This window comes from Chiroxiphia lanceolata, chromosome Z (assembly GCF_009829145.1).
Source record: "Chiroxiphia lanceolata isolate bChiLan1 chromosome Z, bChiLan1.pri, whole genome shotgun sequence".
Classification (NCBI taxonomy): domain Eukaryota; kingdom Metazoa; phylum Chordata; class Aves; order Passeriformes; family Pipridae; genus Chiroxiphia; species Chiroxiphia lanceolata.
The window spans coordinates 67,147,733-67,271,232 of record NC_045671.1 but is presented as its reverse complement, the minus strand read 5'-3'; the positions used below and the strand labels follow the sequence as shown (position 1 = coordinate 67,271,232).

Here is a 123,500-nt window from a genome sequence, read left to right as displayed (position 1 = left end):
GGGCAACCACGTACTGGGGCACATGACACCACATCACTCTGACTGATGTGAGCTGAGCGCTGAGGAAGATGAGATTCTGCTATGGACAACTCCCAGGTTCAAGGCAGACAACTCCCAGTGAAGCCCTAGTGATGCTCAGGGGTTCCTGCTTTCATAGGCAGGAGAGATTCTCTACCATGTGGTGCTCTCAGTCCCAGGCAGGATCTAGGCTGCATATCCAGCACGGAGATGCTCAGATCAAGTAAGACTGATATCATGTGGTTTGACTGGAAGAAGACAGCTAGGAAGATGCAGCAGGTTTTAATGTAAGCACGTAGTCTGGATATGCAGCTGGGAGACGGCTTGCCCCTTAGGGCTAGTAAATGCAGAATTTTCATTTGGCACTGTTATCTATCTTATCTATGCATTTCACTTGTACTGACTTAATTCTGTTTTTTTGTTTTTCTCTTATTGCCATTGCGCTTCAGCCGCAGATTCTTTCTGTGGCATGTTCTGTTTGCTATAGACAACCCTGTAAATAGCAGTAAGGCAAAGACTTACTGTCTGTATTTTGTCTGTATTATCATTTCCCACCGACCTCTGTTTATGGCAACATTCTGATTTCACTTTCTATTTTTCTGCTTTGCTCGTCCACCAGGTTACTGATGAACTGCTGCATCAACAGCGCTGTCCTAGGACAGCCCAGCAAAGGTAGCACTGAAATCCACCTTCATTCTATGGGAACCGAGATTTTCTGAAAATAGGTGTTCTCTGTACCCTCTGCCCTTTCTTTATCCGTGTTATTATCCTGTTTATCAGTTCTTTGTAATACTTGCTCAACACTGCCAATTGCAGAATGGGCACTTCTTGTCTGAGTAACAGATAGTTGTCATTCAGGAGCCAAAGTACAGCAGTTGGAGTTCCTACTCAAAAGGCACATTATACATCTCCCCAGAAAATTTCCAGGGAAATGAAAACTGCCCCACTAAGCTGTGGTAGACAATACCTGCAGAGCAGATTTTTGGAAAAAGAGTCCAGAAATATTAGCAGGTATGTAGGCACCATCTACCAACCATCTGAGATGTAAGTACTATGAAATAATGGTGGCCACAGCTGATATACATACTTAGGCTGGCCCTGCCTTACTTGCATGCAAACACAAACCACTACATCTCAATCTGCCATAATTTAAATGCCCTGACAGTGAAATAATGCCATTCACTTGGCAACTCACATGGAAACTGCCCTTTCAAATGAAATATCCTCCTACACACCACTTTCCTTTTCCCAGAGTCTGGCTTTCAGGCTTTCATATAAAATATTGTTACCTACAGGGCAAAAGGGATGCCAAGCAAAACACTCTCCCTGTTTGAGCACTGTGCCTTACACAGTCCATGTGCTGTCAATTTGCAGTCCATATTTCCCACAGTGACACTGTCCCTCTGCACAGCCCCATCTAAGGAGAAAAGCACTCCCAGTCTTCTTCACCTAATAGCAATGCCAGTAGTATCTCTGAGGTGAAAGGATATTACCTGATGTTATGGCTGTACCACAGAGCTTCAGCAGGACCACAAAAGATTCAATGCTTTCTGCACCGTTAACAGCATCCATGATAGCATCTAAGAAACAGCTTAGAGATGGCATCTCAGCAGGTTTCCCCGAGCAGTACCATTGTGGCAGCAAGGCTGAGCTGTCCACACAGCTCACAAGGAGCACTGTCACACTGGCAGCAGTGTTGTCCTTGGCTGTGTCTGTTCTGCGCTGTCATTGCCACAACTGTCAGGAAATTGGCTCGGCTTGGCAATAACCCATGATCCCTCCCACTCCTGAGGGGGAAACACACCGTGTTGGGAGGTGGGGGAGGACAAAAGGGAGGAGGAGGAATGGGAGTATGTAGAACTTGCATAGCGGTTGAAGGTTTTATGTTATAAAACTGCAGCTCTGAGACACAGCCAGATGCACAGGGTGGTGGAGGGAATGCTCTCTCCATCTCCCCAGAAAGCATCAGTTGTTGAATTACTGCCATCTGCAGTTCCTAGGGAAGCTAGAAGCCTTCTGCTGCTTGATGTATTTTGCCTTACCCAGTGGGCAGAACTCAGCAGAGGCTTGCTGTGTCTGTATACAGTCTTCTCAGCTATCTTTTGTCTCATTTCTTCCTCCAAGTCCTAAAACAAGATAAAAATGAAAGTGTATCTTTCCATTTCCACTTGCCTACAGAGCAATCTACTGAATCGTTCACGAACTGAGGACAGAAATTCCAGCAACGAAGCTGTCCTGTATCAACAACAAACTCAGCTGTGTTTCTAGAGCTCAGGGATGCTGAGATTCCCCTTGGCATCAGATCCTGCAAAATCCACCATAAGCAAAATTATGGGCTCCCATTGGAGAGATCAACTGCGAAGTACCCACTCCTAAGACAATCCCTGGAAAGGCCAGCAGCCCAGGAGTGCTTGGTACAAATGGATGTTCCTAAGAACAGTCTCCTTAATCAGCATAAGCAAATCTTGTCTGTGCTCCAAATTTTTGATACCCTGAGAAAGATTTACCAAAGCAGATCATTGGTTCTTTCTCTTAATGGATTAGGACAGGCTACACCTTTCACTTCAGATAGGGAGTTCTGTCCAAACAGCACTTCTACCTGCTACCTTAGGGTCAGTTTAAGAGCTAACCTTTCCACAAGGCCTTTGGTTAACCTGAAGGCTTCTGCTTCTGGCTCTTGCCCCTGTCCCCTGCCCCGGGGTAAACTGAAGTCACACAACACTTCTCTATTTGTTTTGCTCTTCTATTAGTAAATTGATGAAACTTGACTTCTTGAGGACATCACACAAAAATGAGGGCTTGCAGAATTGGATGACCTACAAATACATTACTGGAACAACTATTTGTGTTGTGTTCTCTGTGACTTCCTCAGCATGTGACATTGATATTAGTCAGTAAATGTCAAACCCTACAGAAGTTGTATGATTTCCTGTCCTTTCATGTACAGTTAATGATAGTCCACTGTGGAAGCACACTCTTGCTGAATGTGACACCCCATTAATAACAGACAGACAGTATGGTGATAGAATTAATTTTAGTATGTGAGTGAGCCATCATCCAAGACCAAAAATGACATCTTTATTTTCTGATGCTGTATCATTTGTAATACTCAACTGCATTTACTCCTTTTGTTGCCAACTGATCATCATCCATGTTGAATTCTTAAAAATGAAGCGCAATCACCTCTTTTCCTCCTCTGCAACCTCCTTTCCCTGCTGTGTTTCCTTAAATCTGGCAATGCTACCTCAAGCTGCAACAGAATAGAGAGTAAGACAATGAGAAGTTCGTAGTAAATATTTTTTTTAATTTGGCCTTGCTCTTCAGAAGGAAAGTAACATAGCAAAATGTTATAAGGCCAGGCAAAACACAATCATACAGGTCCAAAGTGCTCCTGGCTCTCAATGCTGGACTCGATTTAGAAAGGAAGCATATGTTGCAATGGAGTAGTGATAACCCTCTGTACACAGAAGGGATATGGTCTGTGATTAACAGCAGCTCAGTAAAATGCAGAGCAAGACCAAGTTGTAAGAGAACCAATACATCAGATATTGCAAAAGCGGGTGTTCTAACAGCACCTCTTTCAATTAGCATAATTATTTTATTAGTTTTTATAGAAATACTTTCTAATTACTATGCAAAACTGTCACAGCTAACTGATAAGGGTCCTTTTTTTTAAGATGGTAGACCATATAAATATTATACTCTATGTCTTTTATTTCATTACTAGTCTGTTGCACACGTAAAAAAGATTTCCATTCCTTGTTTTGAGTACAGTTCCTTCTTGTTTCACTTGTTGAGCTCACCAGTTTATCACGTAAGAAAGATTTCCATTCCTTGTTTTGAGTACAGTTCCTTCTTGTTTCACTTGTTGAGCTCACCGGTTTATCTTCAGTTACTAAGACTTTTGATGGCCCAGGTTCCTAGTACTCAAATAAGCTCTGAACTGCTTCTTAAATTCTCTCCCTGTATTCCTTCTATAACTGCCTCTCAAAAGAAATCAAACATCCTTCAAACCCTAGCAAACATGGTTTGGTCAACGTGATTCTCCTGGATACACAAATCAATGGGGAGAAATAGTGAGCTAGAAGGAGCTTCATGGAGTATCTCCCAGAATATTTGCCATGGAACACTGTGTTGCTTGGGCATCTCCACAGCAGTTAACTTAGACTCTTCTAGGGGGTGACAAGATGGTGCTTTACCTATCACAAATGTCCAATTCAAAATGAAAATCTGCTAAATTTTGTTTTAGGTACTAGGAGCCTGGTGGTACATGAGTTCTTTCAGAACAGGAAACTGCACTGTGAGACACAGTAGGGTACAAGTGGCACAGTGCAATCCACTGCAAAAGCCAGCACATAAGACTGTGTTAGGCAGAATATATATTTTAGAACTGATGACTCCCATTTTATTTGCACGTTTGAAAAAGCACTGAGTTTTATGGACGCAGTAATTCAAAGAATCATAGAATATGCTGAGTTGGAAGGGGCCCATCAGGATCACCAAGTTCAACTCCCAGTCCAGCACAGGACCATCCTCAAGAGTCAAACCATATGCCTGAGAGCATTGTCCAAACGCTTCTTGAACTGAGACAGGCTTGGTGCCGTAACCACTTCGCTGGGGAGCCTCTACCAGTGCCCAACCATCCTCTTGGTGAAAAAACTTTTCCTGATACCCAGCCTAAGCCTCCTCTGACTCAGTTTCATGCAGTTTCACCAAGTCCTGACACTGGTCACCACAGAGATCAGTGCTTGCCCCTCCTTTTCCCCTCACAAGGAAGTTGTAACTGCAATGAGCTCTCCCCCTCAGTCTCCTCCAGCTGAACAGACCAAGTTCCCTCAGCCCCTCCTTACACGGCTTCAAATCAAGGCCCTTCACCATCTTCACTGCCCTCTTTTGGACACTCTCTAACACCTTCATATCTTTCTTACATTGTGGTGCCCAAACTGCACACGATATTAAAGGTGAGGCCACCCCAGTGCAGAGCAGAGCAGGACAATCCCCTCCCTCCCCCAGCTGGCGATTCTTTGCCTGATGCCCCAAGGACAGGGTTGGCCCTCCTGGTTGCCAGGGCACTGCTGACTCAGATTCAACTTGCTGTCCACTGGGACCTCCAGGTCCCTTTCCTGGCACTACTTCCCAGCATCTTATGCCCCAGTCTGTACAAACATCCGGCATTGCCCCATCCCAAGTGCAGGATCCAGCACTTCCCCTCATTGAACTTCATATGGTTGGTGATTACCCAGACCTTCAATCTGTTGAGGTCTCTCTGCAGGGCCTTTCTGCCCTCAAGGGACTCAACAGCTCTTCCCAATTTAGTGTTATAAGCAAACTTAGTATCTCTTCCTGCCTCAAAGTCATTTGTGAAGATGTTGAAGAGCACAGCGCCAAAGATGAAGCCCTGTGGGACCCCACCAGTGACAGGTCACCAGTCTGATGTCACCCCATTCACTGTTACCCTCTGTGCTCAACCCGTGAGCCAATTGCTCACCCAGCACATGATGTGTTTATCCAGCTGTGGGCTGGACAGTTTGTCTAGAAGGACACTGTGAGAGACAGTATTGAAGGTTTTACTGAAATCCAAAAAGATTACAATAACTGGCTTCCCTTGATCAGCTAGGGGGGTTACTTTGTCATAAAAGGAAATCAATGTGGATAAGCAGGAATTTCCTCTCATGAAGCTGTGCTGGCTGTGACCAATGACTGTGCTGTCTTTCAGGAGTTTTCCAACACCCTCCACAATAATCTTCTCCATAACTTTACCATGCACTGAATTGAGACTGACAGGTCTGTGGTTTCCAGAGTCCTCCTTCTTGAAAATCGGGACAACATTTGCCAGCTTCCAGTCAGCTGGGACCTCTCTGGATTCCCAAGACTGCTCAAAAATCATCAAGAGAGGTTTTGCAATGACATCAGCCAGCTCTTTGAGGATTCTGGGATGAACCCCATAGGAACCCAGATGGAGCAGCAGATAACACCCTTAGAAAGCTGACCTTTTAGGCAAGGCTATGAGTCCTATGAATTCTCACTTTTAAAAATATGACACAGGATTCCATACCAGCTCCTTATGCTCTCTCCAATTAAAAAAAAAAATGTTGCTAAATGTTCCTACAGTCAGGGTTGGCAAAGCTTTCCCCTACAACCCAAGTGGCTGCTGCCAGTATCTCAAGTTGTGTGATTGTGCACAGAAATATGCACGGTAACAGAAGACAATACACCTCTAAGAGAAAGAACAGGACAAAATTGTGTAAGTGTACATCATACATTTATTACTGAACAACTCTCTCAACTCCAAAATTGGGCACAGGGATTAAAAATAAAAATTCATTGCACTACCTAGTAAAGCATTACTAGTAACTCTCATAAAAAATGTACAAATTTTGTTAAAAATTTATCAAGCCTTCAAATGATTTGGTTACAGATATTTATAATACATTTAAAACTACATGTTAAATGATACAATAGCATATGATTTAAAGAAAAACACTTAACAAAATATGATTCCAACAAAACCCATAAGCTTTCATAATAATTAGCAAATCTGAAACACAAGTAACAAAATGAGGTAACAATGTACCAAAGGAAAAAACCACAGCTTTTACAAAGGCCCAAAGATAACTCAGTCAAAAATGTTTTCTACAATTAAAACAGTTGGTAAATCTCATCCCAAGTATTATGCAATATATTAAGGACTGTGAACTCACATTCAAGAGCCTGTACAAAATGACATACAACACATGGCCTTACTTCTTTTTGTTAAGAAAGCCACAAAATGAGACACTGGAATTATCTGTAGGCCTTGATATCCGCTAAAATGTCAAATTAAATTGACAGTTTATGCAAAAAAACACAGCAGTGCCAATATGATAAAGCAAACATATTAGAGGTTGGGTTGTATTTTTTTGTTTGTTTTTTTTTTTTTGGAGAAGAAAGAGTCAGTGGATAGCAGAAAGGCAATGAACACAAAAAAGTGTTGCTGAATTCAGGTGCTGTCAGGCACCATGGCAGGCTGTGCATAACATATGGCAGTTCACAGCTGAACATGAATCCCCTCCCTTGACAGCCACCACAGCGAGGATGTGGTTGTGGCTTGTCTGAGCTGATTCAGAACGTAAGCATGTGTGCTGTTTGTACACTAACCACGGGAAGCAAGTCCACATTCATCTCCAAGAGTCCTATGCAAACCAAAGAACCATTCCAGAAGAGATGAGCCATAACAGTGCAACAATTAATTTCAGCATTTTACCAACTTAGTCCCTCCATCTCCTAGATCTCCCACCGCCTCACAGAATTTTAGTGTGCGGGGGAAAGGGACATTTCTTCGGTTCCAGAAAGAGAACTACTTCCCCTTGGCTTCAGAAGAATGTGTCTTGTTTACTTGAATCAAGTTTAGAAAAAGTACCCTCTTTCCATGCTTCGAACTGAATATTAAGCACAGTAGTGTTAGTCATGTTTTAATCTGTACACACAGAATTTTTTCTTCTGCAGTTATATAAAAGAGCCTAAGTTTTGTAAGACATGCGTGGCATATGCTTTCTAAACAACATGATTTTATTTGTTAAAAAAATAAACTTCATTACATGTAATTCTGCTAGGTGCTATTGTGAAAAGCCTATTCTTTAACTCCACAGAAGAGAGGAGAAATTCTATTATTTTGAAGTTGATGTAACAGCATTTTTATTTATTTAGTGTTCCTAAGTATGGATAGGTATAGAAAGCTTGACTGTTTTTGAGAACTACCTGCAAAACTAAACAGAGGGAAAAGCATCTGAAATAGGGCAAAATTGTGCTTTTATTTAGCTGCACCACCAAGAGCTGTGACTGGTCTGCAGAATCTTCAAAGAGGAAAACCAGCATGGAGAACATCTAACACTGTTAGAAATTATAACTGATACTAAAGCATAGCAGCATACAAAAGCATAAGACATGATAAAGAATAACTTAAAGCTGAGATTGGCAGCAAGTTATAGCAATACTGGTAATTGTGCCACTTGTGCTGCTGCAACCAAAGTAATGACATTGAACTCACAAAAAGAATTTAATTGCAAAAAGTGCATCCTTTTAATAACTGTGGTGTATGCAGGCCTAAATATTTTGCTAAAGCGTATCAGAGATGTTAACAGTGTGAACATTACAGAGAAAGCTAATTTTTTTTCAACAGCCCAAGTAAAATATTATTCCGAGCACTTGAACAGAGATTATCCCCTTCTATTTCACAGCACTGTTCTGGAAGGTGTTCCATTTTTTCCTATAGCAGAGTGCTCTGGAAACTTGATTGCAAAAATGGAGGGAATTCCTTCTTCCATTTACACTCGCCATTAAATAAGGAAGGGCAAGAAGCAGCATCAGGGCAACTGAATTCTGCAGTTAATGACCAAAACCTACCTTCTATTTTGATACAATGAAAAAAATATAAAATTTTACTTCTCTGAGAAAATGCTAAAAATTGTATTTTATTCATGAAGTTGCAGGAATAAAATTGTAACCTTTTACAAGTTATTTTAAGTTACATACAAACTCCCTTGTAGGTGACAAAGAATGTATGTATATAAGCTAAAAGTTGATAACCTTAGCAAGTACAATGGCCAAAAGTTAAGAGCTGTTCCACAAGAGCCTCAGTGTCCTTTCTGCTTCCTTTCATGGAAGAAACACATAACTGGCAAACCCAGCCAGAAAAATTTAAAGGGAAAACAGAAGAACATTGATATTCATATTAGCAATTGAAAATGTTAATATTGCTAAATGTGATATTGCAACTCTACATTGATAAAATAACTTGTAAATCAGCCATTTAAAAATCCAAACTTTGTAACATATGATAAAAACCCCAAGGTTACTCATGTATGAACAATCAATGCATTCTTTAGTGGTACACACTTAAAGCCTCCAATGAAGGGGAAGCATAACAGTTGTTTGAATAGTAGGTAGAAAGGTCTTTACACCTCTAAGTACATTGGGGAGGAAATATTAAATGTCTGTAATTGCTGCACCCATCGCATTCAGTGTGCAACTGCAAACACAAGGAAAGGAACCAGTGTACAGTACTAGTACTGTTTAAATAACACACAAGATTATACATTGCAGCATAATTATTACTACACACATACGTTCTCAGCACATGCTGGTATATAGGTTCTCAAACACACAGGCACACTCAGTCACAGGCACACTTCACACATCCTCTCACAGGCAAACACACACTCACACCATTCATTCCCACTCACAGTATCTGAAGGCTCTATATAAGGTAGATTGCTATATTGTTTGGAGCTACCACTTTTTTTTTTTCTCCTTTTTCTTTCCTATAAAAGCACATGCTAAAAGATCACATCCACAGTAATCTCGCAGCAATACTCGGAATGATCACACAGAACCCAGGGAATGTTAGTGCACACACAAAATTAAGCTAAAAAAAAAAAAAAAAAATCTTTGGAGTTCCAATCACACTGTTAGTATAACAATCCCGTAACTGTGAAGACTAGTTATAAGCTTTATAATTGATTAAGTCACACAGTGCAAAGTAAGGTCCATTGACCCTTTTGTGTAAAGGGTAGGCTGGAAGCCACATGGGTAAGTTCAATAGAGAGTTCATATATACATGTGACCAGAAACACCCAAACCAGATTTGTGCTCCTAGGTTGGTCATTCTGAATCACGATGCACTTCCGAAGCATCAGCTCTACAAATTGGGCAGGTACGATTCGCCTGTAAAACCAGAAAAACAGGAGGGGTTACTGACAAAGACATTGCTGAAGTAACGAGACATTCACATCTGTGACTGGTGAAGAGCAGTTCAAGAGTACCCTAAACAAGAGAAGACAAAGTGTGCTTATGCCTTTTTTTAGTTTGTTTTGTTATGTTAAGAGTGGTGTGGTGAGTCGGTGGATTTCCTTCACAAGAAAAAAATAAATTGTGACTTTTATCTTTAAAGATCGAGCAAAACAACAAACGGGCTCTGTCTAAGTGACAGGTGGTTTTAATAATGCAGACTCACAGCTATGGTACATTGCCATCAGATGGATGCAGCTAAGAAGCAGTACTGTGTGCTGCAGCAAAACCCAGTGAAACAAGATGAGCCACCTTGGGCTGCAAATAAACGTCTTGTGGGAGGGTGTCATGTTGTCACAAGCTCTACTGATCAGGAATGACATCAAGCTTTGTTTATTCAGTTACTGTCACAGAAAAACATCATATAGATTTGGTCAAAGCTGAAAGCAAACCAGGGAAAAAGGTAAGGGGTTTTGGAAAAAGGGAAGGGGAATTAAGAAAAGGAAGTTAAACAAAGAGAAGATGACCCGACTAAACAGATATTCAAGTAACGCACCAGCAGGTCTAGATTTGGCTCTTCAGTAAAGCACACACTGAAAACATGTCCTGTGACTCATTTACTTTTATAGCATCCTTAGAAAATAAGATAGATGAGAAGTAACATGCCTTAAGCTACTGGGAAAGTATTTCTGCCTTCTCATTCCCCTTTTCAAATAATGGCTAATTTCATTTTAACCAATGATGAGAAAAAGCCCTGAACAAACACACAACACCTATGATTAAACATTTCCTTTGCAAAGGGCAGAGTGGGGCCCTTCCCTGCCCCAGATACTATATTTCACAGTTACGAAAACTGCAGGACCAACCACTGTCAATTCCAAGTCTTTCTAAGGAAACCAAAATTTTCAATGAAAATACAAGTGATGAGCATCAAAAAATGCGGCTCTACAGGCCAGAATTTAGAACTCATTGTCACAAATCTCAAACCCAAACAATAACTAAATCCAGTGAAAGTAACAAGTTATTACTGAAAAACATTATTTAGTAATGCAAGTTAAAATGAGGGTATATTTTTCTGTCAATTACTACTGTTATCACTGGTTTTGTAAAGCATGGATTGGAGAAACAAAAATTTATTTCTCTCTAACTAGTAGTTTTGAAATATACTTGAGGACAATGTCATTATGTGGTCACTTCATTGTATGTGCATGATTCTAGATACAACCTGGCTAGTACAATTTTTAAAATAAAAAGGCATGTCCTTCAAAATTCAATGGATTAATGAATCAAGAGCTATTCACTTAGGTCAACAATGAGGTAGGAACCATCCGTACCACGGAACAGCAATCAGTGGGAGCAATTTCCTGATAGGAATTGCAGAAATAAACTTACTGTGCCAGGATAAAATGAATACTCATGAACACCACACCACTACTTCTCTAGCAACTTTTCAAGATCCTACACAAACATCTGTTTTAAATTTAGTTGCATTTTTGTGCCTTTCAATAAATGAATTCCCCCTTCCCGGCATTTAATATGACTCTATGGTGTCAAAAGAGGAGTAAGGTAATACTGACCTTTTAACTTGCCACTCTTTCAGGCAGATTTATTTTTTGTACTGTAATGAGAGACTGCTGCACAACAAACTGATCTACTTATTTTTTTTTTTATTTTATAGAAATTTATAGTTAAAGTGAACTGCATTTAAAATAGTAAAACTATAGGGCTACTGAAATACTCTAAAAATCACTGCACTACTTTGGTGTTAGTCCAACAGAAAGAAGCCAAAGTATAGTTACAGTTCATCTTTTCTCATATATAATACAGCATTTCCTACCAGACCATTAAATAAAAAGGCAAGTAGTTATTTTAAGCTGGTTCTAAACCCTCTAGGTGAAAACAGGTCACAGTGTCAAGTTTTCCTTTGGGATGATGACTGTTACTTCATAGAAGAACAGATTTCCCATGTATTCATATCTGACTAAAGGATCTAGGATAATAAATAAACAAATACTGTGAAATATGAGAATTGACAATACTATGAAAAGCTAAAGAATAACTTTCCTCTTGTTTCCTCCATTGTATTAGATCTTCTCTCATAAGTCTTTAAACCTGCTTGACCAGGGAACTATTAATTAAAGTGGGCAGCCTAACAGACTGTTATAGGACATTTTCTCTCACTTGCTCATGTTACCTAAAAAAGTAGTACTGTATATAGCATTATAATAGCAGCTAGGCAGATCAGATATTTCATGCATACAAGCCACAAAACTTTTTTAGATACCCCTCTATCACCACCAACAGGCAGCAGAATCAGAATTTTTTTTTAAATAATCAGACTGGATCACTAACCTTTTATTTAAATATTTCACTAAGATGACACATGATGAAACTTAAAAAAGAATCAACTTGACTCCATAGTTCTAGAAATATTCCTAAATAGCAAATACTTTCTTCAAAGAGACAAGATCAAATCAGTAAAACATAGTGACAAACTGGTAACTTTCTTTTTTTATCTTGTTGAAAAATGTTACAAGTACTGAAAGCTATGATTTCTACTTTTCCTTGCAAAGTTTATCAACATGATGTTGGCTGGATGACATGAATTAAGTGAATCTGGACATAATTATACATTCAACACATTAAAAAAGTTATCAAATTCATAAAGGAATGGAAAGAAACAAAACTAAAGCTCAAAATATCTTTCAGTTATCCTAACTTCCAGATGTTGGCTGCTTAACTGTAAACAAGGTTAGACAGACGCTGTAACTAAAATAGACTGGTGTTACAGGTAATTTGTTACAGCTTGCAGAGTAAAATAATCTTATATATACCATCTTTGTACTGCTGTAACTGAACCCAAATAGTGTAAAAGTACTGCCTTAGCAACCCTACTTTGTGATGGTTTAACCTTGTCTTGCTTATTGTGCACTCAGGTCTGGAACACATGATGTCAATGCAAGCAGTTTCAGCAGGTTTAACTGCAGCCCTTTAGGGTTTGATTGTATACCTTACACCCCATTCTAAAGACAACCTTTAGAAAATACCATGTGATGATCTGTTAGAAAATGCAGTTTCTATAACAGGACAGGAACATCAGCAAAGGTATTTCACCACTACTATAGTACATCTATGATTATGAAAACAGACTAAACTAAATCCACTTTTTTCACTGTACAGTTCCAAATTCTATTCCCAGTTCATTACCACTTGAAAGGACTAACTCTAACTTTAAAAGTACCACACGGAGTCTCAAAAAAGCATAACTCAACACACTTGTCTGATTCCTGAGTCCAGTGTCAGGTACAAAAAGAGCACTAAGAACAAGACAAGCATTCATGATACTTCCCTGACATGTTCCTCTAACTTCCAGAAATCTGCATATCAGGGATTCTATGAATCAGAGGTATGTTTTCTTGCATTAATAGCCTGGAAAGAGCTGGTTTTAAAAAAGTTTAGATAATCAACTTAACCTGTATAGACCTATAGTGTCCACTACCTCAAAGGCTGTGTCAAATGATCTTAGGTTTTTTTTCATAAAATGGAGTCAATGCTATACCTGGATACTTAATGTCCACATCACAAGATGAGTAGGGGGACACTGAAGAACACTACTTATATATATATATATATATATATATATATATATGATCTACTCTTAATTTGTAGTTAGTGAATAAAACAGCATACATCTAGCATAGATATATTGATAATATGTGGAGTGGGGGTGTGTGCATGGCTTTTTAACCTGACAGTAGAACAACCAGATGTTTAGATTCCTCTCGCTGATTCTCGAGCATGTATGTGGATTCAGATACTGGAGGACACCTGTTCTAATGAAAGTTATGACCACTGCTGTAGAAATACTTACTGACCCTAGATTTAGACCTAGCCTACCAAGGGTAGCTCAAGGGCAATTTCATATCCTACTTTTTAAAGCCTTTCTCATTATTCTTGGTGCCTTGTTAGCCAAAAGAATGCTGTCAATATTAACTTGATTTTTTCCTTCTCTGAATATTTTAGTGTATGCCTAAGATATGTATTTTCTCAGTTTTATGATGTCATAAAGGCATTTAATTTCTTCTTCCAAAACAACTGACATCATCTATAATTCCCTAGAGACCATATCAACATAGGATCATTGCAGTTTCCAATGTTCTATGCAACAAACTACACACAGGTCAAAGCTGAATAGAATAAAATACTGAAAAAAGCTGAGGCAAGATGGGAATCAATTCCTCGTTGACAGTAGATCTGGCTAAATGCAGCCTTAGAAATGTCTATCATCATCTACTTAATTGTATTTCTTGTTCTTCACATCTTCTGCATTGCTGCTATTTAATCTGTGCTCTACCTGGGCTGTCCCGATTCTAGAGCCTTTCTTTTTGCTCAAATTCTCTTGGATGGGTATGTAATATTGTAAAACTATAATTTCTATTTGCACATATTAAATAGCAAAATGTGGAAGGAAAGGTATTGGTACTCATTCTTGCTAGGCAAGCTATGTAAAACAGTTAAAGCCACCATCATCATGAAACTCTACATCACACTTTCTGTATTATTTACGTTTTTTCCAAGTCTTCTTTAATATCACATATTACTCAAATTCACAGTCGTTGTTCTAAACGAATGGAAAACACAGTAAGATCTGTCAATGAAAATCCTTCTCTTCGAATTCATTTTCCCTTGTGCCAAAGATTATACAGAAGCAACCTTCAACCACTTCTAAAAAAATACCCTATTTAGGCAGTGCTTCCACTCTACTGGCATTTCTAGCCTACGTATCGGAAACATAAAACAAGATGAAATGTAAGTGGAACAGCAAAATACCTCCACTCTCTCCCCCAAAACTAACTAATGAATTTCATATAAGATAGGATTATTTTTTCTTACCTTCAGCCATTTATCAACACACTTGGCATGGAACTCATGGTTACAGGGTAAGACTCTAAGTAGCTGCCTTGACTCAAAATCACACATGCACACCACACATCTGAAAAAGACAACAAAGTTCAAGTGTACCTGCTGTGTAAGAACAACAAACACATAATTCCACGCAAAACCTTACAGGTATGACTGTGACACGGTAGCTATTTTACTTCTTCAGTAGCTACAGTGATCTGTATCCAACAATGTAAACTGAGAACTGACTCTGTGGGGTTTTGTGGGTGGGGTTTCTTTTTTGTTACTGTGCTTTCAAATCACAAAGCAAGTGCTCCAGCTCACGGAAGTTCACAGATGCAACCAATACAACAGAACAGATGTTTTACCAAAATCTAAAATAGCAGAAATAATAATCTGCAAAGATCTCTCCCTACTGATGCTTTTAAGTCACACCAAAGGTCACTGAAACTGACAGATCAGAGAAAAACCCTTATGCTGAATTCGAATATTAGATAGTATTTGGTACTAAGTCACTTAAACTACCTTCATATTGATACTGCCCTTTCCACCTGATTGTGCAGATCCTACAAACCCAGTAAGTTAAGGGGTTTTAAAAATAAGAAGATGCACTTCTAAACCACTGACCAAGCTCTACCAAGAGAACTTCAAACTTCCAACACTTGAAGCTATTTTAACACAAGCTAAAGTCCAAGTTGACAATGTCACTTTAATGTTTAGTTGCTGAACCTAGAACACTTCACTTCCATTTAATTTTTTTAAATGCTGAGGAACTAAATGAAACATAGCTAAATTATGCAAGACTAGATAAGAAGTTTTAAAGCAAGAATAAACAGTATTGGAAAGCACACCAAGAAAAAAAGAAAATTTAAAAAGTTTACTGACGTGACTGCTGTTAAAGCCTTTCTGACCTAGTTGAGGCTGCAAGTTAAAGAAATAAAAATCAAGCCACCTAAATTATGGACCTTTGAAAGAGACCAATATACTTACAGTGTCTGCTCTGATTGGTGATTGTTTGGATTGAATCTGTAGGATGGAAGCTGTTCAATGTCTGCTTTTGTCAATCCCCGTGGTTTGGCTTCTCCCAGACGTTCTGCCAAATTCAGCAGTGCCTGCAAAACATGGAAACTGGACATTTAAAAATTCACTGGCTCTGGTTTCACTAGATTTGGGGCTACCATCACACCTCACTACCCCAGCTGGTAGCACAAAACACCCTTCTATCAAGAAATGTTTAGAACCTTAGTTTTCTGATACAATACAAGCTCCATGGAAAGTCTTTCAAAACTTAACCATTTTTGTAATTATGTAAGATATTATCTTTGGGATTTCAGAACATCCAGAACCCAACTTCCAATTAGTCCTATGGCTGCATGCACCGCTCAGTAAATAATTTGCTTCTGAGGGATCCCCTCGCCCTGCTATGAAATAAACAGTGCTGGTAACCAGAAAGAAATTGTCAACTAATTTCCTCCCTAAGAATATGTGAGTCTCGTCTTGTGAGAGAAATCAACAATTTAATGGGACACAAGTTTCTGATTTCCACTCCATGTCTTGGGCTAGCTGAATTAAAATATGGAGATTTTATCCTCAACCTGGACAAAAAATATATACCACCAAACTTTAAGTGCTTTTTTTTCTGCTAAATTTTTAATTTTCTATAAACCAAGCATTGCAAGTAAAATCCTCTCATGCACATAACTGGCAGTCTGTCATATATGTAACTCACACTCCTTCACAAGGGACCTAGGCAAAACATCACAATAAATGTGACAGAAAACCAAAGCACAGAAAAGTTAAAAGATCCTGTGAAAGCTGCAAATGGTACTGATTACAGAGAGTTCTTTTACTGTTGAACCTAGGGCTCAAATTCTCCAAAGACGTTGCTTCTTCCGAACCACCACAGAAGTTATTACACAAGTGCTCATTGTTAAAATAAAAATGTCCAACTATACGAGATCTTAAAGGGAACACAGGCAGAGAGATGCAAAAGTCAGGGTTGGGTTGATGGCTGACTGAAGAGGAATCAAATGGAATCAATCAGCAAAGACATAACAGTTGGAACTGCCCCATAATTATCTAGGATATTTAAGAGGGTTCTACATCTCTAGATGTGAATTACCACACCCCCGAGGGCCAAGAAGAACAGGGAGTAAGGCAGTTTTATAAACATTACACTTAGATTAATCAATCCTGTGACATTAAAACTATTCTGAAAGTTACACTATTCTGAAAGTTACACACACAAACCCAGTGACTTATCCCGTTCTTTTGAAAGTGCTTCACTTCTGTTAGGTATTTAAAATCAATTAAAATTTGAAAGGAGAAGAGTAGCATGTAAAGCATAAAAGCTGAACAATTTAATGATTACTAGCCTGGAAAGGTGGATTTTGGGAAACCATAATAGACAAGAAAGAAAGCTAAGCACTTCTAATATCCAGTATTACAAAAAAATCTGAAAGTATGGTTTTTGATTCCATCTTCACAGTCATTATATTTATTTGAAAGGCAAAACCAGGCTTAAAAGCAAAAGATAATAAAATTTTATCTATTGCTTGAGCTAATATCTTTAAAAGCAATTGTAGTTCACACACCAACCTCATAGTTTTCTACCTCTCCATCTTCCACATCCAACTCAAAGCTGAAAGCTGGTCCAACTGCAGGTGGCACTGGGAGCATTGATCTACCACGAGAGCAAACAAGGATAAGGTTCAGCATCTTGCTGAAGGAAAGCACAGAAATATCTGGCAGAGGTAAAGCTACCTTATTGATGTCTCTTAAATCAACATGTTACCAAAACTGGTAAAAATGTTATGTTTGAAGTCAAGAGCAGACATTTGAAGTGAAAGAGTCACAGGAAAAAGCTAATTCTGCCACTTTTTGCTACTGGGAGTGTTGACTTTTCAGTTGCATGCATGTCTCACTCGGTACTTTCAACCAAGCTCAGCTTTATTACAAAAATTAATCTCTTAATTATCACAGACTATGGAGAGTTAAAACTAAAAAGAAATTGACATTCTTGTTTTAAATACATTTTATTTCTTTAAGTGGATAAGATACCATCAAAGAAAAAGAACCCTAAGTTCACTTAGCTCTCCAATACAAAAGTCTTGCAACTTTTGTAAGCCTAAAACACATAATGAAGATAGACAGGATCTGCTACTGGACCAACTTCCATACTGAAGTCAAGCACAAATTCACTTTCTCACATACTGTGATGTTGGTTAAAGCAGAATCCCTTCAGATAGGTATGAGATGTTTTTCTAGTTGTATATTAAATAAGTGTTTTTACCCCCCAAGATATACTATGGGTCAAAACTTAATGCATACACAGAAATCAAAAATTCAAAGCACTAAAATATACTAAAATCCCACTGAAGTCATCAGGAATTCCTGTGCCACATCGTGTCTTCTACAGTCAGGCAAGAAGCTATGACATTACCCTCAGCCTGGAAGATGCGAAGTTGAACAACTCTGCTGAAACAGATTTCTGGTGCCATTTTCATGCCACATCTGACATTGTGCACGGAGAAACTATAGATCTGATGTCAATATTTGATTATTTCCTTGACAATGTCAACTTTGCCACCGGAAACTTAATCTTCATTTTCCAAACATTTCGTACTTACTTCCAAAACGGAACATAGAAGACTAATAAATTTCATGTCACAGACCCAAACTGTCTCACAGAAAGTCTGCCATAACACACTACAGCTAATTTCTGAACGTTAACTGTCCCACATCTTTTACAAAACAGCTAAAGAGGCAGAACAGAAATTTAACAGCTGTAACAGAGCAGCAGTTCAGCCAATAAAGGCTGAACACGTCAGAGAAAGCTCTCACTCTTCTGTTTCATAATTAAGAATCAAACCAAATTAATTTATTCTCTAAGTGAAGACTCCTATGACTTGATCCTACAGTGTAACCATGTCTCTGTAAGAGCATCACATATCCAAGATTTAAAATTTGGTCAAGATTTTAGGAAGAATTCAGAAACAGAGGCTGTCGTGCCTCAAAACACCTGAAAAACTACACTGGACAAAAATTGTTTGCTTATATTTTTCCTTGCTCAAGGGTGTATGCTATTCAAAACAGGCTGAAAAATTTACACAGAAATGGAAGTTTTCCTCTGAGACAGGTGTACTGTGCCTGGTCTCTGGCAGAGAGACCAACCATAGAAAGTGCCCAGATGCCTGTTGAAAGTCACATGACTTAATAGCCTATATGGAAGCAAATGTACACTTACAGCACATAAGGTAATAGGCTGGGATGGTAAGGGTGTGGTGGAATTGGCTGCTGTGATCGGTATCTGCTGCGCCCTGTGAGTCTTCGAGGCATAAAAGGTGGGTAAGGCTGCAAGAAAGAAGAAAATAAGCTTCAACTGGAACTTGTGGAACTGGAACTTGTGTCCAGTTCTGGGCTCCCCACCACAAGACAGACACAGACATACTGGAGAGAGTCCAACAAAGGGTCACTAGGAGGGGACTGAAGCATCTCACGCGTGAGAAAAGGCTGAGAGAGCTGGGATTGTTCAGCCTGAAGAAGACAAAGCTCAGGGGGATCTTATCAAAGTATACAAATACCTGAAGGGAGGGTGCAAAGAAGACGGAGCCAGGCTCTTTTCAGTGGTGCCCAGTGGCAGGACCAGAGACACTGGGCACAGACTGAAACACAGGAGGCTCCGTCTGAACATCAGGAAACACTTCTTTATCAGGAGGGTGACTGGGAACTGGCACGGGTTGCCCAGGGAGGTGGTGGAGTCCCCTTTCTTGGAGATACTCAAAAGCAGGCTGGACATAGTCCTGAGCAGTCAGCTCAATCCTGCTTGAGTAGGGGGGTTGGACCAGATGACCTCCCTTCCAACCTCATCCAGTATGTGAGCCTGTGATTCAACATTTTCTTTTCTTAAAATCTCCTCTCTCAGCACTGAAATTCACTTTTAATAAAGTATTATTTAAAAAATCCAGTCTCTGCTCAAATCCAAAAGAACCTCAGCCTCAATTTGAAATTATTCCTATGTATAATGTACAATCATACCATTCCATGTGAAAAAGTGGTAATATACAACAGAAATCCTTGCACGTTCTGGTGTTTTTAGTCTATATGCAGATAGTTTGGGAAACAGGACATGAAGTGCTGACTCTTTTGTAAATATAAAAGCCCAGGTGCTATTATGCAGGCCTGTGCAAAAACGGTTGAGTAAAGAAGCCCTTAGAAAAGTCTTCAAATAGCGAATTTTAATTGTTGGGGTTTTTTTTAGAAAGCCCATCTTTTAAGTAGTAGTATATATTTACATTTACATTACAGTGTTGCAGCCTTTTAAGTGTACATGGAAAGTTTAATCAGTACAATTTCTGCAGCTGGACCACATCTGAAGAGACCTTCAAAGCCTAAAGCTTCAATGGTTTCTTTCCATGGATAAATCAGGGCTTTTTTTGTCATCCTGGTGTTTTTAAAATTTTTTAGTATTTTCTACAGCTGAAGTTCATGTACTCCTATTGAATTCACATTTCAAGGCCTTGAAACTTTTTTTTTTTTTGAAACAAAGAACACTCAAAGTCTTTAGTAAGATGTTTTTCTTCTTCCTTGCTTGAAATCTGAAAGCACAAAAGGCCACCACTACCAATGACTAACTTAAAATCCTCTTATTTTACAATGGAAACTTTTTTAATAGGTAGCCATGGTCAAACATAAAATTAACATACGAATACAAACACAATGCAAAAGAGCCAAGGTATTTTTGCTTGGAAGTTTCAAACTAGACATATCCAACATGAGTTTTTCTGCTTTGTCAACTCTGCAATCCAAAAATGTAATTAGAAACTGTCTTGTTCACTGAATGAAAGAGAATCAGAAATGCAGCCATACCATTATAATGTTAATATAAATAAAGCTTTATAAAGATTTAGGATTGCTGTATAAAAGACCACATGATTACTTGTAATATATATTTATTCTACTCCTCAGTACTGAAGCATCAGAGAGGAGAAATGCTACAATCTGCAAAAAAATTTTACGTTCCTTATCTCCTTTAACAACTGAACTTGGAAATCAAGAAAGCCTCACTCCAACCAAAATGTTTGTGATTAGACTAATTCATCCAACAAGAATACTGAATAAAATACAAGCAGTTAAGAGAAGCTTTTAAGTGTCTTCGTCTCCAGAGAAACTCATGGTGACTGAAAACTTAACTGAAAATCTGTACACCTTCAGATTAATTAAAAAACTGAAGAGTTTTTTAAATGCTGGAAACTTATTTGAACCTTTATAAAGATCACAGCAAGCATTTGACTATATTCTGTGATCAAGGAGACTAAGACAAGCTATCTGTATATTCTGCAGTTGCAGGGCCTGAAATCTCATTCTCATTTAAATTTTAAATAACCATAAACCTCTAAGCCTCTAAAACCTCTGTCAACTTGATGCACAAGTCAAACACTAAAAAATTTCAGCACCTTTACCTGACTTCTACTTATTTCTTTGAGCATCACACAGGCAGGAAAGGTTTTTACTTTTAAAAAAAGCAACCCACACAAACAACAACCCCACCCATTTCAAGACTAATGTAATTGCAGGCTGAAGTACAACAAAAAGATCCTGGAGGTAGCACCACAGGAAACACCACAGAAGCACACAATTCAACAAAAATTCAACACGGACTTTATCCTGCATCAGGTTTAATAGTTTTTTGTGCTGCTGCAGATGAACTGCCTGTAGGTGCCCAGGAAGCTGGCTCAAAGCAAGCTTTGTGACATAGCTACCTTTAAAACATAGCGTGGTCTAAATTATGGAAGCTCTCTGTACAACTGCTTGCAGAGAAGAACTGTTTTTAAAGCATTCTAGCCTTCCTGATTTGTGGAAACTCAACATATGACTTATGATGAAGAATCAGCCGAAGGTCACAACAGCTTTTATAAACTGTACTAATCAGTTTCTGCTGTAGAAGTCCTGGACTGTGTGACAACATGGAATGTTTTCTAAGTAAATGCTGCTACACTCTGCAGATGATGTTATCGAAAATAATTTGCTGGTGGTTGTCAAATTACCCTTAACTTGATAAACACAAACTTAAGAAAATACCACAGTATGCAGCTACACCAGTAATGGAACACGTCCGCATAAAGTGCCACTTTTCAACAAAACGTACTACAGAATAAAGATCCAGAACGTTAATGCAGTATGAATGAGAATGTAGCATAGAAAAGAATACTTACTACACCAAATGACACCTCCTGGTGTAATGGATCGTGCGTTAAGAATTGAAGAGGAGCTGAGGGAGGCAACGTTGGTGGATGGGCTGAGGGAGGGTATGTAAAACCTCCTACAGGAAGGTGTTCTCCAAGCAATTCTACGTCATTTTCTATTCTCTGAAGTGGCTAAAAAGAAACCAGAGATAGCCTTTGTTGCAATAACAGAGATGTAATTTTTCCCCAATAAAGAACTGCAGTCCAGCTATGTATATTCTGTGCTGCTGTGATCAGTTTTTTAATAACCCTGTGAACAATTCCTAGGTCATTAACACTACCCAAAAAGCAATGACAACACTACACATTTGATATAAATTCACCTTTTCCAGCTAGCCATGCTTATAGACCAGGTATTTATGCGATCTAGCAAATACAGGAGTGGCTGTAATTTCCTGTGTCTTGCATTTTTCAGGACAAATATTTGCTCTCCCTCTTGCCAGGCTGCTCTCACTGTACAACTATGCAAGAGAAAAAAATAAACAACCATAGACGAGAACTGAAATTGTGCCAGAAAAACTTAAAAGTGGAAACATGGCGGCTCCAGTTGATTAAACAGCTAATGATATCCAGTAAGATTAAACAGCTAATGATATCCAGTAACCAAGCAGATGCTTTCCTAGGGGGGGATCATGCAAGCAATCTTACCAAGACAAGCAGTCCAGAGGCTTCAGAAGCATGAGATTCCAGATTGTAACTAGTCAAGTCTAGTACATCAGTCAGGTTCAAAAGCACCCAAGAAACAACCAGGAACCATCAGTTTCATAAATACACCTCTCTGAATGACACTGAGATCTACCATTTCAAGAAATTCAGCTAAGAAAGCCACCTTGTGGAGCCAAAGGAATATTCTGTTTTCCTGTTATGCAGAGCAAACTTTAAACACAAGGTATTCTTAAACCACTGCGATGCAAGCTTTTTTCACCAGAGCTGAAAGTTAACAGGTAAGCTTACTCAATAACTTAAGTAAGCAACTCAAGCTAAAACCCAAGTCCATACATTTTCTAAAGGTCTTACAAAGATAGCTACCACTGGAAACCACTTTGTTACGATGATGGTAGCTCTTCTCCCACCATTGTAACAAAGTGATTACAACCCTGTCCACACCTGAGACACTGTATGAAGAAGTCTCAGCATTGTTTGTAACATTGAAACTATTTCCTATTTCTGCATTTCTGAAATATCTGCACCTTCTAGTCAGAGGGGCAAACAAAGGGACACAGGACTCAGGTAACCCACACAGTAAGAGTCATAGGCCAGAAAGGTAATCCTAATTTCCCCCTAAATCCAAAACAGGATTACATTTCCCCATGTTTGCATAGTCTCTATCACTAAGCCACATCTGCTTAAGCAGATGGCATCAGTAACTTTTTTAAGTGTGAAAAAAATGTTCTAGGAAAAGCATCAGTAATTTAAAAAATTGAACAAGAAGTAATACAAAAGAAGCATGCAATGAAAGTAACATTCTGTGCTTTCTCCTTTCTCTGCTAAGCTCTTCTCTGAGACATGTACTGTGCTACACAACCTCCACTGGATTCTATTCTGCTTCCTGGGAAAGAAAGACCAGACGGTGAAGCAAACACCCATCTTTCTGACAGAAGTAAAAGCCTATGGAGAAACAGCACAGGCAACGATGAAATCCGAAGTGCAACACTGAACTTCAAAAGTACTTTTTCATCTTTATACCAAGCAGTTACAGGCTTAAAACAAAATCCTTCTGTTCCTCAGTCAGGTATCAAAACCAGTACTATGCACCCCATCAGTTCTACAGAGAGTGGGGCAAGAGGCATTACTTACCGACCGTGACTGCTGCGCTTGGAAAGGAACGAATTGTCCTGGAGGAGGCAAGTGAGGAGGGTGGTGTGTAGATATATGAGGAGGATGCAAAAGGAATGGGTCACTAGAAATGAGGGGTGGAAATGCTGCATACGGTACAGGTAGGTGCTGGACTGAGCACGCCTGAAGCATCTGAAATAAAGTGAAAACAATACATTTTTGTCTCTAGCACAAACATTCCCTACACAACATTCTACATTCTATGTATTTATTATGGAAAGATACCACTAAACAGTTCTTTTACCTCCTTGGAAAAGTCTTCAAAATACACATAAATAATAACTCATTCAAATACACAAGGAACAGTGACTAGTACAGAACAGGCTCTAGAAGCACCATAGTTGACATCTGCTAGGTGCTCATAAGGTCACTGGGAGTTAGGATTTTCAATACTCCAGGATTAGACAGCCTCCTAAGTGACGAGCAGATACATTTATCCTAGTTCATTTTATTTTTGCCACATATTACCATCAAAACAACACACCAGAGCAATGGCATTGCAACCACTTTTAAGCTCTAGATGCAGCAGAGGGACTCTCAGCTGCCAGACTGTGCCTAAAAACCTCTGTTGCCTCATATATTACGAATAATTCTTAAGGTCTGCTCAGTTCTGCACTTCAAGGTGAGTCCTAGTGTGTAAAGGCAGCTCCCTCAGTGACAACTACTGTGCAAAAGAGCCCTTTTTCTCTCCTCCTTTAAATTCCTGACAAAAAGGAATTGTCAAAATTGACAAAAAGGAATTTGTGCCCAAAAGCAGCTTTGGGCACAAAAGTTTGAACACTACAGTGGTGAAGGCACTGAAGGGCAAGAGGACTGTACTTCGTGAAAGTGTTCAGTTTTACTTCCACCTTCAGATATGAAGAAGCAAGAAACCTGCGTTCTCTTTTTTTCTCGCTTTTGATCTATCATCAGAATGTCAGGCATTTCTGTTACATTTCTGGCAATTAAAAGAGCAATTAATGAAGATATTTGTTATCAAATCTTACAAAGAAAGTTGATCCAGTTCTGATCTCTCGATTTTTTTTCTTATTAGTCATGTCACATAGCATATATTGTGCCAATTGACTATAAGGGCATAAAATGGTAAAAGGAACTACCTTAAAATCTGATTACAGTAGTGGAGGTGGAACTATCACCTCAATTTACTGTGATCATGACCAAACATAAATCTACACATATACTGAAACAGTAGCAGATTAATTTGATCTGACTACTATTTTTCTTTAAGTGCTGACTACTCTTTACCTTCAGTCATTACCTCATTTTTCTAAAATAGGAATACCACAGACAAGTGTTTCCATTGTTACAATAAATTTTTACTGTATTTTACTAAATTAAAAACTGTCTTCTGAAATAGCTGGAGATAAATTTGCATGTAGAACATCACAGACTGTTGTTTAAAACAGGAGGTTCTTTGGGAAACATCAGAATAGGTTTAATCCCAAAATTCTGTATGGTAAAGATTAACATAACTCCTATATATGTTTGGAATGATCTATGCTATGTCCATGTCACTTTTTAAAGTTAGAGCAAATGAGGCCATACTAACTCTGAAGTAGGAAGAAATAAAAATTACCTGTTTATTCATTAAGGCTTTTGAAAAACTTCTGCTGTTTGAACATATCATAGAAAGGCCTGAGTCGGACAGGACCTTAAAGCTCATCTCATTCCAACTTCCCTGCCATAAGCAGGACAATTTTTACTAGACCAAGTTGCTCAGAGCCCTGTCCAACCTGGACTTGAACATTTCCAGGGATGAGACAACTGTAACTTCTCTGGGCAAGCTGTGCCAGCGCCTCACCACCCTCACAGTTCAGAATTTCTTCCTAATATCTCATCTAAAGCTACTCTCTTTCAGTTTGAAGCCATTCCTCCTGCTTCTCCTGTCAGTACATGCACTTCTACAGTCTCTCTCTCTCCACCTTTCTTGTAGGCTTCCTTGTAGGTGCCCTGGAACTAGGGCACCTCAAAGCCTTCTCTTTTCCAGGTTGAACAATCCCAATCCTCTCAGCATTTCCTCACAGGAGAGGTGCTCCAGCCCTTGTGATCAACTTAGTGGCCCTTTTCTGGACACACTCCAACAGGTCCATGTCCTTCCTGTGCTGAGGACCCCAGAGCTGGATGCAGTGTTCTAGGTGGGGTCTCACCAGAGTAGAGGGACAGAATCCCCTCCCTTTCCCTGCTGGCCATGCAGCTTTGGATGCAGCCCAGGACACAATTGGCTTTCTGGGCTGCAAGTGCCCATTGCTGGGTCATGTCCAGCCTCTCACCCACCAGCACCCCCAGTCCTTCTTGGTAGGGCTGCTCTCGATCTGTTCATCCCCAGCCCTGTGCTGACACTGGGGGTTGTCTAAAGTGCAGCACCCCGAACCTGGTCTTGTTAAGCCACACGGGATTTCCATGGGCTCACTTCTCGAGCTTGTCCAGGTCCTTCGGGATGCCATCCTGTCCCTTTGAAGAACTTCTAAAATTGATAAAGGTATTTACTAACTGAATTTTTTTTATTTTATAGCTACATATGCAGTGTGAGAGACAAATATTGTGAAAATAGCGAAAGGAAGTTCACAGATGAAGCTGGTGAGCAAGCTCACATTCGGCAGGGCACGAGCTACCTTTCAGATGTAGAGTTATAGGCTGGAGAAACTGGCTGACAGGAACTATGTGAAGTGCAAAGTCAAATGGGAAATCTGGCACTGGGAAAGAATAACTCCATGGAGCAGGAACTCTTTGAGACTAACTGACTGCAGTCAGATTTGCAGAAAAAAAAGTGGGGTTCTGGTGGTCACGTCAATTAGACAATACCCACAATGTTCTCCTGCATTGTGGAGGCCTATGGTATGCTGGGCTGCATTGGTAAGAATGCAACTAGCGAAAGGAGTGAAGTGATTCTGCTCCTCCATTCAGAACTTGAGACACTAATCTCAAGTCCTGTGTCCAGTTTTGGGTGCCTCAGTTACAAAAATAACAATGACAACACGATGACCAGGAGCTTGGAGCACACTGCATAAATGAAAAAGTGGTAGAACTGGACTTGTTCTGCTTTAAAAAAGCAAAAACTAAGCAAAACCCTTAATACTCTGCAACTGCTTCATAAGAGTGGACAGAAAGTACCTGAGTTCTCCTCAAGGCACAAAAGGAAAGGACAAGGATCAATGGGACCAAGATGCAACAAAGAAAATTCAGAAAGAAAATTCAATCAGATATACAGAAGAAATTTTTCACCACGAAGACAGTCAAAGACTGGAGTGGAAGCTTAGAGGGGTTATGAAATCTCCATACTTGGAAAGAAATACTGCTTTTAGCAGGTGACCACCAGATGACCTCCACAGACCCTCCTAACTTAAACTATTCCTTAGTTTTGTGACCTAAGAGAAGAAAGCATAAAGTCTGCCTGCTGATGCTACAGAAACTCAATTTTTTTATAGTCACTTGTACTGGATCCATTCTCTCAACACACTTGACTAACTGTTGTACATTCAGTCCAAACAAATGCCACCTGGACATGATAAATGCACTCTTCAATAAGCAGCTAAAAGAAACAGGTGGTCACATCAAGGGTTTTGTTTCAGTGCCACATAGGCTCGTTCATGTCCTCAGGTCACAGAATGCACAACAGGAGAAGCTAAATTACACACTGCTGACAAATGCATAGCTGGCAGAGACCAACATTATAACAACATTATAAACATTCACTGGACACTCTATATAGTATTTATGTATGATATTGCAGATTTATACCAGAAAAAATGAGGGGAAACAGGTTCTGGTGCCTGTTAACATTTAATGGTGAAATTTCCATCAGAATGCTATGACCTGGAAAGTGGTAACTCTGAGCTGACACATAAAAGTTTGTGAGAAAACAGTTCAAATTCTTTCAAATTCAAAGTTGGTAAATTGGCCAGTCAAGGTACTTAATTTTACTCCCAGCAAGGCATAGGTAGACATCCTTACTGATGAGTATTTTTATTACTATAATGAGAGTATTTTCAGACAAAAGAGCCCTTTTCAACTTGTAGTGATCTTTCAGGATTTTACTACTTCTCAGAAGAAAACTAACCTTGGAATATCAGACCTTTTTGCATATAACCATTCCTGAAGAAGGTCTCCACTGAGTAAGATTTTTTCCTAGGTGACCTGCCAGACTAAAGCCTTAGAAGCCTTCTTCTTACTACAGGAAAGTAGGTTGAATAGCTGCTGATGTAAGTCAGTTCATAAACCAGCTTTAGGTTTGAATTTAAACCCATCAGGACTCTACCACTATAAATAGTCATACTCTATACAGATAGTAGGTAACTACCATATGCTTATCAGGTCTAAAGCCCACACTACTATCCCACTTCAATTTAACACAGGAAAAACAAACAAAAAAAAAGGCTATTTCCAACAGAATTAAAGCCACACAGACACTAAAGCTCCAAGGTGCCATTTCTACGACAGATTGAAGCTGGTGTAGTTACAGATACCCACTTACTGGGGGAGGCACACTGCAAACTGGAAGGTGCTGGCCACTGAAAACCACTGAGCACCCTGGGACCTGCTGAGCGCTGCAGGCTGGAATGTGCTGGCCTGTGCAAAGTGGTATCCCATGTGGAGCCACAGTTGTCACTGTGTATGAAACAGGAACTGTGCCCTGATGGATCTGCAGCAAAAGGGGAAAAAAAAAAAAAAAAGAATTTAATAACTTACTACAAAGTCTCAACAGTGTTGTACAGCACAGGGAGTAAGATAACAAGCTTTTACAAATGTATGTGAAAAATAATATATTCACAATGAAAGTGTAAAAGGAGGCACACGGTTGTAATTTCTGTTCATTAAAATATTTTTATCAATGGAATGTTATTTACTGATCACAAGTTTCTGGGCAAAACTAAGAGGAATCTCTCAGCTTAAAATGTTAAAACTTCAAAGGCACCTTAGTCACTCAGAAGTACCTCAGACTATTAGGTGTCTCTGTTCTCCCCCAGGTTAATTGTTATGAAATAAGGCAGTAACTCCCACATAAAAGCTAATCTACAAGTAGCTCAAGAATTTTCTCATTTCTGAAGGGAGTGATTCAATGTTAACTCAGAGACTTGTGTTAAAAAAACAATTTTGCAGATTTTCTTTCTTTTAAAGAGACCAATTTCTTGATTCACTCTCAGGCCAATATTTAAGCTAAACTCCCAAGCTAAGTGTAACAGAACAGCTAACTGGACAGCTGAAAAGGAAAAGTTGACATGACTATAAGGCAGCAGACCCTAACTATCCAAATTTATATTAGGAAACAGACCCATGTAACCCAGTTTTCTAGCTAGTCACATGCCCTAAAATTTAATCATCAAACTAAGATCCAAAGGTATTCTGCACCTGCAAGCCATGTGGGTTGTTTTCTGTGTTGGGTTTGCTTGGTTTTTTTTCTTGTTCTATTTTGTTGTTGGTTTTGTGGTTTTTTTTTAAACTAAACAAGAAATCTCTCATGGTCTAATAACATTGAAAAGGCTTAAGCCTTAGGAAGCACAGATTAACCGAAATTATTTCAAAGCTCTCTCTTCCTTCATGATCTGCTAAAAGGAAACCTACTGGTTTAAACAAGAACAGCTCATTAGGAAGGTGAGAATGAGTAAAGAGAGCTAAACTATTAAACTGGTAGTGTACAGTCAGGCACACAGACCAAATCAGAACACAGATCACTGAACTGAGCTTAAAATCTCAACCTGTATATCACTTATGACAGAAACCAGTCTCAGGAGAGACACTGACTTTTACCCAGTTCTGCCCCTGCTACAAAAGTTGGGCATACAGTGCAATGCTGGGTGTGATCATCAAATGTTTATTGGTCACAAAAATAATACTAAAAAATGATGTCTCAATTATGTTCCTCAAGCAGAAAGTATCACTGAATCTTTGAGATGCTGCAGAAGTAGAATTGCTCAGAATGTAAGTTTGTTAGGTGGTTAGACTGGCACTGGCTTCCATCCTTGCACTTGGTCCCAAAAGCAAATACTTTGCTGCTGAGAACCTGCACACATAATATGACACACCAGTGGTATGCGCTGCACTGAAAGCAAAGCAGTTCTTAAGCAGGGATGTGACAGCTGCCATTCCACGCACATGCAGTTTGAGAAGTGGACATCCAGATAACCAGGCCTATTTCTCACTTCACGACTATGTAGTAACTAATTTACTTGTGCTGCAGCCTGTTAATTTAACAAAAGACAAAAGTTACCTCAACAGAATCACAGAATCATTTAGGCCAGAAAAGACCCTTAAGATCAAGTCCAACTGTTAACCCAGCACTGCCAAGTCCATCCCTAAATCATCTTCCTAAGTGCCACATCTATGTGTCTTTTAAATACCTCTAGGCATGGTTACTGCACCACTTCCCTAGGCAGTGTGTTCCAATGCTTGACAACCCCTTTCAGTGAAGAAATTTCTCCTAATATCCAACCTAAACCACCCCAGTGCAACCTGCTGCAATTTCACCTGGTCCTGTCACTTGCTGCTTGGGAGATCAACCCCCACCTAGCTACAACCTCCTTTCAGGTAGTTTTAGAGATTGGTAAGGTCCTCCCAGGGCCTCATTTTCTCCAGGCTAACCACCCCCAGCTCCCTCAGCTGCTCCTCATATAGCCTGTGCTCCAGACCCTTCACCAGCTCTGTTGCTCTTCTTTGGACATGCTCCATTATCTCATGTCCTTCTTGTAGAGAGGGGCCCAAAACCACTTTTACAGGTCCTCAGTTACAGGATTCTATACAAACTGCTGTCGCAGAGAGGAATTACTTACTTCCTGGACCAATCACATATATAATTTTTTCATGAAATTTAAGGAGGAGTTGATTAGGTTTGGATGACTAATTCAGTTACACAACAATACTATCGTGAGTTCCGCTGTTACGCAGGCAACCAATTGCAGGCATTGCAAATTCTACTTCTAAATGACGTATTTTAACTGTTTAATGACTCCTATGCTAAGGCAAGGTATTTGATGTGAAATGGAATACATTATTAATAAGTATCGTATCACATCTTTATCACAACAAATTAACTACAAAAGCAAAACAAAACTGCATTTCAAAGGTTTGAGACAAAGACCTACAGAAATAGGCCAATAAACACACTGACAAATTGTTAAATATCAATCTTTACTGAATGTGTTAACCTCCTTTCTGTTTGTTTTCCACTGCCTACTGCAATGCTTCATACACAAAAGAAAAAAACACTCCGTAAGAAGGCAAATAGAATTTAGTGCTCTGTGACTTTCATCGGCAACTAATTTGGGGAGGTGAGGGATCTTGAAGATTTTGGGGAAAAAAACCCACAAAAGCAAACCCCACATCTCCAACAGCCTTCTGTTAGTACTCTAAAAATTTTACCTGATCATGAATGTCAACCATCACTGCATTCTGCTGTGGTGGGTGAGCAGCTGGGTGCAACATACGAGGAGATACATTCGGTGGGCGAAAGGCTCGGGGCTCTTCTATTGCTTGCTGCTGTCCATAGGAGAGATGGTGATAGTTTTCATCCTGGCTAACAGAATTATGTCTAGACAAACGATCTCTCCTTGTTCTCTGACGTCGAACAGGAGGACTGGAAATGCATTAAAAAAATTAGAGATTATACAAATGACACAAATCCTTCTCTGTAACTAAAACCACAAGACAAGAAAATATCAAGAAATTATTTACGATGGAAAATTTTACTAGAACAGGTTTATTAGATTGGAATAAAATTTCTTACTGACAGAACTGCTACAAGCCTTACAGATGACACTTTTTTCAGTAAGCAAATGTTTAATAGAGCATAGGTTAATGCTGTTAAGGAAACCAAGAGAAGAAATCTTAAGTAAATATTAACTTGTTAAAAAGATGACACCTGGATTGCCATAAAAGTGCTCAAAAGTCAAGACTGCAATCTTCACGAGATTTTCTTGCATTTATTCTACCTAGGTAAAAATCTTTCATTAAATGATCACGGATTTCCCCAGGGTCTTTGTTTCAACCATGCCACAGAACGGTTGCTCACTTAGCGACGGTAGACAAACAATAGACTTCTCTCTGGAAACGAACTAATTTTTCAGCTCTCACATGTTTACAACATAACTGAGTGCCTTCTAGAATTCTCTCAAAAAGATCCCAGGAAATTGCAATTGCGGTATTCTTTCTTTTTCAGAGTGGAGAATTTGTGTAGATTGATTTAGACCAGAGCATCCACTTCTTTTGAGCAACTGATCTAGAGGTAGGATTTGATTACGTATTCTTATATAATTGCATGTATATTCTGAGCAGAGCTGCTACTACCTTGAGCAGAGACTTCTGTAAATCAGAGACCAGTGGCTCAGGTTCAGTACTCAGAAAATGATGCACACACAAGTCATAAACTCACTATTAGAAGTTCTGAGTGAGCCTCTTCTCGTTTGTTTGGAAGGGGAAAGAACTGAAAGCACAAAATGATCTTGCAGTACTTTCAGTATATGCCTTCCAACCTCCACAACATGTAAGTTAGAGGTCCCAGAAGCAACAGCAAATTAAAGCCACATGGGGTGAAATGGTTTCCCATCTAGGAAACAGGCTGAAGGAACCACACTGCAGAGAAGAGACAAAAAGGATCTGTAACCATTAGAACATGTCCTCTCTAAGAGTACATGGAAGAGAACTTTTGCCACTACCAAATAAAAATCAAATAAACCTGCAATTTGTTGGGAAATCCCAGACACTTCTCAGGTTCAGTCCAACTTCTGTGCTGTGTAAAACAGACGTACTCGGGGAAGGGGGAGCACACTACCAGCTATCCAGATGCTACTGGGAGTATATAATAAAATGTCTCAAGCCACTATTTTTCTGCCCTAGTTCACAGGGATTTTATGCCATTATAACTTATCTTAGAACTGAAACAAATGGTAATTCATGACAGGTCAGACAGAAGGCATAACACCAGACTGTAACACAGCATTCTTAAAGTAAAGAAAAACCAAAACAGATCAAAAATGCATCGCCTTCGTTGTTACAAGCTACCATGCCACAACATACAAGTTGTGTTTTCTTCTAAGCACTGAGTACCTAAACTTACAGTCTTAGTAATGCATGTCTTAATTCCAGCTTCTTTCCTCGAAGATTTTGCTGCACTCTCCATCGCTTCATTACTAATATGACACAACTGCTACATTCTCATTAGACAAAACCGTCATATATAATTTCTAACCACAGAACTATTAATGCAAAAGACATTCTACCGTTTGGAGTACCAAGGTTGGTTTAAATTTGCTATTTCCTGCTATGAAACAGAAATGCTCTGAATATTTTAACACAAAAATGGCCGTGCAAGGATTTTTCTTTGGAAAAGCTGCAGGAACAGAGGAAAGTTACAAGGGGCAGCTCCAGCGCTTCAGAAATTCTCTAACTGCCACCAGTGCTTAAACAAGGTGGCTTCTCAGACAAGGCAGATTCTCATAAAACTAGTCATACCTCTGTCTTTGTTAAAAGGGTTGGCTTTACTTTTCTATGAACCCAGAATTATGAGAAAGTACAGCCAACAAAAGCTGGCAAAACTTCTGGAATGTCTTTTTAAACCAATGAAGTGTCATTCCCTGATAAAAACCAAAACTGGATTTTTTCCTATGCAGACTTATAAAGAAACTATACTTTCATTCAGCAAAATTCAGAGCACCTTGATACATAGCTTTATTCGCTTCCTGAATGAATGGAAATTACTTCAGAAGAGTTGTCAAGACATAGGTCTAAACTATCATGAAACATCACGAACGAACCTGTGTTTAGTGTCTTTAAAAAACAGCCACAAAAAAATCTTCTCTTTCTACGTGCACAGTATAAACATGGTAAATGCCAGGTTAAAACAAAGAGACAGGATGGAATTGGTGAAAAAAAATCGCAGGACTTCCTACCCTTAGGTAAGAACAGCCATCAAAAGGTATCCATAACTGCAGAGTTAGTGTGTGCAGATCTTAGTATTTCTAACAAGGGTGATTTCTTTGCAGTAACACATTCTTGAATCCCGTTAGTTCAGAATTACATTCAAGACAAGGAGGAAAGGAAGCACAGATGAAAGGTAAGGCACAGCAATGGTACAAACCCCTCCATTTCACAATGACTGATAAAGGTAAATTGGCCTTCCCTGTTTCATATAGGCATGCATCACGCTTTTACATTCACAGTTTATCTGTACTATATATAAGTAACTGGACAAACATAATCTTCCTGCAAATTCACACCAGAAGGCTATCTTTCTAAATGCAGTATTTATTTGCTTATGATGAATTGGAATAAAAAACCACAACAAATTAGGGCACTGCTGTGCTAGGCACAGTACAAAACCACTGATACCAAGAGGTAAGGTCTAAATAAGCCAGGAAATGCAAAAAAAAAAAAATCCACGTAATAAAAGAACCCAACAGAGACTGTCCTGACCAATAGGAGTGAACTGGTAGGACAAAAGAGCTAATGCTGATGCTGCTGGGTCAGAGTGATGTCCACACTACATACACTGGAGAGGTTTTGCCTGCACTTGTCCCAGCCTGCTTCCTTGAGCTGAATAACCATTTGGAACTGGAGTGCACCTTTCATCTTATCTTAATCTGAAAACCTCATTAACTCTGAGACTACTCTGCCATGGGAAGAGAAAACAAAGCAGGGAGAACAGGAAAGTGGCTTCAAAAGCACATGCATAACCTCACCTAAAGCATTAGTAACAGATGCACTCACAATAATCTTAACGAATAAAGCTTTTGATCCATGAGAGTGGTTATTAGTTCTGATATGACTCCAGAGCACTCTAAGATTGAAAAAGACTCCTGGCAAACAAGCAACACGTATGTGTTGTTCTCCCTAATCATCCTGTTCTAGGAGAGGAAATTGGATGCAATGCTATTCTGGAACTCCCTTAGAGCTAGCTCAAATGCAACAGTGCACCGCAGCTAGAAAATGCAAGTGCAGGGAAACAAAGCACTGACACATTCAAGTGTCTCTGATTAGAGTAAAGCTTGTGTTATCACCCAAGAGCAGGCGAGCTGGCACTACAAAGAATCATGCTTTGGTGTCCACGATGCTGCAGCCAACCTAATTGCTCTTGTCAGACTGAAGGTGGCTTTCCAATGAGGTGTCTTCCTGTTTGCAGAATGCCTTACTTGCAAAAGCCACAGGTAACACCTGACTGCATCGGAATGTCAGACACTTGTCCCTTGCACATCTATCTCTTACGCATCCCATTCTTCTTCATCCCACAGTACATCCAAACTGTCTAGATTCAGCTATCTAGCATTTAGCTTGTTAAGCACTCTGCTTAACTCTGCAGGAGAGCTCTGTCCAGGCAAAGAAATCTGTGTAGACTGCCTGGACACCAAACAAAAATGGCCAAATGCAGCATATTCCAGGCATCTCAGTTCAAACTATTACGAGGTACAGATTATGCTGTGGACCAAATGCCCCTGCAGAGCATCCCTCTACCAAACTGTATAAAAAGGTCTAATCTTCTGTCTTGACAACAATCCTTCAAGTTCACAATTCAACCTCTTTCTTAAAAGTCTGACAAGCTGCATTGGGAGCTGAATATTTTACATGCCACTGACTGAAAGCTTTCAAATTCACGGACTTGAAGCCAAGATACAAAACTCGCACGCTTTAAAATTTCTTGCCTAAAAACTACTCTTGGCTGATCATTGTTGCCAAATTTGATTTGTGGCATCTGAAGAAAACTAGCTAAATATATCTTAAGCCTAATATTTTATATTAATGAGAAAGCACAGCCATTTTTTTAAAGTACAGACCAAGCCACAATATTTCTTAGAAGCAGAGACAGTGTGTTTTAACTTGCATACAGTAACTCAGTATTTTTGACACAGAACGTGAGGCAATGAAAGCTTCTGTTTTGGATAATTTGTTTAACTAGCATAGCAAAAAAGTCTGTGGTTTTATGGTTTCCTAGACTACCATCCCTCCAGGCATCAGTTCAACCTGGTCATCCCAGTCTCTCTCTTCCATGTCCACTGGAACTTCTTCCAAAACCTCTGCTTCAAGAAGTTAATGGGCCACAAGCTAAAACCAACATGAAAATCTAACTCCTATTACCCGTGAATCAGCCACCTCAGCAAACATTTGACACTGTGCTAACATCCCCATCTCCCCAGCTAGTAACTCTCATCTTTATTTAGATTGTTTTTAAGTATGAAAATAATTGTGACTGCAATGAAAACTACGGTACTACATCAGTAACTCTTAATACCATTAAAAGTACCCCAATGAGAAAGATCTCTCCTTGTATTTTTCCAGGTGCTTTTTGCCTCAGTGCAGAGTGACAGAGAATCAGACTCATAATTAAATATATTTTGAGCACTCCTTTCCTTGAGCTGACTATTCACATGCATTATGAGACGATGCACAAACGTGAATTACTTCCAACAACTTTTCAGTCACGACTTTAATACAGTCAGCTTATAGGAAACATTAACACGTTTACCATGTGTAATCTAGCCAGTGCTGACCAAAACACACCTCCCTTGAGCTAAAATTAGGAAGAATAAGAACTTGTTTCCCAAGCTACACAGCTTGCTTACCTCCTCCTGTTTCGTGCAGGTGTGTTGCATCGTTCCCCTGAGAAGTGGTGTTGGTTGGGTCGGGCCAAAGGAGGCTGCCTATTTGATGTCATCTCCCATGGTCGCATTGGTGGTGATGGGGCTGGTGATGCTGCTGTATAGTCAAAGACTGAATGGGAAAGGCGTTGTCGCTTGGGACTAGGACTGTCTTCGCTCTACGCCAGTGCAAAGAAAACCAAAACAAAACAAAAAACAAAACCCACCTCCAGATGAGTGAATTACAATCCATACTTCAGTATTGCTTTGCAGCTAGCATTAGGAGTGACTTATTTCAGACTGCACTAAAACACCAGGAAATTGAGAACCTGCAACTAGTTGCCTACTTATTATCTTTATAAACAGAGATTTTTGATGGCTCCCTACCCCCTGGAAGAATTAGTACTAAATTACACTTTAGCAGCATTAAAATATAAAAATTCTAACATCCATGCAAACCCAAAAATACAACAGAAAAGGGAGTAACATGAAGAAAGTAAGGAACAACCTATTTCAGATTCCTCTGTCCCTAGCACTTATAGGCTACAGAAGCATGAAAAGATGTACAAGCACAGACTTCACAACAATGGAATCTGTACTAGTCAGTAAGTAGATACCACACAGAGCTTGCACTCTGCACTGCATCCCCTCCCTATCAGGTCTGCACTTACACAGCTAATCAGACACCTGCTCTGTGCTGCAGGCTATTTTGATTCTGCTAGCTCAACACAGAGATGCTTCATGCTTCTAGTTACTCACATAATAATGTTCATTTATACATATAACCTGAAAAAAATGAATCATCAATCTCTGTTTAAGTCTGTGTACTTCGCTAAAATTCCACAGGGACTACACAGTGTTCAACATTTTCAGTCCTAGTGATATGAAGGTCCTTCACCTCCAGATGATGTTCTCCCAATTAGTTATGAACACAACTACCTCTCCTCTTCTCTGTGTGTCCATGCTACTGAACCATTTAATAGAGCTGTCATACTTCTCAGAAATTTCCACCAATGCCTACGATGCCAGTAGCAAACTATTCTGTCAAAATTGTAACACATCATGCTGCTAACAAGCATGACAATTGAAAACAGAGAAAAATACATGTCATACTTCAGAGCTCATCAACTGAGCACACAAAAACTAAAACCACATAAACTACCACACTGGAATCACCATTTAGTCCAAACATCACATGGACTTCTCTGACAGAACTCCTGGTGCAGACTGTACTGTTTTGCTGCTCTCCAGCTTGTCCACTCACCCCACCACTTCCATTTCAGCCCACCGCAGCACTTTTTCAATTAAAATTGCATGTAATTGCAGATAGCTGGAGCAGAGAAAACAACTTGTCTGCAATGGCTCTGTGGCCCTCCCACAGTCTCGTAATCCACAGGTTGCTAGAGGTCTTATTTCAGAATTAGTTATAGACTGGACTATGGACATCTTCTGGCTCTTAGCTTCACAGGGACCTGCCACTTTCTGAACACTATTAAGTTGCTTCTTGGTAGGTTTCCATTGACATATAGTTTTACTCCACTGTTCTTTCTGAGAGCACACAGTCTTTAACAACCAAAAGTTTTGTCCAGGTGTTTAAGAGAAAAAAAAGGTATTTTTTCTCTCTTTTGACTTGCGGCCATTCTTACAAAATTTTAGAGTTTTTCAGGTTCTTGCTTTCACATACCCTAACACAAACTGCAGTTTTCCCCTACTCTACCTTATCTAAAGCCATCGGCTTCCTCGGGCAGCCAGCCTGATGATGCGTGCATCCATCTGTTGCTCAATCTCTTCTGAACTCTTTAACCAACGGCAATTTTTCAGAGAAAAATAGGTCAAAAGACAGGTTTGCAGCTGAAGGTTCATGAAAGTAGATGCCCAGGTAAATGTTGACTCTTCCAGAAGGCTGTTCGCCCTCAGAAGCTCAACACCAAAAAACTGGAAGAGATATTCCGTAAGTGCCTTGACAGCAAAGCTTCTGTGACAATACTTGCTTTGTTAGATTTCAGAGAACACTGTCAAAGGACAAATCTTAAAGGAACTATGCTACAAGAGTCAGAGATGGACGACCTGTGGCCCAATTTTTTACACCATGATGACTAAGCCTATTCAAAGAGAAACACAGGCTAGTAAATTATGTACGCTGGGACTTTGAGAGTGCAAAAGAAGATGTCAAACGGAGGAAAGAAAAAACTGGATTTAGTGAAGCTGGCAGAAAACAGAACCCTAAAATAATAAAATAACCACTGCTGTCCTGATACATCCTGTACATGCCTTTGGCTGGGAATCTCTCACTGCTAATGCCCTAACTTAAATCTGGCACCTTTCCAGATCATTAACGTCTATATACCCTGCGCTGTAGAAAGCAGTATGGAAAAACAGTTCTTTAATTATTATTTTTCTTTTGTTCGTGAAGTGCACCAGTTCAAAGACAGTGGAGATGCAAACCACTAAGCAGTTAGCCTTCATCATCACTCTAAATTACTTAACACAGGTATTTCAAACTCCATAAGTGTTAATTGCCCTCTGCAGTAAGCAACAGTACTTTTAGCCAAAAGTGTTTCTCATTAGAACGAAAATAAAGCTAAAATCATTCTTGGAACTACATGTACAGAGAGATTTAAAATGTAATTGTGGGTTTATTTCTGTACTTTAAAAGAAGTAACTAAAGCTAAACCCAACTTCTTTACAAACTTTCATAAAAAATTCCCAACACAAACTCAATGAAGACAGGGCATTTTGTCTTAGTTTTTATTAAGAAACCAATTCCCATCTGATGATTGTAGAAGGATAATACTAGTACGCAGGAAAGTACAAAGAGTTAATGACAAATACGTATCCTGTATAATTTAATATTTGTTTTCATGCCATTTTTAACAAGCTTGTGGAATAACTAGATATTGACAGTATGTTTTTTCAGTCTACACTATCACTGGATATAAAGTTCAGTAGTTTATTTGTGGAACATGATACTTTCAGCAATGACAGTAGCTCTCCAAATCCCCAAATCACTCTAGTTGTAATATTCAAAATATTCCCTGGGACTACTGCTACTTTTTACAGCCATTATGCTATGTATTTTTCTCATGTCCAAAAGGCTACGAGAACAGAGTGGCTGAGAGCTATCAAGAACATTGTATCTACCTCTCAACTAACAAGCTAGAAGCACTACTTTCTTTAAATATACATTCAGCAAAAAGAGCATGATGAAGAGGAACACAGATCACTTCATATTTAAAAGAAACAAGATCAGGACAAAGTCATCAGATCATTACCAGTAAAACTGTTTGTTATACTTCTTATCTGTTTCTTGCAGAGATTTTTTGTATGTTTTATCTAAATGCTGTTCCACTTCATTTGGGAAAAAATAGATATTTTCACCAAGACAACATCCTTTGAGATGTTTCTTTTTATTGTCCTTTGCTTTTCCAGTCAAATTATAAATACTGCACCCACACACACGTTATCAACCATCACAGAAGGGAATTATTATCAAAGCAATTGCTGCTGATATATGAAAATCACTTTCCTCTCCAACTCCCTTCATATTCTCACTTAACAGTCCTGGGAAGCACAAGAAACTACTCCATATCCTCCATTTCAAATTCAGGGAATAAACTACATCTATGCAGTAGCCCCCAAAAGACCAGTACTTTAAAAGTAAACTAATACTTCAGGAGTATTTTCAAGCATAGCCTTTTCCCACAGAGGGCTTTACACAGGGACAGTATGACAGGTATACCCCCTAAATGACCCTGCCAGGCTGACCAGAAGTCTGCACCTACATGCTTCCCCTTCATGACTGCATTCTGAAAAAGAAATTATTTTTCCCATGATACAAACTGTTAAACTTCAACATTTATAAGCATTTTCAAATTTAACAGTAGGCATCTAATGGGCTAGTAAACTGAATATTTTGCATGGTAGGATATATACTACAACAACTGTGATTTGATTTACATTCCAACATTTCTATTACTCTGATCATATCTACAGTAACAGTAAATTCCTGGGCTGAACAGACAGTTATGTCGAAATGTAGCAGCTTATTCATAGGCCAGGACTAACCTAATTTTAAGTATATTTTATGGCTTAGGTCTAGTAGCTCTGAAAGAGCTGTGCCCCACAACCCTAGAACCAAGACAAGGGAAGTCACCTATGTGACTGGAATGAGTCATTGTGGCCCAGAGTGTCTTGTAAGCATTACTGTCTTCTTCCATCTCTCCTCCAGAAACCAGCAGAGGTAGAAGTTTAACTTAGGTGTGGCATTACAAGGTAGAGTTGCCAAGCTCACACCACTCCTGCAGCAGCTGGCACTATAGATACAAAGTCTGTAGGAAACCAACAAAATAATTCAGATAGCTACAGCCCCTCCAGCTCCTGACACCAAGAGCAGTGGTCACCTACACTGTGGGGACCAGAAACCTGGTGGTGGCTACACCTCCAGTGAGGCTCCAGTTGCTAGCCTAGTTTCTACTCAAGCTGGTCTCACTTAGCCCTCCAGCACTCACACACATGGGATAGAGAGTGATAGTACACAGAGAGGTAGTTTAGAAAAGATCTAATAAAATAGGAGAGACTGCTGTGATCAGGTGCAGAGCTCAGCTAGACAAGTGCAAAGACCAGGCACGTCATCTCCTTGGCTGGCACAGTCCCACTGACCTGCTCCAACATCCCAGACCCTCAGCTTCGTGTGACTGACCAGGTTTTTGTTTCTTGTCTTTGTCTCCATTAAGTTTGTTCAGTAGGTCTGTGTCTCTCTACGTTTTATTTATGGCTTCCCCCTTTCCTTTAGAACGCCATTTGACAAGTCTTCGATCAAATCATCTCACTGAAATAAACATTCCCACACTCCACATACCCTCTCTTCAAGCAGTGTCTGCTCAGGTTTGGTCCTTTTATCTGCCTTCCTTACTTTTTTGTTCAACAGATTTGTGCCTCAGAATGTTCCTATTTATTCCTCCTTTTCTTATTACACTCTTATGACACTGAAAAGTTCCTTGACCAGACACTATTACACAAGCTGATGCTTTCTCCTTCCACTCACCTTTACAGAAATCACACAACTCTTCCACTAAGAATACACAGAAAAATTGTACAGACAGTGTTAGATACTACAAACCAGGAAGAGTGAGATGAAGACTACCTCTAAACAGTAAAAACTACGGACAATATGGAAAAAACCAAGAGGCCCTCACCCCTTGCCCTAAACAAGAATATTTAACAAAAATAGTGTTAGGGAATGAGAAGAATCTGTTGTGGTAAACCAGCAGTTTGAAGTCCCAAGCACACTTCATCTCACTGTCACGATAACCCAGGATGGTTCACCCCCCCCCCATCTGCACATACTTTTACACACGTGATGGAGGCCAGCTGTGGATCTGGGAACTTGGACAGCAGCACCTGCACTACGTCAGTCAGCTCCACAGTGAGCAAAACAGGACACTGCATATACATCATATGTGAACCAGCACAAGTTCTATCATCCACTCCTGCTGTGCTTTCCCCTGAGCTTCACTCCCCACCAGCTCCTCATCTGATCAGCACTGGTATCCCAGGGCTTGCACTGTGGTGACATTCAGCTTTCATGAAAGACAAAGCTGTCACTTGCTCGCTGTCCTGCCTCATCCCTGAGGGATCTGCTCCTACATTCTGTATAACACTGGGGAGAAAGAGAAACAGGATGAAAAAAGTGGGATCATATTAACTTGTAAGCTGACAGATGAAAAGCTCTTGGGGTACATAAAGCTTGACATTTCCTTTAAATATGCTCTTAAAATTCTAGCTTTAAATAAATCTAGACAGCAGCTACTAAAATGAAACAACTATGTGCAACAAATTAAAAATCCTGTGCCACAAATGGCAAAAAAGTAACAGATTTTATGAAAAAATGGACCACTTCCAACCTAATTGCTGTGCTTTTTCCAAGACAATATAAACAAAGATTATCCAGTTGGACTGAGGGCTGCATGACAAAGGACTTGTCTATGTATAAAGATTTGCCAGCAGAACCATACTGCAATGACACACATCTTTTACCGGCAGAAGTTCTTTAGAGGAACTTTATCTGACAAAATGAACATCAGAAATAAGAATCTTTCTCAAGTATAACTGGATTTGCCCAAAGAATTTTGCTGGCTTATTAGCCCTGGCTAACATAGTGATATTTTTTATCCCGCTAACTGTGTGGCTGTCCAACTCGAGCATAAAACACTGCTTGTTCAAATTCTGAAATGCTAAGCAGGATTCAGAACCTTTGCTCCAACTCACCACCATTCACATCATTGTTATATCTGTTCTCATGAGTAAGAGAACATCTGGAACAGACACAATGACTCCCCTGGAAAGAGCTGCAAAAGACTATGGTTTTTGACAACAAGTACAATCTTGGTACAACGAAGTGGCAAAGTGGAGATAAATGGGTACATGATAGGAAAATAAAAATTCTAATATTGATGTCTACACCTTGCATCCTCAGGCACTAAATAAAAATCCTAGAAGGTAAACATCTAAGACAACTGCTTTAAACAATGCTTCATTTTTTTTTAAAGTACCGTTCCAATTTTACCGATAAACATCACTAACATTAATATTCGGAGCCACTTTTTTCTAGACAAGCTTTAATTTCAGAGTTGTGACCAAGACGCAGTTTGGAAACATGGCTGGTTGGGTGCATATCAGACAACTTCCAGATGAGGGAACACTAAGGGAAATCTGAATTCGGTCTAATAAAAAATTAGCAAAGAAATAGAGACATTCCCAAATCTGCAAACGGTCTCAAACAAAGCAGGTGACCAAAAACAAGGCTAAAATGAGCCAATTCTTGCAAAACTCCTAAGAGATAGCACCTGGAGTACTGTGTACTGCTCTGGGCTCTCCAGCACAGGAGAAACATGGACATACCGTAAAGAATCCAATATAGGGTCACAAAGATGATTAAGCACCTACAGCATCTCTCATGTGAAGAAAGGCTGAGACAGTGTGGGACTGTTCAGCCTGGAAAAGAGAAGGCTCAGGGGTATCTCATCAGTGAGACACAGAAGGTTCCATTTGAACATGAGTAACAACACTTTACTCTGAAGGGTGACTGAACACTGGCACAAGTTTCACAGAAAGGCTGTGGAGTCTCCTTTAATGGATGTCTGAAAAGCCACAGTGCTGGGCACTTGGCTCTAACTAGCCCTCTTTCAGCAGGGGGGTTGGACCAGGTGACCTCCAGAAGTCCCTTGCAACTTCAGCCACTCTGTGATCCTGCAACTGACTTTCATTCAATCCTAAACACCAGGTGTTCTGAAGCGTTTTCCTGTGAAAAAAGCAAAGTGCAACTCAAACAGTACTTTGGGGTAGGGTTTCAAGATGTACCCTTGAGTCACAAAGTACTTCTGTGAGTATCTACCATTTCCCACTGAACACCTGACACATCTGAGCATTCAAAACGGAATATCATTTCCCTCTGCACTACAGAGCCTTTTTCTATTTTTTTTTCATGTCGTAAGAAGAAAACCAGTAACTCCACCTTAAAATGGAAACCAACACACAGTAACAAGGTTGCTAGTACAAAATTTACTGTAGCAGCTTTCTATGTATCAGGTTTCTTAGTAATTTATGTGAATTAAAGAGCCCTTCTGATAGCGCAACAGCACTACTTTCCACGGTACTTAGTAAAAAGAACACAATTTGTAAAATAAGAGCAACACTATGAAAACATGCCCCCGCCTCGATAGGTACTGGGGTCAGAATGCTTGCTTTGTTTGTTCTGTCTGTCTGGTTTTGGTAACCTTTGTCGACCTCACTGAGGCTTTTGATACTGTGAGCAGAAGAGGTCTGTGGCAGATTTTGGAATGTTTAGGTTGTCCCCCCAAGTTCCTTAAAATGATCATCTCACTCCATGAGGATCAGCACGGCCAAGTCAGATATGGCAACGCACTTTCTGAGCCCTTTTTAATTAAGAATGGTGTGGAACAAGGCTGCGTTCTCGCTCCTACCCTATTCACCGTCTTCTTCAGCGTGATGCTCCAAAGGGCCACAGCAGACCTCGATGATCAGGATGGTATCTACATTTGATATTGTACTGATGGAAGCCTGTTCAACCTAAGGTGACTGAAGGCCCACACCAAGACCTTAAACCATCTTGTCCGGGAGCTGCTCTATGCTGATGACGCCGCCCTTGTTGCCCACACAGAAGCAGCTCTGCAGCGTTTAACATCCTGCTTTGCAGATGCTGCTGAGCTCTTTGGGCTGGAAGTCAGCTTAAAGAAGACAGAGTCCTCCATCAACCTGCACCTCAGGAAGTCCCCCATCATCCCCACATCACCACTGGCCAATCAGAGCTCAAATCAGTCCAGCAGTTTAATTACCTAGGCAGTCTCATCTCCTCAGATGGTAAGATCGACGGAGAGATAGACAACGGGTTAGCTAAGGCATACAGTGCTTTTGGAAAACTCCACAAAAGAGTATGGCATAATAAACACTTGAAGAAAAGCACCAAGATCAGTGTTTACAAAGCCATAGTGTTGTCTACTCTCCTATATGGTTCTGAATCATGGGTCATCTACCGCCACCACCTGCATCTCCTAGAACGCTTCCATCAGCGCTGTCTCTGTACAATCCTAAAGATCCACTGGTCAGATTATGTGACCAATACATCTGTTCTAGAACAAGCAGCAGTCACAAGTGTAGAGGCCATGTTGCTGAGATCACATCTGCGTTGGGCAGGGCACGTCTCAAGGATGAAGGACCAACCACCCCCTCCCTAAGATCTTGCTCTATGGTGAACTTGCCACTGGCTGCCGCAAGAGAGGAGCCCCGAAGAAAAGATACAAGGACTCTCTGAAACAACATCTCAGCCTTGGCCATATTGATCACCAGAACTGGTCTAATCTGGCCTCCAATCGGGAGGCCTGGAGACACAACATCTATAATGCACCTGTCTCCTTCGAGAACACACGCAGGATCACTCTCGAGGAGAAAAGACAGTGCAGAAAGAACCGTGTCTTGCAGATTACACCACCTAAGGAGTCTTTCTGCTGTGCCTTTTGCAATCGGATATGTCTGTCACGTATTGGCCTCATAAGCCACCAGCGTGCCTGTAACAAAAGTGGAGAGTGCCTTCCCAAATCTTCGTTCGCGAAGCCCAGTCATGATGAAAACATGGTAAAAAGAAGATGCAAGTTCATTTCTCTTTTTTAATCTTTCAAAGCTATGTCAGTATATATCAATTAGGCTGCTACTGTATCTAACTGTACCAAGAACACTCATCATTAATCTTTCTGAGCCATCTGGAATTCACTCACAGTTAACAGGATTAATTCATTATTTACTGAGAGTGGACACAAAGGCTAATTTACTCTTCATCCACCAGAACTGACAATAAGTCCTCCGTGTGAGGCATTTCTGCAACGATCTGCATTATGCAATAGCAAATTGCACATAGACAGCAGAAAACAGATTCCAACAAATATCTTCATTTTACTTATGATCAAAACACATTGTTAAATTTGTTGCTTATTCTACACCAGACTGACATTTATTTCCAGTGTTTTTTCTGTATCAGTTCCTTCTCTGAAACGCATTTCCCATTTAACTGGATGTTTAGGATATACAAAAGATATTAAGAGACAGCTAAGTCTAAACTGCTTAAGTTTCACACCGTAAGTATTTGAAACAGTCCTAAGACTTTGATTATTAGATGTCAATTTCTCACCCCAAAACTGGAATGTTACTTGGCTGCACGTAAATTAAAATGCACAGGAACTTTAGAAAAATGTAAAATTATTACCATTGTATGTAGCACTGCAGCACTCCATAGCAAGAAGAAAACAAGGAAAACTTATTTAGTAAGACCACACTATTCTTATTTTCAAGCTATACTGCTCATACAAAAAGGACAGTGCAAACCATGCATCATAGCTGAAGCACTTCCTTTTCTAATACTGAAGTAGGTTTAAGAACCAAGGAAGCTCACAGCCATCTCCAAATTCATCAAATTGATTTTTTTTTTAGTATTTGCTATTGCTTGCAATACTTGCTGCATGCAAACAAGAATCCTTTGAAATATGAGAAGATATTACAACCATTTCTTGGCAAAATGAATCAAAGCAATTTAAATGCTGTTAGACTCACAAGGACGTTATCAAGTATTTATTTTTGTATCACATCATGGTGTTTTTTCTGAATGGGGATCTTTAATTCTCAATCCAAAACACCAGCCAAACTTCAATAAGAGAAAAAACCTCAGCTATACCTCCCTCTCTATTAAAAAAGTTGTTGTAAAAATACTAATTTCACTTTAATTTATGGTCTCAACTTTTAACTCGGGTTTTTCAATGGTCCTTTTATCTGGATGATACAAAATGGAAAACAGTTTCTGCTAATTCTGCAGAAGTTTCCTGCAGTTAATATGCACTATGGTAGTAAGCATTTCAGGCCTTCTTAAAACTGGAAACTTAAGAAGTTATGCAACAAATAGTACTAGCATCCAATTATATTTTTTAAAAATATTTTCCACTGGTTATTTCTAACCAGTCCACCCTCAAATTGCCTACCACCTGAGGTAGTGTCCATGTTTTGACACCAACACCATCTAACATCACCTTACAGAAATGTGCTAAAAACATCCTCTGGGCCTCCACAAAGTCCTGATCTTCTATTTGTATGTAAACAGAAAGTAAGTTTTTAATTAAAATCATGGAACAACAGATAGAGAAACAGGGCTTTGCATGTGTAACATCAAAAGATATCAATTACTTTAAAAAAATTACCTTAAATGTCATAAAATGTATTGAAATTTATACACTTAAAACGATGCCAGGGTGAGAGCAAAGTGGTGAAACCAAGACAAGGTGTTCAGGTATAGCCACATTTCAAAAAGATCAGAGTTTTCAATTTTAACAATAATTACGCTCTTTCAGCTAACGGGGCAAGGAGTCTGAAGAAAAGTCTGGTCCAGACTACTTCACAGCAAAGTCTTCTCTACATACAGTCTGTATATACTGTGTGTATTCACTACTGACTTTGCCATTTAGGCACTTGAATCTAACAACACAGGTACCTCAACGTTATGCTGACCATAGGTGTTGACAAAACATCAAAAGAACATCCAGGCATTCACACCAATAAAAACGTTACTCACACTATTGTAACTGATGTCCTTAGTGGGCACAAGGGCAAGTCAGCATTTAAAATTTTTTCCCAGTAAAAGGACTACTGGCATAATATCTCAAATCTATTGCAGAAAAGCATATTCACATTTCGCTGCCTTCCCTGTCATTGCCTGTATTTTCTGCTAAGTTAACCTAAAAGAGGAATATATGAGAAAACATTGCACGTCCTTAGCTACAAGACACAGCTTGTACTTGGGCAGATCTTTTCATTTACTTTAGGAAACAAGATTATTGTCATGTAAAGTCAAAGGAAGGCTTATTAATAAAAAACAAACCACATGATACACATCACATGACATGTGAAGGAAAAGAAGCCTCACTCCCCTGAACACACTCAAATAAGCATGGTTTGCTGACTCACTTTTTAAACCTCATCCTACACTTTTACTAAGGAGAAAAACAAGGCATTAAGAACTTAAGGTATGCAAGAAATTTAGTGAGATGTGTCCTTTCTTAAAATAGCCTCAAGCTGTGCCGAATGCTGAACAAGGTCAGCATCACGGCTATGAACTGCTAAATCACATTTCAACAACAGATCCATGTAAACATTCACATATTGAAAGCAGAACCAAAGAATACAAACACTATACCATGTCTCCGTATTTGAATGTGAGGAAGTATGCTCTGACTGTTCTCTGATACAGTAAGGAAACTCTGAATAAAGAGGAAGAAAGCTTCACATACAATCTCTAACCTATGCTCACTCAGTAAAGCTTCACACACAAAGTGACCAAATGCATATTGGCCTTCCCAGGTCCTTTGTGTTCACATCTGAACATTTTTCTCAAATCTATAGTCTTCCACTTGGAACTTTTTATTCATCTTCACAACTTCCTTCCACAACACTATTTTAAATTAATATCTGTTCCTAGTCTTTCATGTCTCCAATCTCTTCATTTCCCCTCTTGCTTTGTATGCAGTTCCAATATCTTCCCAAGAGACAAAAAGAGAAAATAACAGAACAAAAATGCCCTCTCTCAGCACTTACCAACAAAATAGTTTAAATGTCTTTGCAAGAGACTGATTTCCAAGAATTGTATCTTGAAAATGCAGTTCATCACCACAACACAGTTTTTTAAGGAACAATCCCAAGACACATCATCTAAAAAAAATAACCTTAATATTTGCCTAGAGAGAAATCCATCTTCTAAAGCTTTCCCTAAGACTGCCAGGCAGAGTATCTGCTCAGCAGCACCATAAATTGTGCCCTGAATGTTCTCATCCCTTCTCACACAATTTACTGATACTGAAATGTGGAAAAGAAAACCAACAGTTGGCCATGTGATAGTTTTCACTCTAGGCCTTCCTGGAGACCAGCTCGTAACCAGGAAGGAACATAGGAAGGTGACCACAGAACTATTCCATGCTATTGCTTTACATAACTTGAGGTATAAATAAAGCCAACGGGAGGGATCTCTCTTCTCTTCCTTTCTGGCGAGGTTCGAGAACGGTGGGTCCCTGTCTCGGTCTTGCTTATCTGGAGCTGAGGCCTACAGTGACTGCTGCTGTCTGCCACATGTGAGGGGAGAGTGCTGGGCCATGTCCAGCTGTCCTGCTTCTCTCAAAGGAAGTCGTGAGATTTTGCCAGTCCTTCAGTTTACTGCTTACTGTGTTTTTAGATTGTGTAGACCCGTTTTGGTTTTGTCCCTTTTCATCCTTTTTCCCTTCTCCCTTCCCCTCTTCCCTTTAGGAAGCTATTTAGGGTTTCTGGGGTTATAGGTATATAATATTCTCACTGTATATATCTGTTTCATATGTAAAATATATATTTTTGCTATAGCTTTGGCTGCTTGTTTTTTTTCCTTCCCTCTCTGGGAAGCAGACCTTGCTGTCAAGTTTCGGAGACTTGGTGGGGAGCCAGCTCGAAACTCGCACACCAGGTTTTGGGATGGGAACAAAACTGCAAGATTGATAAGATGAAAGGGCTACTTACACAGAAAGTAAGCAAAGCACAGCACACATAGAGGCACGCACAGGAAGAACTGTGTGGTTTTGTAGTATCTGAGGTTGTAGGAGGAAATTAAAAAAAAAAAGCAAAGTTATTGCAAATGAACAAGGGGGTAAAAAATTCTGTGACAGCAAACCTGAAATGTACTCACTGAGAACCAGGAAGTGTAGACATTAAAGAGAGAATGTCTCTATTTTTCTGAGAGGGGAAGAGCAAAGGCATCGGTCTTTTTACTGCTGCAATGCCAACAGAAGACATCAGCTGAGTCAGATATATGCTGCTTACCTATTTTTCTACCAGCTGAGGTACAGTTCCAGTGCAATCCAGACAAACTGGTTGGAAGGCAAACAGCAAAATATGCTTCCTTTCCCTCTTTCCCCTTCCTACTGTTTTTAAAGAGCCTCTGTTGTTACCATTTTACTGCCTTTCAAGACCAAAACCAGCTCTAGCTTTCTATGCTCTGACAAACAGACAACAGTAGAGGGCACCAAAAAGCAAAGCAGATTTCCTTGATCCTTCAAGAGCTTAGTAAAAAAAGAACCTACCCACTACCATGTGAAGCTGAAGAGTAAAAAAAAACGAAAACCATCCTATTAAATCATAAACCTAGGCAATTTTTGCCCACAGCAGAACTTAAGTACTCCGTGTCAGATTATTTAACTTGATATAGATACATACACAGAAAAGAAAACCACAAGTTCTATTTCTGTATGAACGGATTAAGTCAAGCCTGCATCTTCCAAAAGTTTCAAGAATCACTCCTCCACAGTCAAAGCAACTCTCTGACTCAAAACAGGAAAAAAAAGAAATTTCACATCTTTCCTATTCCTGCCTTTCAAATCCTTCTGGGGCGGGGAAGATGAGGTGGTGGAGCTACACACAAAGATTAAGTGAGAGGACCTTTATAAGTCCAAGACTTGCTCTGTACAATCTAATTCTCATTAGATTCACTAGCAATTCAGTCCATGTAGTTTCCATGAACAAATGTGTATGACAGCTTTGATGTGCAACAAGACTACAGTTTCATAGTACGAGATTATAACTCCATATTAGGTGTGAAGAAGTAACTTCTCTTCCCAACCACATCATTTTTATACTCAACTAAGAGCTGGCACAGCTGCAACTCTTAAAGGCTTTCTCAGCAAACAGTTAAAAAAGTAACAGTATCAACAATATAACTTCAAATCATACAAATGATCTTCCTATTATCAATAATATTTTTTCAATACATATTGAAAAAATGTATTCCGACAAGCTGATGCATAAACTTGAAAAACCACCACAGTACTGATGCCACTAATACCAGCTTCTGAGCCAAAACCTTATCTTTCAGAAAAAGAAAAGACAATTACTCACTGTGACTACCACACACCACTGCAAGTACAAAGCAAGGACTGATCAAATTGCAACTTCAATTTTGTATTTGTGTACTTTTGTTAATTAACAAGATCTGCAAAGTGAACCAGATGAGCAACAACTGAAGTTTAACCTGCTCTCTAAGTCTGGAAGATGACAAAGATTCACAAAGGAGATTCATGAGATCTCTCATTTTCAGGTGGTTTACATACCACTTCTCACAATTACCACTTTTCACACGTAATTCTCCCACTAACAATTCTCTGAAAAGCTTCTTCACATCGTTATTTTATGTTTGCAGAGGTTTTGTTTTTAACTAGAGATCTGGCGATTAAGGAAGATCAAAAACATTATCAACTTTCATTAGCCATTAAATCTGCCAGTAAATCTATCTGCTCTTCTGTCTCATACTTAATTCTCTAATGACTGCACCCTCCTCTCTCTTACTGTACATGACAGTATTCAAATGGACTTTTTTCCTCTCTCTGAGAACAACGAGTCCCTGATACCATGGCTGCAATATCCCCTTGAAGGTAAGAAAGGTAATGTAATGCAATGCTGTGAATTAAGGAATCTGTTGGGCCAGCAGACTCCCTGTGGATAAATATCATAAATTTGGCAACTGAAACCAAAGTAGTTGCCTCAGTGAATGACATTTAGGAACAAGCAGATCAGCAGCAACCTAATCAAGCAGTCGGCAACACTTCAGTAAGGCAGACTAGTAGTTGTGTTCATATTACCACTCCAGTTGCCCCACTGTAACTATACATGTGAACTTATGAGAAAATACTAATCTGCTTCAAGTATTACCTTCAAAAATTTGCTTCGAAATGCAAATGCTACACGTTCATAAACATTTTCACGACTTACAGTTCAATGAACTTCTGCATAAGTAATGACTAGAGTATTTGCTCTAAACAATTACAACTTAAAACGGATGCTATAAGTAAACATCTCAATGCACATTCACTTTAAAAACACAACTCTTGAGAAAACAAGAGGCATCCTTCTGGTCTAAGTAATGAAAAAAACCCCCTCCTTTGTGTTATATAGGAATATCTACTGAAAAATACTGAATGCCGTAACACATATGCTTGCCAACACCAGTGTTGCCAACATCAAACAGTTCTTTTGACTGATTTAAGGGGATTAGAGACACCTGCAGGCTTCATCTGACTGTACGGAAAGGAGGACGTTTAGTTCTTCAGAGACACGCCGAACCTGCGTGCCCTGAGGGCAGCACACAGCGATCGAGTCCTGGAAAACCAGTTCATTTCTGGGTTCCAGTCCTACTTTTCGCCTAAGCAGACAGAGCACCTTTAACAAGACACATAACTGCGTCCCTCCCCTGCTCCTGCCCCCCCTTCCCGGGCCGCCCCACGGGGGCCGCTCGGGCCCCTTCCCCTCCCGCCCCACGAGCACCGGGCGGCGCCGCCGAGGCCCCGCCCCGCGCGAGCCCGCACTGCCCGCCGCCCCTCCGCGCGGCCCCCAATGCCGGTACCTGCGGCCCCCGCCGGCTCGTCCGCGGGCGCCGAGGCCGCCGTGGGGGCTCCCCGGGCTCCCCCGGCCCCGCCGCCGCCGCCGGGGCCGCCCCGGGCCGGGCCCGACCCTGCCCCTGGCGCTTCCGGGAGCGCGCCCCGCGCGCGGGGCTGACGTCACCGCGCGGCACGCGCGGCGCGCCCTTTGTCTGCGCCGAGACGGCCGCGTGGCCAACGCGCCTGCGCGGCGGCGGCGGCCCCGCCCCCCCGCCGGGCCGGGCCGGGAGGCGCTCGTCCCCTTTTAGTTTCGGTTCGACGGAAACACCGCCCTGTCGGCTACAACTGCACGGACTGCCGCCTCCAGGGACGGCGACTCCGCCGCCTCCCTGGGCAGCCCGTTCCAATGTTTAACAGCCCTTTCTGTGAAGAAATTCCTCCCAGTGTCCAACCTAAGCCTCCCCTGGCTCAGCTTAACGCTATGTCCTCTCGTCCCGTCGAGAGAAAAGCCCGGCCCCCGCCTGGCTACGACTCCCTTCAGGAGTGGCCAGAGGAACAGGATCGGCTTCTCCAGCGGTGCTCAGCAAAGGGAGCAAACGGCGGCTGGCAGAACTGGTTTATTTAAGCTATTCCCCTTAAATAAAATATCATCACCCCATTATTTTCCTTTCAAACCTCCCTCCACTCTCTGCCTCAGCCTAACTAAAGTCCCCAAACCTGATCCAGGAAAACAAACCATCTGCTGTAGATATAAAGAATTAATGTCCTAAAGTAGACAATTCACTAGGCATGAAAGTGGTTTAAAATCAGTTTAATTACCTAGGTAGCCTCATCTCCTCGGATGGTAAGATTGACGGAGAGATAGGCAACAGGTTAGCAAAGGCATAGAGTGCTTTTGGAAAACTCCACAAAAGAGTATGGCGTAATAAACACTTGAAGAAAAGCACCAAGATCAGTGTTTACAAAGCCATAGTGTTGTCTACTCTCTTATACGGTTCCGAATCACGGGTCATCTATCGCCACCACCTACGGCTCCCAGAACGCTTCCATCAGCGCTGTCTCCCTACAATTCTAAACATCCACTGGTCAGATTATGTGACCAATACATCTGTTCTAGAACAAGCAGCAGTCACAAGTATTGAGGCCATGTTACTGAGACCGCAGCTGCGATGGGCAGGGCACGTCTCAAGGATGAAGGACCAACCACCGCCTCCCTAAGATCCTGCTCTATGGTGAACTTGCCACTGGCTGCCGCATGAGAGGAGCCCCGAAGAAAAGATACAAGGACTCCCTGAAACAACATCTTAGCCTTGGCCATATTGATCACCAGAACTGGTCTACTCTGGCCTCCAATCGGGAGGCCTGGAGACACAGCATCTATAACGCAGCTGTCTCCTTTGAGAACTCACGCAGGATCACTCTCAAGGAGAAAAGGCAACGCAGAAAGAACCGTTTCTTGCAGATTACACCACCTAAGGAGTCTTTCTGTTGTGCCTTTTGCAATCGGATATGTCTGTCTCGTATTGGCCTCATAAGCCACCAGCGTGCCTGTAACAAATGTGGATAGAGCCTTCCCAAATCTTCGTTCGCGAAGCCTAGTCATGAAGTGACATCCTTGCAGCTGCCAGATGCGAAATGAAAAAGGTATAAAGCTGCTCAGCAAACATATGCAGAATGGACTAAGGGGGTGTGAGGGTGTGTGTGTCTGACAACAGCACACACCATGAGGAATGAATTTGAGCTGTTCTAATTGGACAGGAAAAATACTTTCCAGTTTTGAAGTTGGAGGGAATAAAAGAAATTCCTTCTAATATTCCCATTTTCCTATGTATCGTCCCTCACACATTCACCACAAGAGGTGCATATAGTCTTATACATCACATATAAATAAATGAGATGGGTCCTTTGAATATCTGAGTTTCTGAATCATTTTTGTTCAGCTATGGATGACTCTCATGCCTACGCTGCAACATCCAAAGTGGAAAACAAAGTGGATCATGCTTTTATTGGATCAGAACCTGTGAAATATTTCCTTTCTTGTGAAAACATCTTCTAATGAATTGACAGCCCTCTGTATTGCAGACTGAGGACTTGATGTCCACCAAGACAGGCAAATGAAAGTAATTTCACAGAACAACAGAATTTTTAGCGTTGGAGGGGAACTCTGGAGATCATCCAGTCCAATCCCTCTGCCAACGCAGGGTCACCCCAGAGCAGGTTACACAGCAATGTGTCCAGGTGGGATTTTAATGTCTCCAGAGAGGGAGACTCCACGACTTCCCTGGGCAGCCTGTTCCAGTGCTCTGCCACCCTCAGTGTAAAGAAGTTCTTCCTCATGTTGAGGTGAAACTTCTTTTGTTTTAGTTTATGGCCTTTGCTCCTCGTCCTGTCACTGGGCACCACTGAAAAGTTCAGGAACAAGAAATTAGTAGTAAAGAAATAGAAGATGTACTAAGTATAACTGGGAAATTTAAAGGTTAGAAATAGTAAAATAAATCATGCAACTATGTATTTTGGCCATAAGTACCAAGCAAAAATCAATTCCTTACATGCTATAAGAAAACAAATCTAATAGTGATAGTAATACTATGAAAGTAAAATAAGTGAAAATAAGTAAAAAAGGAGAAAAGCAAAGTAAATATTTGGAAATAATAATTCTCAACCCCTTAGTGGTAGTGAAAAAATTCCACTGGATTGACCCGAGAGTGCTTTGAGTTTTTCATTACTACTAGGTGGTCAATTTGGTCAACTGCATGAGAACCAAGGAATAGATAACTTAATGAGATCTCTGAAAAGAGATGTCACAAGAGTATGTCACAAGAGATATGTCACAAGAGTAGTTAAGAGTTTCTTTTCAAAATGAGAAAGCATCCTTTAATGGAAGCACACCACCGGCGAAACAGCCACCCAAAGGACAAAAACATATTTTTAAAACTAAATAAACTGAGTATGATTGAAAGGCTCTGCAGGAGCAATTAATCTCTCTGTTAAACACTAGTAGGAATGAGCATTAAAGCAAAATAACATACCAAGGAATAACAGTTCCTTCTTATAAGTACCTTTCCCTAAATGCTGTGCTCCATAAAAAAAATTTATTCAGTTTTGTCATTTAATATTTATACTTCTAAGAAAAATCAAAGAAATTACAAGTGTGAAAAACGGTTCCCTCAGCTTATGCACTGAGGCTTAAAAGCTCCCATCTCCAAAGCAACAATTATTTTTAAATAAATCTCAATTGAAATCACTTTGCAACACCAAGTAAAATGTGAAATGTCCTCTGTAGCTAAGCTATATTAGCTTTCTTTGTAAGACAAGAGGAACTGCTTTTGGTGCTATGAAATTAAACAGGTTCTTAGTACTGCCATAATGCTCTCAACAATGACACATCCGTCTTGATTCAGTGAGTCCACACATGAAAAATCTTAGACTTTCGTTTCCTGCTGATGTCACTGAACATGAATTCAAGATTCTCATGTGCCAAGTCAACAAAATCAAGTAATTGGGGTGGAAGCCTGGGAATTGTTTTCATTAAGATTGCAACATTCCTTTAGCATGTGTGGTGTAGAACTTTTCTCATGCTGTTGTCTGGAAAATGAAGACTGGGCTTTTGGAGAAACTACTGTAAAATATATGCAGATTGCCAGATTGCCAGTCAAATACTAAACTTTACATTTCTCCTGAAATGCAAAAGCTGGTTATTTATAGTCAGGCAATTATTTTGCTGAAATATGCCTATTGACTAATCAAAGATATGTCAAAGTATTCTGAAGGTATGCTTTTCATAAAGTTTCTAGAATTAATACAAAAAGGCCCAACACTTAATAATTTGTAGATAAATACATCAATTAAATCCTGCGTTTTATCTTTAAATGATATTCACATAAGTTCACAGAATATTCTGAGTTAGAAGGGGCCCACAAGGATCATCAAGTCCAGCTCTTAAGTGAATGGCCTGTACAGGGATCAAACCCACAACCTTGGCTGTATTAGCACCATGCTTTAACCAGCTGAACTAATCTCAGGGTTATTCCTACCAAAATGAACAGGTGCTATCTCTCAGTAATGGCAGAATAAATCAGCACTCTGATTTTCAAAGTAATTCACAGTGGAAGCTAATAACAGCTTCAAAAACTGACACAAGAAGATAGGCATATGTGAATACAAGCAGTAGAGAATTGCAATTGTACCCAAGTACTGCAACCAGCTGCTTTTAGGAAGCACTACTTATGATGGAGAGTTTTTACAAGAGCATGTAGTGACAGGACAAGGGGGAATGGCTTCAAACTGAAATAGAGTAGCTTTAGATTAGATATTAAGAAGAAATTCTTTACTGTGAGGGTGGTGAGGCACTGGAACAGGTTGCCCAGAGAAGCTGTGGATGCCCCATCTCTGGAAGTGTTCAAGGCCAGGATGGATGGGGTTTGAGCAACCTGCCCTAGTGGAAGGTGTCCCTGCCCATGGCTGGGGGGTTGGAACCAGATGATCTCTGAGGTTCCTTCCAACCCAGGCCATTCTATAATTCCATCATCCAGTTGGTCTGTACCTGCCAATGACATCAAGTGCTAGTGCTCTAACTTCTGTCTTAAAACAAGAGCACAGAGTTCAGTGACACATCTGAGAAGAGTACAGATAGTCTGTTCTGAGGACTGTTTACTGTATTGTCAAATAAGTGATTATTTTAATCAAGGGATCAACTAGAATTTCCTATAAAATGAAAGGCAAACAGCTTCATGTATTCTCACAGAAAAATCAAAACTCTTACCAAATAAAACTGACATCTGCAGAAAAACACGTCTTTGAAATAAACCCAAACCGACATTCTTTCTGCTTTTTATACTAGTTCTATTTCAGTAAACTTTTACAGTTGGGAGTTCTCATTTGGTGCAGAATCAATCCCAGTGATGAAGATTGTTTTCTTCCACCGTTTCTAAATATGCAAAAAAGTAACATTTGATCCAGTTCCTCTATTAATATGGAGGCAGGTTGTGTGCCAAACAACTACTCTTCTGAAATTTATATGGGGTAAGCTGCCACACCCCTTCATACTCCCTCCCCTCAGACCTGTGAAGCACCTAAGCGACTGAATTTCCAATAAGACTTAAACCAGTTTTAATTACCCTGTGTAGAGGGTTTCTGTGGCTGGGTTTTGGTAGCAGGAGGACTACAGGGTGGCGTGTTAGAAGCTGCCAGAAGCTTCCCCTGTCCCGTGGAGCCAATGCCAGCCAGCTCCAGGATGGGCTTCCTGCTGCTGGCCAAGGCCAAGCCAAGGAGGAGTGACAGTAACGCCTCTGTGATAACATATTAAAGAACAGAAGGTTGTTCCGCAGAAAGAATTGCAGCCAGGGAAGAGCAGAGTGAGAAGGTGGGAACAACAAGGTAGACACCAAGGGCAGTGCAGAAGGAGGGGCAGGAGGTGCTCCAGGTGCCGGAGCTGAGGCCCCTGCAGCCCGTGGTGCAGACCAGGGTGGGGCAGAGGTGCCCCTGCAGCCCATGGAGGAGCCCCTGCTGGAGCAGGTGGATATCTGAAGGAGGCAGTGACCCCATGGGAGGCCCAAGAGGGAACAGGGTCCTGCCGGAGACCTGCAGCCCCTGGAGAGGGAAGCCCAGGCTGGAGTAGGTTTTTCCTGGGTAGCACTTGTGGCCCCTGTGGGGGACCCACACTGGTACAGCTCATTGGTGAAGGACTGACCCCATGGAGGAGTGACCCACGGACAGCAGTCTGGGAAGAGCTGCTGCCCGAGGGATGGACTTACATTGGAGAGGTCCATCAAGGACTGTCTCCTGTGGAGGGACCCCACGGGAGCAGGGGAAGGACTCCTCTCCCTGAGCAGTGGCAGAAACAACAACTGACTGTAACCCCCATTCCAACCCCCCTGCACCACTGGGGGGGAGGAGGGAAAACAGGGAAGGAAGGAGGGCTGGTGGGAAGGTGTTTTTAAGATTATTTTATTTCTCACTCTTTTGCTCTCATCCTCTTAGTAATAAATTTAAGTAATATCCTCACTCTGTTTTGTCCGTGATGGTGATCAGTCAGTGACCTTTCCTAGCTGTTACCTCAACCCATGAATCCTTTGCTGTTTTTTTTTCTCTCCTCTGTCCAGTTGCAGAGGGAGAGTGAGAGAACGGCTTTAGTGCATACCTGGCATCCAGCCAGGGTCAACCCACTACACCTTGATATGAAATAAAGCTAAGGAAAGATAATTAGTGTAACACACAGGTGATTGTCCACGTAATAACAGAAAAGCAAGAATAGTTACATTGGTGCAGGAGGATGGTAACAGAGTGCACAAGGCCCAAAAAACAGAGCAGTGAATACTGTTGAAAATAGTTAAGCAATTAACCAAGTGGAAACTTAAAATAACGTTGGCCATGTTCTGGATAGCATGTTTGACCAATATCTGTAGATTGAACCAGTCCCCAAATCTAGGGTGGTACCTAAAAAATAAAATTAAACTAAAAAACCAAACCAAAGCAACAAAAAAACTCTCAGGAAAACACAAACAAACACACACACACACACACAAAAGATCCATGAAACTGGAGGAAAGTAAGAGTGAAAGGGAAAAAAAGAAAAAAGGCAGTACAGCAGTAAAAGAATCTTTCTCTGAAAAGAAATCTAGCTCTAGGATAAGCTGGAACAACTATAACATTAACTTACTCCAGAATTTCCAAACACAATGATTTGTGCACTTAGTTGATGCAGTTTGCCTTTCACTTCCTAAGAAAGATTATTTAGAATTTGACCAATACATGCCCCTTTCCAGGCATGTCAAGCCAAAAAGTTAGTTTTCTATGAAGTGTCATACTTGCACACAATGTAACACACATTACATGTTAAGCTAATCTTAATCAATCTGCATTATTTACAAAAAGTAAAGCTTATGGTAAAACCATCAACAGCAATAGAAACATGAAAGCCAGTCTCATGAGCAGTTCAATGTCAAAACTTTTTCCTTCTGCATGCCACACTTGCATCAGTAGTGTATCATTTAACATTAAACATCCAGCACTCTACTGACCCAAAGCAAGGTAATCTGGGAATGTCTCAAAAAAAGGTTAAGAAAATGCCTACACATGACTAGACAGGTTGCTACTTTAAGGCTGCAACACTGAACAGAAGATTCATATCTGTAAAAGCCTTAATTCCCAAGTCCAAAACAGGAAAATACAGCTACTGTAAAAAAAACCAAAACAACCCTTTGAACACTTAGCTAGGCTCTAACCTCTGAAGCCAGAAACCAGTGCTGTTCTTCATTAACCGAGGGTGTCAATATGGCAAATCACAAATGTTTAGAACAGCAAAGGAATACAACCAATTATAAACATACAATACTAAAGACAAATTTCTCATTAACTGGCTAAAAGATTGTTCAAAGTAAAACATATATCTTGTTACGCTAGAGATAGTTTAAAGAATAACTCTGAAAACCGACTGCTATACCTGCACAATACATCTTTGTGTAGTAAAACCAATGCATAAAAACCCCATAATGCATATGACCTTGTGAATGAAACATTTATGTCTCACCTTGTCACTGTCATCATTACAAATGTGATCTTGATGGATTGAATGGCATTGAAACGATGTACCAATACTACCTAGAAAAGAAACAAGGGGAAAAAATAATTAACATGATGACCCAATTGCTGTGAACACTAAAAATAAATTTAGCAAACTTTCTTTTCTCCCCACACAGAAGACAGATTTACTTGCCAAATAGCTATATCTGATAACTGAATAAGCATCAGAGAGACATTTTACAAGTGTGCCAACAATGTCTTCACATATATTTTTTTTAAAAACATTTAAGCAGAATAAAATTACAGCTATTTCATCAATCTAAAACAAGCAAATGCAGTGAAGTCCACATGCACATATACAAATAAGGAGAAGCTACCAATTCACATTTAGGCAATGTAGTCCTGCCCTACGTCCTGCACTACAGAAAATTTTCAGCACCCTGGGTAACCACAAAGCAGCAGTCTCACACCAGCAATACATTAAGAATAAGAGCGGAAAATTCCAAGGTCAAAATTTTAATCATGTCCAGTTTGCTTGTAGCGGAATTTCTGCCTGTTTAAGGTCTTTCCACAAGTTTCTTTATGCCTAGGAATAAAAGGGACAGTACTCCCCTTCAAAGGCTTACCCCAGTCCTGAGACTTCTCTTCAAGGAGGGAGACAAAACAAAATTTGATTGTACCTAAAGAGAGTGTCAACCAGATTTACAGAACTCTTACACAGTCAGAAATTTTTTAAAGATGCTGTTAATGTGCTCAGAAAGCACAGGAGTGGGCTAACATCTATTGCTGAATTTACACTTTCCTAAAAGGACTCCTCCTGGCATCTACTGAGCAACACGATCATTAAAAAGCAGGGAGAAAAAAACAAATCTAATTTCTATAGCCACCACATTTCATTTTCCTTACAGAAGATCTACCTAAAACTTTTCTCCACAGATTTCTTGTGGTCTTCTTTTTACAAGTTCGAAAATTTATTAGTCTTATTCTGTAACATTTACAAAAATACCACACAGTAAAGTTTGTCAAAAAGCTTTGTAGTCCACATGTTGTTTTGGTCCTGGACAGAACAGATCAATGAAGATAATCATTTAAGCAGGCAGCCAGCCACAAGCCGTTGTTTTTGTTTGTTTGTTTGTTTGTTTTGTTGTTGTTGTTTTTTTTAATTAAAAAAAATTTTTTAAAAATTTTTACAGCATATTGTGATGCAGCAAAACTCTGGCTTCTGAGAATTCGTCTGCCCTTCTGCACTAGCCTGCACTTCTGAGAAGGCAGTGTTACCTTAAAGTCACCAAGAAAGTTTAAGAAATAATGCACTAAGAGGAGGAAGCAGCAATAAACTGAATCATAGAAAAGAAAAATCATCAGCTGTCAGCCTGAGGGCCTGTTCTGATTGTAACACAACCAAGAAGTCACAAAAAACCATGAAACTGATTTAGTTCTTAGGCAAACATGAAAATTGATTTAGTTCTTCTAATGGGGGGGGGGGTGCAGTCATGGAAATCACTTAACCTCAAACTGATAATTTTGGACAAAACATTACTTCCACTCTGCAAAGATACAAACAAGACTTCTGTCATCAAATCACATAAGAAATGTCAATTAGGTTCCCTGGTGAAACTTTTTAGCAATGAAGGTGAGAACACTGACTAAGACATGAGTCCCTGAGCTCACAGTGAGTTAGCTGGCCTCTTCAGACAGAATTTAGGGAGGGGAGCAAGCTGATTTTTGGACAATTATTCTTTTGAAAATAGTTTATTTTCCCCCAAGCACAAAGCTTCTTTCTGACTTGCCATTTCAGAAAAAAATGTTATTTTGCCATAGAGATCATTGTGTTGGCTTGAACAGCAGCAGAGGACAATTTACTGTGCTCTGTGATTTTTGTAGGAAGAGAAGGCAAAGAAGAAATCACTGTACAGTTTAAGTTTCAAGGTGAAAAGAGAAAAAAGGACCAGTTGTAAGCTGTTCAAAATATGCAACGTCCCCCTCCCACTTGATTCAGACATGCAAAATACAAGTGTTTCACTACAAACACTCCACATCCTTTCTTGAAATTGGAATGAATTCCAGCTCAAAGGCAATCTAAAAACCCCAAGAGAACACAGTATTAAGGATAAGGCTTGATGGCTTTCTGCCCATTACCCCAGAGGCAGAACTGAAGTAAAATACAACCTCTTGACTTGGTCTAAAATAAGAAGATAGGTGAAAAATAATGGAAATAGTTATGTCCTGCCAAATTATAACAAACACATAAAAACTGCACCTATGCTTGTGGACAATGAAACAAACTTCCGGAGGTACTGCAGTGCCTACATCTAACCCCAATATGATCTAAAACTTGTTCCCTGACAAATTAAGACTCATAAATGTGGACCTTGCATTACAGGCTACATTATATGCTTTACAGATAGGCTCTTCAAGAACAGCGATCACATACACAATCTCAGCGATAAGCTGACTTTGTTCTAGCTACAATGGATACCAGCAGCAGCAACACAGCTCCAATAGCAGAGTTTCCAGTTAGCAAACGTAACACAGGACACCGGGGCAGCTCATCAGGTTTCATGATGCCACAGCTTTAATTTTTAACAATATCCACCTTACCAAGAAAAAAGCTAGCTTGGGTTTTATCTACATGCGTCAGTCATACTCAGCTGTTCTACAGACAAACAAAGGCAGTTAGCAGAGGATATGGCAGTGCTTTCTTTTTATTTTATTTTTTTTTTCCTTAAAAGGATCTTTCATGGTCTTCACACCATATTTGTTTCATTTTCAGTCAATTAATACCCTACAGTACAATAGCAAGATGTAAGACATGAACCCTTAACTGTGAAAAGTAAAGGCTTTACAGACATCCTGGCCGCTTTGCACCAGTGAGCTGGCTCACCAACAACCTCACTAAAAGCAGCCTTCAGAAAAGGGTTTATTTCAAAGACAGCATTGATAATGCAGTCCCTTGAATGGGGCCAACAGAGGTAACAGATCTGAGGACACTGACACAGAGGACTACCAACTAAAGGCTCTGCTTCACAACAATGCAATCTATAATACTGAGTTACACAGCCAGGAAAACCTGTAGGATTTTCCTGATTTTTTTTATATTTTATTTTTTATATACACATACACACACACACATATATATAATATATAAAATATTAAAATAATATAATGAAACATATTTATTATATATAATATATAAATATATATATTAAAAGTAGTTTTTAATACTTGAGTTATTATGTTTTTAAAGCATTTTCTTTCTGATAGATTGCACTGAGACAAACCTGAAGAAAGGTTAATCACCCTTCACCCACCTGCAAGGAAGATGAGAGCCAGAATCTCAAAAGATGGCCTCAGCAGCTTTCCATGAACATCATCAAAGAGTTTTCAAATATTGTTTAACATGTTAACAATGCTAGAGGACTGAAAGGAACTATAAGTCAATTTACACTGCCTTGTCTGCAGGGAGTAGATAGAAACTCAGTTAAACTACCTTCACATCCCCAAATTTCCAGGGAATTTCAGACCAGTTCAAGACTAATTGCACCTCAGAGTGAGCAGATCCTAGGGCTACTACAGTCAAAGTTTTAATTCTGGCTGAAGCACTATCTCTGCTACAAAGAGAAGGTAGGGAAAGTGCTGTAAAGACTCCTACATAAGTGACAGAATGTGGCACATGGGCCAGTGCCCACAGCACCTTCCCAAACACACTTCCTTGCTGCTCTGTTCAGGAGATGCAACTGTGAGGTCTAATGCCCGTCATTTTCTCAAGCAACATCCCAGCTTGAACTCTCTCTCTCCTGCAATCCAAAGTAGTCGCCATGCTGTGTGAGTAGCGGGGCACTTGGTAACAGTCAGCTTGTTTTCTCAGGCTCCCAGCGTCTAATACCAAGGTGACAAAACTGTGGCCTCAATTTATGCTGAGACGCAGCAAAAAGACAACAGGCATCCATGAAACATCGGATCAGCCTCCCCTTCATCATTACCAGTATCAGGACAGGGTAGAGAGTAACACCCTTCAACTGATGGACACGTAACGTGCTTGTATACATATATATGTATGTGTGCATGTGTGTATTTATATATGTAACACACAGAGTCCCAAAGGCTTAAGGAGAAACTTGTTTGACTTTTACCCCTTTAAACACAAATACTTTTGCCCTTTCTTTTTCAAATCAAAGTGAGATACCCAGGTCAACAGGATGACTTGAACTCTGGGAAAAACATCAGTTCTTTTGTAAAAAGCGAGAAAGAAGGAGTGCTGCACTCCCCAGCTACAGGAAAGGGGTTGTTTTTCTTCTAAACCCATACATTAAACTGAACAGCGAAAAAAAAATCTTCAGATTCTTTTTCAGATTTCATGGGTTCTACCTAACTTGTACATTGTAATAAAAAGAGAATATTTATCAGGTTTGAATGGCTTGCTTCATGCTTGCCAATATTAAACCACCCAAACACACACAATGCTAGTCCAAGGGAAAAAGAGGTGTGAGTTCAAACCTTTTAATTCAGTCGTTTCAGAGCTACTGGAAGTATCTCATTGCTTAAATGAATTACACTTGATTAGTACATTCACTAACAGCCCTCTCCAGCACCAGTCTGATTAGGAAAATATTCGTGTATGACACCTGTACTATTAAACCTACTTCATCTAGAGTGATGCTGTGTTTTCCAAAATAGCAAAGGCATGGAAACAAAGTCTGAACTGGATCAAGTTTAGACTCTTAATCAACTGTCATCTTTAAAAAAAATCAGTGAATTGAGTGGAGTATATGTATCTTCTGGTGAGATAAAGCTATGGATGGCTAGTGTGCTTGAAATGACACAAGGAAGAGATGTTAAATTTTCCGTGATCTAGGAGGGTCAACTTGCAAAAAAATCATGCAAACCACTCATGCAGATTTCTATCATGTGCTAGTCAACAATGCTCCTCTATCTGTGACACATTATTTAGATTTTCCTTCTGCAAATTAACTATATTATAACACTTAACGATTTTTTTTCCAATGTATGCAAATCTGACCACAGAGAAGAAACATGTTACATCATGCCTGGGGGGTTGCAGCTACAGTAAGATACATACAACGCATACTGCCTCTTTTCTTCCACTCTTTTTTTTTTTTTTAAGAACTCTGACAAATTGAAATTCCACTGGTTTCTGAGAGATTTGCATTGACTTTAATTTCTGTTGTGGAAAGAATTTATTACACACTAGGAAGAGCTAATATTTTTCAGTTGTGTGGGATGGCACACCACTGATAACTTTTAAGCAACTCCTGAGCATGGAGTACACCTATCTAAGATGCTGTGATAAAACTCTGGAAGACATTCTAGCCAGGAAGAGGCCTTAAGTTACTACAGAAAAAAAAAAAAAAAGTAAAATGCCTCCTGAACTTCTCTCCTTCCTTTCCTCCTGCTTCCCCTACTTGTCAAGAAATCCATGCTCTTGTCAAACTGCAAACAACATGGGTTTGCTGGTGTCTCCTCACTTGTGGTATCCCCTCCCACCCCTTCGCCCCAGTCAGCCTCACTGGTAAACCTTTTCCCCACCTCAATGCTCAGCTGAGGAATGCTGTCCTCAATTCCACACAACCCAGTGAAAACTTCTAGCTTGTAAGCATCAGAAACCACAATAAACAGTCTGCAAGAAAAGCTTTTCCTTTTTCTGCAGCTATCAGAGAAATACACAACTTGATTAATAACTAGAAAAAAATGGGATGAAAATCACACAACTGAGAGTTCACACTTCTGACTAAATGACACCTCTCAGACATTTTAGGAGAAAAGGAGAGGAACCTAAAGGACAGACTTTGTATTTTAAAACCTTGAAGTCTGATATATTTTAACGATGACAGAGTTTTAAAAAGGAATGCACAAAGTTTCTTTAATACAGCAAAAAATCTGAATATTGAGGCATGCCTCAGCTTCAAAAGGAGAGCTCATCTATAAAGCAGTACTGAAGAAAGATCTTTTTACTGGAGGTTTTTGCTGAGTCTCTACAAATCTGTGTAAATACTTCTACTTCAGGGAACATCTAATTTAAATGTACAAATTTCAAAATGGCCCTCACAGTACCAGTCTGAATACACATCATATGAATATACATCTACATACTCTTTACCTATGTGTTGAAAATTTTATGTTATTTAAAAGGAGACAGTAACTAGAATTGTTAGGATGCAAGATGAACTTTTTCTGAACTATAAGGCTATGTTCTGTAAGTTAAAGATGGATTATAAACGTGGAGTTAACAATCTGAACATTAATAATACTTAGCACAGACAAACCTAGCAACTTAAATATTACTTAAAAATAAATAGCTAGAATAGACCACACAGCAACCACCTGGTAATGAACAGTAAACTGATGAAGAGCAAGACGACCCCAGACCCTAATGTTGCTGTTGGTCCAGACTGTAATGTGAGGGATGGGGAATCTGGATTGCAAGTGTGTAACTGCCCAGGGATTTCTTTGTTCAAGGTCCCTCTTTTTGAGGTACCTGGATCGAGCCACCAGATATCACAACTGATCTGTGTCAATGAACCTAACTAATAGAGATAAGAGCCTAGTGTCAAAAGCTTCTTTAACACTGTGCTTGCAAATAAACTTATAATAACGGCCCCCTCACCTCACAGAGGAAATTACTGTGGCCTAGCCGTTGCCTTCTTCCTTCTGCATTAACTTTACAGCTCCATGTTTCCTAGTGAAGAACAGGAACAACCACACTTCAGATTGGACTTGAATCCTTCCTGTGATGGAACATCTACAACTTCTCCACAACATCCACATGATGGCAACCATCTCCAGAGTTTCTCCGCCCTAACTGTTAAAACTTTCTTCTTTATATCCTCTTTATACTCCTAAGTCTACCCTCTTCCCATTTAAAACTATGGGGGCCCCAGAGCTGGACACAGTACTACAGGTGAGGTCTCAGTAGAGCAGAGTAGAAGGGGCCAGAATCACCTCCTCCTGGCCACGCTTCTTTTTAGAGAGCTGAGGACATGGCTGTGAACTGTAAATACACACTTCTGGCTCATCTGAATTTTCATCCACCAGTACACTAAAGTCCTTCTTTGCAGGGCTGCTTTCAACCAATTCATTTGCCAGTCTACACTGAAATTGAGGATGACACTGACCCAGGGGCAGGACCTTGCACTTGGCCTCGTTGAATCTCATGAAGTTTACATGGGTCCATTCAATAACATCCCTTCCATCAAGCCTATCAACTACACCATTAAGCATGGTGTCATCATTAAGATATCAAAATATACTGGTCCCAGTACAGACCCCTAAGGGACACCATTCATTACTGGTTTTCAGATGGACACTGAACCAATGACTGTAACTGTCTGGACATGGCCACCCAGCCAATGCCTTATCCATTAAAAAGTGCACTCATCAAATCCTTCTCTCCAATTCAGCAACAAGAACGCTGTGTGGGACTGTGTCAAAGGCTTTACAGAAGTCCAGGGAGGTATCTGTAGCTCTTCCCTTGTCCACTGATGCAGTCACTCCGTCACAAAAGACCACCAAAACGGTGATCAGTCAGGCATGAATTGCCCTTGGTGAAGCCACGTTGGCTGTCTCTAATCACTTCCATGTCTTCTCTATGATTTGACATAGCTATCAGGAGGATCTGTTTTATGATCTTACCAGGCACAGAGGTGAGGCTGGCTGGTCAGTAATTCCCAGGGTCCTCCTTTTAACCCTTTTCAAAATGGTATTTCCAAAAGAAAGCCAAAAGTGCCTGTGGGATTACTGATTAAAGACACATGAATCTGAACCATCTCAACTACTCTACAGAAATAACAACTAACACATATTCCAACTTCTGTGTGGGGAAGGGAACAATTTTCCAAAAACTGTCTTATTCCCACAACCAGTTCATGCTTCTTAAGGGGTGATCAGCCTATACATTCTGCAGATAATTTCCGTGCTGCTGCAGACAACATGTATGGATTCAGAAGAGATTACTCCCATTGGACCTGCCAGTTAGGTACTTGAACCAGGTCAACACAATCATCAGTTCCTCCAGTCTCAGCAGTCATTCTTAGATCTTTTGTCATAACAGAATCCTTCAGGGGTGATTTTCTGAAGAACTGACTTAAATTGCAGCTTGAAACATACTCCCTCTGCTGCTCAAGCACAAAAACATGCTTCCTCTTAACTGCTGTATTACATGACTCTTACAAGACCTACCTACAAAGAATACTTGAGACACAAAGGTTGATGCTTTTAAGATAAGCAATGTCTTATTTTCCATTCTAATCTCCTCTGCATTACAGCTAAGATTTGCTGTTCCTACACTGGAGTTATCTCTGATCTGCAACAAAAAAAATTCAGAGTTCATTAACAAGCTAAAAGGAAATTCCTTTTCTGCATTAAAATGCTGCAAGAGATTGACACTATTGCCAGCAAGCTCTGAACAGCATCTCCAGTTTATGGTGCCTGACCCCTCCGGCAGCTTTGCCTGGAGGTTAGTCACACAGTTTCTTTGTTGTTCCCTGGAGGCTGTTTCATCAGGTTTGCTTCTCTGCAAGTAGAGTCTAGTAAAGGATGCTCACACCCTGCATGTGCACATTTGATGCCATTCCAGAGTGAAGCATAGCATTCATTTATACAGACACATAGTGGGGTGACACCCACCACAGAAAATACTACTCGAGCCAAAACATAGCAGTGCCTTTTCATAAAGAGCCTCTCTTCCAGTAAGTTCAGTATCTACTTAGAAAGAAGGAAACTTTTTTCCTGTTCTTGTCATGTTTCAAAAGGAGGCTAACAGCAGTACTGTAAGCCCCAAAGGTATCCAAACACAGTTACTTTAAAGCATATGCAAACACCTAGAGAAGGGGAGAAAACAAGTATTTCAATAACTCAAGGCTGACTTTTGCTGGAAGTAAATCAATCCTAAAAGCAAAAAATAAAACTGGCAATCCACAAAGCATTTAAAAAAAAAAAATCTTTTAATCTTGTCTTGGAATTCAGTTTTCATCATCTGCTGTGTGGGAGCTGAAGCAAGAGATGCAAATACCAAGCACAACTACATTAAAAGCCAGGTATGAGCAGATAAGGTCACACAGATACCCTCAACACTGCTCTATTTCCATCCTTATAGGACTTTATATTAATGGCTTTGAAGGTTCAGTTGTCTTGAATTTCTGAGCCTCTTGAATGTAAGTTATTTTTCAAGCTACCTGAAAATTCAAGCCATTTGTTTTTGTCCATTTGTAACTAGACTATTAAACTGATTTTCTTGAAATTCATCTTTTCTTGAGAATCTTATTTAGTCCCTGAAAAAACCAAAGACCACATATGCAAACTGTCTATCAACTTTCTGGATGCAATGACTAAAGTACTTTCTATGGATTAAATTTATTGTCACCAGCATAAACCTGCTATCATTACAACAAAACCAAAACCAAGGGCAAAACCCCAAACAAAACCAACAAACAAACAAATCAAAAACCAATCAACCAAAAAAAAAGAAAAAAACCACCAACAAGCGTAGAAGCACAACTTTAAACCTTAGCTTGTTGCCTCCCTCCTGTTTCTTTATGGCATCACTCATCAAGCCCAGCATTAATCTGCAGAAGGGCTGAGGTTTTTTGTTTGTTTGGGATTTTGGTTGGTTGGTTGGTTGGTTGGGTTTGGGTTTTTTTGAGGGGCAATGGGGTTTTTGTTCGTTTGTTTGTTTGTTTTTAATAAAAGCCTTAAAGTTCCCATACAGCCTAGCCTGGAGAAGAGAAAACTTTCTACATTTGGTAAAAATGTTGGTGGTGCTGTCTGGCTCCTGCAGTCTTTGGCACAGATAAAAACAGCAATCCAGAGCATGCATTTATGATCAACTTTTTCCAGTTTCCTGCTTCTATTAAGAAACAATGTCAGTGAAATCCCAGAACTAAAATTTTAAATGTACCTCAATTATTTATTCTTGTAATTTTTTTATTTTCATTGCATGTTCAATCCAACCATAAAGCAATGGCTAGTGATGAGGCACTGCCTACCTAGGAACTGACCTCGCAAATTCTGAAAGCACGGTTATAGGTGCATGTTCAAGCCACCCCTAGGAAATTATTTCAATTTTCTCAAAGGACAGAGAGCTCAAGCTCTCTCTAAAGACAACTTCTTTGGTAAAATGGGAAGAAAACCTGAACACAATCAAAATTGGCCTCAGAGAGAGGCCAGAGAAATTGGCCAGAGAAGCGAGAGTTAAGTAGTGCTCTGTTACTGTGCATGAGTTCTCCACAGCCCTCACCTTTCTGCAGCAGATTAAATGCTTACAATTGCAACTTACTTTAATAATCAGTAGGAGTGACTTGCCCAGACAAAATGAAAAAGTTAATTTATATTTGACAGGTCATGAAATAACTTTTTCTCTTCCTGTCTTTGTTGGTCTCGTTCCAGTTAGTAAGCATTTGTCCCAGTCTTGTTTCAAAGAAAATCACGTTAACCATCAGCATTTTATATGTCTTTTTCTCACACATGCAGAGTATAAGACCAGCAGCAGCCAGAGACACCACACCAACTTTTCGAAAAATCATAGAAAAAATTTAGTAATATTTCTGTCCCCTGAACAAATAAAGGTATGATGATAACACAGAAGTTACTTGGGAAGAAAAGAAGAAAAGATTGACAGCACACCTCTTTTATCCCGGTGCTGCATGTTGTACATGATAATAGAGATTTCAATTCCACAATATCAGAATATTCACTTTCTGGATATAACATCTCTCAGGCTGACAAGGTTTTCACAAAAAGAGAACCTCCTCAAGGAACCTAAAAGTTGGTTTATCACAAGCAGCAGTATCACTGTAATCAATAAGGCAAAGATTCTGAGAAAATAAGAAGTAAATTTGACAGCTGACCATTTCTCTGGAAAACCAGGTTCTACTTTTTTTGAGTACCATTCAGTAAGTAAATTACCTCAAGCTTTACAGAACGACAATTCTGTGCTCATTTGTTATGCCTTTCATGGGGAACTCCTTACAATTCCTTTTTTTCTATTCCAGCTTTCAAAAGCAAGATGCACTCCCACATAGTTCAAGGGATCTTGGTATTCCTTTCCCAGGATGCCTAGGCATCTCCACAGCTCCCAGACCCTATCATCACCTATATCCCACTTATGCTTGTCCACACTATGCTCATTTGCAAATACAAAACCTTTTTCTTCTGCACTATCTATTCTGAGGAAGGACATCAACTCACATATATAAGTGCTCAGTTTTAGTTATTACAGGCTAATAGCTAAAACTACAAGTAGATCAGCCAGCAACCAGATACACAGAAAACATCAGGTTTGTTGCCTTCAATTTCCAGCATTTTTGGAATCTGATTTGTTTTTTGATGATTTTGAGTTTTAAAGACTCTTCTTTACTCCAATTTAAATGGACATCCACGAGGGTGGTAAAGCAGAATAATGGCACAAAAGTCCAAGCCTCTGCCAACTTTCAAATCTGAAGAGCACATTACATAACTAGAATTTTTTTTTAATGCAGTACTCCAAGAAACTTATATTTAAAACCTTTGCTCCCTGTTCTATCGCTACAGAAACCTTGATAAAAAGCTCTATCTGACTGTCTTTTAAGCCCCCTTTAAGTATTGAAAGGTCACAATTAGGTCTTCTCCAGACTGAACAACCCTAACTCTCTCAGCCCGTCCTCATAGGAGAGGTGCTCCCACCCTCTGACCATTTTGGCCCTCTCCTGGACCTGCTCCAACAGGTCCATGCCTTTCGTGCACCGAGGCCCCCAGACCTGGACACAGTACTCCAGGTGAGGTCTCACAAGAACAGAGTAGATGGGCAAAATCAACTCCCTCAACCTTCTGGCCATGCTTTTCTTTAGGCAGCCCAGGACACTGTTAATTTTCTGAGACAAAATGCATTTCAGTCTGTCCTGGACCTTGGAGATTGCAGAACACATCTTCTGAAGTCTTCCCAAATGTAACGCTGGAAAAATCCTATCTAAAGTGTCACATTTTTGGAAAAAAGCTATGAAAAACTAAATGCTATCTTTTTTTTTTTCAGGGAACTACTGCACTCTTACCAGGCCAGATATCAGGGAATTTGTCACATACTTCATCTATAAAAAGAACTCCTTTTTCAAGTAAACACCTCCTCTGATTTTTTACACCTTCAACTTCTAATTCAGTTTCAAAATTTTTAAAAAAATCAGACAGATTACATTATTTTTTTCCCCACCAATCCTCCCTGTATCTGTGGGAAAAGGCAGCCAGTCAACATTCAAGGCACATTACACCAAACACCATGTTCCTGTTGGTCAAAACCATTCACCTCACCAGACCATTTCTTCAACTGTTTTCAGACCAGATAATTCACTTTACATTCTCCAGCAATAACAACAGGCAGAAACACCCTTCTGAATACATGGTATAGAAATAACCATATGGCCCAGGATGGAGGTGAAAAGCTTCCAGAGTTAAATACGCCTCTTTTTCAGTGCAGGCAAAACGCCCATGCTGCCCTATTGAGCATTGCAATTAGCCAACTACGTATTTTTATCATTATTTCTGCACAATATTGCCTTTTCCCTTTTAAAAACACAGAAATTGTTTGGCCTACCCACATTTCACAGGCTACCAAGTCTTAGCAAGTTCATTAAAAGTTAACAGAAGCACTCTTCTGATACATATCCAACACTGAGATTAGAAACCTGTCAGCCATGGAACAGGTTAATTTTGTAAATGAGAGAAAATGGAGAAACTAAATAAAAATTTGATCTTCACATTTATTTTGCCTTTGTTAGACATTAATAACTCTAGTAAGGGAACTCTGGAAGCTTTGCCATCTAGGAACAAATAGACAATCTTGTCCCAGTGCTAGTCAATAGCAATTCTGTCTGAAGTGATCGCAGAAGACAGCACTTAATTTCTCCTTCTTTTGGCACTGCCTGTCAGCTCACAAGAACCAACAGTTCTGGCACTCCTGATGTGCAAGTTGCGTATGGATGGTGTCAGCTATGAACAGTGACAGATCCATCCCTCATAAATTTGTCCAACCATTCTCAGTTCTCTGTTTTTCGTAAGAAATTTGAACTTCATTCAAATTCACCTTTCTGATAATCCTTGCATTTTCCAAAACTCACCTAGGGTTCTCAACAGAAAAGAATCTCTTTTTTTTGGAAAGAGCACGTTAACAAAATTAGTTCTGTCTAGCATTTTATTCTGAAATCACTACAGTTAATATCCATCAGAAAGGTAATTTACCTTTCTGTCTGGTAGCTATTCAAGCAGCACAAGCTGGGATGCACCCATCTGTCTATGTTAAAAATTTGGAACCAAATCATTGCCAAGATCAAAACTACCAGGATGGATACTACCAAGGCTACAAGTTAGGTCCCTTTTGCTTCTGCAAAATATGCAGTATTACAGGCAGTTTCTCATTAATTCACAGCATACAGAAAGATTCTTCCATCTAGAGGTCTCCTGAGACTCAAACAGACATACCTTTTGGACTGTACATTCAACTTAGCAGCATGTTAAAAGATGAGATTACTTGGAAGTTCTCAGGAGAGCATCTCCATTCCAAACCCTTTCATAACAAAGGATGAAAAATGCAGAACAATGAAATGCCATAGTAATACATTGTCCAAGAAAAAACACGATGGATCAATATAAAGATTGTGTACACAACCTTGGTTACAATCCCCAATTGAAGAATCTCTGAACACCAGAGACTAGCATGTAAAAATACATAAATTTAAATTAAGATACTGAATTTAAATTTAATCAAAGTTATTTTCAAACATACTTGAAATTGAAACCTAAGTTGTCTAGAATGGAGAAAAAAAAAAGTATTTTAGTATTTCAAAGGGTGTATGTTAGTCCTGAAGTTCTGGGATCAGTCAAGCCTCTGAAGGAAGTTCTTGGCCAACCAAATGAAGTCAGAAATGTTTGGGGTGTTCTTTCAAAAGCTGATGCCTTTTTTCCTTCTTTCTGCTAAAAGGAGCTTGCTAGCTTACTCATTCAAAGTTAGGAAATTTATGACAAATTTTAGGAGAAAACAGTCTAATTTTTACATATTGGAAAAAGAAGGCAAAGTGCAAGTGAATATTAAATCACTAGTTCTGCAAATAATACATGCCAAGAAAAAAAATGTTACATTTGCTTCTCCTTCAAATAACTTCGTTTACATTTTCCTGATTTTCTAAAGCTGTTTTATTCTCAGCATACTGACATGTTAACACATCTGCCTTTTAAGACTGTTTTAACAAGCTTGTTGTCTAATTTCATTATGCTTCTATTCAAGAGGAGCAAAATATCAATTAAGAAATAAAAACTAATTTTCTCAGGGAAAACAAAGTAAACCATGCAATTTCCCAAAAGACTAAAACACAGAACATAAGAAGCCAATAAAATGTGCAGCAACATAAATTGCTTAAATGTGCCTGTAAGTCACCTCCTTTCCTCAAAAAATTTTGCAGACAAGATTCAGGTTTTCTTTAGATGAATGCTTCAAAGTTAAACTGAAAAACATACATCAAAAAGGTATCCTATTTGGCAATTTGAATTAATTTAAACCAACCTAACCCAGTTTTCCATGTGAAGATATTTTTGTCGCAGCCTATGGATTTTGCTTGAGGCTTTTTACCCCCACCTTAAAGGTGGACAGAAAGCATGCACAACTTTTATTAATTCAAAAGAAGCAAGACACAAGGCACAGTGGCATAAACACCGGCTAAGTAAAATCAGCAACAAAGTAAGGGACATCGTATTTTGACTTACAGCAGCTTTTTTTTTTTCAAGGTGCCAAGTTGTAAAACCTGAGTGGATTGTTTCTGTGAAATGCAAAGCAGCTTGCTGATTTGTTACTGGGGTGGGTGGATTCTGGAAGCAACACCGGATAAACAAAGGACCTTTGAATGGAGCAATTACCGGCCCGCAATATAACTACTTTTAAGTGACTACAAGTTGAGTATTAAAAATGGTCGTATTAAAATATTTAAACTGTTAAATGGGTCAAATATTTAACCTGTAGGTGACTGGCACTTGGGAACTTTTCCAGTTACCAGCCTCCTCTCAGTTACACTTTTGTCTGTGCAACAGTGCATATATACAGAGGTGCTGAGCCTCTCTCTGCTACCTCCTAACTCCTCCTACAGCCATCAGCACAAGCAGCCTCAGTTGTTTAGAATGATGAGGTTGATCTATGATTAAGAATTAGCACAGAAAGATCAGGATATTGCAGATACCTTCCTTCATCAGTCTCCAACAGACCTGCTTGATGACTCCTCACACAAAAGCAGAAATACCTCTCTCCATGCATCCACAGTCTTCTCAGACATTGTTTAACTCCGTGCTCAGCAGTCACCAACTCACCAAAAGGAACACCACCCGAAAAGCTGGCTTAATGTTACCAAGCTCAACTGTAAATTGTCTCATTGGGAGCAACTTTGATCAAAGTTGCCACGGTACAACTCTCTGGTAGAGTTGTATCCCCCTCCCTCCCTCCCCCCACATACTATAACAGAGGAGTAGCATGAGAATAATAACTTAAACAACTGCTTTTTCTTTTTTTAAGCATCAAAAATATGATTGATATAAGGAAAAATTTTATCTCTGTCCAAAAGACTGCATCTACTTTAAGTCTGTAACCTAGAGGAACTGACTAACATAGGTTTCCCAATGGAGAATTGTCCTTTGATGTAATTAGAACAGCCTTGGCACTTCACTGTTCTTAGGAAAAATAAAGGGACAGAAAATCAAGCAGCCACAAGTACTTCATTCACAAAACATGCATTGCACAGTTTCCCTGTGAACATTGCCCAGTGCTGTTACACTTTGTATGGCAAGGAAAACTAAAACACTAAAACTGGGAGTGTTATGGTCTTTGTACTGGACAGGTTTACCAGATGTTAGGCAGAAAGCAAAGTGCCTTCAGCTACTAAACAAGTAAACTAAAATCCTAAACGGGCTACAGAGAGCTCACTTTTTGATTTCATTAAATGTGTGTGTGTGGAACCATACCCTCCTGTTGGATAGCTTGTGCAACTTGGGAGTTGCCTGAACACAGTGCAGAGGGGGACACAAATTGTAACTTTATTACTTTACCATCAGCTTTAAAAGGCCAAGGCAACACACGAACATGAATTAAAAATAAATCATATACACTATTTTTACATATGAGACTGAGGCAGTTTTTACTGGCAGAATATGCTTCTGCCAATATAAACTGCCTCAGTGCCCTAAACTTGGTTTCCCAGTCATAATGGTGAACACATTCTAGCTAAATTCTTGTCATACAACACCCCGAGGGCTCACTACAAAACAAAGTATTGTTGATAGTCCTACTCCAGCTTTCTCTCCACAGTCTAGATTCTAAAGGCCACTTAAGAGTACAAAAGGTTCACCTGCACTTTTCCAAAACTGTAGAGGCTAACAAACAAAACCATAACTTCATGCAGAACTACCTACAACTATACAGTAAGCATCTGCTGAATAGGCTTCTCTCAAAAACACCCTCTTGCAAAGTAATTCAGAAATAAAAATTCCTTTTAATCAGCTGCCCAAATCACTGGGTCATTGCACAGTGTCTGCAGCAAGAACTGAAAAGAATGAAAAATAATGAGAAATGTGCCTACATTCACGTGGCAGGAGATCCAGCCCAGGAAGGCTAAGCTGTGCTATCAGTCTCGCTGAAATCAGTTGAGAGCAGGTGCAAGCAAACAGAAGATGCCAAAGTCACAGCTCCGTTTTTCCAGCTACAACAAACTGTGTGTGTGCACAGTCTGTTCCCGTGTTTGTGTGTTTCTAGGGAAGCATTAATATGTATTCAAATGTGTATAAAATAAATCCCAATACATTCCCTTGACATAAGCTTTACTGTTAGTTAAAAACATTCGAGTAAAATTTTAACACTGTGTACATAGAATGGAAACAAATTAGATCACATTACTGAGTTAATTACCCAGCAATTTGTATATAAACAAAATATAGCTCCAGGACATACAAACACTAGCCAAATCCACAAAACCTCTGCTACTTGAGGTCTTTCAAATAAAAATTAAATCAGTTTTTTAATTAAAAAAAAAAAAAAACGCAAAGAAACCAAACAGTAGCATTTCCTTGGGCTCTGGCCAGGAATGCCAAGTTCTATTGCCTGCAGTATGTTTTCACTGCAAAGTAATAAATTCTGCCATGGATGAGGTTACAGTATGAGCAGCAACCTCTAACTACAGCACTGGTACAGGAACAGATTTTAACATGTTTCATGCAACTGTTAATTCTATTTTAAGATTTGAATTTATTAACCAAACTCTCTTCCTTTTTTTCTCCTCCCTTTCTTAAAAAGTCTTTTAAAAAAAGCAAAAACAAAACCAACAAACAACCCAAAAAACCCAAAGGGAGGTACCAGTGATTGCAAATGGCAGAAGACAGATGGTGTAAATGGTTAAATTACATGATGCTTTCCACTTATTTCATTGTATGGCAGCATTAGTCAAGGCAATACATCCATCTTTCTTTCAGTTAAATTACTCTTAAACTCACATCATCTCCAACTGGAAAGGGAGCCTTTGTTCTACAGATAAGTGAAGAATTGGGGAACAGCAATAGAAAGAGTAAAGGACCCTGAGTGACAGGAAAAAGAGGCACTTCAGGAGCAACAGTACAGGCTGAAGAGGCCCCTGTCTGAAGTGTATATGCAGAAACACATGCAGTCTGAGAACACACAGGAGGAGGAACAAGAGCTCTGCATCCAGTCACCACACAACGTGACCGGAATAACTGAGATGTGGCAGGAATGACTGAGTTGTGAAGGACAAACAGATGCTCTTCAGGAAATGCAGACAGGGAAGATGAAGGTGAAGGATGTCTTTATGCAAAAAACCAGTTTGGATATATGGAGCTCTTTCAGGGGACAGCTGCTGGGTAAGAGCTTGTGGGTCCACACCCGAAAAGATGTCAAGAAGAGTGGCATCATGACAGGAAAGGCTTTCTTACAGACCTCCCATGTAGATGAAGCACCCTAAACAACTTGAGAATTGCTCTTGAGCACAACCTTGGTTGTGGTGAATTATTTTAATCTCCTTGAGAAACAACAGAGCAGGTGGAGACACACACTGGCAAGGAGATTTCTAGAAAGAATATATCCTTAATATAGGTACTGGACAGGCTAACCCAGGCCGGTGTACAGCTAAGAACAGCTGCTATTTCACTAGCTGGGAAGTACCAACTAAGGATATAAAAATCACTGGCAACTTCAGTGATTTGGCAGATTTCAGTGATAGTGAACATGATATAGGGAGTTCTAGACCTGGAGGGGAGAGAGGAAGGTGAGCAATACAATACAGACTGTGGACTTTCAGAAAGTAGATCTGGGGAGTGATAGGCATGATCCCATTGAAAGCTGCAATGATGGGTAAAGGATCACAAGAAAGCAGATAGGTCTTTGAGGACATTCTCCTAACATGGGAACAGTCCAGCCCAACACTCAGGAATTCAAGTAGATGTATCAGGAGACCAGTTCAGCCTAGTAAAGAACTCATGGTGGAACTCCACTGCAAAAAGGCAGTATATAGGAGGTGACAGCAAAGTTAGGTTATAAACAAGGAACTTAGAAACATTGCTTGAGCATGCAGGAATGGTATCAGCAAAGGCAAAGCTCAGCTGCAGGTCAGACCTGCAGGTCAAAAGGAAAACAATAAGAGTTTCTACTGCTACATGACCAGTAAAAGCCTGACCACTGAAAACACAGGATAGGTACTGAATGGTGTAGTTGATTTAGTATCAACAGAAACAGGTAAGACAGAGGTACTCAATATCTTCTTTGCCTCTGTTTTTTATCTGTGCGGTCCTTCAGGGTCTGTTCTTATAGACAAGGCTCAAGAAGATTCAAAGAACAGACATCAGTTGATGATGACTTAGTCAGAAATTGTATAACAGAACTTGATCCATACAAATCCATTGGATGAGACCTCCTGAACTCAAAGGGGAGTTGAGAGACAATGACAATGCCATGCCAAGGCTCTCTCTCTTTCTTACATGTGAAGCAAGCATAGAAACTGGGGAGGCCCCTGGTGACCAGGAAAAACCAAATGTTACACCAATCTTCGATAAAAATAAAAGACCAAAAGGTCACTAAGGGAACTGCAGAATGGTCAGACTCACTTCGATCCTCAGGGAAATCATGGATCAAGTCAGTTCTCACCAAGCATGTTTCTGAACGTGGAGGTGGAAGGTGACTGTGTTCCTGTAGTTCTCACTCTATTGTTAGTCACCAGCCAGAAAGTTAATATGGAATCTCATACGTATCCGTAACTGTGGCTGAAAGAAATCAAGGAAACAATCTGTGGAGGGATGAGAGAGGAGGATGAATGGGATTCAAAAGCACACAGCTCTAATTGTAAACCTCCAATTAAGAGCTGGCTGTGGAAGCATAAATCCAGTTTCTAAAGCTCACATTCACTTTGAACATCTTTTTTAAGCAAACTTATAAAACAACAACAAAATAAGATAAATATCCAGGAAAGACAATTTTTAGAGATACAAGTTTATTGCAAGTTTTAAAGTAAGAACAACAGAAAAAACTCTATTAGAAGCTCATACAAATTTCAAGTAGTTAGAAAATGCTCTTTCAATTGTCAAACTGTCAGTATTACTGCAAGCCAGTCTATTTGCAACTGAAATCCACCAACATACAAACCACAACACATCTTCTGAAACAGTAAATATTTGCAGATGTTCCTGAAAATTATTGTTGAAGCTCTCTCTGGCAGCTGTAGGTACTTCTGAAGAACATGCTGGACTCAAGAGGCCCTCAGCATCAGCATCCTTCCTAGTCTCAAAGTATGGCATGACAGTACTCCTTGGGTTCTGACAAAGACCCACCCTCAGAAGGAAGAGGCTTGCATTCTACAAATGTCAGCTGCTCCCTTGTTACAACATTGTTGTCCAGAAACATCCACTAAAAGCTTCTGAACAATTTGCAGTTTCATACAAGTCCTCTCTCCTTCCACCTCTACATCATCCTGCTTGTGTATCATACTGGCTTAAAATTACTTACTGAAAATCCATGCTCATATCACTGAGAATTGGTGGTACAACATCCCTTCTAAAATCTCTCCCCCATTCCTACCTAAGTCTGTTATATTTAAATACCTCCCTAAGACCAAAATTTTCCCAAACTGTGAAGCATTCTTTTACTTCAGTTTCAGAAGACTGATTCCAGGGGTGCTTTTATTTGAGTTGTTTACTAAAGCTTAACTTAGCCCCTGAATACTGCTGTATTCAAGGCTTCACAAGAGTTCCTAGCTGCAGCCAGTAATGACTGGCATCTTGCATACACTGGATACTGTTTTAGGGAGCTCCCAGAGCCAAGGTTATGACAAGCACCTCAGAGTCAGGCCTGAACAGATTTATATTTTCCGTGTGTTGGCCACAGAGAGGGCCACAAACAACGCCAGTGTAAGTTTCGTAACACACGTCAAGAGAAACCAAGTTAGGAGCCACAAAACATAAGGCAGCTTAGATCCAACACAGGTTTTTCTCTCATGGGAATCTAGCATGTGCTTTTGAAGCCACGAGAGGATTGGGAGGCCTAAAGAACTGATGCTACAAACAACATCTGCTGGCCAACACAACCTGCCAGGGCAAAAGCTGAGTCTGGAGGTCACGTCTGCGTGATATCTTTCCACCAGCACGGCTACATCAATCAGTTTGAAGAAAAGATGATCCTCACCTGAGGTGAATGTACCAAAACCAGCAGATGGAATGTATGCTGAGATACTACCAAAACTGGTTTACCATCTGACATTTTTTCGCACACACAACCTTTGTCATTACTACCACATTTCTCCAAGAAGCACTTTGCCATATCAACAGACTACAGCAGTCACTTCTCCACACACTCCCAGCGAGTTAGACATGAAGGTCACTCAGTAGATGCACAAACCAGCTGGACAAGGACTGGCATAAGCTACAGGTCAGGAAAAACAGGGTATCAGACTGGACACTGAAGTCTGGATCCCGTTGTCTGACAACCGAATGAGTAAGGCTGAGAAAGCATCCACATAATAGTTCACCTGCAACACACACATTGTGCAGAGGATTGCACAACAACCACCTTGTTAATGTCCCAAATAATCAGTAGGTGACACTATTCTACTCACAGAAAGGAAAGCATCTGAACATGACTGCAGTAAGAGGGTGCACAGTGTATCACTGCAGAGTTTCACACATTTTGCCCTAGGAGAATGCAGCAACTCAAGAAGCCCATTTGTATGGGCTTTACATTCCAAGTTACAAAAGTAAGTTCTTATTATGTAGCACAGTGTCACTATCAAAGCACACCAGTGAGCCTGAACCCACTTGTGAGAGTGAATATGTTATTTACTATCCTTCCATCTTTTTGAATTTTTAAGGAGGGGAATGGATTGGTGCTCTGTACAAGGACAGCATGAAAGCTAGTCTTAAAAAAGCCAATGTGTGATCTGGCAGAGTTGGAGAGTAGAAAAAAAAAAAGATCTAACTCTTGCACTTTAATCATTTCACTACCAACTGGAGGAGTGGCAGTGTGGGAAAAACAAACCCACCCACCAACCTTCATCAAATATCAAAGCTGCAGTGAAGTTTGAGAATCACCTGCATATGAGCCAGAATATTTTGGACTGCCTCCTCTTTGAGGCTTGACTTTGGAAATGAAAAACAGAATTAATGCAAACAGCTCTCTCTTCTCAAAAATACTCATTTTTTTGCCCCCACTGTCCAAACGGTGAACATAAATATGAGAGGCGAAGAAACAAAGAAGACCAGAAGAAGCGCAGAGGCTATGTAGTAAAAATAAAGTTTGGCATTTTGTCTCTCTTACACAGACTGCGTGGGATAGTGAAGCATACAAAGGTGATTTTTCTAGTAAGTGTGGTATGTTAAGAGATCTCCCGGTATACTTGAGACCTAGCAAAAAAGCCCTGTTACCCCATGTAGGGCATGAGAAGACTTTGCTATGGTAACCCAGGATAGTTCACCTCCCCTGACCAAGTATGCAGAGCTGAGAGCACATCTTACACTGATGCTACAGTAGCCTAGGACAGTTCGCCTCCCCCCGGCTCCAATCTGAGTATACAGAGTCTCAAACCTGTTTTATTTCCTCACAGTAACCCAGTATGGTTCACCTACCCTATCTGCACTTACTTTTGTACCAGCACACACAGTGGAGGCCAATTGCAGACCTCGGAATCCAGACAACAGCATCTGCACATCTGGCATCAAGCCCCTCAAGATTTGAATCAAACTTTGCAATTTTTTTGTTGTTGCTAATCATTAGCCATAGCTAGACAGTTATGATTAAGCAGTTGCATTGTCAATGTTGTATGCTTGGCTTCTCTTTTGTTTTAAGGAAAAGGGGAGACAATCCCAAGATGAATGGGCTGTCTGGATAAGAGCCACCAGGAATGAAGTCAGCAGGACTGAGCAGTAACTGGGGGAAAGGCAAATCTGTCAGTGGGAGATCACGACCAGCCACTCAATGACCACCTACTCAAAACAGACCCCAGAATCAAACAGAGGGAAGAACTGTGCCTGCGGATTAATTGGCATGAGAAGTGAGAGATCTAACGAGTAAACTGGGGTTTGACTACTAATTGATGAAAAGTTATGCAATCTGTAACAAATGAATGCTGCTGCCTCTGATAAAATGTATAAATAGTGTAAAGTTTTGATGGTTGGGGACCCAGCCTTTTGTGGGTTACCTCCCAGCTCCCTGTTTGTGCAAACCAGGACAAAAAATGGAAACATCCAATGCACTTGTAAGGAGCCCACATTCAGGAAAACAGTTTCTGGTGACCCAGGTGGGATGGCTGCAGTGCCCTGCCCGGACTTACTGTCCACTTCAAGCAAAGGGGCTTGGTCGGATGAATTCCAGTGCGCACCGAACTGTGGTCAGGGACTTCAGATGATCAGCCCTGAAGCCAGGACAACCGGCACAACACTTCCTAGAGGTACTTCACTGGTAAAGAGAGGTGATGGGGAACTGATAAAGAAGCAGGAGGATTTTGGTTTGGGGCTCTGCATAAGATGCAGGAGAAAATGTTTTGTTTCTGCGCTCTGGTGACGCACGCCTTGGATTTTTGGAATTTTGCATGCATTTTTACACTCAAGAGTTCATAGTGTGAAAATCTGGGTTTAAAGTGTGTGCATTTGGATAGTGTATGAAACACCGGGAATTTCAGTACTGCTTCTATAGAAATTCCCCTTTGCTCTGCCTCTGGACACATCCTAAGAAATGGAGTAAATTTGGAGGTGACTTTATTACTCAAGAGAAATTGAAAAGGTATTGTAATCAACGATGGCCTCAATATGAACTAGACTATGGTGAAATATGGGTAGAAAATGGGCCTTTGAAATATAACATGATTTTACAGCTGATGTTACTTTGTAGGAGGCAAAATAGATGTGAAGTCTATTCTGCAGATTTGTTTTTTCCTTTAAGAAATAATTGGGATGTAAGAAAAACAGATCCATGCCTGCTTTTCATGCCTAACATGCTGCTATGAGCTTCATCAGGCTGCTAAATTTTCTTAGATTTATACCTTATCCTCTTCAACCAAGTGCATATAATCCTTTCACCACCATAAAGGCAGGAAAAGAGGCCCGAAATGGAAGAGTTTTCCCTCGTGTTATCATACATAGCACCACAGAAAAAAACTAGAAGCACAGTAGGTCCTGGCAAAGGTGTATTAATCAAAGCAACAAACTGTAAGTCAAAACACAAAACTAAACCTCTGCGTATTCCAGCTGCAGCAGGTTAGTTACAGGGAACATTCTTATCATCCTGGCTTACTCAGGAAACCTGAATGAAACTCAGCTAACATTCAAACCTTAAAATGACACCACTCCCACACACCCCAAATGTTAAACCAAACAGAAAAGGAATGACAGAATTATATGCTGGTAAAAATAGAAAGGTCTTTCCCAGCAATGTACAGAACTTCTCCTAGGCCTTGATTACTACAGTGTACAAACCACATTTTTCAGTGATTAACTGTATGTCAGGAAATCACACACACACACAAAAATTATTTGCTACATGCAGGACATGCTGTCCCTCAAGCAGTATAATTTCTGATTCTGTCTGATATACAATCATAAAATCACAAACTGAGAGCTGCAGGACATTTTAATGGGCTTCATAAAAAAGGGAAATCTAACAATTAACACAACTGTCAGTTAATAAAAAACACCCTATCAGGAAGCTAAACTATATTTCCAAATGAAATTAATTATTTGGAAAGGCAGAGAATCACAAAAATTAGCTAACATGGTGAATGACACCAGTATCTATAACATTGAAGAACACTTTGGATAGTCCTTGGCTGTTCAGTGTTTAGACAAGGTAATGGGTTTAGCCAGGAGTTTCACAATCTGAATGCCACCAGCACTCAGACTTGTTATTCAGTGACTAGTTGGTCTAAAAATATTTTTTCCAACCCCAACTATTTTGTGATGGGTATACATACACTGATAGAGATTACTCTAGGCTTACTCTATGCTAACTGAAGAAGCCACCTACTCCAGAACAGGCTTCATTATCCCAAACAAACATGGGGTGTTGCCACATCCCTTTAAAGGCAACACCAGAAGAAAAGCCACTATTAAAAATAATAATAAATTATTCAAAAATAGTATGAAAAGCTATTAATAAAAATAGTTTAAAGTATTCAACATGTTATTCAACATGATTCAATTAATCATCACTCTCTCTTATTCTCCTGACATATCTGTATTTTAGGTAACTTCTTTACAGATATGGGTAGACTACTACTATATATCCATGCTCCTTAGTTGCTTTTATTCCATGCCAAATAAGCCCCAGTTCTTCAGCCTCTCCTCAGAGTCAAGTCAGCACTCCAGATTCTGTGGTTTTTCATAGTTCCCTACTGAGCTCAGTCTGCTTTTTCACCATTTTTTCTCATATTAAGGCATCAAAAATGCCTTCCAAGAGATTTTATTTCACTTAGACTAATGTAGTCTACTTCTTTCAAAAATTGAGACTACTGTGCAGTAGTTTCTTTTCATCACTAATTAAAGATCTTTAACAAAGGGAGAGAAGGTACTCCTTCTCCAGCCAAGGTGAGGGGAAGGCTGTAAGTGTTTTACAAGACTTCCATGATCATATAAGTAAATTTGTAATGCAATAATAATAGTAATAATAAAAATAATAATAATAAATTTGCTACGGAGACTCCCCAACGCTGCATTATTCTAAGTCAGTTCCTCCCACAATTTCACAGAATCTGTATTTATTGGTATTCCAAGGTTTGTGTCTTCTCTTGGCGTAACATGCCGAGCTTTGACATGTTGCTGTGCTTTAGTTTTCAATCTGCATTTTGGCCAGGACTGGACAACAGGGTTCAGTCATTCAATCCTCTTTGGCACTGAACACATCTAGAGTATATACCTGAAGTAACACAAGTTGCTTTACAGAGCACTTTGGGAATATTTAAAACTGTCAAAGTGTGAGAGCTTACCACCAGATCTACAATCCTGGGTAGGCTGCTTACTTAACTGCTCTGTAATGAGTTAGAACTTCCTGTACAAGCAAAAATTGCTACAATAAACACCCACTTGACCTCTCCTAGGTTTTGGTTTGCATGGTCTCCAAAGAAAAATCAACAGCATTTTGATTTACACAGCTACTACTGTCAAGTATATTTAACTTCTAGACGGTATTGAAAAAAAATATAAAACTCCACTTATTCAAACTTGCATGGATTTTTCTTTTAAATGTGTTTTTCCTCATAGAGCAACCAGTCAATAAAAAGCAAGACTTCTAATTAATAAGAACAATATATAAACCTGTGCCACTCCAGTACTCAAAGTAACATATAAACCCATGACACAGCTACCAGCTTCAGGAGATTCATTCAGCTAAGATTTGAGTGACAACTAAAAATATTTTTCCTGTTTTCTGCCAAACAGGAAACACTAAGCTTGACAAAGAACTTCAAAAAGAAATCCAAAGGCTTTGAGAGTTGAAAACTACTGCACCTGACATAAAAAGAAGGGCCCCATATATTATTTGAGGAACAATGGAAGTCAAGTACTGAAGTCAGCCATTTGGGCTGACAGAAAGTAGAAGGACATTAAAGACAAAAAACCCACAAAGCATTACTTGAGGGTCAGAAGAAGAGCAGATTAGGAAAAACACAGCATTATTTAAATTGGAATCTGCCAGTTAGTCAAAATCGTTTAGTTTTGACAATGTTTCAGTGACTTCCATTGGTCTCTCAGCAATCCCCTGTGACCCGTTGGACTGCCAGCCAGGTTCTCCAGGAGCCTGGACCACCAGGCTGTGTCTCTGGGGCCACCTACAGGACTTGCCCGAGACTCCTACCTATCCACAAACGCCACAGTAATCAAATCCTCCATAAACCTCTAACCTTCCCCTCCCCAGAGCATCCAGTGCCCTGATTAGGGATCAAGTAACTACTACCTAAGCATGCTCCTACTGTCATCCCTGCTTTTGCATGCCTGAGAAATCATAGCAAAAGCAAGGAAATGGGGGAAAAAGAATGCATATGTAAAATTCAAAAATGTGGTAATACAAACATATATAAACTAGAAGGGAAATTCTGATATCAGTTAGAAAAACTATCTGACCAGTTACAGAGTGAGGATGTCCGGGAATGGGAAGGTAGGTCAAAGAAAAAGAAAAGTTTCTAACTGATTTTTGAGAAAGACAAGTTGTTTTTGTAATGAGGGAGGGAAATTTTTTCTGGAAGGTAATGGACTTTTAACTCCTACCCTTAACTACTTTCCCCTCTTAAGAAAAAAGTAAAAAATTCATAAAAACATTCCAATGGCAGAAGTACATTTTATCTTTGGGGAAACACCAAGAATTTCTGTGCTTGTGTCCTAAAGCTAAATTGGCAGCCCCCTAAGTTGTTTGGAGAGTCTCTTTCACTTTGGCAAAGATTTAGAGCATTAGAAAAGGCTTTTCCTTGACACAGACCAGCACCAGAAATACCTCTTCAGCAATGCAGCCCATACTGGTGTTTTTAACATTCACCAACATTTCATAAGTGTTTTAGATATTAGAATAACATTTTCTATTAAAATACACACACTCTGCCATTGAAAGAAGTGGAGGCTATGTTGGTAAAGAGAAATAAAATGCTGTACGAAAATCTGATCTGACTTTAAATCCTTTTAAATATAAAAGGACACCCACAGCACTTCATCTGCAGCACTTTTAAAAGCTGCTACACCATGGCAGTAGTCAGTCATTGCACAGTAGCTGCAGTGTACAAGCCTGCTGAAGGCTGCTGGAAATTCCATGGCTTGGTAAATCTGCCAGTGGAGGTACCATGCAAAGGAGGATAATGACCATTAGAAACAAACTGCTACATGCAAATCAAATATATGTGACACGCCTGTGGGCAAGAAAAACCCCAGGGAGCAGTCTTGAAGCAAGCTCAGTCGAGCCTCTGTTGCTGCACTCCTGGTCAGCTAAAATGCCAGTTTATCCAAAAGGCAACTCAATATTCCTCAACTGCTGATGCAGAATTTTGGTAGCACACTGTTAAGAGTGAGAGCTCAAAGGAAATACCGGCACAACAGAATTATGAACCCTTTCGGTTTGCTCAATTTCTACTACAGGATGCGAGCACTTTGATATAAACCTTCAAAGCTGTTGCAAAACATGAACATTTGGTTTCTAAAAAGAAGAAAATGTTCTAGATTACTTCTAACAAAAACTCTACCCTCACCAATGTTCCCAACATCTGATTACATAAGCCAAACAATACAAAAAAGTGTATCACGAAGAAGTAAAAGTCCAACAACCACACACACACAGCCCCCCCCCCCCCCTTTGTTTTCCTTATGTCTTCTGAAAAACTTCCAGAGTCAGAGTAGCTGCAAAGGACAGTTACCAAACAAAGAATCTCCAGCTAATACTTTTGTTGGCAGCAATCCACAAACAGCCAGGTCGGAAGTGACCAGTGGACTTCGACAGCACACGAAAGGTGTGTCCACCTTATTCACTAGCACCCTCTCAGCTAACCAAGGTGAAATTGTTATGATCTCTAAGACTGAAGACCCCGTAGGCGTTGCAAGGTCTGGGCTGGTTAATTCTCCTGAAGAGCTTCACTTTTGTCTACGAACTCTTTTGCCAGTGTTCCAGGCTAGCTCTGCAAAAATGTCCGGAGTTCATTTCCTTATGAAAGCCCTGGTGAACAGGCTGCCTATGCCATTTCCAGATAGCAAACTGCTTCACAGACAGCCTGCCCCCTTCACCCCCCAATACTTGCTGCTAAAACCTGGAATTCATATACACAGTATTTCACAAAAGTTCTGTGGAGAAGTGACAGTAAGTAAAAACGGCCAAAACAGATTTTTTTGTCTTGTACATTTCTCCAAAATGACATGGGCTTTTTTTTCCTAGTAGCTCTTCTTTCATATTGAAGGTAGAAAGTTTTTGCAAGGTAAAGTGCTACCTCAGCACTGAATTAAAGAACACATGAACAGGATTTCCTCAATGATCAGCAATTTACACTGCTGACGCATCTGAATGTGTGCCTTGGCTGGACCACCTCATCTATTTAGCACTTCAGAGGCAGAATATGCATTTTCACTTCAAAGATTCATCAGAAATACATAATTTTTCAAATAATTTCTTTATTTTTTCTCTTTTTCTTTTGTCCACCCATAAAACTAAAGAGCTTTAAAACCCTGTCATCTCAATCGGAAAACAAACATATGACCTTGCCTTCATAAAGACTGTCGTAACAAAACAAGATGCTTCTTCAATAAAACCAGCTGGTTTGTTTTGCACATTTTTGGGGTTTTTGAGCCTGCTAAATGCTTAGGAGGTTTCTGGTGTACCCAAAGCAATTTTCACTCTCGCTGTAGGAAATTTTCTGTGACTTCTTTTCTCTTCATGGAGTAGGAATTTTTCCAGTGGGTTAAAAGTTACACTATGCTTGCTTACTGACAAAGCTTTTAAGGGCTTATGCTTCTCAGCAACAGAAAAAACTTATGAACAGGATGACAAATTCAAATCAAAGCCATTCAATCAAACCATACGTCTCACCTTCCTTCATAAAATTCTTCTGTTAGAAAAGACAGTCAGGAAACAGTATTTATGGTCTGTGAAAAGCTGTCAATTCTTATTTAAATTCCAAGTTAGAGCAGCAGTTGACATAACAAAAAAAAATTAAAGTTTAAATTTGCCAAATATATTACAAAAATACAAATGCTTTAACAGAAATGTGTATTTTCTTCAGCCTTCCCTTTCCTCCAAAGAGCTTATTATGGAAGATGTCTTCTACAAAGCAGAAGTTAGGTTGCTCTACCTAAACTGACCTTCATCTACAGCCTTCAACAGAAACTTATCATATTAGATTTTTGATTTTCACCCTCTGAAGTTAGTTTAAATCAATTTCTGGTCAACTGGTTTTTTTTGAAGTGCCTTCCAAGTATCAGAAAAGAAAGCACTTTTGGAAGAATGAGAACATTTTTTGGAGGTAGCAACTTCCCATTTCATGCTTCAGAGAAAAATGTTGACAGCTTTTTTAATGTGGAAGAAATAATTTACCATCACTGCTGATTACTATGGAAACAAGTCTGCTGTGAAAAAAGACTGAAGAACCACAGAATAGCTGAGGCTGGAAAAGGAAGTGACCTCTGCAGGTCATCTCACCCAACCCCCTTGCTCAAGCCTCAATACCTAGAGCAGGTTGCTCAGCACGAAATCCAGATGGGCTTCTGAGTATCTCCAAGGTGGGAGACTCCACAATATCCCTGGGCAACCTGTGCCAAAGTGCAGTCCCTCCCACAAATGTTCAGAAGGAAGCTGCTGTGTTGCAGTTCGTGCTCACTGCCTCTAATCCCCAGTCCCACTACCAGAGTTGTCTCAACTCAATAGCAATACAACTATTACTTTTTTCTCCAAATTTTAGTTGTTTCGGCCACTTCTCCAGACACCATGCAACCCACAAATGAGAATGCAAGAACATAATATACTGTCCACCTGCTTTAGGGTGAGAATATACTGAGGTAGCAGAAAATGAAATTATTCCAAAATCATACTGCTGTCTGCCTATTTGGAGAACAAGGAAGAAAACCCCACAGTTTGTTTTTTTGGGGGATTTTTTTGTTTTTGGCTGGTTGGTTTTTTTAATGTGCATTTGCAACCTTCTCAAAATATGAAAAGTCATTTTTATCTTCAGTAGGAGGCAAATACACCAGATGAAAGGAAATGGTACAGTAAAAGAACAGTTCCCCAACTACACACATTTAATCAAAAGCCATGAATTTAGAAAAACTGTTTCTAATGTCTGCTCAATTTAACAGTTAATTTAGAAAAGTTCAATGCAAGAACTAGAAATAACTGTGCCCTAATTCTTCCTTCTAAAAAAGGCATAATTTGGGCTTACTGGGTTGTAGCAAAAGTTCTGAATCCACAATTTTAAGAATGCACAATCAATTAATTCTGGTATGTGTGTGACAAGAAATAGGAAGGCTACGATCCTTGAGCCACAATTGTTCATTAGAACCTGGAAATCTTATAAGAGCCTTACACAAAATATTTCCTTTTTTTCAGTTTGCTGATTTCTGCTAAGTTTTAAGTCAGAGCGCCACAGCTACCAAGTAGAGGACCCTATATAACTGACTGCAAAGTAAAATGAGATCTAATGCCAAAGACATAATCAGTGTGAACATGGAATTTACACACATATTCAGATGCTCTTCCTGCAGAGTCATAAAGCCCATGATACAATTTATTTGCATTAAGGAAATTCATTACAACACTGCTCACTATCTGTGCTCTTGCCTGAAAAAGGTGTAATTCAATACAGTGATCCAATACAAGGACTAGCTATTGAAAAAAAGCAAATTAAGTTTTTTGGATTAAGAATGGTTCTCTTCCAAAAAACTGCTATATATATTGGTGGGCTCTTGCATCAAAGATTGTGTTTTTCATGAGTTTAAAATTCCAATTAATTCCAAACAGAAAACCTGAAGATACCATGCTCTAAGGGAAGTGAAAAGACTCAGTTTCAGCACTGCTCAAAGGAGCGGGTTTAGTGCTATTTATTGCACATAATGACTGCTAGTTCAGACTGTAAAACTTTGTTGTGAGGTCACACAAGTGACAGAGACCTTAAACTGGCCTTCACTATTTATTCCTAGGAAAAATGAAGGAGGGATTCAAAGTACAGTATTTTGAGTACAGTGTGAATTTTGCTTGCAGTTGGGTAAGTCTTCATCCCCTCCAAATGACTATATTTGACACAGAAATGAAGAAACACAGAGAGCTCAACTATACAATCTTTCCAGAATTTGTTTTCTGAATCACTCCCTACATGAAAAAAAACCCTGTACAATTAAGGAAGCTAATTATCAAGGTATTGGGATAAGCACTTGCACACATAACAGGATATTCAGCTGGGTTCAGTGCAGCACACCCATGGGACTCAGGCCTACTACCTGAGGCTAGGCTAACTGAGGGTAACATAGCTTACCACATTCACTAGGATGCCACAAAGAGGATGCCAGAACAAGGCTTAAAAGGTTAGGAGTGAGTAAGTTGGTAGCAACAACACATTCATGACGTACTTTAGGTTACACATTAATACTTCTCTCCTTCACCAGCTTTCAGTGATTGAGGTGTGAAGATTACAAGAGAGCTGGATTTGCCAGGGAGGCAGACGCAGAGCAGCAAGAATCAAAGGCATACACACCAGGTTGTGCTCAAACCTGGCACACAGCACAGCAACTTGCAGCAAGAACGATCAGGATATGAAGGGATCATAAAATGACCAGCACGTTTTAACTTAGAGAAGAGGTAACTATGAGGACTACACTTATGCCTGAAAACACTGAGCCACAGGTTTAGATAACAGTATGAAAGTCAGTGATCGAACAGGGAATAATGTCTCTGAACGCTACAGGACAGACACATCAGAAGAGAAAGCAAAAGGTCAAGGTGTATAATGTAAGTTAAGGAGGGCACAACTTTGCAAAAGTTCTAAAACAAATTACCCGGAAGGAGCTTTCACACAGCAGGAACCGGAAAAAGTACTAAGTGTATCTGGCATGAGTTAAAGATTATAACAACTATATTGTTTGATAATAGCACATAACAAATATTCTAACAATTAATCGCACATCACAATATTTAACCTGCAGTTTCCTAAATTACAGAAGATGTTTTAAAACTTAAGATTTCACAGGGACATGAAGCTCCTACTCACAGGAGAAAAATAGCAGTGGAAAAAGTTTACATAGCTGCCTGAATATTCAGGAGTTGAACCGTGTTCATTAAAAAGTCTTTTCTAACTCAGAACCAAGAAACAGAATAGTTATCCTATGTTTGCATGGTTACAGAAAAAAAACTAAACTACAGCAGAGGAGTTTCCTGAGCGCTCTTGGAAGCTCACCCTTTAGGCACGCAGTGGTTCAGTATCACACATCTTGCTTTAATTGTTCATTTTTCTTTCTCTCTCAGCCTCAAACGGGCCACAATTCTTTGCTACGATGACTAGATCTGCTATACACTTGTACACAAATATCAAAATGTCCATTTCTCTCACTGCAGCACTTTTTAAAATTTATGTCATTCATCCTTCTACTTGAGCCATATTACCAAATAACACAAGACTGATGACGTGATGTTAAACACCTAGCCAGTAGACTAGGTCCACGGGCATGCTAATGATAATCTACACCTCACCAAAGACTTCTTTTTAATAGGAAGTATTAATGCTATCCCAGACAGGATACTTCAGCTTCCCCATCTATCAGAACAGTCAAATATTCATTCATTTCTTAAGTTGGACCTTAAGCAGATGTTATGTATCAGGAAGCTTAACATTCCAGTGAAAGCTTATTTGGAAAACACGTGGCTGCCACATTAATTAAGTACAGCAACTCCCCAGGGTGAATCCTTTTGCTTTTTCTCTTCCCATTAGCTCAACTGCAGACGTAAGACAGGAATCCTGCCTCCAGCACTTCCAGTACTGCAAAAGCCAGTAAGGGCACAGTCCATCCTTCCTTTGTGATACTCACTCAATGAGATGTCAGTATATTCACAATAACATTGTCAGAATACAGTTTACTTTGCCTCTGAAGAACAAAGTTCTTAGAGCAGGGAGATTGTCCTATGTGTACCACTACCACATCCAGGAGACTTCTCCTCAATGGCACTGTTTAAATCCTACTAAAAAAATTTATGCTGTTATTTCCAGTTATTTACCCTGAGGGGTAATTACTGCATGGAAAGGATTCTTTTGTTCTCTCTTTAAAAGACAAACAAAGCAAACACGACACATATTTTTTGGTATTGCTAATTTCTAGGAAGCAGCAAGTTGATTCAACTAGTGGACAGGACCCAAGCTTCTCAAGTAGGTGCAAAAACACAGTTTAAAATTGGAATACAGATAACAGCTGGAAGCACATTTCAGAGGAAACCACTAGATTTGTGCAGACTTTTTAAGATCTTCCAATCTCCATCCAACTCTAGTGAAATTACAGCTTTGTACACTCTGGCTTGAAGCAACATTTTCTATTAGGATATTCCTTAAGAATGACATGAAAAAGAGGCAATCCCAGCAGTGGAATGTGGAGTGGACACATTCCCAGAAAGCAGGGGAAGGCGGGATCAGTAGATTTGTAAGTCATCTTGAAGAAGCAGTGATGGGTTACTATAAAAGCTCTTAATTATTCACAGCAATTAAAATCAAGGCTATTGACCCCATTACTTATCATTTTAAACAGGAAAAATCATTTAAGTAACTTCAAAGTAAAAGCAGAGAAAGGCCAAAATATACCTTCAAGGAGATAAAAAGAGAAGCAGCAAGACAGAATCATGAGTGAAATCAGCAGGAGTTACCTGTGTTGCAACCTTTGTCCCCATTGCCAGGGCACTGCCTCCACATTTCCAGAATATCCTCAGGACATGCTCTATTCAGGAGCAGGGAGGGCAGCACTGTGTCAGTAAAGCACATGCAGCAGACATGACCCAGCCAGTTCCACAAACTTGCACTTGCAAACATGCTTGATTAAGTGTGGGCAGAACTGTTCAACTAAGGAGCGTTTATCCTCATCTGTCTAGCATGATTCTGCAATTAATGGACAAGGCCTTAAAAGTTTCAAAGCAATCCTCTTTTTCTAGTCTATAAAAATCAGTAATGGACATGACCTGGGGTCAATTGGAAGACAAATACAACAGAATTATGACAAGATTTAACAATAGTAAGTGAGGGGCAAATAAAGTGACTGATGAAATTCAATGCCAGTAACTACAAAAGAATCCACACAAGAAGAAAAATAATCCCAGCTACACTTGTGGACCAAAAACTCCCTTTTCCTTCCTGCCCTTAAATGGAAATGTTCTGTTAGTTCATCTGTTAATTCCATCGGAAGTTCTGCACTGAGAATTTTATCGAAAAAAGACTAAAGAACAAGACTGAAAATGAGATACACTCAGAGTTTTCCAGTGCCTTAAAAGTGCATTCTAAAGAGCCTGTAATTTAGAGTCACAGAACACTGATAAGGTAGATGGGTGTGGGGAGGGGCAGGAAGACCACATACAGACCTGCACTCTACAGCTTTTAAATTAGATGACTGAGTGAATATCATGAGTTCCAATAAGAATGTTGATCAAGAAAAGCTAATCGCTCTTCCTTGAAAAAGTCCAGTCCACTGAACACAATGTGCCTGACAGGACTTCCAACTCAACACCCCTGACCAGGACCTTCCTGAAGCTTGGTAGTATGATGGGACAGGTACAATCTAGACTGTTTTAGGACTAGCCTGTATCTGACAAAACAAGAACAACATGCTCCAGAAATCATTGTTCTCCTTCTACAAACATCCCTCCAGACTTTTAAGCCAGTTGCAGACAGGTTCAAGGTTTTGGAAGGTACTTCAGTACTTTCGTGTGGTCTCAGTAAAGCTGCAAGACAGACCATGCCATCAACAGTGGGACTCACAGCAGTCCTTCTTGGCAGAAGACACCCATTAACAGATTTTGTGTGGCTTACTGGCCACAACCAGTTTTCCACAGGCTTAGCAGTCTGATCAGACTGACAAGTGCCTGAACAGGTCAATCTCCCAATCCCAAATCAGACAGAATCTTTATGACGCTGTCTCCCCACTCTGAAAGTAGTCTGCTTGACTACCAGTTTTTCTTTCTTTGCACCACTTTGCAAAATACAGCCTCTCCAAGCACATCAGCAATGTAAGTAAAAGGACTGTAATGAAGAAAAAATCATGGCATGTCATTTCCTGGTTCAGAAGCCTGGTATCAACCCTGTGATTTTCCTGAAACATGACTGTGGGCCAGATGTTGATTTCTAGCAGGATACAAGGACTGAGAGAAGTCTGAACATTGCTCAGCACCTGGCACATGACAGACCCTTCTGGGCTCAGATGCCTGCAAACTGAAACCAGAGGAAAGAATACCAGATAACATTAGGGCTGCAGAAGTCAAAAGAGAAGAAAGCATTTCCAGAGGAACTGATGTCTTTTTTTTATCTTCTTCCCGAAGACACCCAGAAGTGATGGATTGTAAGACAAGTTGGAATGTAGGGATACATTTTTACGAGTTAGGATCTGAGTATCAAGGAAATAAAAAAGGGAATGTGTGACCAAAACTAAACAGTGGAAAAAAAGGAACTGGAGAGAACACTTCCCAGACACAAGCTAAACTGTCCCTGTCTCACACTAAAAGATTTCCACTTCTGACAATAGTGGGATGTTATAATGAGTTCAAAGTATCCTTTCAAGAGAGCACAACACAGAGCAGCAACTAAAATAAGTGCTCTCAATACAAGCAGTCTCTCAGAAGCCATCAGAAAGACTGAAAGCCTTGCTTAATGCTAGGTACAGATCTTCTTTCAAGACCTACTTTGAGAAAGAAAAGCACAATTCAGATTTTATAACTCAAGTACTATCAGCAGCTTGCTTCAATAACCTTTAATTTTATTTCTCCTAGAATCAAATGACTAAGTTATGCTCTGAATTTCTAGACACAGATCCTCACTTGTCTAACTGCCAATGTGTCTACATTATTTTCATAACAGAAGCCACATCTTATGATGGGAAACTTGCTTAGTTTTTACAGGAAATTCTCTGTTTCTCTCCAATAGTGTCAACCACACTAAAAAGCTTATGAGAATGAAGACTAAGTTGAAAATAACTGCGATGTTAAAATATTTTTAATAAGCAGTTCAGCTAGGGGGAAAAAAACCAGTGCAGTCAGATAGTTAGTTCTGTATGATAGGGTTATTACACTTCTGTGAAATTATAACACGCTTTTGGGTGATAAGAGCAATTCAGGTTTTCTGGCTTTTACTTGATATGAAAGAAAAGCTGTCTAATATTCATTATATGCTTTGAACATGGTTTACATCATACTTGCCCATGCATATCAAGCACTAGGCAAAAAGCACCAAGCTTGTACTAGTACGGTACAGAAGGAAAGCACTGGGGCTACATGAACAAAGTATACAGCAGAGTCCAGTAAAAATTACATTCAGCAGCTGAGATTAGCATTTACCAGCTTGCAGGCTTACATTTTGCAGTATTATTTGGGGTTAGGTAGGAAGAATCAGCACTTCAAAATGAAAGGTCTTCACCTTCAGTCCCTTGAGTTGTGAGGATTACTCAAAACTGCAGTTACAGAGTAAAAACCCATCAGTTCTCTTGATTCATGAACAATTTGAATAATATAAATGAAGGTTAAGGTCAAAGAAATACCCACACATTGGGGCCACAATGTCTGTGAAATTTTTCATTCACTTCACATTACTGGAGAGCTCCATTCAACAGAAAATAAAAACTCTTCCTGAAAAAAACAAGTTTATTCCCTTTTTCTCTCGCCCTCAAGTTCCCAAGTATATGTTCCTTCAGCATTGATGCTATCTCTATCATTATTTCCACATAAATGTAAAAAAAATATAAACAAATCAATGCCATCACTATTTATGTACTTTTACAAAGCACTTGTTTATTGTGTTTACTGTGTATATCCTAGTAGCCCCCTGAAGACCATCAAAATAGATCACAATAAGTACAACAGATGAAGAAAGGAGGAAACAAATATCACCTAGAATTTACTACACAGACTGAAAAGAAGTGGTTGCAATCTCTTTCCTTTCATTTCTTGATCCAGGTTACTACCAATGAGAGAAACAATTCCAGCCTTCCGACACATTGTAGGTATGTATCTGTAAGAACACCCTGTGACCCTGGACAGGTGATTTACCTCAGTTTACACCTGCTGCTAGTGTTAAATTGCAGAAGTTCATTCATCTATTTTAGGAGTAAGGGGGTCAGAAGCCAGGTGACAATGTGCAGCTCTGCTACTCCAGCTGAAGATTAGAAGTACATGAAGTTATGACCCTAGAAACACAGTTTTTAGGACCTTCCTTATGCTGTTTCTATATAGCTAATAAAGGGGTGGATGCCTGATTCAGAGCCTCATGACATGAATTAGAGAAAACACACACATACAAGCCAAATGCTCTGTGAACTCTGAATAGACCAAAGCTGTCCTTATCTGCCTTTAAGCAACCAAAGCCAGTAAAACACTTAACAAAAACTCCACAAACCAAACAAGCTCTTGCAGCATGTCTTGATTTCACCTTCCTCCTCTGTTTTGCCACAAAGATCCCACACTACCACACTCAATACAAAGAAAGAGACTGCACAATATTGAAACACTTCTAGCAATGGATGCAGACAGTGTTCTTTAGAATAAAGAGTCTGTGCATCATCACGGTGAAAGCTTCATAAAGAGACCATCTACCTAGGAGTTCATGAAAAGGTTCCACACCCACTCATTCCACTGAAAAACTGATCCTTCAAACACAGTGTATAAAATCTTCTAAAAACAATACAGATGTCTTTGATAAGCCACAGCATTTTGGAAAGGCTCAAAATGGGCCAATTTTCACCTACATCCACAAGATGGGTCACCCACAGCAACACCAACCATTCCTTACAAATACTAGAGTTTATCCTTGGCATGCAAACCAAGGGCTACTCGGAAAGGAGAACTTCCTTATAAGCACAAAGCTATTTCCCCTTCCTCCTTACTAAAAAACCCCTACACTCTTCCACAGGCATGGTTTCAGTGTTGTTTATTACTCTCCAGTCCTGTTGACAACACTGCTGACCTCTGTCCTTACATGAAAATGTGTTATCAAAGCTTCTTCTGTCCTTGTGATGGATGTGACTGCCTTCTGAAGTTTACTCTGAACATCACAGCCATTGACATTTGGCCACAAGATGGGCATTAGATAGACAAAATCCACTTAAAAGAGTCTTGCAAAAACACATTCAAGAATCTAGGTACTGCATTTACAAAGACAACAGACAAAGTGCAGCAATTTCAATCAAATGACAGAGCAGCAGGTCAGTCTTAAGAAGATTTTACTGAAAATCACAGATTAGTCTGAACACTACTCTTTATATTCCACTTATATAGCTGGATTATTTCTACATCTTTGTTAGTCCTGCAGTTGCTTTGTCTTTGATGTGTGAGGAAAAAAACAAAAAACCACAAAAAGTCTCAAACAAACACCACCACCACAAAACCCCCACAACTTTCTGGAAGCCTTCAGGGTAAAGCTAAAAATCTGAAATCCCCCAAAAGCTAAGCAAAAGACACAATGTACCAATCTCACTCTACATCAAAAGGTTTTGGTTTAGCATTTCATTTTGAATTTGATTATTTTATTTTATTTACAATTCCAGACTTTTCCCCCATGCCAAACTTTTAACTATATACAGTATCTTAAGATTTCTCACAAGTGAGTAATCTAGAGAACATAAGCAGGACTCATATCTAGATCCTTCTGTATATACACATTTCTTTATTCAATATAATGGCTGCAATGCAGTTCATTTTCAATTTTAGATGCAAGCTGCTTTTGGGTTCAACCACATTGCCCTTTTTCAGCTGTAGATCTTTTCTAGGCAGCAAAGTGTTTAAGTCATAAGCAATCACACACAAAACAATACAACATGCTGAATTTACTCTACTTCCCTACTTCAGCTTTTTCACTACCCCTTCACACACCTCATCTTGCTCCAGGACACCTAATGGAAAGCCATTTCCTTCTTCAAGCAACTGTCTTGGAGTTGTGACAAAATCATGACAGCAAAAATAACACATATATATAGGCAATGTCTGTCTCCATTGGTTACCTATGTGAATAATTCCAGATTTTTTTTTTTCCAGGCCATCTTGTATGGCAAGGTTTTGGTAGCTGGCTACAGGGCTAATTTCTGTCAGAAGAAGTCAGAAGGTTCCCCTATGTACAAAAGAGACAGTGCCAGCCAGCTCCAAAACTGAACTGCCACTGGCCATGCCCAAGGCCCTTGGTGACGGTGACTGCACCTCTGAGATAACACACTTAAATAGGGGGGAAAATGCTGCACAACAGCAGCCAAGCAGACCTCAGGGTCAGTGAAGAAGGAGGGAGAGGAGATGCTCCAGAGCAGAAATTCTCCTGCAGCCTGTGGTGGAGACTATGGTGAGGCAGGCTGTCCTACTGCAGCTCATGGCAGACCCCACACGTGAGCAGGTGGATGTGCCTGAAGGAGGCTGTAACCACGCTGGAAGCCCACACTGGAGCAGTTCATGAAGAACTGTGGCCCATGAGAAGGACTCATGCTGGAGAAGTTGGCGGAGGGACCTGTGGGAGGGACCTCATGCTGGAGCTGGGGAAGAACATGAGGAGGGAGGAGCAGCAGAGAGAAAGTGCTATAAACTGACCACAGCCCCCATTCCCTATTTTCCTGAGCCACTCAGGCAGAAGAGGCAGAGAAGTCTGGAGTTGAAGTTGAACCTGGGAAGAAGGGAGGGGTGGGGGAAAGGTGTTTTAAGGTTTGTTTTTATTCTTCACTATCCTTCTTGGCCTTTTGATTGGCAATTAATTAAATTAATTTCCCCAAAACAAGTCTGTTTTGCCAATGACTGTACTTACTGACCCTTTTGTCATACTTTCTCTTTTCCCTGTCCAGATGAGGAGGGTGAGTGATAAAGTGGCTTTGGTGGGCACCTGGCATTTAGTCAAAGTTATCCCACTATAATATAACCTTCTTCCTCCACTGGATTTTGTTTCAATTTCCAAAGTTTTTAATTTTTTATGTTTTGCACAAATGAACCGCATTCTGGAATTTTCTTCATGTCTCCTAATTCAGTAACAGGCTACAGAAAATTTTCAGCTTGTGATACCTTTTTTTTTTTAACTTAGTAAGGTATTTCATTGCCTGATGATCTTGCCTGGCTAGTTATCACCCATTCTCAATCTGTTCCATCAGGAATTCCCACAATCCCATCACACTCTTACCTTTCTCAAGTAAACAAGACCCAGCTCTCCCAAACACTCCTACTACCATAGCTCCTTGTGCTCCAACTGATACTCATGGTAACATCTGAAAGCAAAAGCAGCAACACAGATGCACGTCAGCCAATACCTGTGACATATCCACATACCTCAGCAGTTTTCAGCTGTTTATCTAGCAGCTTAGCAGCAAAAATACCCCTTTGACATGAAAACTTTGAGAAAGAGGACAAATTACAAATATACAGGCTACATTTTAAGTGACTAACTACTTCTGATGGGGACTGCTATTACCAGTATCTTTACACGACTGAACAAACTACCACTGTTGCTTTTAATGAAGGCATACCTCTCTCCAGTCCAGAACACGGGGCTCTCAGATTTATGCATTGAGTATATACACAGATTTTAAAAAAAGTCTAGTTTTCTTTTAGGCATATTTCAGTTGAAGCCAAGATCTCATGAAGTGGTGTACAGAACTGGGAGAGAAGTGTCAGAGTAGCCAGGTCAGCCAGTCCCAAACACAAGCCATTAGCTATACAACAGCACAAAAAGAACCCCATAAGTTTACAATGCATTCAACACACATAATTCTAGGAATTCATAGAGCCAGTTTCAGCAAACCACTTTTATACTTTAAATAATGCACTGAGGCAATCAGAAGTGAAGGCATGTAGCCATTGCCAAACAGCAGATCTTTTTAAGAGATACAAAAGTGACTGTTCTATATATGAAGTATCTAAGTTTGTGTGTCTGCCTGTGAGCATTCCCACATGCAGGTGTCGTTCGTCTCTAGCAGCAAACAAACTGAAAACATACGTGCCAAAAAAAAGAAAAAAAAGAAAAAAAAGAAAAAGAGAAGAGTTAGAACTTCAGACACAGGATTTACCACCAGTCAACTTGTTTTGAACTCTCAAGCCTTCTTTACGATCATCAGTATGTTAATAGCAGTAATAGCAAGTGGAAAAAAAGAGAAATTTCAACAGAGATGTAAATGCATATGGAAAGGAGAGTTTGAACAAAAATCTTGTGACTGGTGAGATACCCATCTTTGTTTCAACACACTACCCTTTTCAACAGCCACTCTGTCATCTTCAAAGCAAAACAAAGCCTTCTAGTAGCCTCTCTATAGTAATGAAGATCAACTGGACTTCTAGAAGTCTACAGAAACGTCTCTTGCCTTCACAGATTTCACAGTAGAAGAGCACATTTGCCTCTCTAAACACAGCCATAAACACTGAAATCAACAAACAGACCACATATTAATTCTGTTTTCATGATACTTGATTTGCAAAGTTGAAGCATGAACTGCTTGTTGTTGATGATGAGAATTATGTCTATACTTCAGAAGACAGTAGAGCAAATCTACTCCTCAAAACCTGCCTCCATCTGCTCTGTTTCACAATGCTTTCTGGAAAGAAACATCTGCAGTGCTTAGGTGAGTAAATTTAGAATTCAAGCTCTCACTATTCAGGTTTTTCCAACACAAAATATGCCATAGTCAGGGCAAAAATCCACAAGTTCAGACTTAACCAGAGATCAAACTGCCACATTTCTTTTTTGTGTATACACCAACCAAAATCCACTTCTCCTTCTTTCATAAGTAATAAATTCATAACAATAGCAGTTTGCTTCATGTGAAAAGCCTTTCTTGTTACCACCATAAAAACCAAGTTCTGTGCCCAGTTTTGCAGTGTTCATACACAATCCTCACAGGGGGTCCAAGCAGTTGGAGCAAGACTGCATTTTATTTACCAGTGCTGAGAATCGCTTTCACATCCCAGAAATATGTCTCCCAAAGGTCTTTCTTCAACCTCAGCCCGCTGTGTTCTCCATTGAGACCTTTGGACAGCCCTGGAGAACAGGTAACTAACTTCACATCCCGGTGTTCCCCTCTCCTGAGGCTATGTGATAGCTCTCCCATTTTGATGTCACAGCTCCAATGAGGACATAAAAAGCTTCAGTAGTCACAAGAATGCTGAGCATAACAATCTGCAAGACGTGCAACTCAGCCCACCAATGGATTTTTACTGCACTTCGAAATTTATTCCTTCAGCAATAGTCTTGAAAAGGACAACCTTAACTGGCCTGGGAGGTAGCAAAAGCAAGGAAAAGGCTTGGAAAGCCGTGAGATCAATCCAGGATGTTCCAGCATGACTCCTTAAATGAGCTGAGAGGAGTACCAAATTTTTAAACACAAGAAGCAGCAAACCCAAGGCAGCAACAGTTAGGCAAAGCAAGATGAAGGCATAAACCACAAATGTTTTATATGAAATCATCTCTTAATTTCATCACAGTGACCGACTGCAAGGAGAAGGGCCTGACACACAAACTCCACAAAGGCACCACATGGGCCCCCATGTGACTGGAAATTTCAGTACCACACATAACGGGTAGGAACTGCAACTTTCAAGCATCTCTGAGCTGGTGGTCTACATAAGAGAACAGGCAAGTGCATCTGTAAGCCACAATTCTCCAGGTGCACCACGTCTATAACCCAAGAACAGTGGGGTTATGAGACCAAAATGTTCATATCAGTGACTTACCCTGTTTCTCAAAAAAGGACAAACTCTCCCAGAATGAACAATTCAAAGTCACTTTCATGTCTGAGAAGACCATTCTTGACCCTTTAGCTATACTGATTAAGTTAACATAGCATAGCTTTGTAGCATAGACAACCCTAAACAGTGACTCCAAAGATACTGTATAGTAAATATCAAAGCATGTCAGTACACAGATATTCAGCAAGTCATACCAACCGTACTGAACAGTATTAAAAGTATTTTCAGCTACTGCTGTCTACAGAGATCATAAAATCCTTAGCAGTTATCCTGGAACTTCCCCTTAGAGCTGTAATAAATCTTAGACAACATTTCTTCTCCAAAACTGTGTAAATTCAAGATCTTTAGAAGATCAAAATTAAAAATAGTCCAGGTGCCAGTCATTTTGGTATCTCTTTGCTGGCCAATCCACCTTATTCTGAAAATCCATAGAGACACAACAGGCCTCCAAAACTAGACATGGTGCCTTGAAAACAAAGCTCTCTGACAGCCTTATACAGTGGTAGAGTGATTTCTTATGTCTTGCCTTCCAATGTAAACAATCTGACTGCTTTGTTACTCCTCTCTTTGTCACTATTAAACTTGAGAGGAAAAAACACCCCAAAAGGCTAAAACAGCAGCAAAGGGCGAAACACAAAAGTAAGGAAGAAATGTTTCTCTCTCTGGGACATCGGTGGCAAACAGAAAATGCAGCATCCAAAAAACAGGAAACAAAAACGTGACCCAACGCAGAAATGTTAGAAATGTTACAGAATAATAAATGAAACAAATGGCACAACTCTTTGTTTTAAAATGCTTTATGACCCCAGCCTAACTGAAGACTCAGTAACTCCAGAAAACTCTGATATCCTCACTTGGCTTCACTACCCACCTTACCCACAGCCACCAGGCAGCTGGTTAACGAGATACAGACAACACCTCAGTTAATTGACATTAAACAAGTCCAAAACAATATGGCCAACTCGCTCACTTTGGAAATTCCCTTATATGACTCAGATGTTTTATGACTGATCCTCAAAAGAAATCAGTCATTACATGAACAGGAGAAATAATGAAAATCGGTGTTCATGGATTTTTGTTCTGTATTTTTATGTTCTCCTCCTGCAATAACCCAGTTCGCCTCCAAATCCTTTCACTTACCATTGCCTGCAATTCCTTTGGTTTCCCTAGTCCTTGATATCCTCCATTCTTTCCTGTGCCCCTGTAAGAGAGACCATACACTGCAGCTATTTGGAAGAAAAACACTGTGGTCCAGCTGCCCAGCAACTACCTATGTCCACGGGTCAATAAGGCAAACAAAACAGCATCAGCTCTCTTCAGAGTGTTTGCTTCAGGGAGCAGAATAATTTATCTGCTACTTAACAACTGATTTCTTAAAAGTCTTTTTAAGAAACTAAAAAGCCTCCCTCAAGAAGCTATTTAGAGAGAAACAGGACTCAGAGAACAAGTATGACAGCTTTACATAAAATGCTAATTTCACTTTTACATGGAAAGGCAACCTGAAGAGGTTATATACCAGTTTTTCACTCTTTGCTTACTTCCTGCTATGCTCATATTTTATGTTATTGACTGAATTCTTGTTTGTAACATTCTCCCTTAAAAATGCTACAGAAAATTTATGTTCTAGTAGAGTCATCACATCAAAAACACTGGTTCACTACCAACTAACAAAAAAAAGATAAAAACACATCAGTGAATATATTTTTATATTTTTTGTTTTATTTGTTCATATTTTACATACCCTACAAGCTTGAAAAACACACGTCCCATTACTGAACAACACATCTCTCAATTCCTTTATCTGGCACTTTCTGAGAAAGTGTACCAAGTATGACAGGAAAGAGACAAGATTCAACATCCCCTACACCTCAAGGACTGAAAAATAACAAAAACTGAAGTGCATACAGACTGCTCGTACATAAACCAGTAAGTAAATAAGTTAGGAAGAAGGGCTGAGAGGCAGAAATGTAGCTCTGCTTTAGATACAAATTGCTACTGATGCTTTACCCAGAAGCATTTGTACATAAAATATCCATCACAAAAGGTGTGTGTGGAGGAAGCACGTTAAGATGACCATGGTGAAAAAATCAAACTGCTGCTCCTTCTCTATTTAGAGTGCCTGAAGCAAGCACCCCCAAGCCAAGGGTAACATGCCCACTACACAGTCATACAAACTTTCACAGGCTGAGAGAAGATTGCTGAACGTCACCTAATCCAATCCCTCAAGACCAGGCCAATTTAGAACAGGCTACCCAGCACCTTGTCTGGCTAAGATCTGAATATCCCCAAAGCTGTAAATTCCATCATGTCTCCAGTTCTCTGCTCTAGGGGGAAAAAATCATTCGTCCTTACAATATCTGCTAGAAATTTATGTATTCCAGTCTGAGTCCTATTCCCAGCCTCTTGCCCTACCAGCATACAAAAGCCTGGTTCTGTCTTTTCTTCATCCTCCCATAAAGGGAGGGTATAGGGCATTGGGATTTCCCCTGGGCTGTCTCTTCACCAGGCTGTGCAACTCTAGTTCCCTCCACCTCCTCAGAGGTCACATGCCCTAGACCCTACATCAGCTTGGTGCCCTCAGTGAGTATCTGCCTTTTCCACAGAGCTGCTATCCACCCATTCAAACCCTTGTGGCACACAGCTGTGCTGTCCCAGTGCAGGACACCTTTGTTGAATACCAGGTCCCCAATTCTCCAGGCTGCCAAGGTCCCTCTGACTAGCACACCCAAGCCCCAGTGTACTGACTGGTCCTCTCCATAGAGCGTAATCCATGAACTAGCTGGAGGACCCCTATTCCACCAGAGGGATACATTGCTCAATAATAGTGTTTTTTTCCAAGTTTGTAAGGTGACAATCCTTGTCGCTGTTGTACCATTTTTACAGTGTTTACCACTTTTATAGCTCTACCCTAATCCTTCCTGTTCAGAATGCCATTACCAAATAAAAAGCTGCCAAAATGCAGCAAATCCTTTAAGTTATTTTTTCTCAGTGTTCAAATTCATTATTAATATTTTTTTCTATCTCATTGCATATCCCTATGGGCACAAGACACTGACAGTGTTTTAAAAAACCAATTAAGTTTCAATGAAGAAAAGAATATTTTTCTGACTGTCTCACTTACTTTTTTCAACTCCACAGGCATCTATGAAGAACAACAAATACAGCTTGACTCCCACTTTTTGAAATATGTCCCTGCACCATGTACCACAGTTTGCTACTTTACTTCTTTACAAGTATAATCACAGATTTCTTAAGTTTGAAGACACTTATCACACCAGTGCCTAAAAGCCTTCATTCCCAAGCTTCCAAAAATCATAACAAATTTCTGAAACCACTCAGAAGACTAACCTGTACCCAATCTCCAAAATAATCTGCAAAATCAATTTACAGATCATATAATAAATACTTCTTGTAAACTTCCTCAAAAACACACACAAACCACAAGGATCACAGACTCACAGGGTTCCTGTGCCTTCCAAAAGCTACTGCTTACTCCTGCTTGGCTTTGTGCCATATCAACTTACAAACAGGAAAAAAGTGATGCTGTGGAAAAGATCTATACAGTAAGCTGCACACACTTAAAAAATGCAGATAAACACATTTTTAAGGGAATTTTAAAAAATCACTTTAAAATGCCAACCTGTAGGCAAGGAGGAAAAAACGCACCACAATTCAGATCCTGCAAACATTTGCACAGGCTCTTCCTGAGAATAGATGTATCCATGTGCCTAAAATTGAAACTTCACTGAGCAGGAATCCGAGCAGATAGTTAACATAAATCTATAATATTTTCACTACGGAACTTGAATATACATCAGGTGCAAAGCAGCAAAAGATAAAGAGGGGATAATTTCCAGCTGTGCTGAAAAAGCAGGCAGCAAATGTTTTCAAACTGTATGTTGCAGTTCTGTGGTGCAGATTCAATCAAACAGCATAGGAGCTGTTCATGTATTCCCTGACAGACCCAACTGTTCCATATACACAGCTAACGTTACTAGCCATACTTTGTGGTTTAATAATCATTTCTCAGGCTCTCAAACTAGAACCTGTGCAAACAAATACAGTGTATGGCTTGTAGCAATATTTAAATTATTCGAGGGTAGTATTCCTAACAGGGAATTTTCCAGGCGTGCGGATTAAGAAATATTTTAATAAGATTCACAGAATTCATACTTTACTCCTCCACAGACTGGCAGACAATATGTAACATAACAACCTTCCTCATGCCCTCCTTCCAAAAAAATATGCACAAATCACATTTTTTTTTTGGAAGCACAGATCAGTAGCATTACAGTAAAAAGTACAATTCCACTAATCATAAAGAATATCAAAACCAATCATAAACACCCTTTAACAGTTTAAGTTATGTTCTTAACTGATACTGGCTAGACATCTTTGTGTACATTTTGTAATGTACAGTTGTGTACATTACAAAAAAGAACAGAAAAATACCTGAAAGACTTAAGTAAGTTTTTCAGCGTTTTGTTTTGTTGGAGTTTTTTTGGCTTGTGGTTTTTTGGGGTTTTTTGTTTGTTTGTTTGGGTTTGGGTTTTTTTTGTAATTGAAATGATGGAGTACGTTTCCTTTTAAGATTATAATTTCCCATTTGAGATTATCCTGGAAACTGGCAAGCAAGGCCAAATGCTTAAGAGATGTGAGCTTTGAAATACTACAGTGTTTCATTGAAGGCTGGTTATTATGACAGGCCGTGTTCAAGGAAACCACACCAGCTGCCAAACAATGAAAGAAGCAACATAGATTATTTGTGTGGATGCAGAACCCTGGTCATTACAAAAGAAATTAGAGAAACATCTTGACACACTTTCCCACCAACAGACTGATAACAGATGTTACTTTTTCACACATCATGCCTGCAAAGGGCTTGCATGAGAGGCAAGATGCAGAGGCTCAACCTAAACATGATGCCAGGGATAATGGGAACAGCTGCTGAGTTGCCAGACTTAGGATGCAGACTCTTTACTGAGAAAGATCTAGAGAAGAGTGTTTTAAGAATGAACATTTGGAGCACGTGTGTGCATTTGAGAAGCTCAGAACACTATACTGTGCTTGCTTAAAACAGTTCTGAAAATACCTACGACTTTATTTCAAAAACCACTTCCTGCATCTTTCCTTAAATGAAGTATGCATTCTTTGCCCTACATTACACATCAAGTCACTTCCTGAAGGAAGCTTTATTTTAAGTCATCAAAGTACAAGAAAAACAGTATTTTTCCCATCAAGAACGAAGAATCTTTTCCTTTTTCAGGGAATTCTAAACGACCAAACATTTGCTGTACTTCACATATACAAACAGGAAAAAAAATAGTTTAGAAACAGCATAGAAGAATTAAACAGAAGGTGTTAAAAAAACCCAAAACAAAACAAAACAAAAAAAAAAAAAACAAACAAGAAACCACAACATAACCAAACAAAACGCAGTAAAACAAAGGTGGGAGAAAGCAACACCATCATATTAGGATATTCCTGTAAATGGAGTTCCTTGTGTGTCATGGTTTGACCTCTGACTAAGTACCAGCAGCCCTTATTCACTCTCCCCCTTCCCCAGTGGGGTTTGGAGGAGAAGTGGGAAAAGGTAAAACTCCTGGATTGAGATAAGAACAGTTTAGTAATTGAAATAAAGTAAAATACTACAACAGCAATAATAACATAATATTATAATAATAATTAAAAGGGAGATAAGGGAGATAAGAGGAGTTGGGGGAGGGGGAATAAAACCCAAGAGAAACAAGTGATGCACAGTACCATTGCTCACCACCCACAGACTGATGCCCAGCCCAGCATGCCTGCAAGGAAGAAAATTAACTCTATCCCAGCCAAAACCAGGACACTGAAAACTTCATAAACTGCTCCTTCATTTTGGTGTTCTACCTTCTTTTTGTCCCAGCCACGTGTTGCATCACATTAACATTGACAACTCCCAGGTTTAGATGACACATCTCCCTCTGAACTTCTAATATGAAGCAGATGCCACACAAGACCATTTAAAATAGCTGAGGTTCAAGACCTAAGAAAAAAAAGTTGCAATGCTATTGGTTGAAAAAGTTTGAAAGCCTGTCTTTCTCAGGGGGAAAAAAAAAACAAAAACCAAACCACGAGTCAAAAAGATTCTGTGTGCACATGGATTTCATTTTGCTAAGATAATTTGAGGGTGAAAAAAAGAGCTTTATAAGCAGCAAAACTAAATATAAAAAGGCAGGGGAAAGAAAAAAACCCACTATTTTAACAGAATTCTTCTAGAAGTAGAATAGCTTTTCCAAGAATTTACAACATTCTCAATCATGCTTATTAACATTTTTTAATGAAGTTTCTCATTTTAACCTTTCCGTGACAAGGTAAACATGCTTCTCAAACTACATTGAGAAGAGTGTTGACTTTTCCATATCTACACCCATCTGAAAGCACTAGTGAAGCAGCGAGAGTCTGAAGCACAGGGAGCACAAAATCCACTCTGCTGCCTAACTTTTTTTTCCTACAGTAATTTCATCTTGGAAAGATGTAGAGCAAGGCTCAAATAGCACATGTAATGCACCTTCAAGGCCAACTTCAGACGGATATGAAAAAGAAAATGGTGTAGCACTGTCATCAAATACAGAAGAATCATTCAGACTTAAGAGGTAACTGATAGGACATGAACAAAGCTATTACACACACATGCATATATAAATGTACCTGTAATTTTTCGTGGCATTCCTTTTCTTTGAACTGAGAATGTACTGCACACCGAGTGATCGATTATCCGTTATTAGTTACTATATGTGAGAGGAGACCATCATTTTCAAAACCAGACAAACTCTAACCAAAAACTGTACGAGACATCACACCTAAATTGCTTTTCATCTGGCAAATCCATGCCACCTTCACCAATGCCTGTGGAGTGAGACCAGTAGAAAAATCAACATACACATTGCCCTTGCTCTAGGCAACTAATAACTTTTAGCCAAGGCAGTAGCTAACAAAAGACATGTGAGTTTACAAACCAAATCAATTGCCAGCTATATTGCAGTTCTGCATTATGTTTTTTTTCTGTGGAGCCCCCAAAATTCACAGTCCTTCTGACAGCTGAAGGATCAGTTTCAATAGGTCATCCTGTTTGAATCAAAAGATATTGACAACAATCAGTATCTTGATGGCTTAGACCAAAAGGATAATTCAGATTATTTCATAAGCAGATGTTGCAAAGCAGAGCATGCATTTCAAAATTAAAGGTTTATCTGTGGTCTTTTTTCTGTTACTAAACTGAAATTTGTACTTCAGAAACAATTTGGAATTTTTCATTCCCATGATTCTGCATATTTTACATCTAGATTAAACAAGGATAAAGTTGTTCATACTGCATGAACTGCAATTAAAAAATTTCCATATCAATTTTATATTATTAACTTTCCTTAAAATAGATTTATCTCAGTTTTACACTATCTTTAAATACTTATTTTCGGGGCAGGGTGGGGGAGAATATCAACATTTGCTAATATTCATTTGAGCTGGTTGGTGCTTGTAGCTAAAAGGCATACTTCTAAAGAACAATTTCAGCCTATAAAATTATAATTTCTAGTTCATATAAGCACTACATATTAATTTATCAAAGAAAGTCAAAGTGAAGTAAAAAATAAAAGTGATAGAGTAGTCACAGAAAATAGCTTAAAATAAATGCACATTATCTGAAAATAATTGTTAAAGGAGTATATTTGCATTTATTTCCAAAATTAATACTATAAAGATGCAACTCATATCTCTTATAATCAACTTCCTGAATAAACATTTATTGTATGTCTGCTAACATTAATTCCATAATTACTAGACTCTTAAGTACATCAACGTTATGTAAAAAATAAAGCCTTCTATCTTCCTTTATAATTCAAAATTAGCAAAACTAATATATCAGCATTATAATGAGCAATTTTGACATGCTAAAGGTAATTCTAATCTGGTATCCGAGACAGATCAGTTCTACCCATCGAGCATGCAGAGTAACAGGTTTACAGTATTATAGTAATTCTAACCAAGAAATACCATCAAGCTATTTCTTTACACTGCATTTGGACCAACTTAAAATAGAGGTGCTGCAGTGCTAGTTTCCAGTTTGGGTGGGGTTTTTGTTTGCTTTTTTGTTTGCTTTTTTTATTTTTTTTCCTTAATCTATCAAAATCAAACTCTTGAAAAGCATCCACATACTGAACGTGCTTCACTAGTTTTTACCAAGAAGTTATCTTTCCATCTCAATTTATGTTACATGGTCATAAAGCTGTGAAGGCATCACCGTGTCGTAAATAAAAAAAAACTAGCATCTATCTCCAGGCATGCCAGAATTAAATATGACTCCCACTGTAAAGCCACAGTAACTGCTTTCCAGTTTGAGAAGGAAACCACAAATACCACACAAAGATGGTATAACTATGCACAACTGCTAAAGGCACAAAAGTTTACATGCATTGAAATGAACATACAACTCTATTACAAGTGTTTAGCATATACAGCATTAGGCAGAACCGCTATGAATTCAGCTTTCTACTGCACTTAACTGACACACCAGTACTATCTGTACGAGGAAGTCCAACTCCTCACATTTCACAATCGTGCATATGTTTAAAAACTGGCACTGATCCCTTCAGCAGAAATTTCAGCTTCTCCAACCTGAAAGATTTAGCAGATGCCTAGCTATCTGCCAAAATAAGCACCTTCCCTTATCCCTCTTAATATTCTCTGGTAGGACTTAAGAGACTCATGTGCACCTTAAACGACTACTAAACTAACTAAAGACTTAGAAACATAAGAAGGGCAAGCAATATTAATTAAATTTAGCAAAGTTCATCAGATGACATCCAAAAAGCTGATATGCATAACAGAGATGTTCAAGAGAAAAACTGCTTTCACCAGTTATGGACATCACACCATTTCTTAAGTACAGCACAAATTTCAAAAGCCATCTTTCCAGATGTTGGAAAACCTGAAAATGTTAATATAGACCTTAAAAAAAAAAAAAGAAAATATTGAGATACCCCAATGGAGGCAAAATACTTTATGGAAGGTGAAGTGCCTCTTAAGATGAGGATCAATTTTCTGGATGAAACAAAGAATCAGCTCCTCATTGCAGCATTTCTGGTCCAATATGCTTTTACTAATTTGACAGCAATGAATAGAGACTTTCCATTCTGTTGACACACACTGGGTGAAAAACACAAAAGAAACAAGAGCAAAAAAGACCCACCCATCACTGAACGTTTTTCTGCTGGGGGAAAAGACAGAGTAAACATTCTTTTAACCTTGCGCTTAAACTACAGTAATTTCACTACCCCCTAATGTCTGAAGACCAGATCACAATACAGTTTTTTATCAGAAGTTAATATATTAGGACCACCAATAGGTGACTGCTGCATCAAAAGTGCAACTAAGAGGATGCTCAGCAAAACCATCCAAGTTCAACCCTGATGCCTGAGTTTAGTGCATCATTTTTCCCTCTGAATGAAAAAGGCAGACCTTCACAAAGAGTAACAGTCTTTCCCTCTGGAGGAAAAAAAAAAACCCCAACACAACCCCCCCCAACATTTCTCATCCCCAATCCAGAAATCTCCTGTATTTGTCTGTAAATTATGACACTATATCAAAATTCGAATATGAATCACAGATCATAGCATCTGAAAATGTGTTATGTATTTTTGAGACAACGACAAACAACAAGCTACTACTAACTAACAAGCAACTACTAACAACAATCCACTACTGTGACTTAAGTATATTAACCATGCAACCTGGGTATCTGCAAGAGTTCCTCTGAGCAAACTGGTTCTGGCTATTCCAAACACCGTTAAGCACGGGACTTTTAAACACAGGACCTGGGCTACTGAATACCAAAACTCCAAGGCAAACCCAAAAAAGCCTCTTCCCCTTCTGAAGAATAAAAGCTCAGCATTCCCTAACCCAAGAGTAAGGTCTTTCTACACTAGGTTTGTGATGGATTCACTATATGATAAGGGTTACAGTACTTTCCTCCACCATGATTCTCCAAATCATGGAATATACAAAAGCTTTTATCTCCCAGCAGTAGTATACTAGGTCAATTTGTCTATCGGATTGTTAAAAGCTTAAGAAGATTAGGAGTGGTTTTGAGATCAGGCTTTAAGATAAGGTTATCATCTACACCAGGAATGTCCCATGCAATTTTAAAACAAAAAGTTGAAATCGACCTTCATCAGGTAAAACATCCATTTCCAGATAACCTACACTGGAAGAGTATTTTTCTCCTATATATGTTATTAGGAAGGCCCAGGAGAGACTAATCTGCTCCTTGTGTTGTGTGCTCTCAGGACACAGCAAAAGCAATTTCTGAGCTATATAATACAATTCAAAGGTCAACATTCAAGTTCTCCCTCAACTTTCTGCATTGTAATCCTTTAATATGTTGTCAATTACGAATTTCAAGAGGAGCTTGTCTATAAAACCTACTTCATTTCAGAGCAAGATTTCTATCAGTGTAAACACTCACACTGCAGACTCCTGTAAATTGCCCAAGTGCCCAAGACATAAGCACCACTAAAAATACATGCTAAGAAAAGACTAATTAGACAGCTCATTTCTTTAGCCTCCAGGCCCAAACAACGATGTCTTGTTTTCTGACCTTCTCCCATACCACTTCCTAATTACTAACTCCGTATAGGCATAAACAACTTCATGCTGGCTGCCATTCACAAAGAACAGCTTAGGAAAACATCTAAGGCCCCGGTCCCGAAACCACACAGACACGCGTTTAAATATAAGCATGTGGGAAACTCCAGCGCAGACTTGGAAGCAGCTCTTGTGTTTGACTGTAAACAAGCACATCAACCCATATGCTGGGACCACAGTCCTGGAAACGTCGAAGCTCCAGGACGAATGAACCACATGCCCACAACCAGCTCCTCAGAGAGACCCTGCTGCGGGGTTGTTTCTAAGAGGAAATCCAAGAACACATCTATGGGGCTGCGGATGAGGGCCCGGAAGATACTCAACAGGGGTGTCTCACAAGGTATCAGCCTGACTTGCAAGCAGCATTTTGGAGCTCCGCGCAGGAACCCGAGGTAACCTGTCACTGTGCCCCGGGAATTCCCGCAGTTACCGACGGCCCGCTGCGAGGGGCGGAGCCTGGCTCTGGGCACGGACACGGGCACGGGCACATCGCCCCATCTCACACACACACACACACACACACACACACACAAACACACACACACACACACACACGAATCCTTCCAGGAGCGGGGCGCAGCGGCCAGGCTGCTGCAGGCCGGCGGCCGCTGCGCAGAGGAGGGGGGGCGGCAGCACCGGCGAGGCCCCGGCGCTGCCCAGGGCACATTAAAGTGCGATGAGACACAGGAGGCGCGCACACGGCCGGCGAGGGGGCGAGGGAGCGCGATGCCCTGCGTAGCGCAACCCCTGCGGCTGCACGAGCGGGCAGGGGCGCAGGGCTGGGGCGCGCTGGCAGCAGCGCGGCAGCCAGAGGCGACCGCCCGAGCGCCAGCACTGCGGGCCGCCCGCGCTCCGCACCGCCGCATCCCGACCGGCCGTCGGGGAAAGAGCCGCCGCCGCGCCGGCCACCGGCGCAAAGGCGGCCCCTGGTGCCCCGTGGCCGGCAGGGCGACACACGGCCTGCCGGCAGCGCCGCCGCGACCCGCCCGCCGCGCTGAGAACGGCGCGACTTTCTCCGCCGTCCCGTCCCGCCTGTGCCTCCCACCCGGGAACGGACCCCGGGCGCTGCGGAGGGCAACTCCGCGGCCCTACGCGCCGGCCTCGCTGCCAGCCGGGGCAGCCGGACGCCCAGACCCGCTCCCCGTCCCCCGGGGCCCCTCTCCCCCTCACCTGGTGGCGGAGCTCTGCCGCCCGGGGCGCCGCGGGGCGCGCCGTGCCCGGCGGGGCTGCCCCGGCCCTGGCTCCGCGCTCCTGCCTCCGGCAAGCTCGGCCCGTGGAGGGGCGGCGGCGGGCAGAGGGCGGCGGGCGGCGGCAGGCGACCGGAACCGCCGCTCATGGCGAGTCCCGGGAAGCCGGAGCGGGAGCGGGTCCGCGGGAGTGCCGGGAGAAGGCAGGCAGCCGAGGGGGAGGTGGAGGCGGCGACGGCGGCCCCGACAGCGGGGGAGGAGGCAGTGGAGGAGGCGGGGGGCGGCGGAGAGGAGGAGGAGAAGGCAGGCAGGAAGGGGGCGGCGGAAGAAGCCACCCATCTGCCGCGCCGGCCCGCCTCGCCGGCCTGCCGGAGGTGCCGCTCGCCGCCGCTCTCCTGGCCGGGCGGAGCGGCACCGCGGTCCTGCCGGCGGGCAGGGGCGAGGAGCCCGGCGTCGGGCTGCGCCCCGGGGGATGCCGAGCGGGCGGCCACCGGCATAGCAGCCCGCTCCGGCAGGCCGGCGGCGACCGCCGCCCCGGGAGCAGCCCCAGCGCGGGGGCGGCGGAGCGGTCAGAGCCAGCGGGGGCGCCTGGGTGGCACGGGCGGCGTGGGGAGCCTCCAGCCGGGGCGCAGCCCACCGCCGGGCACGGAGGGCCGGTGCCGAGCCGTGCCAGCTGCTCTAGGGGAGAAGCCGCTGCTGCCGCCGAGGAGGAGGAAGAAGCCTCCCCGCCTGCTTCCTCCCTCCCTGCCTCCTTCCCTCCCTGCCTCCAGCCCCAGCGGTCCGGCGGGCGGGCGCGCTCGGCGCCTCCCCAAGGCCTCTCTCCGCTGGCAGCTGCTGCCGCAGGGCGTGACGGCCCGCGGGGCGCGCACAGGCGCGGCCGCCCCGCACTGCGGCGGAGCCCCCGCGGGACAGCGGCAGCGGGGTCCGCGCCGGGACCCCCGGCGGGTCTCAGCCCGCCCCGGCCGGACCCTGCGCGCAGAGCCCGCGCTCATCCTCGCCCAGTCCCGCCGCCGTGGGCCCTTCGCCTTCGCTGTGCGGCTCCGCACACCGAGGCGGCACAGCGCGCCGGGGAGGGGGGCGACGGGCAAGGGGCAAAGGTCGCGATCGATCGGGCGATCCGGCCCCCACGGGCACGTGTGGGGAGCAGGGACCGCCCCATCCAGCCGTCAGCTTGGGAAGCGTCAGCGGGAGGCGGTGGGTACCGGTCCCTCACAGGGACACACCGCCCCTGCCGGAGTGTGCAGAAAAGGCAGGGATGTGGGTGAGCTCCTTTCTACGGTGACGCCAGATAAACAACGTTTGTAGTTGCCGGATAAAACAGCATTCTGGCAAATCCACTGGCATGGGAAGACGCCAGGAACACAACTAAGGGTTTCTCCGAAAGGGGGGGGGGGGGAATGCCTCTTGGCGTGCGTCCGTGCTGTGCTGCGGTGCGGGGAAACAGCTGCCTGTGCGGAGCCCAGCCAGCGGGTTTGGTTCTCAGGAAGAGTAAAATAATCGGAGAATTGACACATACATAAACAAAGAAAAATCACATGGAAATTTACTACCTAGAGCGGTGCACGTGCTGTCGTCAGTGGAACAACAGCAATTCTGCGAGATTGAAATGTGCAGACGGAGAATTAATTTCGTTTTCCTCGTCACAGCAGTGCTACTTTTTCCTGTGCAATGCTGCGAGTGGGAAAGATTTCCATAAATCCTGCTTTTACCAGCATTACCCCACTATGACACCCTTTTCTCTCACGCATTTGGTTGAGATTTTCACCCTGTCTGGGAACAGGTGACCGTGACTCCCCAGACGATTAACACCTCTGTAACTCCTAGCAGACTATTGACATGATTCTTGTGTCCCAGCAATTATATGAAGCCATTCAAAGCCTTTCTTGATTTGTTTGCTTAAGCTTCATGGAGTGTTAGGTTTCCAGCCCTGAAACAGGAAACAACTTCAACAGCTCCTGTCTGCTGATTCTGTGAAACGTGAGAGTGTCAAGTCCTCTCCTGTCACATCTTCCACTTCACCTTCCTGAGGTGTCTGCACCACTTTCAGATTGCTGCTATAGGGCAAGCACATGCAGCCTTCGTGAAAGTCCTGGCAGTTCACAGCTGGCAGAAGGAGATGAACAGAGCTTTGCAAAAGCCACTATTGCTTTATGATGATTCATTTTTCACTCACTTCCTGGGGAAAATTGCTTCAAAACTACTCTTACGCTAAAGGTAATGTCTAAGAGTGCATTTTGGCACAGAATTCCTTTTTGGTGAGCCCTCCAAAAACTGCAGATTTGAGCACTGGAGAATGTTATACTACAGGAAAAGATGTGAAAATAGCTTCAGTCCTTCAACTAAAACAATCTTTCTAACCTTTTTTCTTCTAGATTGTGTTCCAAAAATAACCTAAGAAAGTATATTTCTGCCATATTAAACTATTTCAACTATTAATCTAACATGCACTCCAGACTACAGGCTATCTGGGAGTTCAGGAAGACTGTTTCTGTGCAGTATGGGGCAGCAGTCTTGCAGACACATAACCTGACAGTTGTGGAGCATTGCACTTTGTTTACTTCTGGAGCTGAGGAGTTCCATTTTCCTATTCGCTGTAAATTTAAATAAAGCCTTTTCAAAATAATATTATTGCAAGAGCTAGATCCAGATTTTTTTTCTAAATGTTGTTTTACCCATGTAGGACAATAAGAGCTACCACTTTTAGTCTAATACCTTGTTAGGGCAAGTACCACATTTGGAAAACTGGCAAGATTTTGGCAGTGTACAGAAAACCTTCTTCAAATCCGCTTAAGGTCTTCAGGTACTTAAAGACAAGGCTTTATCTGAGTTTTGAAACAACTGTTACCTCCTTTTTCTAAACAGAAATGCACAGATGAATGTCCAGAGTTACCACTCTGGATAATTTATGTCAAACAGATCCAGGGAATAGTTATAAAAAGCTTTTTATTTCTTCTCTTAGTTTGTTGTGACTTTTGTTTTAAAGTTTGCAAACTTGAAATACAGCAATGATCAGAGAGCTATTGCACTGAGTATTTTAGGCTTCTTTTCCCTTCAGGTGAATTCAGAACCTCACTGGTTTGAGTCAGAACAATCATTACAAGAAATCTGACACTGATGAAAGCTCTTTTGCAGAACAGCAGTGCTTTTTTCCCAACCTCACAACTAATTCTGCCTGAAAACCAACACAAAATTGGAGTCTAGATTTCTGTATCTCCTAATGGTCTGGCAGAATCAGTCATACGGTATGATTCTCACATTACTGTGACACAATGTTGAAGGCAGTGATATTAAGTATATTGTTTCATTAAAAATTGAAAAAGTTAAACATCCACTCTGCCCAAGGCATCTCTTAAAAGCTGATACAGCTGAAGTGGTGTTTAAAATTTTGCATACACCAGATTTTGCAGTGGGATGATTTTTACCCTGAATCCTTCATTATCTCTTTTTCATCTCTCCTGGTGCTGCTGAAGTGCCTGATTATGAGAGAGACAGAGGAAAAAAAAAATCTACTGCAAGTAAGACTGCAAAAAGACTTCAAGTTAGTTGAAAAAACTGATTAAAGACCTTGAAAACTGACCTATGACATTGAGGAATATTCACCTAAAGAAGTGAAGCAGCCTGTGACCCGGGTGAAGGCCAGCAGATCAAGGGGAGGATGTTAATGAAGCGTTTCTGCTTCAGCTACAGGAAACATCACACTCACAGGCTTTGATCGTGATGCAGGGCTTCAACCACTCTGACATCTGCTGTAGAAGAAGCATAGCAACTTGTAAGCAGGCCAGGAGACTCCTGGAGTGCATTTAGGTCTTAATCTCTGTGATAGATAGAAGCCCAACCAGAGGAGGAACATTACAAGAATAATAAGAATAGTAAGAAGGGCTTCTGCAGGTATGTGGTCAGAAAAGGAGACCAAAGAAAATGTAAGGCCCTGATGAATAAGACAGGAGAACTGGTCTGACACAGAAAAGGATAAGGTAGTCAACCGTTTTTTTTGCCTCAGTTTTCAATGGTAAACTTCCCACATCTCTCAAGACCCTTGTATCTAATCTAAATCAATTCTTTTTTGGTTTAGAGTAACTCTTCTGCAATAAGTTTTGGGTTGTACAGAAAAAAATGCGCAGTTCAAATTAGCATATGAAATATAAAACGAGAGAGACACTGCCAGCAGGATAGGTGATTTCATCATGCATCTTACTTTATCACCATCAGAATGTCTTTCCTCCTTGAAGCTGCTGCTCTGGACTAAGCCTGATAGTCAGGCTCTATGTAGATTACAATATTTTTGCCCTGTGGTGGCAAAAGCTTCCCACAAGAAACCCGGGCAGAACAACTTCAGTCATTCTAAATTTCCTATACTGTGGTCTTCAGATATGTTAAAGCATTGAAGAGGAATGTTGTGAAGCTCTTCCAGGTTACAATGGAGAACGTAACACTGTTCAGATTAGATAACACAGCTTTATCCCATACTCTAAAACACCATGCTTGTGTCTCACTGCGTCTGACCAAGTAGTAGCAGAAATATGGCCCAGCTTTTTCAAATGACAATTGGAAATAATGGCTGATATTTAAACTCCATATAAAGGTGCATGATTGTCATAGCTACTGAGCAATGGTAGAAGAATGCAGCTGAACTGAGCAAACATCAAACTGAAGAAAAGTAGACCCATTATTGCAATTTTGGAATGCAGATTTAAAAGCTAACCTTTAGGCAGTTAGACCCCTGGACTAACTTCTCACTCAGCTTCTGCTCAGATTTTGGCTAACGTGTCGTGGAGACGGTGGTGGATGGACTCATGGGGAAAATGGGAAAAGGGACACCACACCCTTTGGCCAGCCCACAGTTTACCTCATGCAAATGCATCCCTGACTGTCAATCTGCTGCAAACAGCTGCCCCTTTACCCCGTAGCAAGGTAGTTAATATTCCTCAATACAAGTTACCTTCTGATGCTATTTGTCCTGTTACTGAGTTGATAAAAGAACTAGAGGAACTGGGAATCATTATCAAGTCTCATTCTTCCTGTGTGCCTGCCAGTACAGAAATCTAATGACAAAAGGCGACTGACAGTAGATTACAGAGCCTTGAACGGTGTCCCTGAAACACTCACTGCAGCTGTTCCTAGTAAAAGTGATATAGTTAATATTCTTACTGAATAATCCTATGTAGTGAACCAAGTCCAGCAGGAAGCTTTGAATACCTTGGTGTGGTATCCAGGAAATCAGGTGAGAATTCAACACCTATCACTTAGAAAACATTGAATCACTTTGCAGAACTTTCAAGCGAAAGGAATAAGGGAAACTGTGGATACTGTGGGAGTGAAACTTATCATTACTGAGGCTTGGATACAACTTGAGACCTAAGTCTTCTTTCTCCACTTTTAGGAACTGAAGTAAAAGCTGTAATTCAACCTGCATACTACAGAAAATATCCATCTAGAAAGCATACTGAGTGTTCTTTGGAATTTTATTAATACAGTGATGAAGCGTTATCACTGGAGACAACACTGACAACATCTAAAAAGATAGGAAGCTTCATGTATCAGACAGCATTAACACTTGCATTGAGCAATCTGGCACTCTTTAACATAAATACACAGAAGCTGATAACCTCTGCAGTAACTTGGACAGTGACATCTGTCATATTCAAAATCTCACATCTACTCTGGCGGAATTCTGGCCTGCAGCCTGGTCTGTGCCCTTATGACCAATATGGGACACAGTATACTCTCAAATTGAAGAAATGGAAACCTAAATAACTAGATATGAAAAAGCTATTATATAGCAAAACCAAGTGACTATTGCCATCAAACATGATGCCAGCAGGATTTTCAGAATCACAGGAAAAATTGAACAAACTTCTGGACATGACTGGTGTGATATTTTTGTGGGATGTACACCACTGCAGCTGGCGTGTTGCATCTTGTGTCACATCCTATGATCATTGTATTATTGTGTTCTGTTTTATTAGCTTTTTCATTCTCTTGCTTGTGTATCTATTTATTGCTTGTCTCTCTATGTTGAAAACTTGGACCAACAATTGTTAAGTGTTTATCTGCCAGTGAGAATACTCTCTCCTTCCTGATGTTACACACAAGATAGTGTATTATAAATGTATGTATAATCAACAGAAGACCTACAAGGACTCCTCTGAAATCTAGGTTTATATTTACTTATTCTCTGACAGGGCTCCAGAACCTGGTTAAAAGAAATATTCAGTATGCAGTCTTGAACTGTGGTCAATTTTTTTTCCCCACTGACTGCCTTTAAATATCATTGTGCATTCCCAAAAGGACAGAAAGGTATAGGAAAGGAGGGAGGAACAAACAGGCATTTGATTAGGAACAGAGGGATTATCAATCATAGTGACTGAAGTTTATTTACAGAGGGAGAAGAGGACAGGCTAGATTGATACACTTTGAGCTAGACCCATTGACAGAACATTAGCACTGGTTTTTTTGTTTAGGTTACAGAATTTACTGTCTGCCTTGTTTAATCTTTCACAGGCTTTGTGTGTACATTCCCACTGACTGCACACTGAAGTCATTTTTCCTATCCTAGGCTGAAGTTTCCTGGAGAAATAAAACCAGAAGTTTAAAAAATGGACTTGAATGACAGAAACCATCATTAGTGACTGCGTGGGTCTGAGGCATAAAGAGAATTTATAAGATGTCTACATTCAGATTTGACAAGATCTGACTCTCAGTGCCTCTGGAGGCTGCATTTCATTCTTAGGCATACTTAGCAAGTAGTAGAGAAATTACCCAATCATCCACCAAAACCAGAAAACACACCTGCAGAGACACTGATTGCACTGTGACATTTATCTCCTTTATGCTTTCACATGCTGCATCACTTTGGTGAAGAGAAAGGGTTCTGTCAACAGGGAGTGAGAACATCTGGCTATGTTGATGGAGAACCTGTACTGAGCTTCCTTCTTTTCTCCAATTAGACCCGAATGCAGGAATTAGCATTTGCATGTGAATGTCCATGTGTATAGAGAAGCAAGCCTAGGATGAGGTGGCAAAGGTTGACATAGCTCGTTTTGCCTACCAGTCTTTGAAGGCTTTGTTATTTACAAATGAAAAAGTACTCACTAGCAAAAGCAGATCAAATTTGGATATTATGTGACTAATATATGTGTGTGTGTGTGTGTGTGTGTGTGTGTGTGTGTGTGTGTGTGTGTGTGTGTGTATGTGCACCTTCTAATGTGAGAGCACCATGGGACCCACTAGGTGCACAAACCCTCATGGTGTTTTCTGTTGAACTAAAGCACAGGCAAGCAAAAGGAAGGGGGAGGACTGGTGAGTACCTGAGCCACAACCTTGCCTAGGACGGGATCTCAGCTATGATTCCCCGTTTTGGAACTTGGATGAAAGTTTAGCATCAGCTTAAGTGGGACCAGCAGCACCAGAGCGTTTCATTCCTTGTGTCTACCATACAACTGAGAGACCTTGCCTGAGTTCAGGGGAGAAGAAGGTCCTAAAAATCCCTCTGACCGCAGATATGTGGAAGGATCCTGGCTGGAAGGCAGGGATGATGTGCCCAAAATGGCATAAGAAGTCTGTAGCCAAGCTATGAGGAAAAGCCAAGTCTCCCAAGTCCAATCTAGCATATGCTTGATAACATCCATTCTACAAGCCTCACTGTACTCACTTCATTACTTGTAGGGAAGATACAAATGTCATAAGCTCAATACTGGAACAAAATCCAGAATGAATGCAGACTGTGCTGCAGGATCAGAAACATTAGGAAATCCTCTACAGTTGGATTTGATAAGCCACAGTCTGGAACTGCTGCTGTGTTGGCCATGCCTCCTGCAGGCCAAGAGAATATGACACTTCATGTTGGGTTCCCGCTGTTTCCAGCCACAATCTGCACCCCCACTCTCCCTCTCAGTTCTTCCCTCCTACCATTCAGAAGGATTTCTAAGATGAAGGATTACAATGCCTGGGGTAGTGTGATACTTAAAAAACATCCTTGCATAGGCCAAATCTCTCTCCAGCAAGTCAATTATATTCTACCAGTGAGTATTTTTCATCTCTGCTCTCACCTCATTTCTGGCTCTGTGTGAAGACCTGGTTCCCAGTAAGAGACTCCAGGACCTGTGCAGCTTTACTAAAAGGAACTCTCTGAAGCAACTTAGAAATGTACAGAGACTTCCTCTGGGTTGCAGGAAGTACTGGAGAATTCTTTGATTTGCAGCAGAAAAATTGAAGAAGAGCCAGGAGATGTCAAGGCTAGATTACACAAAGAATGAGCCACCACATTTTTAACAGGTGATGTTCAGTTTTTGAACTAGCTTTCAAAAGATCTAGTGGTTTCTTTTGAAGCCTCCAAAATCAGATCACATTGTTTTCCTGAAAATACTGTCAGATAAGCACTAGTCTAAAGGCCCAATATTGACATATGTGGAAGCCAAAGTGGGAGACAGAACTGAGGTCTAAAGTGACCACCTCTGGTTTGTAATGTCTTCACTGACTACTTGAGGTTAATTTACTGTATTGACAAGAAACAGCTGAGGGACAGTCACAGACATTTGCTCCTCTAAAGCTGCTGCTCTGTTCAAACCTGCAGAGTTTTCTGGAGTTATGCACATGACCATATGGAGTCTGTAGACAGTTGTGGAACTACAGTGGCAGTCTGGCAAGTCACTGGTTCCAGATTTTTCAAGCAAATTCATAGGTGTTTACCTTGGTAAAGACACAGGTCCAGACTCCAACGTAGCATCTTCTCTTGCTTCTCCGGGTGAATAGTGGCACACACTCCTCACGTCTTCTTCGTCCAGTCTTATTAGTTCAATTCCTTTACATGTGCAGGGTACCCTGAAATCTAGCCCTTGTGGCACAATGATCTGTTAAGCCTTGAGGCTCAGCGTGAGTGTTGAAGAAATAATTCCACAAGTAACCTCATACACCTAGTGGGATTGCCTGCTCGGGACTGACTAAGAGGGAGCTTTGTAGGCCTGCCTACCTCTCTGAAA

The 123,500-nt window shown here is 40.5% G+C and overlaps 1 protein-coding gene across 4 annotated transcripts; it reads right to left on the bottom strand.

Annotated features, from left to right (window-relative positions):
* Positions 1 to 6,263: 6,263 nt before the first annotated feature.
* On the bottom strand, positions 6,264 to 114,754 carry RNF38 (ring finger protein 38). Of its 4 annotated transcripts, XM_032675393.1 has the most exons (13): positions 101,850 to 101,910; positions 100,101 to 100,185; positions 59,789 to 59,859; positions 36,308 to 36,501; positions 31,119 to 31,332; positions 28,237 to 28,404; positions 23,727 to 23,897; positions 21,900 to 22,061; positions 18,932 to 19,038; positions 17,284 to 17,368; positions 15,676 to 15,797; positions 14,677 to 14,776; positions 6,264 to 9,720 (listed from the first exon to the last, which is right to left on the bottom strand). In XM_032675393.1, the coding sequence occupies exons 2-13, from the start codon at positions 100,147 to 100,149 to the stop codon at positions 9,658 to 9,660; spliced, it is 1,506 nt and encodes a 501-aa protein (XP_032531284.1). In that variant the 5' UTR covers positions 100,150 to 100,185; positions 101,850 to 101,910; the 3' UTR covers positions 6,264 to 9,657. The 4 variants fall into 4 exon arrangements, with proteins under 4 accessions (XP_032531284.1, XP_032531283.1, XP_032531285.1 ...); XM_032675392.1 differs by lacking the exons at positions 100,101 to 100,185; positions 101,850 to 101,910 and adding an exon at positions 114,506 to 114,754; XM_032675394.1 differs by lacking the exons at positions 59,789 to 59,859; positions 100,101 to 100,185; positions 101,850 to 101,910 and adding an exon at positions 52,287 to 52,338.
* Positions 114,755 to 123,500: the final 8,746 nt, after the last annotated feature.

Coding starts and splice junctions, on each gene's coding strand:
- RNF38 (XM_032675392.1), bottom strand. CDS start 114,671: ATGAGCGGCGGTTCCGGTCGCCTGCCGCCGCCCGCCGCCCTCTGCCCG. Junction 28,405..31,118: donor TGGTTGACATTCATGATCAG/GTAAAATTTTTA, acceptor CTTTTGCTGCAG/ATCCATCAGGGCACAGTTCC. Junction 22,062..23,726: donor AAGCGCAGCAGTCACGGTCG/GTAAGTAATGCC, acceptor GTTTCTTTTTAG/CCACTTCAGAGAATAGAAAA.